We start from the raw sequence: 144,179 nt of genomic DNA, 5'->3' as shown, positions 1-144,179 counted from the left end.
ATAATTTCTTCAACATTTTTTTGGTTCTCCTTTAGCAGGGAGCTGATCTGCTTTTCATGCTTCTCTTTCATCCCTCTCATTTCTCTTCCCAGTTTTTCCTCCACCTCTCTAACTTGATTTTCAAAATTCTTTTTGAGCTCTTCCATGGCCTGAGCCCATTGGGTGGGCTGGGACACAGAATCCTTGATTTCTGTGTCTTTGCCTGATGGTAAGCATTGTTCTTCCTCATCAGAAAGGAAAGGAGGAGGTGTCTTTTCTCCAAGAAAGTAGCCTTCAATAGTTTTATTTCTTTTCCCTTTTCTGGGCATTCTCCCCAGCCAGTGGCTTGACCTCTGAATATTCTCCTCACACCCACCTCGCCTCCTGGTCCTCCCAGCAAGCGTTTGGGGACTGGGATTCAAATGCTGCTTCCCGCCTTAGGGCTTTTGTCGGGGGCAGGGCTGCTATTCAGTGTGAGAATTAAGTTCAGATGGTCAGGTTGGGGCAGGGCTGCCTCTCAGGCCCAGTTCCCTCAGGGGGTTTATGCACAGACCTTCCACAATGGATCCAGGCTCCCGCCCTCTTGGGGAGCCCCTGTCTGCAGCCGCCTCTCAGCTTCTATCTCCCGGAGGGGCCCGAGCCATGGGTGCACCCCACTCCCCTCTCGACCCGCCAAAGAGACTCTCTCACCAACCCTCACTTGTGGGTGGAGGGGCTTGTACCGCTGCTGGAAATCCCATCCCTAAAGCCTGCTCGGATCTGTACCTCTCGGAGCCGCGGCCGCTGCAGGTCCGGGCTGGGCTCCGCGTCTGCAGCGCGACGGACGTTTTGCGAGAGGTTTGCAGGTCCCTCTGTGGGTGGAGGGACCCTCGTGGCCGCAGGATATCTCATCCCCGTAGCCCGTTCGGATCTTTTCCTCACGGTGTCGCGGCCGCTGCAGGGCTGCACTCAGCTCCCAGTCCCGGCGCCCAGTCCACAGCGCGAAGGACCCCCCGCGAGAGGTTTGCAGGTCTCTCTGGAACAGAAATCTCCCTCGCTCCAATATTCCATAGCCTCTGGGTGCAGAATTCACCGTGGGTTCGTCCCCTCTAGCCGTTCTGTGGGTTGTGGGTTCGGAGCTATGTGTATGTGCGTCTTTCTACTCCGCCATCTTGGCTCCACCCCCTATTTTCTTTTTACATTGTGAATTTCAAATTCTTTCCCTGGTACCGACAACCTCCCATATGCATTGCAAAGGCAAGTGATATGACATTAATTATACATGTGAAATATGCAAAACATTTCCATATCTAAACTTAATTTCCATCAAACTACTTTTCAAAATTCCCAGCTTTTTTTGTCAATTGTGTCTACCCTGGTAATTATGCTTTCAGGGTTTATTTAATTTATGTTACTATATTTGCATCCTTATGTTGTGTACTTACTCTGTTCCACTACTCAGCTTGTTAATTTTTAACTAGCATCAAATAATTTTGATAATCATCATTTTATAATATAGTTTTACTAATTTCTATTTTGATTTTTTTGTTCTCCATATCTTGGAGTTTATGAATAATTGGTATGGATATTCAAATGTTTTTCTCAAGGTTTCATTAATAAATGTTATCCCTAGATGATTGTGAGGAACTTTTTTTCTTGCAATAGTAGCCGGGCTTCAGTATAGTTTATTGCTTGAATATTGTTATTGTTATTTTATCAATAATAATAACAGTGAAAAACTACAGCACTTCTCTCTGTTCTTTATGAGCCCCTTGCAAAATAATACATCTTATAAAACTAGAGGGAAGGTTTTAGAATCAATTGTTGTTGTGATATAGAGTTCCTACTCATGGAAACTTTGTATGCTGTCAGGAACCAGGAAGCTTAAAAAAGATTTATAGCAAGAATAGTAAATAAATAGGTTAGCAAATATGTTTTAAAAATTGTCTGCTTTGATGACTTATCTTTATTCTGTTTTTCTTTTCAAGATTCCAACACTCAACCAAACCTTCACAAACCTCTGGTAGGGAGCCACTTGAGAGTAGCTTTCCCTTAATCAGCCAAGTGGATCTCTCCTGCACAGACTGCACCTGTTTCCATACATGGGAATGGTAATTATGTCATCAGGAATTCTGGGATTGGCCCAAGAAGAGCCCATGGCAAAATTGTGTAACATGTGACTTTAAGAAAAAGGGTTTCTTCCAAGTAATTCTAGATCTCACCTCACTTGTTATGACTGATCCGGCTTAGTAGAGCTTGGAAAACTTCAAAAAATACTGTAGGAGTGACTTATTGAGTATCAGAATTATGAGCTTTAACTTCAAGAGAATAATGATATTCAACATATGTTATTTCCCTAATCTCTCTTTCCTTTCTTCTTTTTCTTTTTGTAACATGAGTGTATAATGCTGTAACTTTCTCAAAGAAACTTCTGCAAATGTCAGCAAAAATGATCATATTGATTAATTATTTGTCACTTAGTAGTTAAAGTGAGGGTTAATACCTGCTTAACGTGTTTCTGGGACTCTTTGATCTTCATTATCCCTTTAGGGGTATGAGGAAAGCAAGGTGTGTCTAAAGATTCTTCTGTGGGGAAAACAGTATAATCGTCCTTATGCAACTTAAGATTAGAAAAGAAAGCTGATGTGGTTTTACCTATGATAGCTATTGAAGGGGGAGGACATGACCTTGGGATCTGACATTATATTCTAAATATTCAATCAGTTATCATTCTTAGTAATTTTCTTCCACTCATAATATAAACAAAACACAGTAACGTGAGAGAGTAATATAAACAGATGTTCAGGATGAAAACTCTTTGCTGTGCGCACAGTGTATATATACATATATATCAGATTAATGCATGATCTGATTTCTAAATAAAAGGATAATATTATACTGGATGACATGAGGAGTATTGTGTCGCACTTTCACTGCCCCCAAATTACTTGTTGTCACCCAAAGCCCATTGTTTTAACACTCCTATTCTCTAAATGAAGCTATATGATTACAAACTACAAAAGACCTAATTTCAGAAGAATCAAAATTGAAGGGACCAGAATGAAATTAGAAAGCTGTATGGTGGCATATTACCAGCAACAGCTTAGTGGAAGAAATGGCACAAAAATTATTCCCCAAGCAGGCAAGATATAAAAAGACAGGGAAACAAGCAAGGAAACATTTAATAAGAACTAGGCTAGGTGTTTAAAAAAAAAGTAGAGCAACATCTTCATGCAAAGGGCTTATATTGTAATAAGGATATAATATGTCCATCTATTGGTACATATAAGATACACATTTATGAACAAATAAAACCCATATAAAGTAGGTAAAATAACTTTAAGGAAGAAATCAGTAGGAAGTAAGGGGACTAGGAGAAGCCTAATACAAAAGGAGATATTTGAACTGTGTGTTAAGGAAATCAGAGATTCCATGAGACAGTGGTATGGATCTCAAACTTTCTAAATATTTTTAATTCTTTATTTAATTTATTTTCAGTTTTCAGAATTCATTTGCACAAGATTTAGAGTACCAAATTTTCTCCCCATCTCTCCCCTCCCCACACCCCAAGATGTCTTGCATTGTGTTTACCCCTTCAACCAATCTGCTCTCCCTTCTTTCACACTGCTGCCCCACTTCACTTTTACCCTTCTCCTTCTATTTTCCTGTAGGGCAAGATAGATTTCTATACCCCATTACCTATTTTATTTCCTAGTTGCATGTAGAAACAGTTTTTAACATTCATTTTCAAAACTTTGAGTTCAAACTTCTCTCCCTTCCTCACTCCTCACCCATCCCCACTTAGAAGGCAAGCAATTCGACATAGGTTATACATGTGTAGTTATGCAAAACACTTCCGTAACAGTCAATGCGAAAGACTAACTGTATTTCCCTCTATTCCATCCTGTCCCCTGTTTATTCTGTTCTCTCTTTTGACTCTGTTGCTCCTCAAAAGTGTTTGCTTCTGATTACCCCCTCCCCCATCTGCCCTCTCTTCTATCATCCTCCCCTCTCTTACTCCCCCCACTTTCCTGCAAAATAACATAGATTTCCATACCCAATTGAGTTGTGTATGTTATTCCATCTTTAAACCAAATCTGATGAGACTAAGGTTCACTCATTCCCTCTCACCTTCCCCTCTTCCTCTCTACTGTAAAAGCTTTTTCTTGACTTTTTAAGTGAAATAATTTACTTTATTCTAGTTCTCCCTTTCTCCCTCTTCAAGTATATTACTCTCTTACCCCTTAATTTTATTTTTTAGGTATCATCCCTTCATATTCAACTCACCCTGTGACCTCTCTATGTGTATTTATGTATACACACAAATATACATACATATATACATATATATACACATATACACATGAAGGGCACAGAATGAGTATATATGGGTGTATGTATGCATGTATGTACACATATATATTTATAAACATGTATTACATTTATATGCATACACACATATGTGTGTATATATTATATGTATGTATGTGTATATACATATATATGTATATTATATATATACATATATATATATATATATATATATATATATATATGTAAGTAAATAATATGTATGTATGGTCCCTCCAACTACCCTAACACTGAGAAAGGTCTGATGAGTTAGAAACATCATCCTTCTATGCAGGAATATAAACAGTTCAACTTTAATAACGCCCTTGTGATTTCTCTTTCCTGTTTACCTTTTCATGATTCTCTTGAGTATTGCATTTGATAGTAAAATTTTCTATTTAGCTTAATCTTTTCATCAAGAATGCTTGAAAGTCCTCTATTTCATCAAATATGCATTTTTCTACCTGAAGAATTATTCTCAGTTTTGCTGGGTAAGTGATTCTTGGTTTTAATCCTAGCTCCTTTGATGTCTGGAATATCATATTCCAGGCCCTCCAAGCCCTTAACATACAATCTAGAAAGTGCTAGATCTTGTATTATCCTGATTGTGTTTCCCCAATACTTGAATTGTTTCTTTCTGGCTGCTTGCAGTATTTTCTCCTTGACCTGGATACTCTGGAATTTGGATCTAATATTGTTAGAAGTTTTCCTTTTGGAATGTCAAGAGATAATTGGTGAACTCCCTTAATTTCTATTTTACTCTCTGGTTCCAGAATATTATTTCAGTTTTCCTTGATAAGTTCTTGAAAAATGATTTCCAGGCTCTTTTTTTTCTGTTCATGGCTTTCAGGTAGTTCAATAAATTTTAAATTATCTCTCCTGGATCTATTTTCCAGACCAATTGTTTTTTTTTTTCAATTTTCAATTTTTCACATTGTCTTCAATTTTTTTAATTTCAATATGTTTTGTTTTCAATTACTTGATTTCTCATAGAGTAAATCATTTTCATTTTCTCCATTCTGATTTTTAAGGAATGATTTTCTTTAATGAGCTTTTGTACCTCATTTTCCACTTGGACATTTCTACTTTTTAAGGCAATCTTCTCTTCATTGACTTTTTGGACCTCTTTTGCCATTTGGGTAAATCTATTTTTAAGGAATTATTTTCTTCAGTATTTTGGGGAATTTCATTCAGCAAGCTGTTGACTTGTTTTTCATGTTTTGCTTGAATCACTCTCATTTCTCTTCCCAATTTTTCCTCTACTTTCCTTACTAATGTTCAAAATCCTTTTTTAGCTCTTCCATGGCCTGTGACCAATTCCGACTTTTCTTGAAGGTTTTGTATGTAGGAGATTTGACTTTGTTGTCTTCTTCTGGTTGTATGTTTTGATCTTCTTTGTCACTAAAATAAAATTCTATAGTGTGAGGTTTTTGTTTCCCACCGTTTGCTCCTTTCCCCAGCCAATTACTTGACACTCACTAGCTGTGTGGCCTTGGGCAAGTCACTGAACCCCAAGTGCCTCATCCTGGGTCATTTGATCACTGGATTCAGATGGCTCTGGAGGAGAAGTGAGGCTGGTGACCTTCACAGTCCTCCCTCATTCAAAACAAAGTCAAGTGCAAATCATGCCATTAGTCATGTCATTAGTTCTCTGACGACATGATCTTCTTCTGCTATGAAGTATGAACACACACACTTGACTATTTAACTTTTTCGTTAAGGTAGGGCGTTTTTTCCAGTGGGCAGTGTGTACTGTCCGAAGCATCAGGGGTTTTGCGCAGCTGTTTTCAGAGATACTTCTAGGAAACTGTAAATTTTTGGTTCTTCCAATACGGCATGATCAAAAGAGAGTTGTTTGCTCCTCTCCTTTCCTGTATACTGGTCTGTGAGTGACCACAAGCCCTGTTTTTTGCCTTGAAATTGTGAGGAAGCTTACCTCTCCACTGCTGCCACAAGCTCTGCCATGTCGGTGCTCCTCCTCACCCCAGGACTGTGACCCAGATCCAGACATGGGCAAAACTAGTGAATCTTGTCTCAGAGCCAGCAAAGAGATCCCTGAAATTCCCCCCTGATCAGGAGCTCAATCCCCTCACTGTCTGTGGAAATAGTCACAGCAGCCTCTGTTGCTACTGCCCTTTAGCTGGGGCCTGACCATATTCCTTTCTCACCCAGGTCCTACAGATGTTTCTTACTAACTTTATAAGTTGTCTTTGGCATTTGTGGGTTGAGAAGTCTGGCAACTGACACAGCTTCCAGTGACCCAGTGCCCTGAGGTGTGCTCCAACCCCATCTGTGCCAGTGTCCATGCTTCACTGCACTCCTTTATCAGACTGTTGCATCAGACCTTTCTTTTTGACCTTCCAAGTTGTCTTGCGCTGGAAATTTGTTTAACTCTGTCATGTTGTGGGTTATGCTGCTCTCAAATTAATTTATAGTCATTTTTATAGGTATTTGGAGGGGTTTAGAGGAGAGCTCAGGTGAGCCCCTGATTTTACTCTACCATCTTGGCTTTGTCCCTGAGGCTTCAATTTCCAACTTCAATCAGAGATATTTGGTGCAAATGTTTCCCCATACCAGAGTGTCCTTTTTATTCTGTCTTCCCCCAATTCACCTTATATTCACCATTTCTATTGTATTCTAGTATTTTTACACAGTCAGAAATATGTCCACTGTATAGCAGCTATTGTTTTTGTTGAGTCAATGGAAGGTACTTGATCATGACTCACCTCTCTTTAAGTATTTTTATGCCTTCCAAGGTTTAAAATCTGAAAGGGTCTCCTATTGTTGCTAGGTTTTATAAGCCAGACTAGGGATAATAATTCAATTCCTCAAACATTTATTAAATATCTCTTGTGTAGAAGGTATTAGACTGTAAAGATAAAAAGATGAAACAAAAAAACTCACTTTTACAAGGGAACTTATATGTTATTTGGGGAGGAGGAAGGATGTAACAATTCACAAGTAATTACATAAAAAGAAATACAAATGAATTTCAAGAATGAGAGCACTGTCTATCAAGGAGATCAAGAAAGGCCTTGTTATGAAGTGATAGCAATGGTGTACTTTGAAAGTAAGTAAGAATTCTAAGAGAATTAAGGAAGTAGTATATTTTATATTTGAGGGCCTACCTATGCTAAACCACAGAGGCAGGAGATGGTAAGTCATATCTAAAGAAGAGCTTTCATTCCAACTTTACTAAAATGAAGAGTACATGAAGAAAAGTAATATGAAATAAGACTGGAAAGGGCATGGAATCACACCATGAAGGGCTTGCAATGCTAGTCTGAAAATATCTTTTATCCTAGAGCAATAATGAGCTATTGAAGATTCACTGGGAAAAGATGATACTGCTAGATCCATGCCCTAAGAATGTTTTGTTTGTTTGGACTTGTGCATCCATAGGTATATTGGGATCCTATCCTTTATCTTTATAGTAATACAAACCAGAGATCATACACATTACAGTTAACACTTACAATTTATCTTGCTGTCTTCTCTTAGTGGCAAGATTTCTAGTAGAGAAAGAAAATGAAAATGGAATGAATTCAGGTAAATAAGGCAAACAGATTTGTCATAATTGTCATTCATTTTGTAGACTTCACGGGAACTAGAAATAGCTGTTTTCACTTACCTTGATGCTCTTAACTGTAGAAGTTCCCTTAGCTAACTGAGAAAATCAAAAGTTCTCAAAGTTGCATCATCACTGTAATAATAAACTAATATGATCTTAAATGGACAGAGTATGAAGTGGAGAATCAAAAGGCTCCATACCTTTCTCTGCTATATATATCATCACAAATGGAATTCATAATTTCTTTCAAGATACCTCAAGTACCATCACTTACCTGAGGCTTTTCCAGAGCTCCCTCCCACCACTGTAAATAAACACACTCCATCTCTTAGAATTACCCTGTGTTATTTCATATGCTTTACATTTAATTGTCTGTGTGCATGCTATCCTCTCCCCCCAGAAAATGTAAACATTTTGATGAGAAGAATATTTTTGCATCCCCAAAGCAGTGTCTTTATCAGAGTGAATGGTTAATAATTCATTTATTGAATTCAATTATTGAATTGGCAATGTTTTTTTTTGATAGACACACTATTAGAAAATTATATAGTACTGTTCAAGTATGCATCAAAACTTAGGTGTTGCAGGTTTAATCAATTGCTATTCACAAAGGCGTTAAGAGGATGGAGCTGGGTGGATATTAAGGTCACAGCCCAGTGATGGCAAAACAGGCAAATGTTAAACTATATTTAGAGGCTGTCAAAAATTTAGGAACAATGAGACATACTGACATATTTATCTTCTAAAGTTATCTCAGAAAGAACTGGTGTTTGAAGTGAGACTAGACCTGAGTATTTCTGATTTCCTTAAGATGACCTTGGCATTCAGCCTATAAGTCAGAGGAGAACCAACCAAGCACTTCAATATTTTAATAGCCCTTTTCCCTTTAATTATATGTTTTGGGGAGGTTATTGAAAGCTAAGGTTGGAGTGTAGACAAAATGAGTCTTTTGTCACTTTTTACCAAAGAATGTCCCTTTACCCTATTTGACTCCATTTTTCTCACATTTGATCCTTCTAACACATACTCATTTCACAATAGTTTCCCAAAGTACTAGAGTGACTAAGAAATAGAGTGTTCTTACCCTCTGTATCACCAAACAGCTCTGTGCCAATAGGAGATTTTAAAAGATATAGTAAAAGGAAGGAGAGAAGGAGAGAAGGAGAAAGAAGAAGAAGAAGAAGAAGAAGAAGAGGAAGAAGAAGAAGAAGAAGAAGAGGAAGAAGAAGAAGAAGAAGAAGAAGAAGAAGGAGAAGAAGAAGGAGAAGAAGAAGGAGAAGGAGAAGGAGAAGGAGAAGAAGAAGAAGAAGAAGAAGAAGAAGAAGAAGAAGAAGAAGAAGAAGAAGAAGAAGAAGGAGAAGGAGAAGGAGAAGGAGAAGGAGAGAGAGAGAGAGAGAGAGAGAGAGAGAGAGAGAGAGAGAGAGAGAGAGAGAGAGAGAGAGAGAGAGAGAGATTATAAGGAAGGCAAGTTTCACCATGCAAAAAAAATATGGAGAGTTGCTGGATGGTGAAACTTGACTTCCTTATAATTAATCTCTTCCACCCATTGTCTTGGGATTTGGAGGGATTTAAAGAGACCAGACCTATTCTTCTGTATGGCAAATGGGAAGAGTTGAAGAGCTGGGAAATACTGATGTGAGAAGTATTCCAGTGGGTATAATGGAAAAAGCCCCAGACTACCCTGCCCAATCCTAAGAGTTCAGTAGGATCAGGTTAGGTGAGCACTTCAATGAGAAGACACCTGGACATATCAGTTAATGGAAGTGTGAAGGCAGTATGGCAGAGTGAAAAGAGAACTGGATTTAAAATCTGGGACCTAAGTTTAATCTCTTCATCTGTTGTATGTCACCAGTGTGACCTTGGGCAAGTCACTTAAGTTTTGTGGGTCTCAGTTTCTTCTTCTTTAAAATTGAGGGACAGTACTAGATACCCCTTCTACATCTAAAGTTATGATCCTATGATCTATTTTAGGGATTGTCTCAGGTTCTCACACTTTCTGGTTGTGTGGCCTTAGACAAGTCACTTAGCACCTCTGAGCCTCAGTTTCCTTAATCACGTATGGAGGATAAGAATTCTTGCACCACTTGCCTTCCAGCAATGGTATGGAGAAAGTACATAGTGAACCTTACAGCACTCCCCCTTCTCACACTGTCTTCCAAGCTAGAAAAAATAGTCTTAGCTTTTGCCCCTCACCCCCAACACGTGCCTGAAGTTTACCTGTAAAGTGGGAAAGGGTTGTTTTTAATAAAGTTCCACTGCTGAGTTTTACTGCTTTGACAGCTGACTTGAGAGGGACATGGAGAGAAAAAAAAGAGATTCCCTCCCCCCACTGAAGTTTTTCTTGGTACCTGGCCTTTGCTAAACTAACACATGCTATTTCCTTCCATCGTTCAGCCCATTTTTACGTGTCTTTTGTGAACCATGAAACCAATTTCTCTCAGCTTTTTCTGCTCACCTCTCTCAGTGATCATTCGTTATGTTCAATCTGACATGTTTCCTAGTAACCCAAACTTCCAAGATTCTGTTCCAATATAAGTTCTGGTCTTAAGGTATCTATAATAAATCAGTCACCAAATCCCACTGGCTTCAGAAGGGTAATAAATGATAAGGGCCAAAGAGAAAGTCTTTGGGGACATTCAGGAATTAGAGGAAATAAGATAGAGATCAACCACATTTTAATCTGCCCATAAGGGAAACAGCTTCAATGTCACTTACTTTGAGAAGTCTTTCCTGAATTCCCAGTCAGTGCTACCCCTCACTACACATTTCTTTGTGTATATTTTGCATGTATTTTGTCTTTGATGTAGAATAGGGAGACATGGCTCAAGAGTCACAATTAACTGAGTTCAAGTTCCATCTTCAACATATGGTGGCTATAGGATCCTGAGTGAAGTCACAAATTTCAGAGCCCAATTCAACTGTCTAAGAATGTAATGGAGAGGAAAGTATGTCTATTTGCACTGGAATACGCAATTTATGACTGGGAATTTCTAAAACTGATGAATGAAGTTACAGGTGTGGTATCTATGTATCTATCTATGTAAGCATGTACATGTGTGTATATCTATCATTTCCATATATTTATCTGTATCCATAGAACTGTATCTACAGATAGAGATATATGTCTATATAAATACATGAATCCATATATTGACACATAACTATCTGTAGATAAATATAAGGGCAGCTAGGTGGTACAGGGGATACAGCACTAGTCAGGAGAACCTGAGTTCAAATCCAGCCTCAGACAATTAATAACTATGTGACCCTGGACAAGTTTCTTGATCCTGTTTGCTTGTATATCCTCAACAATAAAACGTTCTGGCAAAAGAAAGAGCAAATCACTCCAGTGTCTTTGCCAAGAAAATCCCAATGAGATCATGAAGAGTTGGACATGACTGAAGCTATTTGCCAGCAAGATAAATATAGCAGATTTTGGCATGGACATAATATTTAGTATTTATGTGAGGTTATTTATAAATGTGTGCACATATGATATATATGCACAAATACATATTTGCACTGTATATTTATATGTATGATATATTTCTTCACACTTGAGTGTTCATGTGAACTTCTCAAAGATTTGTCTCCCCAGTTCTTAGCACAGTGCTTGGCCAATAGTGAACTTACTGTTGTGTACCATGGTATTTCCTCGCAGCTAATTTTGGGATGCTAGGGATAGTTTCATTTTGTTTCTCTTTGTATCACCAATACTTAACATAATTCCCAGCACAGGTAGGCATTTAATGAATGCTTATTAAATTGGACTCAACATGAGAAGAAATTCATTTATCTCTTAAGAAATAGCAGCAAATGTTATAATTCAGCAAATGTTATAATTCAACACATGTATTTACGCACTTGTTAAGCCCTGAACGTTGTTCTAAGCCCTAAGATTTAAAAAAAGAAAAGGAATTCTTTGCCCTCAGTGAGCAGAGGTAAGACATATAGGGAATGACAGATTCTTAGAGTCTGCCAATCTATTCTTAGATCGGAATGCCTGCCCTACACTCCACCAACCCCGAAGCATACCCACATTCCCATAATGGTCACATATGACTTTAAGTATTCTAGTGAGGGAAATCTCACTATGATTCACCAGTCTCTTAAATTTTGGGATAACTCTAAATGTTAGGAATGATTTTTTCCCCCTTTTAAGCTTAAATTTGTATCTCTGAGACTTCTATCTGTGACTACTATTTCTGCCCTATAGTGATAGAGATGTCAATTAAACAACTAATGAAAAAACATTAATTAAGAAGGGAACAACCATTATTAAGTACCTACCATGTGCCAGGTGCTATGTTAAGAGCTTGACAAGTGTTATGTCATTTGATATGTCACAACAGCCAAAGGAAGTAAATGAAAGCATTACTCTCATTTTACATTGAGGCAGACATCGGTTAAATAACTTGCCCAGGGTCACACAGCTAGGAAGTATCTAAGGTCAGATTTGAACTCAGGACTTCTTGATTCCAAGCCTAGTGCACTATCCACTGTGTCACTTAGTGGCAAGTCTGTTAAATACCTACTATATGCCAAACACTTAGCTAAGCACTCAGGACACAAATAAAATTTTGTTGTGTCTTTTAAAGCCAAGTAATCTTATTTCTTTCATTTTCAATGGGTGAGGGAAGAGATGGAAGAAGGTAGAGAATTTGGAACTGAAAATGAAAATTTAAAATATTTTTAAAAAAAATAAAGCCAATTCTATTCCAAATGAAAACCTTTTATACCCTCATCTTTAAATTTTGCAGTAGCTTGGTGCTCCGCTCATCCTGCCCTGATGACTTGACTTCATGCTGTGTAGATAAATATTTTTGTCCCGCATTCTCACTTATCTTGGCTTCCAACTGCCCGGTTACCATTTGTATTATGTATTTCCAAGTCTGATGGTATTCCTTGTTCAAGAGAACACAAGCAAAATCTGAGCAGTTCTTCATTGTAGTTCTTTCATCCATCGCTATTATACTGCTCCCCCAGAGTTATATATAGTCCTAAGCCTACTTTTCATTTTCATTTAGCATTAATGCTTTTATTACAGGACTATGACAATTTTTCATACAGGATTTATTCTCAATTGCCTGCGTTTCCTTTCATCTTTTAGAGGCATCTTTAAGAAGATAAATCTGAAAAACCATTCTTCAACTAAAAGACATTAACTGTTAATGTATCTCTTCACAAACACAGCAAATTAGCAGTTAGGCATCTTAATATTTAGGCTTTTCTGAAGAAAATGAATTTCCAACAGCAGGAACTTACCACCATTATATAAAACTATAACTGCTCATGTACTGTTAAAAGTAATTATTGCATTATCCTTTCAAGAGTTTGCGCCAGTGCACAATAGAAAACAAATTATTTGTCATGTTGGATAGTATTATGATAAAGCAGAATTGGAAAGAGATTCTTGATAGACTATGTTTTCTTTGGAGTCCCTGTCTTCATAATTATAGCCATATGGCCAACATGCCCATCACCAAAAACCTGAGTTCACGTCTGAATACTTCTGAGATCCTTATGAATCTTTTTGAAATGGGGCTTTTATACCAGAATCAAAGTTTCTCCCACCCAAGAGCAGAACATGCTGTTTGAGGAATTTTGCTGCTATCCATTGTAGCATGTCAATTTCAGAGCTCCCTAAATCACCCACAGTTTGGGTGATTTGTTTAGTATTATCTAGTCTTTATGCCTGCCTCCCAAGAACTTTCCTTTTGTCATGCCCTTGCCTTTGGTCTGTTTGCATTCTTTGACATGATTGTTAACTTTAATTCATAAGTAATAGATGATTCTACTGTTTAAATATTGGATTGAGTATTAAGGACTAAATGCTGCTCAGAGATACTCATGGACAACTTCAAGGCTTGTATCTTTGTGAGTTTCTTAGGGAATAGGCAACTCCTAAATGTGCATTCTTCATTGTGGGTGGACTTGATCCTTCTATTATATAGAGGTCTCATTTATTAAAGAGAATCTAGAGGTCATTTACCTCTACCTTATCTTCCAATCACAGAACAGAATATTAATAGAACAATGTATTTAGATATTAATTTAATTAATCTATATTAATACAATAATGCATTAATAGAACAGTACGTTACATTGAGATTCAATGAAGCTGTGGAATCCTTCAAGTCCAATCAAATCAACTTTCAGTTGTTAAGTTCCTACTGGTTACGAGGCCTAGTAATTAGGGTGATTGTTGTCTTTCCCCCTCTTTCTCCTCCTCCTCATTAAATATACCAACTTCCATTTATACAGTATTTTCAAGCACACAAAGAAGTCTCTTCACAACAAGCAAACAATGAGGATTCTTATCCAACTCCCACTCCTACTGATGAGTCAGTACCCTTGAGGAGTCCAGAGTAATACTCTAATGTTATTGGCTCAGACCTCCACCATTTACTTGCCTCCTCCCCAATAAGTTGAAAATCAATGTGGTCAGTCATCTTTAAAATAACTTTTAGAAAGAGATATTTACAAGGTGGTATAGCAAGTTGGCACAAAACACCCTCCCAAAAATCTGTGACACACTCTTCCACGAGTACATACAGAGTCAAAGAGGAAGTAGGTTTATGCTTAGGGACCATATCTAGCAAAGGAGTAACTTGTATATCCTGGTTGCTAGAGGTCCTTTTCTCTCATTCGTTCCGTTTCCATGTCTTTTGCTTCTGATAAAAGCACTGAGACCAATTGCCAGAGTCCTAGGAGAGTGATGCTTAGAACACTGCTAAGAAAATGGGAAGCCCAAAATTTTTCAGACCCTTTGAAACTCCCAAGTCCTTTCTCTGACCAAAGTAGGAAGTGAAGAAGACTCAATGAAAGCTGAGGCTGTGGACTCTCCTTTTCTCCTAAGCAGTTAACCCACAGGCGTGTGGAGAAAAATCATGTTTACTTCAACCACGAAACTTGTCGATTCTAGCTAACTGAACGCTGTTATACAGGAATCAGACTGTATGATGAAATCACTCACCCAGTTGTAACAGACTTCCTGTCTGGCATCATTTCCCTTCATCAAATGGCTTTCAAATATTTTTCAAGTTAAGTCTAGGGTCTATGACCGAGAATTATTAATTGAACATCTTATCACTTCATGTGGAATAAGGTGCTTTGAGCAAATAAAGATCAACTTTATATATGCATCTATAATTGTTATGTAAATGTTATATATACATATTAGATGGCTGTGTATGTGCATACAAGCACATATCTATATCTGTCTAATGCAAAGAGAAAGACACATGAAGGGAGAGAGAGAAATTCACACATACATACATGTTGTTTCTCTCAATAGAAAAATGGGATGTAAGTTCTTTGAGGGCAAAGATTGTTTCACTTTGGTGAAATTCCACGTTATATTATTGATTCATATTTAGCTATGTCATCTAAAATTTCACAACAAAATCACCTATAACTTTAAATAGTTATTAAGAAATATTAAAATGTACTGGACTAATCCCAGATTTCTGGGGCACGCCATGAGAGACCTCCTTACAAGTTAACTTCAAATCATTAATGACTATTTTGTTTCTGAAATTCAGCAATTTCATGGTTGATATTAACTTATCAAGTTCAACAAGATGCTTTCTTACTAACTTTCTACTTATTTGGTATATAAGTTTCTCATTATTAATTTTTATATTTATCATTTTTGGTCAAAATGCCATGTCACTGAGAGATAAAATTCAGATTTGAGTATTTCTGCCTTTTCTTTAGCATCCTTATTTTTGTCTGAAAATTTGATGGCATTCTGTCATACTATGTTCTGATTTCTCTTGGGCATATAGACTCATTACAAATTTTTGATTTATCCTTTCTAACTAAAATTTAATTTCTCAAGGGGAGAGAACACAGAAAGGAAATGAGAACTGACCTGCCCTGTCATTTATTTATCATAATGCCCCCAAACATTTCCTTCTTGATGCTACAGTTTTACAATAAAAATTAATAGTAATAATAATAACATATAGCACTTTAAGGTATGCAAAGTGATATACATATTATTTCTTTGGATCCTCATAAAAACTCTGAGATAATTGCTGTTTTTATCCCATTTTGCATTTGAGGAAACTGACCCTGAGAGATTAAAAGATTTGCCCAGGGTAATGCAGCTAGTAATTGTTGGAATCAGAATTTGAACTGAGATCTTCACAAGTTCAAGACTCTTACACACTGTGGCACAAAGCTACCTATTTACCCATATAGCTGAAAAATGAAAAAAAATATCAATTTTGGTTATTTTCATCTTTCCTTACCAGCCTCCTTTTATGCTCAGCTGTATTACTCTCGACACTCTTTTCATCCACAATTACCTGATTTTTTCATCTTTTAAAAACTGTATCGCTCGATCACTTTTTTTATGTCTCTACAAAAATCTCCACAAATCATTACTCCTTTCCTCCTCATAATAATAATTTCATTTTATACCTTCAGAATTTTATTTGTCAGGGCTTTTCATTCCTCCTGGGCTTACTTCCCCTATAAAATTTTGGTCCAATTGGGATCGTATCTCACCTTTCTCTGTACTTTTGGAAATCTATTCTCCCCAAACCTTGCACATATATCATTGACCAAAATATTCATAATGACACTTCTTGTAGTCCCAAAGGACTGGAAACATTGTGGGTAACTATTAATTAGGAGATGGCTGAATAGGCTGTGGTGTAAGGATATAATGGAATATTGTTGTGGATTTAGAAATGACACTCTGAGGAATTCTGAAATAGGTGAGAGTTTATAAAAATTGGTGGAGAGTGAAATAAATGGAGTGAGTCAGAAGACCAATTTATACAATGTCTACAAAAATGGAAATGAAAAAGAACACTAAAAAGAAATAACCAAGTAACTGAAAAAAGTCATTGATGGTATTTGAGAACTGATAATGAAGAAAACAATCTCCTCTCATCACAGAGGTAGAATACCACTAAGGTTGAATGCTACATACATTCTCAAATGTGCTACTGATTTGTGCTTGCAAGTTTCTTATTTTTGTTTCAAAGGAAGCTTTCCCTCTATCTAGAAATGATGGAAATATAAAAAAAAAAACTTAAAAAAAAAGACTTCCTAAGGGTACAAGAACTGAGTGGTTTTGTGTATACATGTATGTGTGTGCATTTCAAGCATGTATATGTAGTGTGTGTGTATATGTGTGTGTGTGTGTATGTGTGTTTTATCTGTGTGGGAGGGCAGAGGGAGATTTTTTATTCTCAGAGCGTTTCACTGTGCTCAGTCACACAAACTGATGAATAGATGTTCTTTGAATTGAATTGTATTCAAATGAATTGCATTTCTCCCAGGAAACCATTTTCAGGTTTTTAAAATGCAAATTCTACATATGGAGCACATGATATAAGGATGACTTATTGGCCAACTTTAAATAAAATTTGGCACTTGTTTGAGTCAAGTGAGTTCATTGTGCTTGAGGATATAATCCCAACTGAACATGAACACATTGAGATGATGGCAAAGTGCCTCCCTTTTATACTCAAGAATCAGGAGTAACGAAACATGTTTTTACTCAGTGAGTGGTAATTAACAAAACAATAAATAAATAGTCTGTTTGTTGCTGGGGCATTAATATCTTTGGTTCTTTCCTGTTTCCTTTGTTGCCAATATGGGCACTGTATCTTTGGTACGTTTGGCACATTTTCACCTTTTATTTTAAAGACCAACACTATCAATTTGCCTACGAAGTAATTAATCTCCTACTGGCCCACCTATCTCTTTAAAACAGTGATTCTTTTGGGTAAAACAGAAAAAAACCGCATACCCACAGAAGAGCAGACATCAATGGAAACCCATTTTTTAATATTTAAATATTATAGCAATTACTTTAGTTCTCATTTCACAATCATTTCTGTGAGGAAAAAGTCTTCTCTGTCCTCCCCACCCCACCCATTCTTGAATCCTCCTTATGATAAAGAAAAATAATTAAATAAAATTATTTGATACAATTATCTCATTTGACAATGTATATAAGCCATTCTGCTCTAGTTGACTCACACCTCTCTCCCTTGAGGAGGAAGGTATATTTCATTATTTGTTGTCAAACACCTTCATTGATTTTTATTCACTCAGAATACGGCTTCTGTGGAATGATCATCCTATTTACATTACTGCCAGTATGGTGAACATTGTTCCTTGGTTTAAAAAGATCTGCTTACATGACTAATGTGGAAATATTTTTGGCATGACCCTACATTTATAATGGGTATCATACTACTTGCCTTTTCAATGGTCAGGGGAGGGGATAGAGAGAGAAAGAGGATTTGGAACTCAAAACAAATCCTAAAAATAAATAAACATATTTTAAAAATAAATAAATAAAAGGATCTGCTTATTAATCTGACTCAAGTGGGAAAGAATTTTTTTTGTAGCCTTTTTCATTGTTTAGAGAATTTTATCCTTCATCATTCAGTACCTGTATGGCCACTTAGTGAAAGGTTATTAAAATGGACTTGTTTCTCTAGATTGTCATTCTAATCTTAGCAGCATTGTGCCAAAAATTTGTTAGTCTTGAGATACCTGACTTTGAATTATTACCTGCGACTAGCAGCATGGGAAAATCCTTTAAAGGTTTGCCTCAGTTTCTTTCCTTGTATGTTAAATGAGACGATAATATTACTCTCTAAAATATCAATCTTTCAAGCTCACAGTGACCTCCAAATATGATATTTTATCTGAACTATAAAGGGCTAGTTAAATGTTTATCTCCAGAAGTCTGTTTTCAAGACAAAATATGCATATAAAAACTCTCCATTCTTTTTTTCCATACAAAATTTAGTCTCCTCACACACACATATTCTGTATAATATGTTTATGAGTTTTTTCAGTTCTGTCCATGACCCCATTTGGGATTTTCTTCTCAAAGATACTGGAATGGTTTGCCATTTCCTTCTCCAGATCATTTTACAGATGAGGAAACTGAGGGAAACAGAACTAAGTCACTTGCCTAGGGTCATACAGCTAGTAAGGGTCTGAAGCCAGATTTGAACTCAGGAGGATTAGTCTTCCTCAGTTCAGGCCCAGTCCTCTATCTACTGTACCATCCAGTTGCCCTGTGTGAGTTTGGATATGTGTATGTATCTCTCTCTCTCTCTCCATATATGTGTGCATAGTGTGTATGTAACATGTTACATATGCTAAATATGTATAAACAAAATGTTCACTAGCTCTCCTAGGCCATGCCATTCATTGATTTCCATTTCCTTGGTATAAAGACCCCAAGATAAAGTCAGCTGTGTAGTGACTGAAACAATTGAAACAATAGCCTTTCTACCTGATCGCATGTTTCTGATTCAGTCTGCCCTGACAAAGTTATAGATTTTATTTCCTTGCCTAAACCTGCTGGGAGAAATATGACACCATTTACTGGCTAAGATTGGAACATGCTTTATTAAAGCAGCCTTAATTATATTCCGTTTTGAGATTCAATAGTTTCGATTGCAACACCAAATGAAACTCGTGTGTGTTACACATTGTGGGACAGTGACCACAAATGCGATCCAAAAAGTGTCTCCAAATTAGGAATCTATTTATGCTCATATATTCTACATCAGTGCAGACTAGAGCCAGCCTCTAGCTGTCTAGAGGGGTAGCAAGCTGAAATAAGGCAGTATTTCCTAGCACATTAGCAAAATACAAGGAATTTGAATCTCCCTGTCAGATAGGCATGAGATAAATTTCACTTAAAAAAAAAATATTTATAGCAGCTCTCTTTGTAGTTGCCCAAAACTGGAAATCAAAGGATGCCCATCAATTGGGGAATGGCTGAACAAGTTGTAGTACATGAATGTAAAGGAATACTATTGTGCCATAAGCAATGATGAACAGGGAGACTTCAGAGAGGCCTGGAAGGACTTATATGATCTGATGCTGAGTGAAAGGAGAAGAACCAGGAGAACTTTGTGCCCAGCAACGACCACAGTGTGCTAGAGTTTTTTCTGGTAGACTTGGAACTTCGTAACAACGCAAGAACTTAAAAAAAAAATTCCCAATGGTCTTCTAAGGCAAGCCTTCCAGAGAATGAACTATGGAATTCATTCGCAGAATATAGCAGATCATTTTAGTGTGTGTGTGTGTGTGTGTGTGTGTGTGTGTGTGTGTGTGTGTGTGTATTATGTTTTGATTTGTTATATGATTTCTTCCATTTATTTAATTTATCTACACAGCATGACTATAGTGAAAACGTATTCAATAGGAAAGTATGTGTAGATCCTATAGAGAATTGTATGCTGTCTTGGGGAGAGGGGAGGGGGGGAGTAGGTAAGGGGATAAAAAAAATTTAAGTTTTATGGTAGTGATTGTAGAACATTGAAAATAAAAAAAATAAAAAATTTTAAAAAGCAAATGAAGCTAGAGAACTGTGTAGAATATTTTGCAAAATGTGCAAAGTTACTATAAAAGCTGAGTATAGCACTATACATATTCAGTTTTTTCTCTACGAAATTATCTTTCTTCCTATACCCTTCATTATGCAAATGGAAGAAACTAATTTTCATTCTAATAAAAATCTTTTAACACTAGAACTCAAATACAGAATAGAGAAAAGAACAAGAAACATATAAACTTAAATACTGAAACTCAAATACAATGTAAGAAAAGAGAAAAAAATGCATGTCATGTTCATGGCATAACATAGGAGAGGATTCAAAATATATAGCAGTAAATTTTCATTTCAAGAAAGCCTGCATGATAAATACTACATGTTGAGTTGAGAGCCATCCATCTTTGCTTCCTTGGAAGTTTTCTTTTGTCCTCTGCTGTACACTTTTTGCCTTATTCTTTTTCCCCCTTTACTCCCCTCCCCAGGGCTGCAATTAAGGTGTGAATATATTTACATATATAGATAAATACATACACATATCCACCTACATATATATGTATACACATAGAGATATACTTTCCCTAACAAATTGTACAAGTGATCTTTATTTACTAATTTTCATTCTAAATAAATGCACCAAGAATTATTGGTCTTTTCTAGGATAAGTTTATCTTACTCTTATTTTTGCGGCTAGCTATTCTCTGTTTTATCTATTTTCTTACATTTTTTTAAAAGGATGAAATTGAAAGAGATATAGAAAAGTCAATTATATGTCCAAGATCATCTAATCAATTCCTAAGACTAAAGTGGAATTTTGCCTTCAAAATTCCACCAGCCTCTTATTTCACCTCCTTTTTACATTCTCTACATTGTATTTAATAGTAATTTGTCCCCTAGAAAAGGATAAGGATTTAAAAGATAGGCAAGAATGTAAAGATATCTGTGTTGCTACTAAAATAAAACAAAACAAGAACAATCTTCATCCCCAAAATAGTGGCTAATGTCCATGAAAGGGAAGAAAAATTAATAAATTCATACTGAGGGTTCTCTTAGTATTCTATTAGGAAGGGTAGTTCTACACTAAACTAAACAAAACCCTTGTTTTGATTCTAGGTTCATGAAAATGTTAACAGAATTCCCTACAAAATGGAAGATAGATGAAATTGAAACAAGCTTGTGTAATAGTGACTACTCTGGCCCCTACTATCTGAAGACCAGATGTTTTTTTTACACCTCCTGTGTGGTTCTCTGGCCTCCTAAAACCTTTGGAGGTCTTTAGTCTCTTTCACTGGCTCTGAAGCCCCACTAATAGTATTCCTTTCCTTTAAGGGATCCCTCTCATCCCAGTTGCATTTAGCCACTTACCATCAGTTTAGTTTTTACAAAGAAATATTTATTTCAAAGGTATGACAAGAGCAAATACATAAACATCCTACCCCTTATCACATGGGAGCATAATCCCCCCAAAATCACCTCAGTCTCTAGGGAGGGGAAGAGGGTTAAGTTCACAGTTTAACTCGATGCCTATATAAAATAATCCCAACAAATTCCATGGTCAGATCTCTGACTTGGGCTGGAGACAGTCCCTGACAGGGCTCAGTGCCCTGAGAAACCTGGCACTCAGGCTTCTTAGGACTTTCCTGCTGGTTTGGCTACAACATCCAGCCTGGAATTCTGCCTCAAAGGTCACCATGGCTCAAATCCATCCCCTGCTCCACTGGTGCACTTAGAACTGAAAAAAAAAAAAACCATGAAACAGACAAGACCAATGCCCTGAGCCTATTTCCCACGACCACTAGTCCTAAAGGGCAGGGTGAGGAGAAGGTAGTATTTCTCCTCATCCAATTCCATTTATAGCCCCCACACTATGAATTAAAAAAGGTCCTTCACCCCACTCTGAATTGGGGTTGCCTAGTCATTTTAAAGATGCAGTGTATTCTGTCTCTACCCAATAGAAAGAGACTTTTCCCTCCTACATAGCAGGAGAATGTCTTTTCTAAGCAGCAGGTCCTTGGCATCTCCCATGTGGGTAACTACATGATCTATGACCTGGGCATGCTACAAAGTCCTGTTTCACTTGGTTTAATTCAGACACTGCTTTTAGGCATGGAGATTTAAGGCTTTAGTAAAGCCAGACTACCTAACTTTAAGCAAACAAATTATTTCTCTTTAACAATAGGAGTGTAAACACAAGCCTAATTAAGGGATTTGCTAATTGTTCTTCCTTGTTGTCAGTGTGCTTCTTTAAGACATAAATTATAGTGTTTTGCTATGCAACATATACCTGTAGATGACATATCTATCTATCACCTATCTATCTATCTATCTATCTATCTATCTATCTATCTATCTATCTATCTATCTATCATCTATCTATCTACCTATCTATCATCTATCTATCTATCTATCTATCTATCTATCTATCTATCTATCATCTATCTATCTATCTATCTATCATCTATCTATCTATCTATCTATCTATCTATCTATCTATCTATCTATCTATCTATCTATCTACCTCTCTGTCTATCATCTATCTATCTTCTGTATTTTATGGGATTCTATCAAGTCCATGCCATTATATATTCACTAGCTGCCTCTAATAATCCAACATAATGACTTCTCAAAGGTTTTCAGTAAGACAAGGCTCAAACTCATCCTTGCCAAGCTTATATCCTTCAATTTTTAAAGCCATATTTATTTTAGAGATAATTTAAGCCATATGCTCTTGGTCCATTTCTGCTGAAGTCATCAAAATAGTGTTTTATAATTGGGTATGGATGGCAGGCAGTCTTATGAAGGCTACCTTTATTTTTCTTTAGAAGTAGGAAGTCATTTATTCTCCCTCACTCCCTCTCCCCACCAGAAAGCACAAAGTCAGTATCAAAGATTTGGGTTTGGATTTTAATAGAATTCAATGTGTCAGAAAGTCTTCTATGACTACACATCTTCATGTAGGTATAATAGAGAGAGGCAAGTGCCTCCGCATGTCATCAGCAGCTACCACTAAACTAAATTGAGCAGCCTGATTTGTCAGTAGAAATGGAGAAGTGTTCACCACCTCTAAGATATCTAAATATATTGATATATAGAACTGTGGGCTGAATATTTAAGGAAAGCATAAGTATGTGAACAAATAGCAAACAAATCTCATAAGGGCATCTCAGGGATCTGGGAAGTATTTAAATTAAAAAGAAAACTCACATTCTTCAGACTCAACTATGCTTGCCATACACTATTCAAGTGATTACATAAAGTGTTGGTTCAGATTTGGGGAAGGGGGAATGTTTCAAAAGCCAGTCAGTATTCCATGAACTAAATTAATTATGTAGCAAATCTTTATTTGTGGTTGTTGTATAGACTCCAAGTTGCATGGTGTTATGAAAGAATCCTAGACTAGAAACCTGGATTCCGATCTCACCTCTAGAACTCATACTCTGTGTGACCTTGGAGAAATCATTAAACTCTGCTAGTTCTTCATTTATCGGACAAATGGAGTTTGGACTAGTCATTAGATGATCTTTAAGGTGTCTTACAAGCATAACATTCTTTGATTCTATCAATAAAATGCAGGTCCCATCCAGCTTTAAGTCTCTGATATTTTTCTGCTATTGTTATTACTTATTAAAACAGAGTCAGTTTTTAATTCTGTCAAGTGACTTCTTGGAATAGAAATGAATGTGGAAAGTGGTAAGAGCGGAGAAATAGGAGATCCTGGAAAATGGTCAAATTTCTCCGACCATGAATGCATGTGGTCAATGGATGACAAAACAAGGAACATGAAAACAAATTATACAATGTTTTCTTGACCATCTCAATCCTAATGGCACATGTCAGGAGAAAAGATGAGCCCTCTCCCCACCTCCTTTTCTTATTTGGAATGCTCTGTTTTTGGCAACACTTCCTGCCAATTATTATAGTTTATATCAAATAACCTATGTCCCATGTTGACAACCTGACCTGGCATCTCTAGGAAGCCCAAATATATCCATTTAACCACTGCCAGAATCTTAGTATTGTTCAGTTGTATGTAACTCTTTGTGACCCCCATGGACCATATTCCTCTCTTTTTATCTCCTCTTTATTTTTATTCATAGACCATATAATCTGTGGGCAAAGATAATGAAGTGATTTGCCATTTCCTTCTCCAAGACAACTTACAAAGGTTTTCCCCTCTTCATCCCCCAACTAAAAAGCAATTTCCAGAAGCGAGAAGACTTGGGTTAATTTATGAGTCATGTTATGTTCATGTGGACAATTATAATGGACAGCACTCTCACTTGGAATCAGATTCCCTCGGTTTGGAATCCTGCCTCCACCATTTGACCTTTATTTTAGTTCGGGTAAATTCACTCTGGGCTTTTGTTTTCTAAATTGGATGGTGAGAATATTGGACCAGATCATCAATAAGGACTCTTTTAGTTCTAAAACTATGATTCTTTGAATCTTGAGCAAGTCATTCCAACTCTCTGTTTCCATTTTATCATTTCCAAAATGCGAATTGTAATTACTATCCTATCAGAAGTGTAGGTAACACAAGACATGAAATATTGGATTTGAAGTCAGGAAAACCTGAGTTCAAATCCTGCCTCATACAGTTACTAAGTTACCCTGGGTAAGTCATTTATACTCTCTCAGCCTCAGTTTCCTTATCTGTAAAATGAAGATAATAATAGCATCTATCTCACAGGGTTGTTGTAAGGTTCTATTGAGATAACATGCGTGAAGCACTTTGTAAACCTTAAAGCACTATTTGAATAGTGCTTTAATAATAAAACACTGTTATCACCTGCCTCACAGAGCTATTGCTAAGACTAATTGAGAGTAAGCTTGTATACGGTCTCATAGGAAGTTATAACTTGGATACAATCTTCAGTGTTTTTGAAAGATTCTATACTCCATGTAAATATCACATTATGATAATTATTATTAATTATGACATGGCTACAGCACTCCAAAAACGTTTTTACCTCCTACTTTCAATCAAGATAGGCACACACATGCCTGGACTGGGGCACAGGGAGGAATAAAGATTGTCTTTTCAAAAATTAAAAGTAAAAGAAGCTTCTTTAACAATTTAGAACCTACACTAGAGCTTTCAAAACCAACACTATTTATTAAGAACAAATTACCAAAAAAAAAAAAAGTTCTATTTTACTTAAGAAAGATGTCAGTCTATTCTCTTAGAGAGAAAAAAACAAACAAATGGTGATTAAATTCCCATCAATCTTTGCCCTCAATCCCTCTGCCCAGTCAATGATTACCCAAGAATAAGTATTTTGTTCCCTCCAAAGGAGTAAGTTATGTTTTCACAATACTGAGCACTTTTAGAATCCCAAAGAGTTTAGGGCTCTCACTGTAGTAGGGTAGTGGCTCACAGAATTTATGATCTTTTCCTAGATAAATAAACAACTCCCCAAAGGGCAAAACTCTGCTAAACTGAGACTCTTATTTGTACCACGGATCTCTATTGCATATTCATTGCTAGATCCACAATCAGAGAATTCCCATTGACTTCAAAGCAACATCAAGTTTAGGGCCTGACTAAGATGAGAGATCCCTGGGGCAGTTTGGAGAGAACTGGATCTTTTCCCAATAGCAGGGAGGACTCAGAGGAGAGGAATCTGAATATAACTTTTAAAGTATTTCTGTACCTGTTGTATGAAGTAGAAATCTTTATTCTCTTGATGCTAACATTACTAGTCTAAGACAAATTTGCCAGCAGATAGGGATACAGTGTCTAGATGCATCCTCTTTCATGTCTTCCAGTTTTCATTGCTTCCCATTCCCATTCCTTGAAGAGAGACCATATATTGGTATGTAAAGCAGTCGTAGCATATAAGAAGACACATGAGGACTTCTGGTATTTATGTTTCTTTGACTAGGAAAGTTCCTTTGGGGACATAGTAGTAGGTCCTAAAGAAAAGTTTGTCAAATGTAATTAAGTTGAAGGAATGCAATCAGAACATTATTTATTCCTGAGGCCACGTACATTTAAAGATGACTACTTGAGAGGTGTTTGCTTTTGTTTTTGTTTTTGTTTTTGTCAAGATCCTAACTGTTGTTTATTTATTTTTTTTGGACACAACTATCTACAGCCTATATTTCAAGCATGTTGTTCCACTGGATTCACTCCAGAATAACCATGTCAGTTTAGAAAAAATCATGTTTTATCTTCCCTGAAAATAAGATATTGCCTTATTGGATGATACCATAAACATTCAGTAATTATCCCTCCATTATTGATAGTTTTTTTTCCTGTTGTAGCCATATCATCACCATTTTTCATTTTTGATATGGACAATTTGGTTTTCTTCTTTCTTTTTTTTTTAATCAAATTAACCAAAGATTTATCTATTTTATTGTTTTGTTCCATAAAACCAGCTGTTAGTTTTGTTTATTAGTTAAATAGTTTTCTTTCAATTTTACTAATCTCTTCTTTGATTTATAGAATTTCTAATTTGGTATTTAATTAGGGATTTTTAATCTGTTCTTTTTCTAACTTTTTTAGTTGTATGGCAGATTCATTAATCTGTTTGTTCTCTGTTTTATTATTGTAATCATTTAGAAATATAACATTCCCCCTAAGTACTTCTTTGGTGGTATCCCATAAATTTTGGCATGTAGTCTTGTTATCAATCTCTTTGATGAAATTGTTGATTGTTTCTATGATTTGTTGTTTGACTCACATTCTTTAGCACTAAATTATTTAGTTTTCAATTACTTTTTAGCCTATGTTTCTATAGTGCTTATTGAATGTAATTTTATTGCATTATGATCTGAGAAGGAGGCATTTCATATTTCGACCTTCTGCATTTGATGTGAAGATTTTATGATGTAATGCATGGTCAATTTTTGTAGAGGTGCCATGAACCACTGAGAAAAAGGTATATTCCTTCCTATCCTCATTCAGTTTCTCCAGAAGTCTACCATATCTAACTTCTAAAATTCTATTCACTTTCTTGATTTCTTTCTCATTTATTTTGTGATTAGTTTTATCTAATTATGAGAGAAGGGATAAGATTCCCCACCAGTATGGTTTTATCTCTATTTCTTCCTGTAACTCATTTAACTTCTCCTCTAATAATTTGGATGCTCTGCCACTTGGTGTACATGTGTTTAGTATTGATATTGCTTCATTGTCTATAGCAACTTTTAGCAAGATGTTATTTCCTTCCTTATCCCTTTGAATTAGATCTGTTTTTGCCGTTGATTTGTCTAAGATCAGGATTGCTACCCTTGCTTTTTGTTTTTAACTTCAACTGAAGCATAATATATTCAGCTCCAGCTTTTTACCTTTACTCTATATGTAACTCTCTGCTCTAAATGTATTTCTTGTAAACAACATATTGTAGGATTCTAGTTTTTGACCCACTCTTCTACATGTTTCTGTATGGGTGAGTTCATTCCATTCACATTCATGGCTGTGATTACTAACTATGCATTTCCATCTATCCTATTTTCCTTCCCGTTTATTCTTTTCTCTTTCCTTTTACCTCATCCTTTTTCACCAATATTTTGCTTCTGACTATGACCTCCCTCAATCTGTCCTCCCTTCTATCAGCCCCCTCTTTTTTTCCTCTTTACCCTCCTACTTCCCTACAGGGTAAGAAAAACTTCAATACCCAACTGAGTATATATGCTATTCCTTTGTTGAGCCCAATCTGATGAGCATGAGGTTCAAAACTCATCCTGTCCCTTCTATCTTCTCCTGTAATGTCTTTTGTACCTTTTTATGTGACACAATTTACCCTATTCTACCTTCCCCTTTCCTATTCTTCCAATACAATTCTTTTTCATCCTTCTTTTTTATGTTATCACATCAGTTAACCTTTATCTATATATACTTCTTCTAACTCTCCCAGTAGAGCTAGAGTTCTCAAGAGTTATAAGTATCATCTTCCCATGTACAGATATAAACAGTTTAATTTTATTGAATAAAATGTTTTTTCTTTCCTATTTACTTTTTTGTACTTCTTTTGATTTTTATTTGAAGATTAAATTTTCTGCTCAGCTTTGGCGTTTTCATTAGTAAAGTCTGAAAGTCCCCCACTTCACTGAATGTTCATCTTTTCCCTGAAAAGATTATGTTCAATGTTGCTGAATACTTGATTCTTGCTTTTAATCCAAGCTTCTTTGCCTTCTGGAATATCATATTCAAAGGCCTCTGATCCATTAATATAGAAGTTGTTAAGTCCCGTGTAATCCTGAGTATGGTACCATGAATTTTGAATTGTTTCTTTCTGGCTGCTTGCAATATTTTCTTCTTGACCTGATAATTCTGGAATTTAGCTATAATATTTCTTGGAGGTTTCATTTTGGTATCTCTTTCAGGAAGTGATTAGTGGATTCTTTCAGTGACTCTTTTATCCACTGATTCTAAGACTTTAGGGCAATTTTCCTTGATCATTTCTAAAAACAGACTGTCTAGGTTCTTTTCTTGATCATGCCTTCCTGATAATCTAATAATTCTTTTTTTAAAGTTTTTTAAAATTATTTTATGTATTTTCAGTGTTTTACAGTCACTTTCATCTATCTTAGATTTTTCATTCCCTTCTTGCCTCTCCCTCCCCCTCCTTCCCTGAGATGGTATACAATTTTATATAGGTTCTACACTTACATTCCCATTAAATACATTTTCACCTTAGTCATGTTGCACAGAAGAAGTAAAATGAATGGAAGAAATCATAAAACAAAACAAAACATAATACAAAAGAAAATGGTCTGCTTCATTCTGTGATCCAATTCCATAGTTCTTTCTCTGGATGTGGAAGGAATTTTGTCTCAAGAGTCCACTGGGAATTTTTAAAGTCCTTGCATTGCACTGTTGTGCTGTCTACCAGAAAAATTTCTCACGTACTATGGCTGTTGCTGTGTACAAAGTTCTCCTGGTTCTGCTCCTTTCACTCAGTATCAGTACATATAAGTCCTTTCAGGTCTCTCTGAAGTCTTCCTGTTTATCATTTCTCATAGTACAATAGTATTCCATTACATTCATCTACCACAACTTGTTCAGTCATTCCCCAGTTGATGGGCAACGTCTTGATTTCCAGTTTTTGGCCACCACAAAGAGAACTGCTATAAATACTTTTGTACATGTGGAACCCTTTCCAATTTCTATGGTTTCTTTGGGATACAGTCCTAAAAGCAATATTGCTGAGTCAAAGGGTATGCACATTTTTGTAGCCCTTTGGGCATAGTTCCAAACTGCTCTCCAGAATGATTGGATCAGCCCACAACTCCATCAATAGGGAGTGTTCCAACTCTCCCACATCTTCTTCAAGATTTATCATCTTCCTGTTTTGTCATGTTAGCCAGTCTGATGGGTGTGAGGTGGTATCTCAGAGTTGTTTTGATTTGCATCTCTCTAATCAATAGTAATTTTGAGCATGTTTTTCATATGATTTAGATAGCTTTAATTTCTTCCACTGAAAAATGCCTGCTCATATCCTTTGACCATTTATCAATTGGGGAATGATACATCGTACATTTGACTCAGTTCTCTATATATTTTAGAAATGAGACCTTTATCACAACTTAGTCTAATAATTCTTAAATTAGCTCTCCTGGAACTATTTTTCAGGTCAATTATTTTTCCAATGAAATCTTTTAAATTTTTTCTACATTTTTCACTCTTTTGACTTTCTTTGACTAATTCTTGATATCTCATAGAGTCATTAGCTTCCATTTGTCCAATTCTACTTTTAAAGGAATTGTTTTTTTAAGTGGATTCCTCCCCTTATTTGTCCAATTCTGTTTTTTAGGGACTTGTTTTCTTCAATTAATTTTTATGTTTCCTTTTTCAAGCTGTTGACTCTTTTTTTCTCATAATTTTCCTCCTTTATTTTCCCAATTTTCCTTCTACCTCTCTTACTTGATTTAAAAAAAATTTTTGAACACTTCCAAGGGGGCTTTTTGGGCTGGAAACCAATTCACATTTACCTTGGAGTCTCCACATGCAGGCATTTTAACAATATTGTCCTCTTCTGAGTTTGTGTTTTGCTTTTCTCTGTTGCCATGGTAGCTTTCTATGATCATGGCTCTTTTGGGGTTTATTGTTTATTTTTTCAAGTTGACCTCTTCTTCTGGGACTCAGAAGGTACTATCCCAACTTCTTCTGCTTGGGCACAAAGGCCTGGTCACTGGTTTTTCATGCCAGGGATTCATTTGCTGGTGTTTTGCCCACTGTGCTGGGATGGTCTGACATAGTTGCACCTGTTGTGCCCTGGTTTCTGGGGCTGGCTATTTGCCTTCTGTGTTGTAGCTAAGAGTTTCCTGCTGGCTTGTTGAGACAGCATCTGTGCTAGGCTATGTTCCCCCTTTACCCAAGTGAGACAGACCTTTCCTGAAGTCCTTCTACATTTTCTTAAGGGGAAAATTGTTCCACTCCATCTTGTTGTGGGTTCTGTTGCTCTAGAATCCATTTAGAGACTTGCTTTAACCTTGTTTCTGAGGATCCCTATGCTAACTTGTTACGTGTGTAGGTATATATAATTTATTTTGTATATTTCACTTAACAAAACAAGTATTTTCATGGCATGGTATGATATTAAAAAAAAAAAAAGACTGCACATGAAACCATGGTGTACAACTTGCTATTTGTTTTAAATACACAACAAAGTTATTATTGACTTTTCAACTGAAAATATCAAGTGCACAACACTTATAGATTTCATTCAGTGTTTAATAACCAGCAGATAAATAATCATCCCCTACTACAGTGTTACCATTTGGCATATGTGAACAGTTAGAGCCAGAAGACGTGAACCATCACCACAGCTCCTAGAAGAGAGTGGCTAAGCATAGAATTGTAGTGTCCCTTACTCCCTGCTCTATGCTTTTTTTTACTTAAGTACTGTAATATTCAAGTGCAATATAAATTCTAGCTATATTCTTTTCAACCAACAAGAATATGGCCTCTCAAACTAATGAACTCCCCCCTTTCATGACACCTTCTGAGGCACCTCAAGTGAGTTTAGATTCATTTGTTCAACTCCCTCATTCTATAGGAGAAGAGATCAACTCCAAATTGTAATGTACCCCAAACTGTCCACATAGTGCCACATTGTGGCAGAATGGGGACTCCATTCTAGCTAGTCTGATGACAAAGTCCACCACTCTATTCATGATGACATCCTGTCTCTCAGCTTGGGAAATAATATTTCCATAGAAAAGTTAATAATAAGTATATATTTTAAAAAATCACGTATTATCTTAAAAGTATACAATAGGTAGTAGGGCTGGCTATGGAGGTGGAATCAGAGCCCTTACCTGGGGGAGAATCATTGAAGGACTGCTCAGTAAGTCAACAAATCAACTCTTCTGTAGTTTTCTGTCTCCTTACATCCTAGGTTTTCCTGGCATTAAGGGAATTTTCATGGTTCTTATTCCCTTTCCCTGGAGAGACTGTCTTCCCAAAGTCTGTCCCCTTCTCACACCTGGCCTCATAAAACAGTTAATATAGGGAAAGTGAGAAGTATGCATATTAGAAGAAAGATACCCAAGGGACAGAGCATCTCTCTCTTTCTTTTTCTCTCTCCACCTCTCTCCCTCCACCACCCCCTCTCACACACCACACACACACACACACACACACACACACACACACACACACACAACCACCCACTATGACTTCTCTTTAGTGCCAAAGACATATTGCTCCAAAGGTAGTTTTTTGATATAGTGGAAAGACTGTTAGGCTTGAAGGCAGATGGGCTGGATTTAAGTTCTAGCTCAGCCACTTACCAAGTGTGGAATCATAGGAAAGTCTGTCTACAGCTAGTGGAATTTTAATATTGTCCATATTTGTTATCATAGAAACCCAGCTACAAACCCTCAAGGTCCTCATTCTGCCTCAGGATTTGGGGCTAAAGCCAAAAGAATTCTGATTTCATGTTCTAGAAAGCTTCTCTTAACGATAGGTTCATTAAGATTAGGTTTGCCAAAGATTCTGCAATTGCTGTCATGGCATTCTCCAAAAGTAGGTGGGAGGGGTGAATGGTGTCTCTCTCTGTATCTCTTGTCTCTCTCTGTCTCTCTCATGTTTCCCCATTTCTGTCTCTTTGTCTTTCTGACTGACTGTCTTTGTGTCTCGGTTCCCGAGACTTTGACTCTCTCTCATCTCTGTATTTTCTTTGTTTTTTTTTTTTTTCTCCATTTCTTTCTTTGTGTTTCCTGTCTCTGTCTCATTTGTATCTCCATCTCTAACTTTGTCTCTTTGCCTCTTAGTCTCTGTCTCTTGCATTCTCATGTCTGTCTCTATCTATGTGGTCATCTGTCTGTCTCCCTCTCATTCCCCACCCAACTTGGTCTCTGTCTCTCTTTCCCTCTCCCTCTCTCTTCATCTTTCATCTCTGTTTCTCTGTCTTCCCTTTTCTCTCTCTCTCTGTGTTTTTCCATATCTCTCTCTCTGTGTCTCTGCCTCTCTCTCTCTCTCTCTCTCTCTCTCTCTCTCTCTCTCTCTCTCTCTCTCTCTCTCTCTCTCTCTCTCTCTGTGTCTCTGCCTCTGTCTCTGTCTCTCTCTCTCTGTCTCTCTCTGTCTCTCTCTCTCTCTCTCTCTCTCTCTCTCTCTCTCTCTCTCTCTCCTTTTTTCTCTCTCTTGTTATTGTTCACACACTGTCATCTAGTGGCCATTGGGACATTTACATGGAATAATTTGTTTTTATACAAGAATGACAGCAAATTCAGGGCTACATTCTATACCCACTGCCTTCCAGATGCAACAAGAAGGTCCAGATCTATAATCAAATATCACATTATAATCTGAGCACTTTTTATCCACACAGTGCTTTGTGGCTGTTTCTCTCTTGCTACCCACGAATTTTTTGTTCATGTTTCTAGTAGATCCAAAGTGTAAGGATTTGCCTCATGACTCAGTCAGTCCAAAGCTGCCCTACAGAATTCTCAGATTCCACTCCTGGTCCTAGTTATCTCTGTCATATTAGTATCCCCACTATGCTTTCCCAGGAACATAAAAAGCTATGCAGTGACTAATTAGACAAGAAGCCAAATGAAGGAAGGTAAGGAGAGGTGCAGCTGTCATATTTGTCAGATCTTCTGAATGTAGTTCTGTCAGTTTCAGAACTGAAGACAAACTGGATGCTGAGATGAATTCTTAGATAACCTACTGTGCCAAAACTGGGTGAACACACTTAAAAGAAAGTTAAATATCTACCAAGAACAAATTGTCAAGTAAAGCTAAATAAACAATGCATTCGAGTTCAAGGAAAAGGATGTTAATTTGTAATACTTTGTTTCAAGCATGAATTTTAATTATACATGGAAATTTTAATCCAATCTAGCACACAGTTATTAAGCTCCTACTGTGTACTAGGAACTTTGCTATGCGTTGAAATTCCAAACCTCAGGGATCAAGATCTGTATATGACAGTAAAACATCTCCTTGCTCTGTACAGAAAAAAAATAAAGTAAATGAAAGAATGAAGACTCTTGAATGAATGGATGATAATTTCAGGAAAGGGAAAATGACCTTCTCAGGTCAAATTGAGTATGTTTATATGGTTTAGTACACACCAAGTTGATTTGATCAGTATTATTGAAACCTTTAATTTTTAAAAATCCATTAACCTTGATGATTCATCTAAATTTTCCCTTTTCAATATTTTGTTTTCATACCATATGAATGAGAAAAAACTTCAGAGTATAAGATTAGGAGAAGACAGAAAGTGAATGAAAATAAAGACATTAGTTTTAGGTTTGTTTTCACTCTCTACTTTAGAAAACTTTTTCATAAGACTTACTCATTAACTCACCTGATTAAAATTCCACCATTAATAATTCATTGCTTTGATCGAGAATCATTTTATTTAGGCAGTCTTCTTTTTTTAATACAAATGTTATTGTTTTTCTCTCTATAATAAGAATGTCCAAGGGAGCTAGGGCTAGAGAGTTGAGTACCTGAGGTGGGTGAGGGTTACTGAAATGGAAGAGTTGGCAGAGTAAGTGTGGAGCAGAGAAATAATGTGAATGTTGGAGTCAGAACTTCCAGGTATTACTCTTGATTCTGCCATTTAATATATGTGTGACCTTGGACAAGTCACTGACCTCAGATTTTCCTCCTTTGTAAGATGAAGTTGTTGGATGAGATTACCTCTGCAGATGAAGAAACTGAGTCATAGAAAGGGTAAATAACTTGCTCAAGGTCAGGGTCAAAACCTGCATCTTCTGCTTCCAAATAGAATATGGTTTTTATTGTACCATGCTGCCTCTATCAGTAGCACCATGTTCTTATTAAATTAAATTTTAAATACTCTGAAGACAGGAAGTAGATCTGATTCATCTTTCTATTCCTCCATTGAATCTAACAGGGAGCTTTCCTCATACATGATAGGAACTTGATAAATATTTGCTGAATTGAATGAAGTTGAATCACTCTTTAGCAAAATGGGTCTATGTTAGTGTTAACAAATCAGAGTGAATTCCTACTTAAGTGTCTTTTGATGGACTAATGAATGTCTCATTGGCATTCAATGATAGTACAGTGTCTTAAAGGGAGATTCATCAGTCTCAGGAAACAGAAGAAAAGTGGAAAGAGGGGATGGCATGAAGAGTAGGAAATGAATGCATTGTATGATCTCTCATTGGTTTCTTATAATTCCACTTTACAGAAATGAGAACAACATGCTTTCTACAGCTGGATTCACAACACTAAACATCTGCCATTTATATTATAAGCATGCATGGTATGCTAAGCCATTTCTGCCTTTGACACAGAGGCCGCAAAGTTGTGGCTAGCGTATCTTCACTATATCCACATGTACTTATATTTACCTCCAAATATCAGTCAATGAATAAATTGTTCTCTCTTCCTTTTAAAATTTTGTTCTGTCTTTCTCTCATTCCGAAAGCACATGAGTATATGAAGAGATTATTCTGGGTGGATCCTTATTTTGAATATAGAGACAGGATAGGAGAGGCAACTTTCTTTCCCAAGTTCGCAGAGGTTAAACATTGCATATTACCATCCCTCCACTTACCTTGGTTATTCCCTCTTCTCACCCTCTAGAAAGTTATGACCCCACAACCTAATAGGTACATGTGTATTAGCTTTTTTGTTGATTGATTGGTTGATCTGTGGATACCAGCAGGTAGCTGCTTAGCACTGATAATGTAAGAAAACAGGAGAGAGTACAATTTGATTTGAACAAGTCTGATATCACAGGAGAAATGCTGCCAAAGCATTCTGAGAATTTGTAGAGGATGTGTGCAAAGCCACCCTGATTTGCTCCACATGCCCGGATCACGAATTCATTAATCAGGGGATAATCACACCCCAAAGGGGTTGTGCAATTCTAGCTACCTGATGAGTGTTTTGTGGAGAGATGACTCTTCTGTGGTATATTGCAAAGCCTTTCAAGCCTGGCGCTCAAGGTTTCCTAATAATGGTATGATTTCAGAATGCAGCAGGGCATAGGTGTCAGAAATGAAAATTCAGGAAGAACCAGATGTCTCAGTGAATTAGAAAAGTCCTGGGATATTTTTCCTCTGTTTCTAGGTCAATGTTGAGTATAAGATAACATTATGTAAAACTACAAAGAATGAGTAGCCCATACAACACGACAGTACGGAAAAAGTACTGGATTTGGAGTCAAAAGACACTGCTCTCAGATCCTTGTGCTTGCTGTCTCTGTGACCTGAGTCACCAGACCCCAGTGTCCACAGGTGCCAAGTGAAGGTTTTAGAGTAAAAATAGAATCTCTAACGGCAAATCTCAGTCTTGGTCCAGGGTGTGGTAGAAATTGAGGGGGATTTTCACAATCTATTTGAAATAGAATTAATAATAGCTTAAATTATAAATACTTTTTAAAATTTTTATTCCTTTGTGCCCATCTATGGGTATATCTATATCTATCTATATTCCTTATCACATCATTTAATTTAATTTTCATGGCAACTGCTTGAGGTAAATAGTTTGGGGATTTTTATCCCAATTCACAGATATAGAAACAGGCTCCGAAAGACAAAATAATTTACCCGAGGTCATACATCAAATTTCAGAGCTGGCACTCAGACGCTTGTCTCATGGCCTTCATTGAAAGATAGTACAGAGCAGAGACACAGGACGAGGAGCCCAGAAAATTAGATCTGAGCTCCAGCTGTGAAGTAGAAACTGGAGATGATTTTGGACAAAGGACTTCATGTTTTTGACCCTAAATATGATCATCTGTAAAATGAGAAGGTATCAGTACTAGTACATGATCTCTTAGATTCCTTTCAAGTCTAAACAAAGTCAATTTAAGAAGCAGAGGTGAGCTTTTTGTGCTGGACTTCAAGCTCAGAAGGGCTCTCAAATCTGATAGGTTAGGAGCTACAATCATTGAAATATGGCACAATAGCATCTGAATGATTTGATGTCAGTATTACAGGTTTAATGTCACCTGTGATACTATAAAGCTAAACTGTTTCCTCTTTAAATAGTGCATTTAACCTAAACATCCAAGTTCCAACCTCCTCTGCCCCCATAAAAAAGTTATTGAAAACATAAACAGATTTGTATAATTGAAAGAACACTGAGATTTCAATATTGGGTTTAATTGTAAGCCGTGCTAGCTTTCTACTGTGTGACCTTGAGTAAATCATGTAAACTCTCTCGTCTTCAATTTCCTCAATGATCAATGAACGGAGTTGGACTAAATGGTCTTTAGGATCCTTTTATTTTGTTATTCTCATTGTCTGTCTTTAGTCATGTCAGAGCGTTTGTGATTCCATCAGGGATTTTCTTGGTAAAGATGCTGGAGTGGTTTGCCTTTTCCTTCTCTAGCTCATTATACATATAAGGAAATGGAGGCAAACAAGAGTAAGTGACTTGGCCAGAGTCATGCACTAGTAAATGTCTGAGTCTGGATTTGAACTCAGGTTTTCCTAACTTCCTGGCACCTAGTTGCCCTAAGGTCCCTTTAAACCTTCCTCAAATTTTTTGAGCTTGTGCCTTGCTTATTCTATGGCTGCATTTTCTGTTTTTATGATATATGTATGTACATATACATGCGTATCTTGACTTTATGCATACATATGTATCTATACACACATATACAAATCTGCAAATAGCTAGAGGTTCCCAGAAATTCTGAGAAAGGTGTACTTTGAGTCTATAATTCTATCAGCCATAATTATCAGTAACATGGTATACTAGAAATAGCTCTAATTCTAGGATGAGAATAAAAAAGTTTACATACTTGCTGGTCATGCATACTTGGGAGAAAAAATTTCAAAGACATTGAAGGAAGTATTCTATGGCTGAAATTCCTCAGCTGAAGTCAGCTCAAGGGCAGAATAGCATCTTTTCAACAATGAAATCATGACAAACCATTTTGATGGTGGAGGATGTTTTAAAGAAACTGACATGAATGAACAGATAAATCACAAACCAATTAAAATGTTAAGAACATGGAGAGAATATGTGTATGCAAGACAATAAAATAATGGGAAATTTTAGACATGATTCCTAGAGGAGATCAGGAAGATCAGAAAAAAATTAAAAAAGAAACAGAATAGTGTCTTGAAGTGGATGGGATAACTATCATAAGAGCAGAAAGAAGGTAGAAGTTCTTGACTCTTACTTATATTACTTTTAGAATTCTCTCCCAAAGAAAATGATCTTCATACTCCGAAAGGCAGTAAATAAATGGCCAATAGGAAATTGGTACTCAAGATAAACAGGCAGATAATAAGAGAACACTATGTGTTCTTGATGAACTCAATTTTAGACATACATAGTTCCTGGCACATAGTAGATGTCATGTAAATGCTTATCTAATCCCCTCCCATTCAGGTAGAGTTCTAAAGAAATAGCAAATGTAATTGCTGCACCATCCTTAGAGTTTTGTTTTTTTAAGATCATGGAAAATAGTATAGGTATTGGAGAAATAGAAGAGTTTACCATTTTTTTCAAATTTTCATAAAAGGAAAGACAATTGATTCAGAAAAGTACAGACCAGTGAGCTCAATTTTGATTTCCAATGAAATTCTAGAATTCATTATTAAAGAAATGGTTAATGAAGAGGCAGAAAAGATGAAGTGTGGCTTCATCAAGAACAGGGCATGCCTGACTAATCTGATATCCTTTTTTGATAGGGTTGCTAGACACTTAGGTCAGAGAAATGTGCAGATATAGTTTACCTAGTTCATAGTAAAGCATTTGATGGTCTTTCATGTTACACTAGCAGAAAAGATGAAGAGATATGGGCTATGAGACAAGGTAGTTTCACGGATTCAGAAACAGTTGAATGCCTGTACTCACAGAATACTCCTAAATGTTTAATGTAGACTTTGAAGGAAGACTCTGGGGATCTGTGTTTGACCTTGTGTTGTTTAATATTTGTATAAATAATTTGGATTACCTCATAGATTGCATACTTTTCAAAACTGCAGATGGCACAAAGCTGGAAGAGATGGATAATGCTGAATTACAGAGTAAGGATCCAAAATGATTTTGAGGGACTGGAGCATTGGGCCAAATATAATAAAGTGAAATTGAACAGAGATAAATGTATAACATTACAGTTGGATTCAAAAATCAGCTTCCAAAGCACAAGTTGCCAAAGGAGTGGCTGGATGACATTTTGTTGGAGGTAGATGAGATAGCAAGCAAAAATCCTTATGCATTCTGAGGGCTACATTATAAAGGCAGCATAAAACTGAAGATACTTCTCTTGTGATCATCCCCTGTACATCATGTCTGGGGTATTTATTATGCTCATCTCTAGGTACTCCATTTTGGGTAGGACATTAAGGTGGAAATATTCAGGGTGGGATAAAAAGAATGGGAGAAAGCCTCTTGATTCTTCAGTCATGGCAATTCACTGATAGATGGTTAAGTTGGAAAAGAAAAACTTTAGGAGGGAAAGCAGATCACTGTTTCCATGTTTATGCTGGGCTGTCACAAAGGAGAGGAAAGAACTTTCTTTTGCTTCTTAGAGAGTACAATTAGAACCAATGTGACTATAGCAAAGGCAATTTAGGCTCGATAAGAGGGGAAAAATTCCTAACAGAGAGAGTGAGTAAAAAGTGGTTCTTAACCTGGTGGTGGTTTCCCTGGATAACTGGAACTCTTCAGGCAAAGCCATAAGGGCATGAAATAGGTCATCTGTAGAGGGTGTCACTTTACTGATATAGATAGTTTGGGCCAGATGACCTTCAAGGTTACTTCCAATTTTACTATTTTATTATTTGTAAATGATGAATATTCTGAGTGTGGCATTAATGAATACAAAAGTGTAAAATAGTGTCTGAGCTGATGCGAGTAAAAGAAAATGTTAAGGGCAACAAAATGGACTTTTAAAGCATTGTATTATAATATTGATGTTATAATATGTCATATATTATTATAATATATAAAATATGTATTACTATATTATAAGGATATATTATATCAATATATACTAAGATTATAATACAATGATATAATTACATATTATACCATTATATTATAATATATTGTTACATATTATATATTAAATATTATTAATCATATATTATATATCATATGTAATATATAATATAATTATAAGTATTGATATTGGTATTATATTGACATCAAGAAGAGGTTCAAAGAGCAATAGAACTTATGGATCAATATTAACAGATATCAGACAGTTGAAGTTGTACTTAACTCCTATTTGATTTCTGGTTTTAAAACTAAGGTAAACAATTTTCAGACTATGAAGTCAAGAATACCTGCATTTAACTAGAGGTTGAAACTCCAGGGCAAATGAAAGGATGGCAAGAGAGCATCTAGTGGACATTGCTGTGGAGGAACTACAAGAAATACACAAATTAATGAAAGGGCTGCCCAATAGTCCAGTTGAACCATGGACAGTGATCTTTGGAAAACTCAAGATAAAGAAAGACGGAAAAATAAACATTTATACAGTGCCTGCTATGGGGTAGGGATGGGGAACCTGGGGCCTCGAGGCCATATGTGGCCTTCTTGTTCTGCAAGTGCAGTCCTTTGATAGAATCTAAACTTCACAGAATAAATCCGCTTAATAAAAGGATTTGTTCTGTAAAACTTGGATTCCGTCAAAAGGCCACACCTAAGGATCTAGAACACCCCATGTGACCTTGAGGCCACAGGTTCCCCTCCTTGTTACACACTGCATTAAGTGCATTTTAGGAATAATATCTCATTTTTTTCCTCATAGAGGCTGGTGTTTTTATTATCCCCATTTTATAGTTGAGGAAATTGAGGCAATCTATGGTTAAGTGATTTACCCATGATCATTCAGTTAGTAAGTATCTGATGTAGGATTCCAAGTCAGGTATTCTTGACTCCAGGCCCAGCACTCTATTATATCACCAGCTGCTTGGAAAATGTTCAAAATTTCAAAATTAGAAAAAGAATATTTAACCTATAGACAGAGGAGCTTCACCTTAACGTCTGACAACATTCTAAAACACATTAAGAAAGTATATATTCAAGAGCACTTCACAAGGGAAGCCGTAGTCATTGAAAGGCAACATGGCTTTATCAAAAGTAGGCCCTGTCAAATTCATCTCATTTACTTTATTTTCAAGGTTTACTAAAATTGTGGATTAAAAAAATTCTCCAGAAATAGTGAACCTCATACTAGACTTTTAGACAAAATGTGGAGCTGCAGGGGTGATTTGATCACAGATGGGTAGATTCAAAACTGGTTCAAAAAATTGACCTTGTAGGTATCAAATGGTATTTCTAAAAGATGTGTTTTTGGTTCTATGCTATTTAACACTGTTTAAATTAATGATTTAGATAAAACCTCAAATGTTGTATTTCTCACATCTTCAAATGACAGAGTGATGGGAGAGATAGCTGTAGCACTGGATGAAAAGTTGAGGATCCAAGTAATGTCTCAATAGATTTGGACCGCATTCAATAAGATGAGATATAATTAAAATATAGGTAAGATTCTCCATGAATTAAAAAATAAAAAAAAGACAAAAAACTACATAAGTATAGGATGAGGAATAGGTACCTAGGTCCAAGATAGGGTGAGAAAAAGATCTGAGGGTTATAATGGGTCACGTTCCCTAGAATTCAACATGGTAACACAGAAGGCAAAAAAGCCAATGAAATCTTGGTCTTTATAGCACATAGATGATAGTTTCACTCACCTGTGCCTAACTTTTCTTAATCCTATTTTGGGTTTTCTTGGTAAAGACATTGAAGTGGTTTGTCATTTCCTTCTCAATTCATTTTGCAGATGAGGAACTAAGACAGTATTAAGTAACTTACCAACATGATTCTCCCTGATTACAAGTCCAGTGCTCTATCCATTGTACCACCTAAATTTACCACTCTCTGGCACTATCATTTAATTTTTGATCATGGTAGAGAATGGTAAATTTAGGTGGTACAGTGGATAGAGCATTAGGCTTGGAATTTTATTTAGTTTCTTTCATTTTAGACATTTATTTAATTCCTAGTGGACCTATAGGTAACACATTGTCTGTTTTAATTAATTAATACTACTAATTAATAGTACGATTTTAGCAGTGCTGTTATTTAGAGAAGGAAAAATAAGGAGCGATGAATGAAAAAAGTAGTAAAGAAGAAATATTCCAGCTCGAATAAAACAAACTTCCTAGCAATCAGGATGAAACTTCCTATCCACAGATTTCAAGTTAGATGAACTTCACTTAAGAATGTTGTAGGAATGATGTACTAATTTTCCTTAGTTGCCCTCTCATGTCTCTTATAACCCTGAAATTCTGTGATTTATGTCACTTATTGTCATCATGACTTAATTTGCTTTGCTGTGAAAAGTGAATTATCTTTACATTCCCTACCATAGACGATTGCCTTAACAAAAGGGCTTTATAAACTTTAAAGTGACATATACATGCATTTTATATATAATTATATATTAATAATGTCATGTTAATGATGTTAAGACCCAAATAATATTTCAACAGACCAATCCAATACATTGAAATGTAATTGGAATAAAGGTAAAATGCCCCATGAGTTAAAAAAAAAACAAAAAAAACAAAAAAGCTAACCTCCTGTAATCTTTGCTACCTGGTAGCCTGAGACTAGTGGATTCCTTAAGTTTGAAAGTTCTGAGTTGCAGTGAGATAAGCCAACTGAATGTTCACACAAAGTTCAGCATTAATAGAATAAGTTCTCAGAAGCAAGAGGACATCAGATTGTCTAAAATGGGAGAAAACTGATTTAAGTTGGAATTGGAGAAGGTCAAAATTCCCATGTCAATCAGAATGGACAAAGCACATTTCCAGCTTAAGCAGGACAGGGAAATCCAATCTTAAAAACAAAACAAAAACAACAAAAAGGAATCTATAGTCGAATCTAATAGAGAAATGAAATAAATTTCACTTCAGACGTATGATTATATACAAGGTGTCAGGAAATTCATGCACTATTTTATAGACACACAACTGCTTTGTGACTGCTAGTCAACCCCTTGACCATCACATGGAGTCAGGCCACCTATGCAGCTGTAGATGTTAAAACAGAATGTCTCCCAGGTACTAACATTTGGGCTCCAACTGACCGTTGGCCTCCTATGTGCCAGACACTAAGCGAAGAGTGGAGGATACAAAAACAAACAAACAAAATGTAAAAGATAGGTGAATTCAAGAGCTTATGGGAAAAGGCCGTGGTGACAATGGACACTTTGCCTTGGAGAGTAACAAGTAAAGCAGGGTCACATAAGAGACTGGCCCTGGATCAAACTGGCTTCAAGGGAAGCTGAGGGGAAAAGAAGTTTCAAGAATTCAATCTTTAATTCAACAACAACGGTTAAACTGTCTATGAGAGGCAATGAGGGTAAGTAGAAAATTCTGTGGATGAGTTGATACATTTGCTTGGTCTGTGATCCTGGGGAAATCATGTTTCTTCTTTGATCTTCAGTTTTTTTATTAGCAAAATAGGTATGATACTATTTTCACAACCTAACTTACAAAGTTGATGCTAAGAAATGATTTTGCAATCCTTAAAGGAATATGTAAAGAGATGTTAATAATAATTTAATTGATGATAATCATTATAGAGGAATATAATTGATCCTATATGAAACAATTATTAAAATATGGCCTCTGAAATTCCAGAAGACCCATGATGCTATCCACAACTAGAGAAAGAATTATGGAATCTAAATGCAGATCCAACCGTACTATTCTCTCTTCCCTTTCACCTCTCTCTCTCTCTCTCTCTCTGTCTCTGTCTCTGTCTCTCTCTCTCTCTGTTTCTCTCTCTCTCTTTCTCTCTGTCTCTCTGTCTGTTTCTCTCTGTCTCTGTCTCTGTCTCTCTCATTTCTTCTTTCTTGTGGTTTTCCCCTTCAGTTCTAATTCTTCTTTATAACAACTAATGTAGAAATATGTTTAATATTATTATATATGTATAGCCTATATCAAATTGTGTCTTGAGGAGGGGAGGAGCGGAGAAAGGGGAAGAAAATTTTGAACTTAAAATCTTATAGAAATGAACGTTGAAAACTAAAAACAAATATTTTTAAATATGATCTCTACCCTCAATAAACTTACAATCTAGCTGAAATTATAAAAAAAATACATAAATATTCAAGACTACATAATAATAAGTAGTTTCAGTTGTGTTCAACTCTTTGTGATGCTATTTAGAGTTTTCTTGGCAAAGGAATGATTTTTGCCATCTCCTTCTCCATATCATTTTATAGATGAAGAAATTGAGACAGGCAAGGTTCAGTGACTTGTCCAGGGTCACATAACTAGTAAATGTCTGAGGACAGATTTGAACTCAGGAAGATGAATCATCCTGACTTCAGGTTTGGCTTTTAATCCACTGTGCCACCTAGCTGCTTAATACTATACAACAAACAGCAATATATAAGAACTCTAAAAGAGCCGATTGCTCCTATAAAGAAAATATTGTCTTGATTTGGAAATTAAGACTTGGAGATTCAACTGCTACTTCTCCTAGATGACGGGTATTGAGGTTATCACAAACTGTAACACTTTTCTCCTTCCTCCAGAAAAGTAGTAGCTCTTTGAAATAAAGAGATATCCTGTGTGGTCTTCCTGAATGCCCAACACTCCTTTCTCTTATCTCCAGAGGTCCACTAGCAAGGAGAGTAGGACAGGGCCATATACTTGACAGGACTCTCCCCTTTATTGAAACCTTGTTAGCTGAGCCCTTATGCTGTATGTGTCATCTGAAACATTACCAAAGCTTCTGGGTGGCTACTATTGGGCAGGAATGGCCAAAGTGTTACTGTCACAAGATGAACATAGGATCCCAGGGCCTTTCACTTGGGAACCAACTCCACGCAGAGGTCAGGTGTGAATGGAAACATGCCCCTTCAATCTACCTCATGTATTACTCATCTCAGACGTAGGCTTGTGAGGAAGTTAGCTACAAAGGTGTTTCCATTGTCTTTGGCACACATGGGCATTCCATTGAGCCCAAAGGGCATAGTGCTTTTTGGAGGAATGAGGCAACTTGTGTCTAGCCCTTTCTCCAATTCAGTGATACCTCTTGGTCCAAAAGTAATTTTAAAGCAGATGGGCACTTCCCCGTTGGAGGAACAATTTCTCTCCAGTGTCTCACATCCTCATTATAAAGCTCCTAACAATGGAGAAGCTAATTCTCAGATGAAATTGGAGGCGTGCTCATGAACAAATGCTGCTCCTGTTTCATTTCACAGTTGCTGAATCACTGCTTTTCTTTTTTCTTTGTATACATATTGTTTCAGAGATGCCCTGCTGGGATTGTGAAACAGGCAGATTGCAATAAAACTGCACCCAGGGAGTGGTAGAAGAGTGCGTGAAATGAGTCACAGACCACAACAAAGCCTTTCCTGTCATGTAGGGCTCACTTGCCAAACACAAAGGATGTAAATTTGATGGTAAGACAAGAAGCATCTTTGTTATTTGTCAACAAATCCCATTGGCCATTGCAGAATCCTGGCAGCCTGTCATAAGGAAGTCTGGCAGGGAGAAGTAAGAACTAACTGGAATATGGGAAACATGCTATAAGAGACCAAATGGCAGTCAGGTACAACTGAATGGGTGTTTTGGTCCCAGGTTCCCATTTCTATGGCACATTTGAGATACCAGTGTGATTCTCTGTGAGTTAGACATACTCTTTTTCCATTGGAAGACAGATATAGACAATTCAGACAAAAGAAAATGGTACTGCTTAGCAAGATGGGACTGGCCAATGTCCAGCAATACAAAGGAAATAAACCAACGAAATTATGTGAAAGGACATAAGGAGTTCTGGAGATTGAAAGTATGGGAACAATTTTGTTTTGTGCTTTTTTGGTCTAAATCTCTGATCGGATGTGTATGATAAACTCCAGGCAGATAAACTTTGTCAGTGGATATAGATGAGTGACTCCTCTGCAATTTATAATCCTTTTAGAGAGCTGTCTAGCACATTGGGAGTTTAAAGTACTTGTCTTGTGTCAAAGAGGTGTCTTGAAAGAGGGGTTTGGAATCTTCCTGATTCCAAAGTTGGCTCTCCATTCATTGTTTTCCTCTATCTCTCCTCTGGACAGAAAGTCTTAACCAAAAAGAAATAAATAAATAATAAAAAGTTGGATTTTGGGCTGGAAAATGCAATCTATAATTTAAATCTATTGTGTAGGAAGTGAAGTAAACAGAAGCTGGAAATACTATCTATGATAACAACGGAAATCGAAAGATCAGAAAGCAGACATAACAACAACAAAACAATCACAACTGATACATAATTATAATGCCCACGCTTGGCTTTAAAGAAGAAATATGAGAATATACATTCCTTTCATCTTTGCAGAGGTGTAAAATTTGGTTAATGTGTTGATTAGTTTGTTTTTTGGACCTTTTTCTCTTTCTTTTTTAAATCTTTGTTATAAAGGATAGATTTCTCTTCTCCTCTTCCATCATCATCGTCATCATCATCATCATCATCATCATCATCATCATCATCATCATCATCATCATCTTCTTCTTCTTCTTCTTCTTCATCTTCATCTTCTTCTTCCTCTTCCTCTTCTTCTCTCTCTTCCTCCCCTTTCTGCCTTTCTTTCTCTATCTGTATCTCTCTGTCTTCCTCTCTCCCTCCCTTTATCCCTCCCTTCATCTCTTGTTTCCTTACTATAAGGAATTACTGTGGAATAGGGATGAGGCAGACATTTAATAGTAAATGTGAAGGGCAGAAAAATAAAAAAAAATTTTCTTGTTTTGTTTTGAGTTTTTTTCATTGAATGTCTTTATTCTCTTCTGCTTATTGTTTTTTTTAATTAATGTATTTTTTTTCAATTTCCTACAAGCACTTCCATAAGTCTTAGATTTTCTCCCCCTACCTCCTCCCTGAGATGGCATGCAATCTTATGTGGGTTTTACACATACGTTCTTATTGACCACATTTTCACATTAGTCGTGTTTCATAAAAGAATTAAAATGAATGAGACAAACCATGAGAAAAAACCAAAACATAACACAAGAGATAATATTCTGCTTCATTCTGCATTCCGATTCCACAGTTCTTTCTCTGGGTGTGGATGGCATTTTGCCTCAAGAGTCCTTTGGGAATAATTTAGGTCCTTGCATTGCTGTGAAGGGCTAAATCTATCAGAAACAGTCCTCACATGCTGTGGCTGTTACTGTGAACAGTGTTCTGGTTCTGCTCATTTCAATTAGTATCACTTCATATAAGTCCTTCCAGGCATCTCTGAAGTCTTCCTGGTCACCATTTCTTATAGCACAATAATATTCCATTACATTCTTGTACCACAGCTTGTTTAGTCATTCCCCAATTGATGCACATCCCCTCAGTTTCCAGTTCTTGGACGCCACAAAGAGAGCTGCTATAAATATTTTTCTTCATATGGGACCTTTTTCCATTTTTGTGATCTCTTTGAGATACAGTCCTAGAAGTGATATTATTGGGTCAAAAGGTATGCATATTTTTGTAGCCCTTTGGGCATAGTTCCAAATTATTCTCCACAATGATTGGATCAGCTCACAGCTCCACCAACAATGAATTAGTGTTCCAACTCTCCCACATCTTCTCCAACATTTAGCATTTTCCTGTTTTGACATGTTAGACAATCTCATAGGTGTGATGTGGTACCTCAGAGTTATTTTGATTGGCATCTCTCTAATCAATAGCAAGAGTATTTTATCATATGACTATAGATAGCTTTAATTTCTTCCCTGAAAATTGCAAAGCAGCTCATTTTAAAGTTTGGTATTTATAAGCAAATGGACAGGATCATTAGAATACACATTGAAATGTATTCAATTTCTACATGTGGAAAAGATAAACATATCTGCATTCAGCCACAAGGGAGAATATGCATCACTTTCAGCCCATCTTTTCTATGTCAATAACATTGTATTGCCATGTGATACTTTCTAGCATTGACAATATCCCTTTTTTCCATTAGCATATAATATTGTTATAATATAAATTGTTCTCCTGGTGCTTTTCCATTTTGCCTTAGTTCAAAATGAGATTCAAGTAATGTCTGTGTCCACTACTCGTTTCTCATTTATATAAACTTCTACTTCTACCCTCAGTTATGTGAGATAAGCCCTTTCTTAATTCTCCCTTTTTTTCCTAGTAATCTGTTTCTCCTTCCCTTGCTTTTCTTCTTTTAAGATCATGGCAATGTAACAAAACCTTATTTGATTCCCTTTTTTAGCTCCTGCTGACATTATAGTTTTTCAAAGTTCATTTATCTTCCTCCTCTCCTTTAGAATCCAATCACTTCATTCCTATGAAATACTTTCTGACGGCCAGCTTGTATTTGCCTTTTTGTGTTTCTCTTTACTCCCAGGTTTGTATTTCAAAATTGCTACTCAGTTCTTGTCTTTTCATCAAGAAGCCTTGGTAGCCCTTTATTTCATTCCCTGCCCTGACTACCCTCCCCCATAGCATTACTCTCAGTTTTGCTGGATAAGTTTTCTTTGTTGTAATGTTATATCTTTTGCCTTTTGGAATATAACACTCTATGTTCTCTGCTCCTTCATTTAGCCACTAAACCGTGTGTGATTCTAACTGTGGTTCGATGGTATGTAAAATCTTTTTTTTTTTTCTGACTCTTTTTAGTATTTTTCCTATTTGGAAGCTCTGGATTTAGGCTATGAGGTTCCTGGGAATTTTCATCTTGAGGTTTCTTTCAGGATAGGTAATGGTCAATTCTTTCTGTTTTAACTTTCTGGCTCTATTAGATCCAGGAAGTTCTCTTTTATGGTTTCTTGGAATTTTCTATATATGTTCTTTCTTTTTTTCTGTCATAGCTCTTTATATTACAACGATTCATAAAGTATCTCTCCTTAGCCTGTTTTGCAGGTCAGTTATTTTTTATATGAAATACCTGACATTTCCTTTTATTTTTTTTTCAGTCTTTTGACATTGTTTTAATATTTCTTACTGTCTCACTAAGTCATTAAATTCTGTTTGTTCCATTGTAATGCTCAAGGAGTTTATTACTTGGCTAAGGATTTCATAGCTATATGAGACAATGAATAGAAGGTTGGATCTGGAGTCAGGAAAATCTGAGTTCAAATCTAGCTTTAGACACTAATTAGCTGTACAACACTGGTCAAATCACTTAACCTCCATCTGCCTCAGTTTCTCAATCTGTAAAATGGGAGTAATTATAGCACAAATCTTCTAGGGTTGTTCAGAAGATAAAATGAGATATTGTTTTGTAAAACACTTTGAAAATTTTAGAGCGTTATACAAACGATAGTTGTTGTTATAGCAATAAGTTGTCAATTCTCTTTCGATACCTTTCCTCCAATGATCCAATTTCTTTTCATTTTTTCCTTTGTTGCTTTCATTTCATTTATAATATCATTTACAGAAACAAACAACCAAAATACTCTTGCATCAGTGCTTTGAGTAATTCTAATTGGTTTTCTGTACAGTCTCTGTTTCTTGAGGCTTTCCTTTTACGTATTTTGGAGTTAATCTCTTTTGTGTCTTGGGAATCCTTGTCGTGAAAAGAGCTTTTGATTTGATTTCATTTGATTGGTCATTCTTCAGGCCATGTGTTCTGGTAAACCCTTTGTTTCTGGCCTAGATGGGAGCTTTTTGAACTTAGTCTATTTTCCAGTTCTTCTGTGAGATTCCCCAAGCTGCTTTCCTAAGTGGGAGTTTAGTTCTATAGTCAGTTATGGGTGACCCCATGGCCAGGGATATGGGCCCTGAGTCTCTGCTTTGGGCTCCTCTAGTAAACTTCACTCTGCTGACCTGGCCAGGGGCTGAGTCCAGGAATAGCTTTGGGCATCCCTGGGAAATGGTCCATGCTATGTATACTAAGTGCATGCTCTTAGCCACTCTGGGAGATACCTTGTTGTTGATCTACATTGTGGATTGAATCCAAAATTAGTTTTAGAGTTCCGTGAACTGTTGGTTTATCTCAAACTTGAGGCATCATATCTGAACCCTACATGTGTCCCATAGATCTTGTTTTAAACACTTGCCTGTAAGTCAAATTTGTGGTCTTGAGGTAGAAAGATGACTGTTGTAGGTTGTCTTTCTATCTCGCTGTCATTAATCAGCGTTGAAATCTTCTTAGACCAGTTACTGGAGTCGTTTTTGTTGCTTGTTTCTTTCCTTTTGGGGGTGAGATTAACTTTTACTGCTTTCTTCTCTGCAATCTTGGCTTACATTCCTAGAGAGTTAATTGTTAAGGAATACAATAGAGAAATAACATTTCTAAGGAACTTTATAAAGTGTTCTTTTCTCAAAACAACTCTACAAGGTAGGAAGTATTAATATCTCCATTTTATCATCTGTTTTGGGATTTGTCCATGATCACATAGATAGTAGATGAGACAGATTTTTAATTCTGATTTTATGATTTTAAATTGTATGTCTTTTCCACTACACTTCACTATTCAGGTCCTCTTTCCTGTTGCCTGCCTAAGTATTCTCCCTTCCATCTTAAAGGTATTCAAGGCTCATGGATAGATAAATGGAAACTTCTCTCTGTCCTATGCCCAGAAGACTTCAATCTCTTTTATTTCTCTCTTATCTATTAAGGAGAGTACCAAACCTGGTATCTATACAGTTTCATGGGTGTTCTCCAATTCATTCACCTTGATGTAGGCTTCTAAACACAGATAATCTGAAGTTGAGGAAAAATACTTATAATTTATCGAGTAAAAAAACCCCACTTATTTCTTCATGATTTTTTCCTGTCTTCCTTCAGAGGGTCCAGACTATATTTTAATCTAGAAACATCTGATCTTGTCTTATTTTATCAATAATTTTCTCCTCTCTGGAACATTAACCCTAGAGAAAAGGGTTAGTTCCATCTCTTTGGAATTTGAACCCTCTCTTGATATAAAAATGATATGTAATATACAAAATAAACTTTTGGTTTGTTACTATCTTGTTTAGAGATCTTAATTTTATGCTTTTCCTGTCTCTTTCCCTCCCTCCTGAAGTTGTTCTCCCTCTGTCTCTTTGTCTCTGCCTTTTCCCTCTCCATCTCATTAACTCATTCTCTTCCCCTTCATCTTTTCTTTGTTATTTTCTCTTTCTTTTTTTCTTTTCCTCTTAATAGTTTTCATTTGCTTTTTGCTCCATTTCTCTTTTCTTAATTCAGCCTCCTCCTCTTCCTCTTCCTCCGTTTGTCTATGTATGTCTCAACATCCCTATTTCTATGTATCTTGCCTTTCTTTATCTTTCTATCCACCTCTCTCACTGTTCTCTTTCTATCTCCTTTATCTGCCTCCTCTCTTTTTCACTAACATCTTTCTGTCTTTCTACCTCTGTTTATGTGTCTCTGTCTCTGTCTGTCTTCTTTCCTTCTGCAAATTCCTTTGTGTTAGATATGGCTATGCAGATACATTTAATAAACTGATATTTATCCAATGTGCCCAAGCACAGGTGTCTATTCTTCTAACATATGTGTCTATGTATTTCATAGCGTCTCACATGAATGAGCTGATATTACACCATGGATGTAGCTATTACTTATCACTTACAATAATGGTTGTTGAACTTTTGTCTGGAAACCTCCTAAATATCCTTTAAGAGATATTTCCTCTAATACCAGATACCATCTCTAATATAAATGAAAAAAAATTCATTATTACATGTACTGAGTAAATATTGCCTTCAGGGATTTGTCTTTTACAACAAACTATGAAGCAATTCCAGTCAGTCAACATATATATATGTATATATATATATATATATATATATATATGTATGTAAGTATGTATACATATGTGTCAATGATGATAAATATCATTTATTAAGTGCCTACTATGTTGTCATTTTATTCATGTACATTTCCCCCAAATAAATAAATACTAATCAAGAAACATCCTATTCTTTGTCATTTTTATTGTTGTCTTTAGTTTTTACATTTGTTTTCAAATATAATCCTCCCCTGCCCTACCCAGCAATTATGTCACAGAAATTTTGTGTCCGTTGTGTCATATAGAACACATAATACTCTTATGAATGCTTGTTGAAAGGACAAACTATCCCAGAAGAAATATGTTAATTAATCAAAATTACCCACATCTTGGAAAGCTAAGTCCTTCTCTCATGTCATGTAGCTTAGGCAGGTCCTGCTCAGATAATGTTCTGGGAATCAAATCTCAAGATGGATACTGACCAACTTAAGGGGATTTTGAGGTGCAGGACAAGGATTATTAAAAAAAAGGTCCTATGTGTGCCAATTTAAAAAAATGAGCACGTATAAAATGATGAAAAGCCCTAAGAGGGTGTGTTTAGCTACCTTCAAAAACTTGAAGCATTGTCATGGGGAGGAAGAGTTAAACTTGTCTCTTGAGGACATTTGTGCTCTTGGTGGAACTCAAACAATGATCAGGGTTTAGAGTAAGGCAAATTTTGGCTTAGTGTAGAACAGAAATGAAACAAAATGAAAATGAACCTAAACCCCACCATTGTAGTAGGAGCTGTTGAAAAGAATAATATGCTGTAGACTATTCCTCTATCAATTAATAAGTATTTAATAAGTACCTTTTATGTGCTAAATCTTGAACTAAGTGCTGAGGGTACAAATATTGAAGTGAACCAGTCTCTGATTTCAAAAGTTTATTATACCATATTATTACACCATTATACCATACATATTACATTATTATGTAATTATGTATGTAAAATATGTAATTATGTATGTAAAATATATTATCATGTGTTATTTATTGTGTACAATACTATTATGTGCTTTATTACACATTATACATATTATTGAGGATGGCCAGGCATATGTATGTATGTATATATGTATATATGTGTGTGTGTATGTATGTATATATGTATAAAACACAAAGTGATTGAGGTAGGTGCCAGTAATAACCGAGGAGATCAGGAATGATCTCAAGTACTAGGTAGTCCTTTAAAAGAGTCTTGAAGAAGACTAGGAATTCTAGAAGATGTACCAAGGATAGGAATCCTGTCCAAGCATGAAACATAGAGAAAGCAAACGAGAATATGACCAAGATCTCCATCACTGGAGGCTGCCAAGTAGAAGGTTATGATCACTTGGCATGGGTGCTATATGGGGAGGGAGGTTCTTTTTCAGGTGTAAGATTTTGTGTTAAACCTGTGGAGTTGAAATCCTATTTAAGAATCACATGCTTTTGGCATAAAGAGCAGAACAAGCGCAGATCATTACAAGTGATCCAATTCAATGAACATTTATTAAGTGCCTACAATGTGAAAGTCACTATGATAGCACTTGGAAGTACACAATGAAACAATACTTATGATTTATGAAATTCCATGAAAAAGTTTACATTCCATTTGAGGACGTGAAACATATAAATATATAAGTATTGCAGTGTACTTGGAGGAGGAAAAGAATTTTCATAACTAAGGGTAGGGAGGAATCCAGAAAGCTTCACAGAGGAGGTGACACCCTGAAGGAGGGTAATAAGAATGTTAAGAGACTGAGATAAGGAAGGAGTGCATTGCAGACGTGGGAAAGGATTTATGCAAATGTCCAAAGCAAGGAATGGAAAAGTAATTTTGTGGAATGTCTAGTAGTGTAGTATGGTTAGAATACACTACTATGAAAGGGAAGAATGTGAAATAAGGTACAAAAGTAATTTAGAGCCATATAGGAAAATCTCAAATGGATTGCTGAAGCCAGGAAGATGGAAAGAGACCATCTCTTACCACAAAGGGCCTCAACTTGAGACTCACATGGTACTGGGGGAGATCAATTTTAAAAAATGGGTATCAAATTTTTTTTTCCTATTTCTTCATTCTCTCTGACTCATTATACTTCCACTCCAGAGCTCAAGGGAAATTGTCTTAATCAATGCTTCAGTATGGTTCATGTTTAGATTCTCTTCTAAAAGAGACTAACAGAATCTATTCTTGGAAGTGTAGTCAATGTGTAAAATATAAGGTATCTTATCAGATCTATTTTTTTCCTTCTCCCACAAGATACTTAAAACACCAAAGACTTATAACCCTATATTAAATAACAACAAAAATATCCTCACATCTATGAAATTATCCTGTATGACTTAAAAACATACACAAAAACTTTGTAAGAGTACTTAAATGTTTCTCACTCACCTAGGATTTGTTCTGTAAGAGAAATTCTCAAAATCCAGATGTTCTTACATTCTTTAGCTACAGATTACTTTGGGCAGTGGTGCCCTTATCCTCTGGAACTGTGTTATAGAAATCAATTCCTACTAGACAACTGCCACACAATGCAAGAATTCTTAGAGTCATCAGGCAGCCATCAGTGAGGGTAATGTTCATTTCTCAGAATTTTCATTAGTTACCTAAACTCAGGGAAGCAAGTATAAAGGAGAAAATTCAGACATGGACATAAAATTTGTCTCAGTCTAACCCAGGCAATTGTATATTTTATTTTTCTACTCACATAAACTTCTGGGAAAGAAGGGTAGTGAGTCCTTTTTCTTTCTAGGAGAGCTGGTATAGACTATTTTCCAAGAAAGATACCATGTGTAGAAAACAGTCTAGTGACAATTCTGATTTTTAAAGAGTTCTTATCAGCAGAGGTTTTTTTTTTTTGCTCCTTTTACATTTAACCTATTCTCTTTTTTTATGGGATTATTTTCTTCAGCATTATTTTGTGTCTCTTTTACCAACTCTTGCCTCTTCCTTTTATGATTTTTCTTGTGTGGCAACAACTGGCGGATTGGAGGCACAGAAGTGAAGGGAAAGAAAGAGATAACAGCAGTGGGGGCTAGGTGGGCTTGTACCATCTCTACATGACTGGTTTATTGATCTGAGGGTCAAATTTATATACTCTCTTAAGCAAGCAACCAAGGTTATTCCCATGAGAACAATTTTAGTTTACATCTTTCACTTCCATGTCTTAGTTCTTTCAGCGTAACAACCTCAGGGTACACAATCAGGGTCAGGATGATCTCATCCTTGCTAACAGGAGTGGGATGGTGACCCAATATCCTGTAAATGTCAGCCTTTACCCTAGTACAAGTCCGAAGCACCTCACATTCCGTACTCTATCAGTACTGGCTCTCTATACTTGCATCACTCTCATTCTCCCCCCATCAAATAAAATGTTTCCTTTACATTTCTTATTTGATTTAAAAAATCCTGTTTTGAGCTCTTCCAGTGATTCTTATTGGACCTGAGACCAGTTCATGTTTTTCTTTGATGCTTTGCATGTAACTGTTTTGATATTGTTGCCTTGTTTTGATCCCTCACATCATAGTGGTTTTCCATAGTCAGATTCTTTTTCTTTTTTTCTCTCTGTCTTTCATTTTCCAGCCTGTGTCTTGACTTTTAATTTTACATTAAAGTTGGGTTCTATTACCAGATAGAGGGAACCCATTCTCAAATTTCAGGGTTTTTCCATTGCTATTTTCAGAGCTAGTTCTGGGAGCTCATCAGTTTTCACTTCTTTTAAGGAAGAGGTCTAGTAAGGTTGGTCTTTATGATCTTCCCCACAAATAAAAAATTGTCTATTATTTCTGTCTATTATGCCTTTGCATAATCTGTCTCCTCATCTCCACCTTTTGAAATGTCTAGCTGCCTTCAAGATTTAGCTCGTGTCACCTTTCAAATATGGCATTTCTTGAACTACTCTATTATTATCTCCCTCAAAAAATATTTTTTAACTTTTTACATTTTTCAACCCATTACAATGTAAGCTCCTAGAGGGCAGAGATGGTTTCATTTTTGTCTCTTTCTCATTAGGGCCTAGCCCAGTAATAAACAGAGTAGGAAATTACTAAATTCCTTATCAACTGCAGAGAGAACATGTCATGGAAAGAATGTTGCATTTGGACTCAGATGATGTGCAACTGACTCCTGCCTCAACTATTTACTAGCTGTATGACCTTGGGCAGGTAGCTGAACTTCAGTTGGCCCACATTTCTTTTTTTTTTTGTATTTATTTATTTTTAGATTTTGACATTCATTTCCACAAAATTTTGAGTTCCAATTTATCTCCCCTGCACATCTCACCTGCATACCTTGCATTCTGATTACCCCTTCCCTCTATGAGCCCTCCCTTCTATCACACCCCACCCTTCCCTTATCCCCATCTTCTCTCTTTCCTTGTAGGGCAAGATAAATTTCTATACCCCATTACCTGTGCTTCTTATTTCCCAGTTATATGCAATAATAATTCTCAACATGCATTTCTAATACTATGAATTCCAACTCCTCTTCCTCCCTCCCTCCCTCCCTCCCTCCCTCCCCATCCCCACTGAGAAGGCAAGCAATTCAATACAGGCTATATATGTGTCATTTTGCAAAAGACTTCCATAATAATCATGTTGTGTAATACTAATTATATTGCCCTCTATCCTACCCTGTCCCCCCCTGCCTTTGTTTTCTCTCATTTGACCTTGTCCCTTCCCCAAAGTGTTTACTTCTAGTTACTCCCTCAGCATCCCATGAGATAGTCCTTTTCTGTCGGCCTTCCAGGTTACCTTTGGCTGGCAACCTTTTTCACTCTGCTGTTCTGTGGCTTCTGCTGTTCTAGAATTTGTTGAGGGTCATTTTTTACAGGTATTCTGTGGGCTGTGGGGGAAATGCTAGAGTATGTGTGTCTTTCCACTCTGTCATCTTGGCTCTGCCCCCCTATGCAAGATATCTACATTTCTTCATCTGTAAAAAGAGGAGATAGAAATTTATGATGACTGGCATCACATTGTTTTTTGTTTAGTCATGTCCAATTCTTTATGACCCCATCTGGCATTTTCTTGCAAAGATACTGAAGTAGTTTGCTATTTCTTTTTCCAGTTCATTTGATAGATGAGGAAACTGAGGCAAACAGGTTTAAGTCACTTGTCCAGGATCACACAGCTAGTAAGTATCTAAAGCCTGGTTTCAACTCAGTTTTTTAATACTCCTGATCTGGCACTCTCCATTTCACCACCTAGCTTCCTCCTAGTGTCCCAACCTACACTGAATTACAGAATCTGATAATGCTGCCTACTTAAGGAAAGAGGTAAAAGTTATCTAAATGTTTTCCTGTACCCCCATCATTTATACATTCCACCCTACCATTGCTGGGATTAGAAAATAGCACACACACATGTATACATGTATGTATATATGTATATATATGCATGTATATATAAATATACACAAAGATACATATTTATATGTTTATATTTATATGTGTGTATAATATTTTTTACTTTGAGTCAACATTATTGACCTTTTCTCTATCACTTTCTTAAGTCAAGACAATCAATAAAACAAAAAAATCCACACCTAAATTGTAGTACTGCTAATTTCTGAGTTATAAATACTCACACTGAAAATCTAACAACTGGTTCTTGACAGCTGGTTTAAGTTGCCTCCAGTAACACTGCTGTTACTCAAATACATGCTATTTTAAAACAAAACATAGATTTAAAGGTCATCCTCCAACAAGGTATCTTCCAAGCGTATCTTAACGATACACAGAATTACCCCACCTGTTTAACTATAGACAGAATTTTGTTAATATCATGTGAATTTAAAAAGGTCATATATGCTGTCCAAAGAGATTACACTCTACTCCTTTTTTCCAAAGAATCTGAATCTCAAAGAGAGTGATTTGTTCAAGGTCATACTGTTAGTGAGGCACAGAGTCAATTTAAAAAATTAATATATATTTCCCCTCATTACGTGTTAAAACAATTTTACATTGTTTCTTAAGCTTTGAATTCCAAATTCTATCCCTCCTCTCCATCACTTCCCCACTCCCTGAGATGGTAGCAATGTGATACATGTTACACATGCACAATCATATAAAGCATTTCCATATGAATTATTTTGTAGAAAAGTGAGAGATAGAGAAAGAAAGGCAGAGAGAAGGAGGGAGAGAAGGAAGGTTGGAAGGAGGAAGGGAGAGAGGAAAGGAAGGAAGAAGGGAGAGAGAGGGAGGAAGAAAGGAAGGTGAAGAAGGAAGGCAGCAAGGAAGCAAGGTGTGTATTCAGACAGAATAATTTTTCTCTGTGGAGATGGATAGCAAGTTTCAATATGAGTCCTTTGGGATTGTTTTGGATCATTGTATTGCTAACAGTTACTGATTCATTCAGTGTTCCTCATCCTACATTTGCTATTATTAATATTGCTATTACTGTACAATGGTTGTATTGCTGTACAACATTCTTCTGGTTCTCACTTCATCAGTTCATTTAAATCTTCCCAGAGTTTTTCTGCAAGTATCCTGATCATCTTTTGTTTATCACAATAATATTCCATCACAATCATATACCACAACTTTTTAGTCATTGTCCAATTAATGGGCAATTACTAAGTTTCTTATTTCAGCTTTTAATTCTAATTCTAATTCTTAACCACCATGAAAAGAGTTGCTATAATTGTGTGTGTTTGTGTGTGTGTGCTAGTATGTAGTTTTCCTTTTTTAAAAAAAAAAATTTCTTTGGGATATAGACTTAGCAAATGTATTGCTGGATTAAAGGGTATAAAGGGTTAAAGGTCATTAAGCATAGTTCCAACTGATCCACTGCTCTATTTCTTAGCTAGTACCAGATTGTTTTGATAATTACTGCTTTATAATACAATTTAAGATCTGGTATAATTAGACTACCTTTCTTCACATTCTTTTTCATTGATTTCCTTGATATTTTTTGCCTTTTATTCTTCCAGATTAATTTTGTTATTTTTTTTCCTAGCTCTGAAAAAATAACTTTTTTTTAATTGGATTAACAATGGCATTGAAAAAATAGATTTATGTAGGTATAATTGTCTTTTTTATCATAGTGACTGAGCCTACCCATGACTAATTAGTATTTTTTCCAGTTGTTTAGATCTTATTTTATTTGTGTGAAAAATATTTTGCAATTGCGTTCATATAGCTCCTGGGTTTGTCTTGGCAGGTAGACTGCCAAGTATTTTATATTATCTACAGTTATTTCAAATATAATTTATCTTTCTATCTGTCACTGATAGACTTTGATAGTTACATATAGAAATGCTGATGATTTATGTGGATTTATTTTGTATCCTGTAATTTAGCTAAAGTTGTTAATTTTTCCACTACATTTTTAGTTGATTTTCTAGGATTCTTTAAGTATACCACCATATCATACACACAGAGTGACAGTCTTGTTTTCTCCTTGTTCATTCAATTTCTTTTTATTGTCGTATTGCTATAGCCAGCATTTGCAATACAACATTGAATAACAGTGGTGATAATGGGCATCCTTCTTTCATCACTGATTGTATTGGGAAGGCTGCTAGCTCATCCCCATTATAGCTAATGTTTGCTGATGGTTTTAGATAAATATCATTTATTTTTTTTAAAAGTAAGGTGTATTTATTCCTATGTTCTCTGGTGTTTTCCATAGGAATGGGTGTTGTATTTTGTAAAAGGCTTTTTCTGCATATTTTGAGATAATCAAATGATTTCTGTTTGTATAATTACTGATTTGGTCAATTACGCAGATAGTTTTCCTAATATTGAATCAGCCTTGAATTCCTGGTATAAACCCTACCTGGTCATAGTTTAATGATCCTTCTCACATATTGCTATAATCTTTTGTTAATATTTTATTTAAATTTTTGGCCTCAATATTCATTAGGGAAATTGATCTATAATTTCATTTCTCTGTTTTGACTCTTCCCGGTAATAATTGTGTTTTAAAAATAATCTGGCAGGATTACTTCACCTATTTTTTCAAGCAGTTTATATAGTATTAGACTTAATTTTCTTTAAATGTTTGGTAGAATTTGCTTGTGAATCCATCTGGGCCTGGAAATTTTTTCTTAGGAATTTCATTGATGGCTCCTTCAATTTCTTTTTACTAAGACTGAGTTAATTACATATTCTATTTCCTCCTCTGTTAACATGGGCAATTTATATATTTTTTGTAGCTATTCATCCATTTCATTTAGATTGTCAGCTTTATTGGCGTATAATTGGGCAAAATAGCTCCTAATAATTGTTCTTATTTCCTCTTAATTGATGATTTATTCACCCTTTAATTTTTTTTTTCTAAACTGGTCATTTGTTTTTTTTTCCTTTTCTTTCATTAGTCAAATTAACCAGTGATTTCTCTTTTTTTTCATGAAACCAGCCCCTAGTTTTATTTATTAGTTTTTTTTTCTTTTTAACTTTCAATTTTATTAATCTCTCCTTTTGATTTTCAGGATTTTTAAGTTAGTGTTTAATTTGGGATTTTTGATTCTTTTTTTTTCTAGTTTTCTTTTAGTTGCATACCCAATTCATTTATCTGCTCTTTTTCTATTTTATTGATGTAAGCAATTAGAGATATAAATTTTTTTCCACGTACTGCTTTGACTATACTCCATATATTTTGATATGTTATCTCATTGTTGTCATTCTCTTTAATGAAATTAGCAATTGCTTCTATGATTTATTCTTTGACCCAGTCATCTTTGAGGATTAGATTATTTAATTTCCAATTAATTTTAAGCTATTTTTCAACTGCCCTTTATTGGATATAGTTTTTATTGCATTTTAATCTGAAAAGAAAGCATTTGATATTTCTCTGCTTTTCTGCATTTGTTTGTGAGGTTTTTATACCACCATACATGGTCAGTTTTAGAGTAGGTATGAGAAAAAGGTATATTCCTTTCAATTCCCATTCAATTTTCAGCAGAAATCTATCATATCTAACTTTTCCAGAATTTTACTCACTTCCTTAACTTCTTTCTTGCTTATATTTTGGTTAGATTTGTCTAGTTCTGAGAGGGGAAAGTTGAGGTCCTTCCACTAGCACAGTTTTATTGCATATTTCCTCCTGTAACATTCAACTTTTCCTTCAAAAATCTAGATATGATGCCATTTGTTGTGCATATGATTAGTATTGGTATAACTTCCATTATCTATGATACCTTTCAGCAAGATATGATTTCCTTGCTTTTCTCTTTTGATTGGATTTACTTTTGTTTTTGATTTTTCTGAGATCATGATAGTTACCTCTGCTTTTTGTTTTGTTTTGTTTTATTTTCCTTTAGTTTAAGCATAATAGAGTCTACTCCAGCCTCTTATTTTTAATCATGGACAAGAATTCATTATGGTCTTATTTGTGGTGGTAGTATGTACCTCAACTAATTCATGGCTCAAATTATAGAGGTCTAAATTATTAATGTAGGAATAGATAAATTGAAATTTGTTAAAATACCTCATAACATTTGCTTCCTTGAAAGTTGATATAGACGAATCTCAGAACTACACTATTAGAAGAGTATAGGTGACTCAGCCTGGGTCTAATTCTCTTTGATCAATATTACCCCTGAGCAAAAAGAATGTTTGTTCAGCTTTTCCTTGCCACCCACAGATAAGCACAGGTCGTTGAGGTCCTTACTCAGGGTTACTTGCTTTTTCAGTTAAAATAGGACAGTATACAACTCATAGGTCAGTCATGGACACATGCAACCATATGTTAACATGTTTGTTCTATTGTATTTGTATTTATTCTGTTACTAGTTTCTTTACGATATTTTTAATCTTGTTAAGTCTAAATGTGGAGTACTATGGGCCTCATGTGGCTTCCAGGCATTTTTTTTTCAGCCCTTTGTACTGCAGCATATAACCAACCAAATCTGCACATCAAAATTGGAATTAAAATTATTATCTAGGGAATGTACAGTTGAACAATAATTGGAAACAATATTTAGAAAAAGAGATAACAGATGTAAAATTGAGCCATAAAATATTAAAATAAAAATCTTAGACTAAGTTCTCCAATTAATTTAGTAGTTATTCTAAAGGAGTTAAAAGGCCACCAAATAATGGATCTCAGGATGGAGAAGAATTTCCTGGGGCACATAAGAGTTTGACTAATGACCTCACTGTGCTCCTGACAGAAATTATAGGGTTAGTATGATAAAGCTATTTGTCACTCCTACCTCTACAATATGTCTTCTATGTACCCTTTTCTGTACTCACATAGCCACCAACCTGGTTTAGACCCTCATTACCTTTTACTTGAACCAGTGTACCAACCTTTTCTTTGTTGTCTCTGCCTCAAGTTTCTCTTAACTCCAACCCAACCCCACATAGATACCAATGTGATTTTCTAAAGCTATCAATTGGTCTATCCACATCACCTTCACTGCTAAATACACATTTATGGTTTGGTATTATTTTGAAGATCAAATATAATCCCTTCTGTTTGGCATGTAAAGCTCTTCACAAGCTGTTTCTTTCTATCTCTTTACTCTTATATATCACTCACCTTGACATTTTCCGTCATATAGGCCTACTTGCCTTTTTTTACATGATTCTCCACCTCTTGTCTCTTCTCCCTTTTGCACTGGCTGTCTCCTATCCCTCCTATTCTCCCTTTCTCCCTTCTTGCCTTCACCTCTTAGAATCTTTGGCTTCCTTCAAGAGCCAGCACAATTGCTACCTTTCCAGTCCATCCAGATATTTCTGTCTTCTACAATTCTACCTTCAATTTATTCCTTACTTACCCTATTTTTGTAACGATTATGATTACCACTGAAGGTAAGTTTCTTGAGGACAGACACTGTCTTTGTTCTAAAAAAATTCTAGTACTTATCATAGTGCCTGACATGGTAAACACTTAATTATATCTTCTATCCCTTCATAAAGTTCTCATGAAATACCCTATAGGTATATTTTTCTATGACTGAGGTCAGGGGTAACATGGTCAGTGTGGAAGAGGAAGAGAAAGAAAAAACACACACACACACACTCTCATCTTGCAAAAACTGATTCTTCCTCAGGGGTGTGTATTTCTCAGCTCCTAAATTTGGAATCCTTTGCAGCTCAGCTTACTGGTTGCAAACTAACTTGTTCTCTTTATATTTAGTCCAAAGGCATCACTTGATTTTCAATCAATCAGAAAATGTTTTCTACGTGTAACACCATCTGTCTTTGCCAAAGACTAAAAACTCTTATGTGTTTTTCAAACTGACTAAGGGTGTTTATCAATTGTGATGTCTGGGTTTTCTGCAATTAATTGGTGGTGTGGGCAGACTCCTAGCATTAGAGATGTATAAACTCAAACATGCAGCACCACCACAAAGTCAACCTGCCTTCATTTTCCTGGAAAACAAACAAGATAATTAAAATGCAACCAAACCAAAACAAAACAAATCAACAAAACAGAAACAGCATTGAAAACAATCTACTCAGGCACTGAACTTTCTTTTCTCCTAGAATTTTAATAAAGTAGAACATTTAGAAAACTGTGGAGTATTTTTGAAGATAATCAGACATTGATATGAAGAGGTCAAATTTTTATTTTCATTTTGTGTAAAAGAGCTGGAAGGATGAAACACAGTTTGGTCAGTTAAAAATCATTTGAAATATATCAACTACGTGGAAACAAAGAAAAAGAATTGACGTGATTCCTACCCTCTGACAACATGTAGTTTGTTAGATCACAATGAACAATAAATGGCATAAAAACATATTTAGGGTACTGTGTATGCTAAGTTCTGGGTATAAAAAAAGGCAATCCTTTCTCCTGAAGAGTTTACTTCCAACTAGGGGTATACAATATAAATTCCAAACAAAGTGATCTAGGAAAATTTAAGGAGGGAGATAATATTTTCTTTTGGGTAGAGGAAGAGGCAGAGAAAGGGAAATCATGGGAAACTTCATGGAGGAGGTGACATCTGAGCTAAATCTCTCTCATCATCCATAATGGGTATGTAGTAATTCTAAGTGATTGACAAAGCCTGAAAACGACTTGAGATTGAGTTTCAGGTACTAGCTTGTGTATTCTATAATGAAACAAGTAATCATTATGCTTTCAGGGTATTTTAATGGAAAACATTGAGGCTGAGGATAAAAGTGTCAAGGGAAGTAAGGAAGGAAGGAAGGAAGGAAGGAAAAAAGGAAGGAAGAAAGGAAGGAAGGAAGAGGAAACAACAGTGACAGTGAACTAACTGAACATCTTGCATCTGAGAGTGTTGGGATAAAAATTGGGGCCAGACTTTGGCCCAAAGACTCAAAAATATCCACACACCCCAAGCTTTGCTAAAGAAGAAAATGTTAAAATTAAAAACTGATTCTAGTCACATAAAGGCTCTTTCTCTCACCCCAAGCCCTTGGCAGATATTTGGAACAAAACACCAGCAAAACAAAATAGGGAAATGAATGCCCCATGAATCAGTATGCAAAGAGACTACACAGCAATTCTAAGTGATAGACAAGCCCTGAGAAGATTTGGGATTTGGTTTCAGGTAATAGTTTATACTCAAATGACTTGATTACTGTGTCTTGGAATAATCTGACCCTCTTGTAGCCTACCCATTTTCATGAGAGATTCATAAGTAGTACATTCTCCTTTGAGAATTTTGGTATTGTCTGTAGAGTCCAGTCAATCCAAAGATCTATCTGAATGTTTTTGATGGGGCAAGGAACACGGGGCCTTTCACTCCAGTGAGCAGGCTTTGGTGAGAAAGACTGGGATAGCAAGATAAACACTAAGGATTAAAAGAAAATCGCAAGGTAGTACAGTAAGTTTGTATGTCATGATCTTTTTGTAAAACAAAACTAGGGATAAGGAAAAAGAAGTTTCAGTCTGCCTTTCCTTCCTGAAATACCATAGTTTGGGGGTTCTTTAAAGAGGATGTATACTTTTTCTTTTCTTTTCCAAATTAGTTTCCTGATCAGGGAATACATGAGCATGTCATCAGAAATATATATAGATCTTTCTAGTGTTATGTATAAGGTGAGCAACTCATGGCTTAGTGATTTGTCTGTGAAGAATTTGGGGAAAATACAGGAGGATGAGGATGTAGACTGTCAATAACACCTACACTGAGACAAGTCCAACTTGTACAAGATGTTCCTTGCCCTTTGGCAAATGTAAGAAACTCTTTGTTTTCAAGTGTCTGGGCTGTGCAATACATATGCAGAGGATGGCATAATCCTACCCAATAATGAAGGCTGTTTTAAAAGAGCTCAACACGTACTGTAACTTTCACATGTTTATATTACACAAATAACTTTGGCCATGGAATGTCATAATTTCTATGTAATACAGTTAACAGTCAATGATGATTACTATTGCAAAATTCTGACATCATCATGAAACATACCAGAATAGTACGGAACAAAATAATGGGTTCGCATGGGAAGATTGAAGAGTTTGGCTCTTATAATACCGAAATGCAGGAGGCACGCTCCAATTCATTCGCATTACTTAGGCTGGATGCTTTGGCTGTACATTGAAAGTGTGGGTCATTCTCAGAAGCACTATAATATTTTGTTTTAGTTGAATGAGGTCAGAAAAGGCCTTGTAATACTTTTCCCCAAACGTATTTGATCTTTTTTTCATTTTGATCTGTTTTCAATTCCAAACTACTCTAGAATGCTTTAAAGGATGGAAAAGGATTTATTGGTTGTTTTTAAAGAAAATAGAAAATTTGCATACTGAGTGGAAATTTAATCATGCCAGGATGGTTTAGAAGCAGCACTCCACTCTCTTTTGCCCCACTGTTCCAAGATGGCAGGTATATTGAGTCATTTTCACTGAATGTACTTTCTCATCACATCTGGTCAACAAGTCAAAAAAACAAGTCACAGCAGTGACTTCTTTTCACAATAGTACCAACTACATATGGTATCCTAGTAGAAAGGAATATGATAAAATAAGGGAATGATAGCTCTTAGATGGATTGCGAGAAGATGAGCGCATTGATGGAGATAAGGATTGGCCCAGCATTCTGAAATTATGCTGAGAAAGAAAAGGGACTGAACTATTTATAGCCTTTGAACTGGGCAAAATACACATAACTACCAAAATGTAAATGAAAAGGCCAATAGCAAAACTCAAAACGGAACACTGTTTTTCATTAAAATGATCAAGTCTGGCCCTGAAGAACCAAGGTGAAGAGGTATTTCCATCTCTTCTCTGCTGAGGTGGGAGAGTCTGGGTGTGAAAGCCAACATATGCTGTCAGACTTGATGGATGTGTTACTTCGTTTTGCTGAACTGCTTGTTTTTCCCCCTCTCTTTGTTCTTTTTTAGAAGAAGGGTAGAATGGGAAAGGATACATGTAAAAATGAAAATGATGTTTAGATAAAAAATTTCCATAATACTTTGGAAATATTAACAATTCAATATATCTAATAATAACTGTAATAGTGGCAAAGGTAGTGTGGTATAATGGATAGACAGCTTCAATCCAAACTAGGGAGACCTGGGTTCAAGTCCTGCATATAGCCCATCCTGGCTGTGTGATTTCGAGGCCCCAGGCAGCTCACAAAGCACTATTACTGAGGAAACAGTCATGATGATAGTGACAAGGGAGGGGAATGTGGGCAGTTCTCTAACATGTTTTTCTTTAGGACCTTCAGTAATCTCAGTAGCGATTTAGGGTAGAGATTCTGTTGCTGCCAGATAGTAATCCTTTAGAATAACTTAATGATGCTAGACCAGTTCCTTTTGCCACCACATTCTTTTACCTTCAAACTTGTGGCCTCCTTACAGTAACCACTGTCACCACCATCTCTTCTACTTGAATACCCCTCACCCAGCTTTCACTGAAGAGAGGCAGGTAGGTAGCATAGCGGACAGAACGCTAAACCTAGAGTCAGGACAGATCTGAGTTCAAATCCAACCTCAGATACTAGCTGTGTGACCTTGGACAAGTAAAATAGATGTGATAACAGCAACTATCTCCAGGAGGTCTGGCCTTGGATCAGTAACCACACCACCATAGTTATTGTAATTGAGTATGCTTTTCCCTTTCTCCTTTCCTTTTTGCTTTCCTTCTTTCCTCAGCTGAGTGTAAAACCTCATCAAGCAGCCATTTTCTTTCCTTTTTCTTCTTTTTCTGTGGGATTTTGTTATTGCTGCCTCTTGCACAATATTGTGAGTTTCTGCCCATAGTTCTTCAGGTACTTGACCAGGTCTTTCCACCTCAAATTCTAGTATACATTATAGGTAGTAAGCTAGCTAACTAGCTAGAACATACATTAAGCCCTTATTATGTACCAGGCATTGTGATAAGCACCAGGTGTATGCACAAACAAACAAGACAACCTTTGCCTTCAAGGGAGACAAGACAACACATAAATGGAAGTTGCAGTGGAGCTAAGGTGTGAACTCAGAGATGTTCAAGAAGTAGAATGAGGACCTGTTTCTCATAGGAAGTATCTGGCATTCCATTTTTTGAACCACACCAGTCAGAGGAGGATTACAGGGTTGTGCTGAGTGAGACAAGGATGATGTCCCCAGTATAGCCAACATGGCAAAAAGAAGGTATTTTATTTATTAGGGTAGATATGGCTCTCCTACAACCTTACCCCATGCTTACTTCTCACCCCAACCAGGACATTATAAAAAACTTGATGATTGGAAAACCCCAATGATGTTTCTACTGCTTGAATATTTGTAAAGCAACACATTTCCTGCAGTGAAAAACAATCAAAAGAGATGTTTATACTCGGTTATGCTTAAAGCTGGAGCTTTGCAAGAGGAAGAACAAAGAGGCAGAGAAAACAATTTACTTAAAATTACTAAGCATTTTTAAGTGCCTGCTATGTTTTAGATACAGTGGTCACCCTGAAGATGCAAACTAACCAAAAAGCTATTGACCTCAAGGAAGTTTTACTGAAAATGATTCAGATCAAACAAAGACATAAAAAAGCAAAGGCCAATGTATAGGAACAGTGAATCAGTGTCATCAAGAGCTTCTAGAGAAAAAAAAAACATTATATTGGCTCTAGGATCAGAGGACTTGAGTTCAAATCCTGTTTCAGACTTTCACTATCTATGTGACCCTGGGTGAGTCATTGAACTCCTATAGGGTTAACATTAACAGGATGTTCTCTGAGGTGCCTTTCTGATTGAGAAGTATTATCTCTCTCATGATTTTCTTTAGTAACCATATTTAATTAGAAAGTTAGTGCTCATTCTGCCCAAAAGCATCACCCAAAACTCTCTGAAATGCACTTAAATGTAACCTTGAGAGTCTAACTGACAGCGAATTTAGAGCGTAAATTAAATAAGAACATTATTTATTGTTTTGACAGAGAGATGAAAGCGACTGATCCCAGCATTCTCAGGGTTACAGCCTGCCATCAATCAATTTGTTCAATTGCCTTAGACAGGACAATCCAAGGATATGGCCCATATCTCAGTAACATGAAGAGAATTTTAATGGATTTATTGTGTGGACTGAAATTTTTATGAACCAAGTAACTTTTAATAATAACAAAACAGTAATAAAATAACAAAAATAAGTGCTAACATTTGTATAGTGCTTAAGCTTTTCAAGGATACACACACACACACACACACACACACATTTATTTATTTTATCCTCAGAACTACCATGTTAGGTTGTGTGCCATCTTTAGCCCCATTTTACAAATGAGAAAACTGAGGACAAGAGAAGTTAAGCAATTTTTTCCAACTGTCATACATTGGTAAGTTTCTAGTACAATACTCCAACTCAGGCTTTCCTGATTTGAATTCAAGTATCTTTTCCATTCCACAGGCCCAGTGAGCCAAATATTTTCCAAGAGAAATTTTTGATAGCAATACTATTTTTTTCCTTTTAGTCAGAAACTGCAATGTCATAAGTATACTCGGAAATAGTAAGGACATCGTTAGTTAGGAAAAAACATAAAGAATAAATGAACATAGCAAGTGCTTACTAAATGTATGTTAGTTGATTAAATGGTTGATTGTGAATGGACCCTTCTATAGGCTAAAACATGCTGTTTCCATTTCCAGTTGGTAAAATATGGGTCATGCTATTCATTTATTTCCAAGATTTTATGGAGCACCCTGAGAAAAATGCAGAACAGCAATTCTTATGGTTTATATGTCGCCAAGAATATTAAGTGATAAGCAGAATGGAAAGAAACATGCGTGAGCCAGAAGGAAGAGGGCGGATGATCCAAGATGAAGGCTGTAGTTGTGAAAGAGCCTGTTGCTGAAACTTTCCTACTCACATAACAGAAGCAGTAAATCTGCATTTGTTCAGAAATCATTAGCAATTTTTCTTATTATGACACTTGAGTGTCATGTTATTTCCACTAAACAATCCTCATTTTATGCCCTTACTAATGGGAACCTCTTGTTTCATATTTACCCAGTGTGAATTCAATGTTGGGCTTTTGTTTATGTAAGGAAGAAAGAATGAAACCTGAGTTGCTCTATATTAGTCGCATACTGAAATAATCCTGGAATCCTTGCAGTGGGCTGGGATGGGGGAAGGGGGCAGGGAGGAAGAGGGAGAAAGATCACCATTAAGCCAAAAAACTGGAAAAAAATGGTTTTTTTCTCAACACCTCCCACTAACTCAGTTTCACTATATTCTTTCTGGTTCAATTTCATCCTTGCAATTTATCAAAAGCCATAATATTTATGTTTGTGCAATAGGGTGACCCAGTGTTTGGGTCAGAGAATAATTCCTGTAGGTGTACAGTGTGGTGTGAGGTAGAGGACAGACTTCGGTATTGAAGATGAAAGTGCTGGCATATTTCTCATGTGTGGGAAGTACTTTTGAGTCACCCACTGGAGATTATGGGTAGGACTTGGCTCCTGTCCATGAGCTACTCAGTGCAGAGAGTTCATTTCATCTTGAGTAGAGATGATTAGCTTGTACAGGGCTTCCCCTCTCCCTACACCCATCCCCCTCCAAGTACATGTTCACAAGTGGTCTATCATCTTTTGGCACATGTAAAAGGGCTTCTGAGGAAATAATTACATGCCTGCTTCATATGTTATTTAATTTTCCATCTTGACCTGATAGTTTACCTCTGAAAGAACATTTGGCCACGTAGCAAAATGATTGCCTTGGCTTTCTAACATTAATTCCTTGTTCTCAGCTATGGCCGGCTGAGTTCCAGATGAAGGCCTGTCATAAAGGTGTTTGTCTCAAATTGAAACAACAGTAACACGAATGTTGTATTATTTCTTTAAAAAATGTGCCAGGGCAGTCTCCTGGATAAGGAAATGTTTTGCCAGGGAACCATATGATCAGATATAATAGGGTTATCCCCAACATGGAAAATATTGTAGTCTCTTTCTGGTACTAAAACATCAGAGTCTATGTACGTCCTATTTTAGGCTCAGTCACTGCATTACTGTTTATATATACTTCATCTATGACAAGCCCCTACCCGCACTCTTCAGTCAGGGTCAGGTTGAACTTTACCTAATTAAAAGTGGCCTAATGAAAACAAAATCTTGTTTCAGTTCCCTATCACATGTCTAGTTCCTAGGCATAATCAAGGTGGGACCTGTTCTAGGTGAGTAACGAAATAGAACGATATGACTGGCTTCCCTTCCTCAGGTAAGTTATCCTGCGTCGTTATTTTTGCACAGTTCTCTAGAGGAAGAGCCTTATGTAAAGGAGAATAATAGAAGCTGAGAGTCAGTGGAACAAAGAGAAGACAATCTGGTTTTTGTCCCTCAGCTTTCCGGCTAATTTTCTCATGATAAATATCGGCAAAGCCCAGAACTTGTCTGAGAATCAATGATTCCATGATGAAGCCAGGAATACAATCCAAGTGCCTGGTCAGTCAACAGTAGATCATGAAACCATTTACCCAATTTTAATTACCAAAGAATGTTTAGAAACCAGGAAGAGAAAATAAAAAGTGAAGTACCCGTATCCAGAACCAATAATGATTTCAAGCTAATATATGAAATGGCAGATGAAAAGGTGACGGAAAAATCAGAATTCAGATCAATATCAAGAACTCAGTATGAATGAGGCAGTGTGCCCTGGGGATACAGAGATAGAAATGAAATAATAATTTCTGCCCTCAAGGAGCCTACACTTAGGAAATACATGTGTTCACAGAATAAATTCATTTCAAAAAGTAGAAAACACTAATAATAAAGGAATAAAAAGCAAAACTATTCTTGGAGTAGGTGGCATTAGAGGTGAGTTTTGAAGGAACCCAGGCACTCTCAGAGGCAAAGGGAGAAAGAAATGATTTCCAGGAATGGGAGTGCAGTATGTACAATGTCAAGAAGTTAGGTGACGGAATGTAATATACAAAGAACCGCAAACAGGTCAGTGTTTCTGTAACGTGAAAAGATAAGTTGGAGTAATGTGAAATACATTGTGAAAAGTGGATTGTAGTCAGGGATGTGCAAGTAAATGTTTAACAACTGGAACACACAGGGTACTAAAAAATGCATGCATGAAACATTTTTAAGTTTAATCTGTATTGTTAACTTTTTCACCATGACTTTTTTAAGTCTAGACAATCAAGAGAACAGTCAATCAGGTCTTAATTTTTAGCATTTGCCAATTTCCAAGGCATAAATAATCACACTGAATATTTAATAGGCAGCTTTCATGAGCTGGTTTTAAGTGGCTTCAGCATACTGCTGACTGGAGTCATATTATGAAGGCCTTTAAATGAGAAGCAGTGATTGTATTTTGTACCTAAGGCAGGAAGCAGTAGCTAGAGAGTCTTGAGAAGGGAGTACATGTTTTACTCTAGGAACATTATTTTGGTAGCCATGGTGTGTGCGTGTGTGTGTGTGTGTGTGTGTGTGTGTGTGTGTGTGTGTGTGTGTGTGTGTGTTTTGCAGGATTGGAGAGGAAAAGACTGGAAGAAGGAAAATTAGGATCTTATCATAACAGACCAGGTAAAAGGTGATGAGATCTTTGTCCTGGATGATGTCCTTGAGAGTAAAGAGGACAAGTAAGAGACATGCTATGCAGGTAGAATCAACAAAACTTAGCAACTGATTGGATTATGGGGGTTTGGCAATAAAATATAATGCCGAGGTTGTAAATCTGGGTTACTAAAAAGGTCTTGGTGTCCAGGTGAAAAAGAGGACAACTAAAAGGAAGACAGAGTTTAGAGGAAAAGATGAGTTCTGTTTTCCTCATGTTCGCACTAAAAATGCTATGGACATTTCAACTGAAAAATTCAGTAGGTAGTTTGTGATATCAAACTAAAAACCAGGAAAGAGATGAGGGTTGAAGGAGCAGATTTTGGAACAATTTGAAAAGATCTGATAATTGAACCCATAGGAAATGATATGATCACCAACCAGAAGGTGTGGAGATAAAACAGAAGAGGACACTGAAGAAAGCCCTGGCTGACACCCATACTTCAGATATTGGGGCATGAAACAGTCCTTCAAAGGACAAAGAAGAACAATTTATGGAGAGAGGAACCATGTGAATGATTCATCCTATAGCAACGATGTAAAAACAAACCAGTTGGAAAGTTTTACAAATTCTCAGTAATATAGTCATCATCTAGAATCCAAAGGACCAGAGAGTAAGCAGACTATTCACCTCCTGATTGAGAAGTGATGCAAAAATGAGATAAATATGACATATAAACAAGAGGAAAAATGAGATCAATATTTTTTGCCCAGAGTCACTGAGGAAATTTGTTTTGCTTGATTGTGACTATTTGTGAAAAAGGAATTTTTTCCTCAGTGGGATAAAGAATGGTAGGGAAAGAAAATAGAAGACTTTCAACTAAAAAAATGTAATAAAAAACAAAAAGATTCATATATATGTATATATGTACAAATTATAATTTCATGTACTTTTATCGATCGTCATCCTTGACCTCTGTGCTACTTTTCATATGTATATATGTGTGTATGTGTATGCATGAATGCATGTATATGTGCACGCATAGATATAGTGTATATATACATGTATGTGGATACACTATAAATGCACTGTGTATATACACATGTGTACATATACACACCAGTATATGCTATATAGCACATATATAGTATGTATATATATACATGAACATATACACATATATATGTGAAAAGTAGCAAAAATCAAGGAGGAAGATTGATAAAATTATGTTAAATTAATCATAGTATATACTTTAATATGTGGTATGTATAATATATTGATATTCTATAATATTTTAATATATACTTTATTATAATATATAGTAATATAATATTCCATAAATATAAAACCAATTATAATTAATTGGTTTAGGGAGCCTTAAATAGAAGAGTTTCAGTCAAGTTGTCTGATTAGAAGGTAGATCATGAGGAATAACATGAAAGAAAGCCGGGCGGATGGGCTCTTGTCTGATCTAGAATTATTTCTCAAGAAATCATTTTATGATTTTATGGCATGTATTATGTGATACAACAATTATCAGAATATGATTAATTTAGAAACTACATTTTGTCCAAAATAATAGTTTTTTTCTTGACAACAGGAATTTGTTTTTATCAAATCAGTTTGTATAAAAAAACAGTTTAGAACCTAACTAGAAATATAAATTGAAAAACATCATATCCAAGATGAAAAAAACCCAAAAAACAATAGTACAACTGAAAGCCCAATCTTCTACATGATAATGATAATACTGATGAAAATTTTGTTGTTCAGAGGACTGATTGTGTGTCTCAGAATATCTTAGAAGAATGAAATCCTAGTTTAGTGGTTATTGCCCCTCATTCGCTATAAAGAGAAGCTATTATCTCTGGACTAGTGGTGTGTGTCTGACCTGGGTCAGAAGCAACATTTATTTCCTCTTCCATCTTTTGTTTACTGTTCTATGTCAAATGTGACTTGGCAGTAGAAACTCATAATTCTTGAAACAATTTTCTTCAATGACTAACAACTCACAATGGAAGAAAAATGGTATTCTTCTGTATATATTTATCCATTCAGGTGTTGATCATGTATTCACCCATACTATTGCAAAAAAGCCTGTGTTGGGGGAAAATAAAACTTTTCAATAATACACAGTGAAACATTTCATAGTCACAGAACTCCAGCCCGTAAGTGAATAGGAGTTCTCTCCATGATGTCTTAGACAACTAGTCATTCAGCCTTCATTGGAAGCCATTCAGAGAAGGAGAAGGCACAGCCCATGAGGATGTCCACATCACTTGTCATCACGTGTCATAATTAGGAAGACTTTGCTTGCATAGAGACAAAATATGACACTTTTCCATTTTTACACATGTTTTCTACATCTACTCTTAGTGATAGCAGAAGGAAGGGGATGGAGAATGCATTCAGTCGAAGAAGTCTGATTCTTCCCTGCTAATGACACAGTGGATAGAGGCATGGGTCTGGAGTCAAGAAGACCTACATTGAAATCTGGTCTTGAGCACTTACTGACTGTTGACCCGGGATAAATTTGCCTCAATTTTCTCAAATATAGAATACGAGTAATAATAATATCTGCCTTGCAGGGTTGTTGTTAGGATCAAATGAAAGAATTGTAAAAATGTTTAACAGTGCCTGGCACATAGTAGGCACTATAAAAATGCTTATTTTCTCCCGTCATCCCTTACATTAGGTTCTTTTTCAAATTCTGGGAACCAGTAGTCCTCATCAACATCTTCTTCAAATTTCTTCCAGTCTGTCTTCATGTAGCTGGTTATAGTGCCCTCAAAGGTTTTTTTGTGGTCTTCCTATTATTTTTCTCAAAAGTGGTACTGAAAACTAAATACTACTATGCCAAATAAGGTCTGACTAGTAGGAGAAAATGGGGAGACTCATTTTCCTCTTTCTCAGCATTATGACTTTTTTAGGCAACTTAATATTTAATTAGCTCTCTTAGCTCCCATATTTTATGTTTTATTCATATAGAATGACATTCATGAAAATTTCAGAATTATTTCCATAAGTACTTTTTTCTAACTATGCATTGACGATTTGTCTTTGCTCTATTAATTTCTTAAGCCTGGATAGAACTTGTCTTTGTAAAATTAATATCTTAAGCCTAGATTTAATCTTATTATTATTTTTTGGTTTATTATTCTAGTATTTAGAAATACAGCTCTTTGGACTCTGAGTTTTTATCCAGTTTATTAAGTATTCCACTCACTATTTTCAAAATTGGTTCTCATGGCATTTGTACCTTTTCATTGACTTCATAATTAATGCTGAACAGAACAGTGCCAAGGACAGATACTTGAAACCTGGAACTAGAAACTTTGATGTTGAGCCTTTAATGGCTACGCCCAGAATCACAAAACTGTATCGATGCAGAAAACCCCAAAAAACCCAAGACGCCAAGAAACCAAGGATGAAAATGGATGAAGGTAAATGAAGTTATAGTATGTATCTATATCTATACGCATACATGCATATTGTGTATATACACACATTTATATATATATACACACACATGTATGTATATATCCTTCTGTTTTTTAATTACATTTTATTTTTAATGGACAGACATCTATTTTCTTTCCTTGCCTGTTGTTATTCTTGTGGTGATGGTGTTTTCTCTTTTCTTCTTTTTTTTTTTCCTGGAGGTTATCAGCAGTTCCTTTTGTGTATTCAGAAGGTAGATTTCTTGCATCACTGTGTTTAAGTTTTTGTTACTGCTCTTACTCTTGTGATTTGTTTTTCTTGGAGATCTATAATCATTAAATTGTTCCTATGAATTTTGTCTTCAGAATCAAGGCCTTTTTTGTTTGTTTTCTTTCCTCAAGATTGTCATTCACTTCAATATATTTGCTATATAGATCTGTTCTCTCTTTTACTTCTTTGATGAGTCTGAGCAACATGGGTTCCTGTTTTTCTATTGGATCAACTATTTCTGCTGTGCAGGACATATTTTTCAATATTTCAGCTCTCTTGGAAGTTGATAGAATCCTGAGTTTTATTAAGTGTTGGTTCAATTTCCTTTGTCTTGTAACATTTATCCTGAAAATTCTTTAATCCTTTTGATGTTTTATCACTCATCCTTCCTTCTAGTTTTAGTACTCACTGGTAACTTATCTGCTTATGGTATAGGTTTTTAATTGAATTTTCTTCCTCTTTAAATCTGTGGGTTACTTCCCCTTCCACTACCCCTTATATGTTATATTGTTCTATGTCACTCATGTTTTTACTTCTCCCTCTCTGATGGTAGGCATAGCCTTGGGGTTGGACTGCAAAGCTACCTCAGACTTTTTTCCATATTGGAGAATTTAAATTCACCATTCCTGCTGCAAGTGACTTCTTGGGGAACAGGGTTACTCTCAGTTGGATTTCCCACTTCATCCTCAGTGTAGTTATTCATGTTGCTACCCTACTGCAGTTCTGTCAATTTTTTCATTCTCTATTTGGGCTGAGTTAGCACCTACCATTTTCTGTAGGTCTGGGAGATGGTGGGATAGGTTTTCTGAATGGAGTCTTTGTTGCCTTGGAGTTTTCTATCATATGAAATACCTGAGGCAGAGAGAAACCTAATCCTGAATACCTTCCTTACATTACTAGGCAGAATTCATGGTTGTTTCTTGTAGAATTTTAGTAGAACTACTTCAGAAGTAGGGAAATCTCTGTGTGAGTCCCAAAGCACAAGTCTATTCATACTCTTAAAGTGTCTGGAGATTGATGGGTAAGTAATGTGCTAAAGTGAGCACATTAAAGATTAGCATTTTCTATTGCTTCTTACCCTGTTAAACTTCTTAGTTTTCTTTTGGGTTCTGTGGCGTTAGCCCTAGTTGCTCTATCTCTGGTGCATAGTTATTACATTTTTTTTTTGGAGAGTGAAGACACTGAGAACACAAGGTTGAAAATATGACTCATCTTGTCATTATACAGTTAAAATGCAAAAGATATTTTATTAATTGGGGGGCAGTGTAGGGAGTATAGAGAAGGCCTGGATCTCCATCTTGTTATGCTCATGCCTTCCTCATTAATACTGCCTGCCCTAAATACGCACAGTGGACTCATAATAATCTTCTTGATTACTTTTCCTGATCCACTGGTTACTGTTCCCGCGCTTTTACGGGCCCTGAGGCCTAATATTGTTTGGAGTTATAGGCAGCTCACGTAACATCTCTGGGCCTCAATATCTACCTCTATGAAATAGAAATAATTCACGATGTTAATAGAATAGGAAAAAAAGCATCTTAAATGCAGAATTAAGATGTCAAGATTGGATCCTGGCTCGGCTTTTCAGCATTTGGTGACATTTGGCAAATCACATCTTTTCCTTAGACCTCTGCATCCTCATCTATAAAATAAAGCCACTGGATTAGGTAATCTTTAAGATAACTTTCATTTCTAAGTATTATGGTCCAAAAATCTAATAATTCCTTTACTAATGTTATGCCTCTTTCCATATTCCTGACACAATTAAAATAATGAAGTAGTATAGATGCTAGTTGTCGGAGACAATATAATATCGAAAGACTCCTTGTAAACTAAAATATTTGATTGAATATTGAAAGAGATTATTTTCCTCATAAATTATTTATAATAGTATTACATAAAATAATTATGATGACAAAGAAGCATGATATAGTAGATGGAGAGGTGGCCTTGGAGATAAATCTTTGTTCAAAAGCTTCCTCTGACTGTGATTTTTGCCAAGTCTCTTTGCCTTCCAATACCCAAGGCCACACTTTAAGACCATAAGCTTTGCAGAGAAGGTACAGACTGATAGAGAGTTTCTTCATTTAGTATTTTACTATACCAGGGCTAGTCCTTATTCCCTTAAATATATATATATATATATATATGTAAAACTTTCTCCCAAAATTTAAAGTGATCTTCATCTTCTCATTTTTCTTAGATTTTTGTATTTATTTTTATTCATATTAAAATTTTTCATGTATTACACTTAAATTTGTATGAGTATTTTATTTCTCTTTTGCATCATAAACTCTATTATGATAAGAATAGTCATATTTTCTTCCTTGTGCTCTCAATGTCTAGTACAGCCTCTTGGGCACCACAGAGGCTTAGTAAATGTGTATATTATCATTTAAAAAGATAAATAAACTCCAGTAAACACTGATAAATTTATAAATGGCCATTCCTTTCTGGATTATTAAATGCATCTCATGATGGTTGCAGTGTATCACTAGTGCATGAAGTATTATATGGAACGAGGCCAAACTTGTCCACATAACGACCTTAGTCTTTATGTCAGAGGCACAGCAATGAGCTAGATTGGTCAAAGATCTAGAATATCACTTGACATCCTTTATATTCTGAATTATCTTGAAAACAGTTGTTTATTCCTTCTATTAGAATGAACTATTTAAGGCACTGAAAAACCTATCTTAATTAACAAGGATCTAGAAATGGTCATAATCACAAACACTTAGAAGAGAATTACCATTTGGGATTTTAGAAGAAAAATTATCCCCCAAAGTCTTCTATATCATAGGTGGCACAATGGATAGAACACTGGACTTGCAATCAGGAAGCCTCATTTTTGTAAGTTGAAATCCAGGCTCAGACACCTAATAGCTGTATGACCCTGAGCAAATCCCTTCAAAACCCTGTTTCCCTCAGGTCTTCTTCAGAAAAATGACATGGAGAAGGAAATAACCAACTCTTTATTTCAGCATCTTTGTCAAGAAACTCCAAATGGGATCATGAAGAGTCAAACATGACTGCACCAACTCAGCAACAACATGTGGAAAGCCAAATTTCTTTAGAACATTAAGGGAAATAATGGACAAACTTTTTAAAAAAGTTAAAGATTTGGTTAAGAAAAATTCACAATTATAGCCAATGTAAAAGATTCATTAAACTCTTCTATAAGTCATACAGTGCCCAACAGGATTAAATTTTTCAGGTTTCTTTTGTTGGAATGGTCATATTTTCAGCCTATGGTCAGACTGAAATTCCCTTGGGACTACCTCTCAATGATATTTTGGCACTTTCCTTGGCCACAGCTGGAAGCCAGAAGTGGAGAAATGAGTGAAATGGAAAAATAATGAAAAACAAAAGTCAACCAATTCTTTTCTCTCTCACACACACTCTTCCCCCACCCTCCTCATTATTGAAACTCAAAAACAGCTTCGTTTGTGTTTTGGTTTAAGTCAGAGGCAGTCCTAAACCTTTTTTTGTCTTCCCTTGTTCAGAATTAACACAATTTGGGAAAGGATTATCTTTGTTTAGAGTTATTTCCACTTGGTGGCTCTTTTCAAGGTGTCTGACATTATCTGTAGTGAGTAATAGCACTTGGAAATCATGTTCCTTATAAAGCTTCCTATATAATCTTATGCTAATGAGACCTCTCATTTTTGTTCAGCCTTTAAAGCCTTTCATAACTTTGACCCAGTCAACCTTTTTAGTTTCATTATATATTATTTCTTTTCCTTTTACTGAATCATAGTCTTTATTCTAGAAAATAAGAGACAGTACCAGTGGAATCAGATTGAAGAAACTGACAAATTGCTAAGAGTCTAGTGAAATAGATCAATTCAACTAAATGCAATGCTTTTCAACAATTTCACCATAAAAAATATCCTATTCTAAAGAAAGAATAGACATATAAAGAAGGCAAAGATTAGTTGAACTCCAGGTTCAGCTAGTGATAAACATAATCTGTTTTCTACAAAGCTGCCAAAATAATTTTCCTAAGGCACAGATCTGACCATTTCATTTTCATGCTCAAAAATCTCCAATGATTTCCTGTTGCTTTGTGGGGAAAAAAATCAAACTCATCAAATTCACTTTTAAGGTCCTCCACATGTAATGCCAATGTACATTTCCAGTCTCATTTAACTGTATTCCCCTCCATGAACTTTGTTTCAGCCAAATTTGAATTCAACCTATCTGCTTAACTTTATATTCCTTCTTCCATATTGTCTAGAGCTTTCCTTCCTCATCTCTCTTTCTCATAATCCATACCTTAATATTTCTTCATCTGGAAATGGTCCAGAGAAGGGTGAACAGGTTATGGGAGCAATAAAAATTACTTCATTCGAGGATTAGTTGAAGGAACTGGTAATGTTCAACTTGGAAACAGAATATGGAGATAACTGATAGATGTATTCAAGTATTTCAAGAGTTGTCATGTAAAAGAGTAATTATATTTATTCTTTGGGGCCCCAGAAGGAAGGATTCAGAGCAAAGGTTGGGCTTGAAAGAGGAATAGTTTGAGGATCTATGCAAAGAAAAACCTCTGACCAATTAGGACAAAAGTAGAATGGGCTATCTTTGGAAGTAATAGGTTGTTTAACCCTAGAAATCTTCAAACTGGTGTTGGAAGATCAAGTATCATCTAAAAGTTTCTTTCTCTATTATGGATTGAACAGACTGATTTCTCTGGTCCTTCTCAACTTTGTTGATCTTATCGATTCCATATCTTTATTTGCATAATAATGAATTCTAAAATAGTAATAGATGAACTTGACAGGTATAGTTTTGTTTATTTGGAATCCAAAATATCCTTTTGTGAGAGAGAAGGAATAAAAATTCTTACTTTTTATCTGTGGATGGGGAAACTGAAATCGTGGCGCAGGCAAACAGCAAGAATAAGATCTGCATGTTTGATGTCAAGAAAACATGAGTAAAAGTGGGAACAGAGCTGGGAGCCTCTAGAGGGCAAGATCTGACAATGAATTAATCAGCAATTTTAGATGAATATCTTCTAGGAAGATCACATGAAATTACATGTTCATAGTTATACTTTGTCCTGTCTCCCAAATGGAAAAAGCTTCAAACTCAACCTTCTTTTGAGGTTAGAAACATCATGTGTCCCCTCCCTCTGTTGTGTCAATTATGTGGTCAAGTTTTCCTATCCTACTTTTAGCTGTTCCCACAATCCGGGCTATATATAAGCTTTGGAATTTCTGGTATGACAGGTAGAAAGAAGTCTTAGAAGTTTTAACAGGTGAGTAGCCCAAATCATCTTCTCAGCTTTAATTTTTGTACAGTGAGGACCTGAATAGCTTTGCTCAATAATTGCTGTTCTTGACTGAGGTTGTTTCTGAAACCATACTGTTATTTGTAACTACACAGGGTTCATTGGATTGAAGGATTCAAATAGCCCAGCAATGGACATGTTTAAAAGTGACAAAGCTCAAGTATAGTAAATTCACACTAACGATGTCTCTAGCTAGATATGGTCAACCGTGCTTCAACACTTCATTTCTCTGAAATAATAAACAAGAGAAAAACTTATGAAAATTTCATTAATATTTCCTTTATTTTTAGGTTTTTTTTTTACTTTAAAAGAAATAATTGAGGGAAAAACAGTCTGATCTTGTATGCTAAATAGTGACTATTTCCTTAGGTGTTAATGAACCCAATGAGGTGGGGAGAGATTTATGGATTGGGAACATTTAATTTCTCATAATGAAGAAGTAATAAATGTAGAAAAAAAGAAAAAAAAAAAGAGATTCTCTCTGCTGAGTACCAGTAACCAAAGCAAACACAGAAATGATAATGAACTTGAAGAGTTATTACCTATGAAGGAGGATCAGGTGTTCCTTTGAGGAAAAGTAAAACTCACTCCAAATCCAACAAGCCCATACAACAAGCCCAGCTCCTTTTGTGCTCAGCACTCACATGCTTTGCCTTAGGCACATTTCACATGTAACCTGGTTTGACAAGCTGTGTTGGAAAATAGCCAGATAGCAAATCTAAATCTACACATTTTTTTTTTTCCAAATAGGGAGTGGTTCAAGATCTTTTCGGTGCTCAAAACCACCTCCTTTTTCATTTTATTCTTTCAATCATTTAAAATGTTACTCCTCCCAACTTTGAATGGTGCCCCAGTGGTCAAACTGACTTACTGAAGCTTGCAGAGTTCACTCATATAACTCAGTCTCCCTGAGCACTAGAACCATTGTCCTGGCATAATTTGGCATAATGTTGGGTACTTTCTGCTATTCTAAGTGCTGACCAATCTGAAATTTCCTCTTCTAAAGCATGTTCTAAAATTGTCAGAGGTACTGTGGAGTACTAAATTTATCCTTGATACATCATTGTTTTCTACCCTGAGTTGCCCAGGTGTCTGGAAGTTGATTTTATAATCAAATGTCCTCCCTGTAGCCTTCTTTGTATTATTATATTGAATGGAAATTCGATATTAATAGCTTCCTTTCTCCTTTCTTTCTCCTTCCCTCTCTGACTCTCTCTCTCTGTCTCTGTCTCTGTCTCTCTGTGTCTCTCTGTCTCTCTCTCTCTTTCTCTCTGTCCTACATTCTTTCAAGAAATACAATTTGCTAATAGACTTACAATTATATGACCATTAGTGGAGGGACTGCGACTCAAAGGACTCAAATTCTAAGATGCTGAGAGAATGGACTGGACTTTATTAATGTGATACAGACTGTGCAAAGGCAGAGAGATAGAAGATCCAGTGCCAAGTTTGGAGAAAAGCAAATAGGCTAGATTGACCAGAACATAATATCGTGAAGTGTATTAACATAGAAGTCTGAAAAGGTAGTCAAATTTTGAAAGTTTTTAAATATCAAGCTAAAGAATTTGCATTTTTCTGAAATCCAACTGGGAATCATTGAAGATACTTGAGTAGAGTAAGAGGATTATACCACTGCTTAAGGAAGATTGTTTTCACAATAAAAGATGGCAGGGGAAGAAGAATAATGGGAAGGAGAGATTAATTAAAGAGAGGAATGAAAGGAGGAAGGACAGTTAGGAGGTAGCAATTACCTGAACCAGGGTGGAAATAATGTAGGTGGAAATAAAAGGACAAATATGGAGGATTTGGTGGTAGTGTGTTCAGCATGACTTACCAACAGAACAGACAAGGATGGGGAAGGCAGTAATGGAGAATGAAGAACTCAGAAAAACTCCAAGAATACAAAACTGGGTAACTGGAAGGATAATTTAACTGCATATGTATGCATGTACACACACATACATTTGTATGTAAATGAAGGGTGGATTTACATGGAGAAATAATGAGTTCTGGGTTTGGACATATTGAGTTTCACATGCCTACGGCACATTCAGATAGAGGTGGTCAGCCACCAGCAGATGATGAGGGACAGAAGCTCTAGAGGGATACTAACTCTAAAGACAGTGACCTGAACTTTATTAGTCTTGAAGAAGGTAGAACATTTCAAAATAATGGGGCCTATCTTCATACTGTATTAATTTCTTTCATCCAGTAAAGAAGTCCTGCTCTAGTGTCTCATTATGCTGCAGAGGTGATTTTGTTATAGAGATAAATTAAAAAGTCTGGCAGATACTATGAAGATAGTTTTTTTGGTACCATTCTGTTGTCAAACTATACTTGTATGTATATATGTGTATAGTATGTGTGTATGAGTGTATGTATATATGCCATATATGTGTAAAATAGGTATGTGTGTATTATATATATATATATGTATATATATATATATATACACATGTACACATATATAAGTATTTCTACCTATATCATCTAAATACCTGTTATTTAAAGGCCAGTCTAACTAACTTTCCAAGAGTTATCAACTGTTTGGTCTCAGGATATGAACTTTGGGCCAACAAAGAGAGGTTGTGATCTACGCTGGTGAAAGGAATAGCTGCACTGATTAAATCACAAATTCTTGATGTTCTAAAGAATTCAGTCCTTACAGAACCAAGGTAAAATATCTTTCAGACTCAAATCGATTTTCAAAAAGACTGTAGTAAGTAATGAATGGATGAGAACAATATCTAGTTGTTTTTAAAGAATCCTTTGTTTTTATATCACTTTCGTTTCTATGTAGATCCTTTCTCCTTTCCCTCCTTAGAGAGTGATCTCCTGTATCAAAGAATAAAAGAAAGAAAAGAAAGAAAGCCAAAGTAGTTAAGTCAAGCCAACCATTCCATCAACTCTCTGACAATACTTAGGAAGTTTCACAACCATACTTTACATCTTTTGTAAAGAAAAGAGAGATGATCATTTTCTCCTCTCATCTTCAGGGCTAAGCCTGATCATTTTAATTTTAGAGAATTCACCTTCATGTTTTGTTGTCATAATTGGTGTTCTTTCCATTTAAACTGTTGTCATTTTCCACATAAAATGGCCGTTTTAAGGCATTTCTGAGTGAAGTACATCAGCTACCATAAAAAAGCAGTGGTTTGTAGTGCTATGAGAAAGAACCTCTCTCTCTCTCTCTCTCCCTCCCTCTCTCTCTCTCTCTCTCTCTCCCTCCCTCCCTCCCTCCCTCCCTCCCTCTCTCTCTCTCTCTCCCTCCCTCCCTCCCTCCCTCTCTCTCCCCCTCCCTCCCTCTCTCTCTCTCTCTCTCTCTCTCCCTCCCTCCCTCCCTCCCTCTCTCTTTCTCTCTCTCTCTCCCCCTCCCTCTCTCGCCCCCTCCCTCTCTCTCCCCCTCCCTCCCTCTCTCTCTCTCTCCCCCTCCCTCCCTCCCTCCCTCTCTCTCTCTCTCTCCCCCCCGTCTCTCCATACACATATGTATATAGGTAAGTGTTAGTTTATATATTTATATATGTATATGTGTGTATGTGTAATATATATATTTAAACTGCCCAGTTCCTTTGATTCATTGGGAAAATCAATCAACATGTTTTGTATTCTTATCCAAACAGTGCATTGACTGTGATTTTTAGAGAAATTTGAAATCACTTTTTTTCTTAAGTTGGAGTATTATTATTTGCTAAGCAGCCATGCCCACTAGGTTGGGTTTAAAGAGAAAATCAGTGGTCAGCTTGCAATGAATATCCCAAGGACTTTTGACCTGTCATGGTTTCATCTATACTATAAGTGTTCATGAATTTATTTCTTTAAAAGATACATTTATAATTAAGAAGTGATCATTCATTATATCCAAGATTTTTTTCACTGATGAGATCTATTGCCTTCCTTATATGGTTATATAGGAATACCCTACTTAACATTGTTCCAATCAGAGTCATCTTATAATAATATTAATAGAGTAACACCAAACTCCATAATCCTACAGCAAAACTCTGTATTTTAAAAAATTCTTTGATGTATCGATTGAAAGAAGACCAGTTCCATGAATCCTAGGTCAGCTTTGCTACACCCTGGTACCCACTAGTTAATCAGTTTAATAAACTTGTATTAAGTGGCTACTGTGTGTGAGCCACTATGTTGGGTGTGGGGCACACACATATATTATATGCACGCACACATACACATACTTTTGTACATATATACATATAAAAATATAAACATATACACATGTATAATATACATATACATGCATATAAACACAAATGTATATAGATGTGTGTGTATGTATACATATACACATATATGTAAGGATATATGTATGTATATACATATATATATACATACATATATACATATATGTAAGGATATATGTATGTATATACATATATATATATATATATAAAACATAATAGTTGATGCTCTCAAAGAGATTATATTCCTAGAACAGTCCATTATTCCTCCTCTGGTTCTACTGAATTCCATTTCTGAGTCTACTGCCATCTCTTCCCCATCTATGGTTAAGCCCTCATTTATAACTGCATTGCTTCTGTGGCACTAACTGAACCTCATTACATTATTTCATCTAATGTGTTCCTAGAGAACCAATTAATGATATTAAGTGAAGTATACCTGTGAAACTGTTCATCACTTCCTTGGATATACTTGGAAGATGGTGAGCTGTTAATAATAAGTTCATTTTTTAAAAATACTTCAACAAGTGTAAATTGAAGTCACTAAAGAAATATAGAAATCCCAAGGTAAATATACATGTTTTCCCAAATTGAATACAATTACAATAATGCCATCCCAAGCTAGGGATAATAATATATGATATTTAGTGTATTAACATTTGGAAAATCATTATTAATTTCCTTATGATTCTCCCTAATTCTTTCTACAAAGGATATTACTGTATTTCTAAGCTTATTGACTTCACATTATCTCTTAGCATATCATAGTATATCTTAGAATTAGATTCACTCCGACTAACACTGAGATTCACTGTTCTCCAATGGTGTTCGAAGAATTTGGCATTTGTGAGAAGTGGGAATATTTAATTTGTTTTATGTAAAACAAACACACCAATTTGGGTTTTCCCCCAACTGGGTTTTTCCCCAATAAAGGAGATGGTAGAAAATAACTTATACCTTGATTCATCTTGACAACTTATGAATTTCATGCTTCCATGAATCCTGGGAAAACAAGTAATGTTATTTTATCAAATTTTATTGGCCACCAGACAGACTAAAAGGTGAATTCGCAAAGCTTTGCATGTGCTGGTAAGATAGTAAAGTACATTTTAATGGAAAAGATTGTTCTACCTATAGCAACTAAAAAAAGAAGTGATTCACTCTTTAGGCCTGACATGTTTTGAGAGACAAACATGCCTGTAAAGTTGGCCAGACTAGTGGGTGCCAGATGATAATTGACACGGACCCTAAAGCCACAAGATCAAGCCAGAACTTACTCTTGTTCTTCACTGGGGCTCTATGAAGGCCAAACACAGTGTACAATTAAATTAAACAGTTACAGAGAGAAAGAAATAGGTCATTTTCTTCTTGTCAAGTAACAGAATGACATACTGTATAGACAGCAGGAAAGCCATTACTTGAGAAGTCTGTGCATAAAGCACATGCTGGTGGATAAGCGAGGAGGGATGGAAATCTCACAGAAACACTAAAACAGCCCCCTCCTTCCCCCACTAATACCATAAACAAAGTAATGGAGTTCCCAACCAAAGAGTCAATTATTTCTTACCTCAAACTTGGATGAGACTCAATGGAGCATTATGAGAGATTTTCTCAGGCACATGAGTAATTGCACAACTCATTAAAAAGTTATAGATGAATATTACTTGAGCCTCAGTTGGAGTGTTATAAAGTATGAATTCCAAAGTAAAATCTGGTTAAGGATTAAGTATGTATGAGAAAAAAAAAACCCAACACAGAGCAGTGAGGCAAGATTTAAGTCATCTGGAATGCACCTGAACACAGCAGTGGTCAAAATGAGATGAAGTTGGGGGTGGGAGCAGAGAGAATGTTCACAATACCACGCTCAGAGAGTCAGGCTTCCCAGTTGTTTTCCCTTTTACTGCCCTCAGTTGGAGGAAAACAGAAGTTTAATCCTGGCTCTAAGTGTAGAAGGAATGTTTTCTAATCAAAACAATGAAAGAAATACTTTGGGGAGTTCTCTTACGCATTTAGACATTTTGTGATTCTAACAAGCACTGATTCTGGTTGGAAAAGAAAATAAAAAGAATTAATGAAGTGAATAATAATAATGTAACATAAATGTGGTAATCATTTGTAGTTGAATGACAAGGCAGAGAGGTTCATCATTTTTATTAACCAACAAGTATCTGTGTTCCAGGGTCTCACCATAGACATTTTCACGTAGTTCTCCAAGTCATAAGATTGGCTGGGAACACATATAGAGGGAAACTTCAGATCTGCAGAAGTTTCCATGTGGGTTAATTCTGAATTCATTATACATATATATATATAGTGTGTTTGTATACGCACTATGTGTATATAGGTATATGTATATATATATGCATATGCACATATAAAATTATACATACACATCCTGGAGTTTGATAAACAAGGATTTACATTTTAGTTCTTTATAATTTGAGAAGAAGATATTGTGATTTGATTACCCTACGGAGCTGCCATATGTTTAAAAATCCTTTCACCATATACATGGTGAACACATATACATATATATATATTGCTGATCTACAGGGTGAATGTGTGTGTGTGTGTGTGTGTATAATTTAGTCTTAGAGAGTAACCTGGGTCCCTGAGAGGGTAGTTTATCTAATTATTGTCATACAGCCAGTATCTGCTAGATGCAAGACTTCAGCCTTGGTCTTAACTGATTCCAGGGCTTGTATTCGATCCATTATGCTACAGTGCTTTTCAGTACTTTATATCCTACAAAGAAAATGTTATGCAAAAAGGAGCACACAAAGCTCGATTTTTTTTATAGACTTAAGAGTTACAAGAGACTTCAAAGATCATTTACATTATCTCCTGATTTTACAGAGGAAGAGTTGGAGCCCTAGAGAAGGTAAAGGATTACCCAAGCTTCCACAGGTAGTCAACGTCAGTTCCAAGACTTCAACCCATGTCTCTTGCTCTCTCTTTTACTTGCCAAATCCACCCTGTTTATGTTCACCTCCTTCTCTTCCTGGATAGTCTCTGGGTTTTCTTGACATTACTATCTTCTGGTTCTTCTCCTATCTGTCTTGACTCTCCTCAGTCTTCTTCGCTCATTCACTGTAGAGATCATCCTCTCTAACTGTGAGTGATCCCCAAAGGATTTGTCCTATGCCCACTATTCTTTCTCTACACATACACATTCAATGACCTTCTCAATTCTCATGAATTTAATTAACATCGCTGTATTGATGACTCTCAATTTATATATTCTACCCATCTCTCCCAAATCACTAATTTCCTACTAGACATTTTAAACTGGATGTTTCAGAGACAGTTGAAACTTAACATGTCAAAAATAGAACTTGTTATCTTTCACCCCAAAAAAACTACTCCGCTTACAAACTTCTCTATTTTCATGCAAGGAATTACAAAGAATGACACTTTCTCAATTGCTTGCTCTTCCTCACATCATATACCCAATCAATTGATAAATAATGCTATTTTCCCTTTAAAATCTCTATCTCATCTGATTCTTTGCCATTTACACAGCTACTATCTTAAAGGCTCTCATCACCACTTGCTTGGTTTATTGTAGGAGCCTTCTAATTTTTTTTTCCTTCTCCAAGTATCTTCTCACATCAATCAATTCTCCCCACTGCTGCCAAAATTATTTTTCTTACACACAGATCTAACCATGGTACTCCTTTTACTCAAACAACTCCAGTGGGATCCTATTACCCTAAAATCAAATATAAGTCCCTTTGTTTGGCTTTGAAAGCTTTTTATAGCCTTGCCCCAACTTACCTTACACTTTCATTTGACATCGTCCCCCTTTCTTTACTCTACGATTCAGTGAAACTATCCTTTCTGTTTGTCGCCCACAATGCTCCATCCCCTAAATCTGTACTGGTTGTCCCCCATGCCTGGCATGTCCTTCCTCTCTCCACATGCTTCCTAAAATTCCTTCTTTCCTTCCTGTTAGCTTCAACTGCTATTGTCTTCCCTTTCAAATTATCTTGTATTTAACTACTTTTTATAGATTGTTTTATCCTATATCTACTTATAAATGTGTTTTGTATCTTAAAATGTAATCTCTTTGTGACTAAGGCACATTTCATTTATAAAATGTGTATACCCAGTGACTTGTACAGTTACTGCCAGATGAGAGTCAGCCAGTTTAAAGGGGGTTAATTGTGTGCTTTGGAAATAAAACTGGAAAATTAGTCATTCAAGCAACCAATAAGGATTTATTAAGCACTTACTGTGTGCCAGACATTGTTCTAAGTGTGTAGATATAAAATTGGCACGTAATAAAATGCTTGTTGATTGCTTGAATAACTCATTTCTAGTGTTATTTCCATAGCACTCCACCTTCCCCTTTTAAATTAGCTATTTGCAAAACTTCTGTATATGATCTGCACATAATCTAATAAAAGGAAAACTTCCCCTTTTTTCCTTGTTCCAGAAATATTAGTATTAGGAAAATAAGAACGCACTGACATCCTGAAAAAAAGATATGTTACAAAGTATATTGAATATCCCATTAAAAATATCCCACACAAACAGATGCTTTTCCTCCTTTCCCTTATAGTCATTATCTTTAGCAAACATATTCCAAATAGCATTTTGTCACTAAAGCAAAACGAAACAAAACAAAAATCCCTTCATAGATTTAGGGAAAATTCGTTCAAGGTCCTAGAGAAGAAAGGATGAGGTAGGATTTCTCAATCATGGATGAGAGGCGGGTGATTATTTAATGTACAGAATGTGGACATGTAAACACATACACATCGTAAGACATGGGGCTTACACTAGATGTTTGTATTGAATTATTTTCCTTTGCTTTGAGATAAAGGACAGAGTGGAGAGGAGAAATGATTATGTAAATGGTTATGTAGAGAAGAAAAACTTCAATAAATTTATTTTTGAAAGTAATACTGAAAGCATCCTTTGAAACTTCATGGGTCAAATCCTATAAGCCAGGATTTCAATGTCAGTGGCATTCTCATTTATTTAGAGACTTTTTAAATCTAAGTACAGATAACAGAATCTGCTTTTAGAAGAAGTTTCTTATATAGACATTCTCCTTAGGAACTAACACAGTACTTTGTCCGTAGTAATCACGGGACAATATTTGGTGAATTGAATGAAGTCCTTGATCTCTGGAAAATGACAATGTTAATTAATAGTCATAAATTTTGAAGAAGTATGCTATTTAAATCAAAATTGTCAATAAACTATTCAATATGCCTCGGCAGCATCAACATACTTTTGGGGGTGTGTGTGGCATCTAGGGGGTTCAGTAATACATTGGAGGTGCTATGGTTCCTCTAAGACCTAAAAGATGTTCTCTATCCTTTTATGAATTTTAACCTAGCTGACTGGATCTTTGGATCTGTATCTGCAAAAAGAAAAGTTCATTCCATGGCCACAGGTCCACCAACAAGGATCTTTCCCTCCATAAGGTGTTTATATACAAAAATTTCAGTGGATCTGGGAAATGCACTCCTTGCTGTTGGTGATTTCACTCTAGTTTGCCCTTCCTGGTGCTTGATAGTTTTGTGTTGAACCACAGTATAAGCATTGCTTGTGAGGAAAGTATAGATGCCTGGATCATCCTGTCCAGTCATGCATCAAGTGTAATTCAAAAGAGAGGCTGAAAAGTGCAGAAATTGGGATTCCTTGTTCTTTGTTTCATGTACTGAGCTGTACGTGCTGGCTAAGACACTGAGGATGACTGCTTCCCACAGGTTACGTATGCTGATTTATATGGAGTTGTAGTGAGAACAGTTAGTCCTTAATAGGACTACATAAGGATTCTCAAGTTGAAACAAGCAACCTGCCTTGAAGATTTGAGGCAAGTGACACTCAAATCAAAGTCAACAAAATACACTCATACTGTTTCATGAGGGGCTGAAGAAGGAAAGGGGTAGAAAAATGAGTTATTTCTAATAACCAAACTTGAGTTCACAGTATAGTTAGTTAAATATATATCTCTCTTTGCAGAAAGGCAGGGAACTACAAGGCTATACATATACACACATACATATGCACATACATACATGCATATATGTGTATATACATATATACGTATACATATATACGTATGTTTGTGTGTGTATACACACACAAACACAGGATCACTGTATCAACTGCTTAGCTAACTTTCTTCATTACAAGGGTTCAAGTTAAGGGATGAGTCATGGGGAAATAATTGTTACATAAAAAATCAAAAGGGCACCCATAGATCACACTCTTCTCCTTAAAATCTGAAAGTTAAGAGATGAAGGTAAAGAGGGGTAATAACTTCCTGTTATCCTGAATGGAGTAAGCACACAAAAGCACAGCATGCCAGTCCTGAAAGAGACACTAGGATTCATTTTGCCCATCCTCTTCAGTCAGCAGATAGGAAAACTGAGACCTAGAGAGACAGGTGAAATGACTTTCTTTCCAAATGTCATAAACTAGTAAATAGAAAAGCTGTAATTTGGTCCTAGGTCCTCTGATTGAAGATTCAATTATCTTTCTACTGGTTGAATATATCATCAGAGTTTCCTGCTCTTTGTATTTGGTGATGTCATTCCTGATATGGACCTTTATGTACTGGATGGGAGTTCCCAGATCTAAAAGCATTCTTTTTATCCTTTGATGAAGGTCTGCAATTTCACTGGTGTAGCCATCACCCATGGTGGAAGCCAGTGTATCAATATATATAGAAAACAAATCTATAACTTGGAGTTTTAGAGGATTGCCTGGCATACTGAGAAGTTAGTGACTTGTTCTGTATGTATGAGTATGTATATGTATGTATAATGTTCGTGTGTGTGGAATTTTTCTTTTTATTTTCATTCTGCCCTTGAGAAACATGAACAGTACCTAACAAGTTCATGTTTGATGCTGATACATTCCTTACTTGACCCCAGAGCCTTTGCTGTTAGATTTTCAAGCATATCAGTTATACCCCTGCTCTAAACTCCACACGCTGGGTGGCACGTTTACTCCTGAAGTCCAAGCTAGTGCCTGATGCATTACACTAAGTCTTTGCTGCCAAAATGAAGTGCAGAATGTAAACAATATTTTCGATAAGCCTGTCAAGAATAAGTCACTTTCATATGAGTTATATGGAAAAGCTTTATGTATGGACAAAACAGTAGAAACCTACTACAAAATAGCTTGTTAAATCTTGACTTCTTTAATTTTCTAATAAGGTTTGTCAAGAGCTTTTGATTCTACCAGTGTGGTCACTTTTCTTGTCAGTACATATCATCACTGCTGTGATGCAGGATATTTTTGTTTGTTTCTGTGATTAAAACTAAGCTTTCTTCTCTCCTTCCTCCCAGTTATATCACCATGAAGTGGATTCTCAGGTCTCAATATCCAGTCTTAACCTTTGTTTTCACTTCCAGTCTTGCATCTCCAAATACCTATTGAATACCTCAAATTGGATGTCTGTAGCAGCAAGCACCCTGACATACATACATCCGGCATGACCTGCTGGCACAGGTTCTTAGATCTGCTTTTCTAAGGAAAGCAACTTAAGAGGGGGGCAATAATCTTCTTTAATCACATACCAACCAAGAAAATACAAGCAGAGAAATAAAGACCAACAGATAGGGCTTCTAACTGTCTGATCATAAGCAATACAGATCAACAGACAGATCCAAATGTCTGACTACTACATACATAGACAGTTACCAAAGACAGAAGCACTAACATCTGCCTTTTCAAAGTTGGGCACTTCCTTAATGGCTACCCAGAGTCTCATCTGGGACAGGAACCTTCTTCCAAAGCCCCCAAGCAAAACCTCACTTCAGAGTATATGTACACTTTTCTGAGACTGAGGCTATCGTGACCCTTAAGACCCAGTGCCTCGTTAGAAATTAACAAAAGGTGTGAGTGCTCCTACAAAACTAGTCTCCTCTAATCAAGTTTCTCTTAATGGGCTCCAGATGAGGCCTATTAATGCACAGGGAAGATCTTTAACTCTAATTAACATTACAATGTCCTGCAGATTTCTTAAACTCAACAAGCCTAAAACTAAACCCATTGTCTTTCCTTTCAAAGGATCTCTGGGTCTTCATAAAATTTTTCTTTGACCTCATGAGGGCTCATCATTGTGGGAGCACAGGCACTGATGATGGTGGCATGGTGTTTTCTAGTAAGTGACAATCATTGCCATGAGCCTGTCATTCACTCCTTTTGGTAGGCATACCAGCTGTTAGTCATGAGGGCTTCTGGAAAATTATGTCAAAATTTAGTTGCCCAGACAAGTTCATCAGCATTGTACTTCAATTTCATGATGGCATGTTTGCCCACGTTCTGGATAGTGTACAATGCTCTTGTGCCTTCCCAGTCACCAATGGAGTGAAACAGGGCTGGGTGTTTGCTCCCATGCTTTTTAGCATGATGTTTTCAGTCATGTTGTCAAATGTTTTCAATGAGGATGGACACAGCATCAAGGTCAACTACCACACTGATGGTAAGTTCTTCAGTTTGAAAAGGCTACAAGCCAAAACTAAAGTGGAGAGAGTGTTGGTGCATGATTTTCTGTTTGCAGATGATTACGTACTCAATGCAGCCTCTGAAGCTGAGATGCAACAAAGTGTGGATCAATTCTTCATTGCCTGTCCTAATTTTGGCCTAATAAGAAAGAAGAAAATACAGGTGCTCCATCAGCCATTACCACACCATCTATACATGGAACCATGAGTTACAGCAAATGGAGAAGTTTTGAATGCTGTGGATAAGTTCACTTACCTTGGTAGCGTACTTTCCAGAGATGTACACATTGATAATGAGGTTGATGCACACATTGCCAGAGCTAGCTCAGTGTTTGGGAGGCTCTGAAGAAAAGTCTGGGAGAGAAGAGGTATTAGAGTGACTACCAAACTGAAGGTCTACAAAGCTGTTGTGCTGACCTCCTTGTTGTATGTTTGTAAAACAAGGGCAGTCCACCAGCACCGTGCCAGAAAACAGAATTGCCTCCATTTGAATTGTCTTAGGAAGATTCTGAAGATGACCTGGCAGCATAAGGTACCAGAAACTGAGGTCCTTGCTCAAACTAAAGTGCCAAGCATTCAAATTATGCTTCAGAGAGCATAACTCTGATGGACTGGCCACGTTGTTTAAATGCAAAATGTATGCTTGCAGAAAAGACTATTTTTATGGAGAACTCACATGGGACAGGTGATCACATGGTGGTCAGAAGAAACAATACAAGGACACTCTCAAGATCTCTCTCAAGAACTTTGAATTTGATTGTGCGACATTGGTGACAATGACACAGTAATATTCAGCATGGTGTGCCCACATCAGAAAGAGTACTATGTTCTATGAGCAAAGCAGAATTGAAATAGCTCAAAGGAAACATGGGATGTGCCAATTTGGAGTATCCACCCCAAATGTTCACAAGGACTATCTGTGCCCAATCTGTGATAGAACATTCCGAGCTTGTATTGATCTCATCAGCCACAGGCATAACACATTGAAACTTCACTTTATCATGGTGATATCATTTTGGTGCTCTTAGAGAACAAAGGACAACAACCAAACCAAAAGTTGGTTGTCTGATTGACTGTAATCAGCATCATTTTTCTATTTCTCTTCCCCAATAATATTTCCTATATCTTTCCTTGAATTCCCATTTCCCCTTTAAAGTCCAATTCAAATGCCATCTCCTCCAGAAAGCCTACCTGGATAGTCTCTCCTCTGAAATTTAGTAACTGATTTTCTTCTGTTAGATGTCACACTAACAGTTTATCTGTGTCAGCTCACTTTATGTACTTTTGTATTATATTATGGTGAAATCAGTTGTACAAGTGTCCTGTCACCTTACTAGCCTGTGACCTCTCTGAGGCATGTGTTCATCTCTATCATGATAGGATCACGTGTGAAATATTGTGTTCAGTTCTGTGTACAACATCTTCAGGATGATTCTTAGAAGCTGGTGTGCTTCCAGAAGAGACCAATAAAGACAGAAAGGGAAATGTAGAATGTCCCATATGAAAACTTTCCCAAAGTCCTGAAGTTATTACTACAAAGAAGGGCTGTTGTATATGAGATGGACTGGACTTATTCTACTTGGCCCCAGAAAGCACAACTAGATGCACCAGTTAGAAGTTGAAGAAAAGGTGATTTTATCTCAATATAAGAAAAAATATCTTAACAGGATTTCCCACAAATGAAGGGGGCTGATGCAAAAGGTATTCCTTCAAATGATTATTTAAGGTGAAGATTGGATAACTACTTGTTGAAATGGTAGAAAGGAAATTTGTGATCTGATATTCCTGGGCATATTGGTACCAGAGTGGAGAGAGCCCTGGGCCTAGAGTCAGGAAGCCTGAGTTGAAATCTGGCTTCATATATTTATTGGATGTTTGATCCTAGAAAAATCACTTAATTGTTATCTGATTCAGTTTCCCCATCTGTAAAATTGGATTAATATTAACATCTATCTCCAAGGTAGTTGTGAGGATCAAATAAGATAAAATCTGTAAGGTTATTATCATAGTACCTAGCACATAGTAGGCACTATATAAATTTTATTATTAATATATATGTATAAGTTTTATATTACTTGCCTACTCAATGAGTAGTGGAAAGACTAGATGGAGGGAGAGAATTTAGAACTCAAAAAAATTTTTAAGTATGTTAATTTTTTTAATGAAGAATATTACACACGGGTTAAACTGTATATTTTGGGCTGGATGATCATAAGATGCCTTCCAGGTATAAATCCTATCAATTCAATTATTTGTCTCCTTAGTGAATGGGTTAGTTTTTACAGTGACCCCTGAAGTCCCTTCTAACTTTGAGATCCTGTGATTCATTGACTGTTAGTAAGATACTATGCTTCATGCAGGACTTAACTGTTCCACCATTTGTTATATGACTTTCAGACCATAAGAAAGTACAGTGTAAGTTTCAGTAGTTCAGGGCAAACAAAAGCATGTAGAGATTCAGAACAAACCATTCCAACTTCAGATGTTAATGTGCAGAATCCAACAGCGATGGAGAGTCCAGTATATGGGAGATAGCATCATAACCAACATCTACTTGCTTTACAAGGGACGACAGTTCCCCTGGTCCTCAGAAGTGGATGCATGTCACTATGAAATAGAGTGTTTGAATTCCCAATTGTGGAGTATTTTCTGAAAGGCACAAGAAAAACTGGCTGATAATTAGCTGACTGGAGACTGCTCTCTGGTTGATTTCACAAGCTTGTTCAAACGTCAGTTATGGTGTACTGGGTACTAACTAAGATCAATGTACACATACATGTGTATGCATACATACACACACACATTCTGGATAAAGATCAAATACCAGCTAATGTTCAAAAGCAAGAAAAACCAATTAGCAAATTCATGCATTAGCCTTCTGTTTACAGTTCAGTTCCAAAACACAAATGATAATTTGTTTAAGTAATGCTTTATCCCTTGATCAGTGTTTCCATATGAAAATGTTGCCTGAGCTTGAATCCCTAATACAAACTGAAAAACTTTTGAAATCTAAATCTACTCCTGAAATACTAGCATGGTTTTGTTTATTAATGAATGGAATGCAATTAAGAAAAAATATCCATTTGAGAAAAGAGATAAATTACATGTCTTCTTGCCTTTGTAGTGGCTGTCCCACATGTATGCAATGAACTTCATCCTCATTTCTAACCCCATGGAATCCCAGGGTTCCTTCAAGATTCACTTCAAATACCTCCATTCTGCTTTTCCTGACTCCTTCTGCCACTAATACCTCCCCATCAGAACTGGACCTGGAGCTAGGAAGACCTAAATTTGAATCTGATCTCAGACATTTACTAGCTAAAAGACCCGAGGCAAATCACTTAATGTCTATCTGTCTCAGATTCCTCAACTGTAAAATGGAAGTTATCACATCATCTACCTCCCAACATTGTTTTGAGGATCAAATGGTCAAATGAAGAAACAGAGATCTAGAGAAATCATAAGGGTTTCCCAAGATCACATGGGTAGTAAGTCTCAAATCAGGAAGACAACCCAGATCTTCTGACTAGTAATTCAGTAGTCTTTCCACTACATCAGATTGTCATTCTTGTTTGTACAAAGTTTAGACAGAGGATAGTATTAGAATCACCTATTTTTTTCTTATTTTCCATTTGATCTGGTATTGATTTTGGTTTACTTTGTTCAATAGTTCCTATCAACATCTCAAATGATAATAGTTAAAATCAATAAATTTTAATAAACACCTACTATATGTCATGAACTCTGGCAAATACTGGAGATACAAAGAAAGGAAGAAGACAGTGGCTAGTTTTAATGACCTAGTACACATACTATCAGATTTTATATTTGGACAGTTTTCTTTAATGAATTATCTTCAGGGACAGATTTCCCAAAATAGCACAAAAAATGTTCACTTTTGATTGTCAGGATGCTGTAGGAGAAAAAAGATCTAGCCTTTGAATGAAAGAACCTGGGTTCATATCCTCGTATTTATGAAGTGTATGATAAGTGGTAACTGGCTTTATGTCCCTAAATTTTCATTGAGTATCTATAAAATGAGGTGGGGGGAGTAGGATAATATTTAATGACTACCTTCTTGTGAGGATATTTCATGCAAAGCACTTAGTAGATTTTAAAATATTCTATGAATGGGGGCAGAGCCAAGATGGTGGAGCAGAAAGACGCACATACACATAGCTCCCAACCCACAACCCATAGAACATCTACAAAAAAGTAACTCATGGCGAATTCTGCACCCAGAGGCCACAGAACATTGGAGCGAGGGAGATTTCTGATCCAGAGAGACCTGCAAACCTCTCACAAAAGGTCCTTCGCGCCGCGGACTGGGCACCGGGACTGGGAGCTGAGTACAGCTCTGCCGTGGCCGCGGCACAGAGAGGAAAAGATCCGAGCAGGCTTCAGGGACGGAATCTCCAGAGGCCACACGGGTCCCTCCACCCACAGGTGACAGGGGTCAGTGAGAGGGTCTCTTTGGTGGGTGGAGAGGGGAGTGGGGTGCCCCCATAACTCAGGCCCACTCGGGAGGCAACAGCAGAGACAGGAGCAGACCTGGGCTCCCCAAGCAGGCAGGAGCCTGGATCCATTGTTGAAGGTCTCTGCATAAACCCCTTGAGGGAACTGAGCCTGAGAGGCGGCCCTGCCCCGACCTGAGCACCTGAACTTAATCACACACTGAATAGCAGCCCTGCCCCTGCCAAAAACCCTGAGGCTGGCAAGCAGCATTTGAATCTCAAACACCAAGGGCTGGCTGGGAGGATCTGGAGGCCAAGTGGCTGTGAAGAGAATATTCAGAAGTCAAATCACTGGATGGAAAAATGCCCAGAAAAGGGAAAAGAAATAAAACTATAGAAGGCTACTTTCTTGGGGAACAGGCATTTCCTCCCTTCCTTTCTGATGAGGAAGAACAATGCTTACCATCAGGCAAAGACACAGAAGTCAAGGCCTCTATATCCCAGCCCACTCAATGGGCTCAGGTCATAGAAGGGCTCATAGAAAATCAAGTTAGAGAGGTGGAAGAAAAGCTGGGAAGAGAAATGAGAGACATGCAGTCAAAGCACGAACAGCAGATCAGCTCCCTGCTAAAGGAGACCCAAAAAAATGCTGAAGAAAATAACACCTTGAAAAATAGGCTAACTCAATTGGCAAAAGAGGTTCAAGAAGCCAATGAGGAGAAGAATGCTTTCAAAAGCAGAATTAGCCAAATGGAAAAGGAGATTCAAAAGCTCACTGAAGAAAATAATTCTTTCAAAATTAGAATGGACAGATGGAGACTAATGACTTTATGAGACACCAAGAAATCACAAAACAAAACCAAAAGAATGAAAAAATGGAAGATAATGTGAAATATCTCATTGGAAAAACAACTGACCTGTAGAATAGATCCAGGAGAGACAATTTAAAAATTATGGGCCTACCTGAAAGCCAGGATCAAAAAAAGAGCCTAAACATCATCTTTCATGAAATTATCAAGGAAAACTGCCCTGAGATTCTAGAACCAGAGGGCAAAATAAGTATTCAAGGAATCCGCAGATCACCGCCTGAAAGAGATCCAAAAAGAGAAACTCCTAGGAACATTGTGGCCAAATTCCAGAGTTCCCAGATCAAGGAGAAAATATTGCAAGAAGCTAGAAAGAAACAATTCAAGTATTGTGGAAATACAATCAGGATAACACAAGATCTAGCAGCTTCCACATTAAGGGATAGAAGGGCGTGGAATAGGATATTCCAGAAGTCAAAGGAACTAGGACTAAAACCAAGAATCACCTACCCAGCAAAACTGAATATAATACTTCAGGGGAAAAATTGGTCTTTCAATGAAATAGAGGACTTTCAAGCATTCTTGATGAAAAGATCAGAGCTGAAAAAAAAATTTGACTTTCAAACACAAGAATGAAGAGAAGCATGAAAAAGTAAATAGCAAAGAGAAGTCATAAAGGACTTTACAAAAGTTGAACTGTTTACATTCCTACATGGAAAGACAATATTTGTAACTCTTGAAACTATTCAGCATCTGGGTACAGGGTGGGATAACACACACACACATGCACACGCACACGCACACACACATAGAGACAGAGTACACAGAGTGAACTGAAGAGGAGGGGATCATATCTTAAAATAAAAAAAAATGAAATCAAACAGTGAGAGAGAAATATATTGGGAGGAGAAAGGGAGAAATGGAATGGGGCAAATTATCTCTCATAAAAGAGGCAAGCAAAAGGCTTTTTAGTGGAGGGAAAAAGAAGGGAGGTGAGAGAAAAACATGAAGTTTATTTTCATCACATTCCACTAAAGGAAGGAATAAAATGCACAGTCATTTTGGTATGAAAACCTATCTTACAATACAAGAAAGTGGGGGATAAGGGGATAAGCAGGGTGGGGGGGATGATGGAAGGGAGGGCATGGGGAGGAGGGAGCAATTTGAGGTCAACACTCATGGGGAGGGTCAGGAACAAAAAAGAGAACAGAAGTAATGGGGGACAGGATAGGATGGAGGGAAATATAATTAGTTCTTACACAACACTACTATTATGGAAGTCATTTGCAAAACTACACAGATCTGGCCTATATTGAATTGCTTGCCTTCCAAAGGGAAGGGATGGGGAGGGAGGGAGGGCAGATTGGCAGACAGGGGCAATTAGAACGTTCGGTGTTTTGGGGTGGGGGGAGGGGACAAAAGGGGAGAAAATGTGGAACCCAAAATTTTGTGAAAATGAATGTTAAAAGTTAAATAAATTAATTAAAAAAGTTAAAAATTAAAAAAAAAATTAAAGAAATAAAAAAAAATAAAATAAAATATTCTATGAATGCCAGTGGTTATTATTTAAAGCAAAAATTCTCCTTTTTGTAAAAATATATGAGATTTTCTAAGAGGAAGAGATCTTGAAAGCCTTTGAATTGACTTTAAATTGAATTAAAGATTTCTTAATTCTACCCTTTCATTTTGTAGACATAGTAACTGAAATACAGAAAAGAGAAATTTCTAAACCGAAGGTTAGTTAGTGATACAGAAAAGGAATATACGCCAGATCTCGACTCCTCTGGTGTTCTTTCCATCATGCCACATTACCTCTCCCCTGTTGCTATTGTATTATATCTGGCATCCTACCAAATGTAAAATTCTATAAACTAGCTTTTCTGATGTCAACCCAAAATAAATCTTCAATCTGCAATCAGCTTCATGCTGAAGCTAACTCGATAGAGCAGTCTATGTTGGAACTAAGAGAAGACTGTCAGAAAAGAATGTTATTTTCCCCTCATTCTTTTTAGGAGAAAAAAATAGATCTCTTTCTCATGGGGCATATATGATCTAAAAAATAGTCACATATGCAAATCATTGCTTCTTTAAGCAAGTAGGGTCATACAGTTAGATCTAGAAGAGACTTTAGACACTATCAGGTCTAATTTTATTTGACTTTTGTGTATGACTTTCATGGACCTGTTGGATAGTCTGGTGACGTCTTTGAACCTATTCTCAGAATAATGTTCTTAAATTCATAAAATAAAAGACATAGTTTTTCAAAGGAAAACCAACTGTATCGAAATACAATTGTTGAGATAATCTTTAAAAGTTCACTGACCCATGCTAAGAATCAATGACATAGTCTCACCCAACCAAGACCTATGTCCTCTGACTCCAAATGTACTACTCATAATGCCTTAGGAGAAAGTACAAAGGAAGCAATAAGGATGTAGCCTGAGACAACATAAATAAACTGATTTAATAATTTTTTTACTATTTATCTAACTTTCAGGATAATACAATGAACTCCAAACACTGATTCATACTTCATATAATGTTAGAGTTGGAAGGGACTTTATTGATCACCTGATCCAAACCTTCACTGGTAAACTGAGGTCCAGGAGAGTGAATATCCCATGGTTGCAGACCTTCTTCATGGCGGAGCTGGAATCCAGGTCTCTTGACTTACACAATTCAGGAATAATTTTTTCCTGCAATGCACTATATAACACTTTATTAGTCTGAATGAAGTGATGCTCTGAATATAGTTGCCACACCTAAAATACCATCTTTAAAAGGAAATGAAACTAGAAACCATGTATATGTTGATTGAAAATACTCATGTAAAATAATATCATTTTTTAAAAAATGATATTATTTTTCACTACAAGTAAGTAAATACTTCAGGAAAACAAAGCATTATGAAAAGTTAGCAGAAATTGTGTAATGGATAGAGACTTGGTCCCCTGGTCAGAAAAACCTGGGTTCCAGTCTCATCATTGAAGCACTGCCTGTGTCACCCTGAGCAAGTCATTTAGACTCCCAGTGCTCCAAACAACTATATATCACAGACAAGGTGCCATTTAGCATTGGTAGAAGGAGTTTCTGCATCTGAAAGTTCCTTACATCAATAAAATCATAGATCCAGTCCTTACTTAAGTTAGAAAGAATCCAGAAAAGCAAGGGAAATTTCATGTGATTACAGAATTTCAGAGTGGGAAGAAATCACAGAAAACATCAAGAATTTCTGTGAAAAATGAAGTCCCCCCAGAGGTCTCTACTCTTTGGATTATGTTAACTTCCAGGCAATCATTGAAGATGGGAGCTTGCTTACTGGATCTGTAAAACCCTAGAAAAACAAAAAAATCAAGAGGTCCAGATCCCTGACTCCATTTCAAGAACAAAACCATGAAACTTTCCAAACTAACAGGGGCATATAAATCCAAAAAGCTGTGAAGTATTTGAAAGATAAAACATTAAAGGGACTATGTGACTTTCCACCATGCTGATATTGACAGATTGAGTAATTTTTTTTTTTTTGGTCTAGTCATTTAACCAGTTGTGAGTGCATATTAATTGTACTATCATCTAACCCACACCTATCAAGACAACCACAAAAATAATCTGAATTTTTTTCAAATGGTTCACTGAAATATAACTAACTTACATTACAATATTGCATGAATATTAACCTATGTCCAAAAATAATAGAAAAGAAAAAGAAAGGAAAATAAATTGGCATGACCTGTTCATGTTAACTATTTTAACTCGTAATGTTTACTTCCTCATATACGTTTTACTAACTATCCCAATGATATTACATGCTACAGTTTTGTCATGTTTGAATATCAAGTTTATTTGTCTATGTTTTAAATCCACTCTCTTCCCATTATTGAAAGTTGGACCATTTGGCTTTTTCTGATCCTACTTTCATCTTCTATTTTCCACAATCTGTCAAACAATGATTGATAGCAGCTCCAGGATCACATTCAGTGGTTCATTTAATATCCTGAGACAAAGGCTGCCAAAGACATGAAACAACAGGTTTTCCTTGACTTCTGAAGAAGCTAACACAAATGGATTACTGGCATTTGATATATCACAACTGGCCCTGTGTCCTTTTGTAGGGTAACCATTTTTTCAACTTCAGAGCTCAGAAATCATAGGACTTCAAGTTTCTCTCCCTTCCACCTTCTCTGGAGAGAAAGATTTCTGCAATCCAATTTCTTTAGCTCTCTATACAATGCCAAATTTCATGTGAACCAGTTTAATGGATAAAAATGTGTTAAGGAAGGCTGCTTGGTTGTACTAAGTCCCTATGTCTAAGTTAACAAGAGCAGTGAAACAGACTGCTGTTTAATTATTATTAAATGAGTAATGAGTAACAATTTATTATCCAAATGAATTCAGAAACAAATGAGTAGCATCCAACTCAGGATTCTCCAGAAAAGTGGTGCTAGGGAAAGCATTGCCCCTGTTGTTTCTTCCAGGAAGATAATACAGAACTGAATTGTGAATTTATAAGTTTTTGTATGGGTCATATGCATTTTTCTATACTATGTAGATATGAGGGGGAAAAAAGGTTGCTTATATTTTGGCCAACAGAGATTCAATGTTGTTATGATCGTTGTCTTCATTATCCAATAAAAATTAACTAAATCCCTTCATTTCCAAATTCATTGCCAGGGAGTAAGTTAGACAATTTGGGAAGGTTATTAACTTTTCAACTTTGGAGTCAGAAGACTGCAGCTCCAGTTCCAAGAGTGCGACTTACTATCTGATCTTGTACAAGTCACTTCCTTGAGGTCTTGGTCTTCTCGTGTCTAAAATAATGGGCTAGCATTCCTCAACTGACAAATAGTCAAAGGATGCGAACAGGTAGTTTTCAGAAGAAGACATCAAAGTTATCATCACATGAGAAGTGCTCCAAATCACTATTGATTAGAGATTTGTTAATTTAAGCAATTATGAGTTACCATATTACACCTATCAGATTGAATAACATGATAGAAAAGGAAAATAATAAATGCCAAATTTAATTTAGGAAAACAGGGACACTAACGCACTTTTAGTGGAGTTGTGAACCAGGACAACTCTTCTGGAGACCAACTTGGAATTATGACCAAAGTGTCACAAAACTGTTTATATCCTTTGACCCAGGAATACCACTACTGAGTCTGTATTCCAAAAACATCAGAGAAGAGGGGGAAAAACGGATGTGTACAAAAATATTTATAGCTGCTGTTTTTGAGGTGTCAAAGATGCATATCAGTTGAGGAAATACGTATCAGATGGGGAAAGACTGAACAGATTGAGGTGTATGATTGTGATAGAATACTATTGTATTGTTAGAGGTGATGAGCGGGACGGTTTTGAAAAAACTTGGGATGACATAAGAAATGATGCAAAGTGAAGTGAACAGAATGAGAACATCGCACACAGTAACAAGAACGTTGCAACTGATCAAATGTAAAAGCCTTAGCTCTTCTGATCAATACAGTGATCCAAGACAATGAAAATGCTGTCTGCCTCCAAAAACAGAACTGAAGAACTCTGAGTATAGATTAAACATACATTTTCTCACTTTATGTTTTTTACTTTTTTAATGTTTTGTTGCAAGATAGCTAATACGGATATGTATTTTTCATGACTTCACACTTATAATTTCTATCATATTTATTGTTTTCTCAATGGATAGGTAAAGGAAGGAAAGAAAGAGAGAATTTGGGAAATAAAAAAAAAAGAATGTTAAAATGATGGGCTAGGTTAGATGACACCTAAAGTACCTCCAATCTTAAACTCTTACTGTCATATAGTCTTCTACTAAAATACAAGGTATCATTATTTTGAGGTTCAGATGATGTATGTAAAACACTGGTATTTGACTCTTACCTGCCTTGATGTTTGATACTCCTTTCCCGGAGGAGACCAGGAATAGGAAAGTCCTCATGGTTTGGGACATGTGATTCCTGCTTGGATAGTTTTTTGTTTTGTTTTTTTTTTCCACATGGAGGTTGGTTTGTGAATTCATTGACCAAGAGGTTCAGAGGAGAGCTAATTTTTTCCACTTTAAGGAAGCAGCAAAGAAGCCAATTTAAGCTTGCCATCAAAAAAATCAAAATAAACAAACAGAAACTTCCTGACAACGAGAACCATCCCAAAGTGGTGTGGGCTGCCTTGGAAGGAAGATCCCTCTTTCTTGAATGCCTTTAATTAGAGACTAGATTACTGCTTGTCTGTTGTGATCATAAGAACTTGGGAGAAGGATAGGAGCTGTACCAAGTAGTTTCTGAGGTCTCTTCCAACCATGAATTTCTGTGATTTTGCAACAGATAGGCATTGTACAATCACAGCAGCTTTCCTAAAGGAACCAACCACTTCTTAGCTGTTCCCTTGGGGCCCCAGTCTTGGAATATTTATCTCACAAGGGCCCTGCTGTCCTAGAAGGTAAAAGTACATTCCCTCTACACACATGCACATAATAAACACACCCATAAACACACACAACACACACAAATACACACATTTGTAGGCAAGGTAAACTTCAGTTCAGTATCACATGTATAGATTTTTTAAATTCTCTGTCAAAGAAGCATAGGCTGGGAAATGTTGGCTGACATAACTTTACTACAGACGTGTACACCTGGCTCACCCTGGTCATACCAAAATTAAATGATCTCCTAGCTCATAGGACATATAGATAGGAATGTGTTGCCTTCCCATGAGGGAGGGATGTTGTTATCCAGAATGCAGTTTGGCAGACACACTATAGAAGAATGTCCTTTTTTTAGACTTCAGAAAAAGAGGTACTTAATACAAAGTTAGTGAAGTTATGCATTGCTCTAAACCATTGCAGAAGCTAATTAAGAAATATTCCCCAAAAGGTACTAAACTGTGTGCATGATTTGGCCCAGTAATACTACTACTAGGTCTATACTCCAAAAGATACTTAAAAGAAAGAGGAAAGTGACCCACAGTGGGTATATGTGTATATGTGTGTGTGGTGGAAAGGAACTAGAAATAAAGGGGGTCACTCATCAATTAGAGAACAGATGAACAGACCATGGCATATGAATGTAATGGAATACTATTGTAAAAAAATGATCACAGAGACAGTTTCAGAGATACTTGAGAAGACTTGCATGAACTGATGCAGATTAAGCGAAGAGAACCAGGACAAGGATGGAAGAAAGGAAGGAAAAAAGCATTTATTAAGTCCCTACTATGTGCCAAGGGCTGTGTTAAGCACTTTACAAACCTTATCATATTTGATCCTCAAAACTATCCTGGGAAGTAGGTACTATTGTTATTCATATTTTACAATTGAGGAATTTGAGTCAAGCAGAGGTTATGTGACTTTCCCAGGGTCAACAATCCAGTAATTGTATGAGACCACATTTGAATTACTCTTCATGACTACAGTCCCAATGCTCTATCCTCTTTATCATCTAGCTGTCATTTAAAAAACAACAATAACAACTTTGTAGAGACAGACTTGCAAAGACATAAGAACTTGAATTAACAGTGACCAATCATGATCCAAAAGACCGAGGAAGAGGCATGCTACTAATTTCCTGAGAAAGGAATGATGAACTCAAAGGGCAAAATAAAACAAATTTTTGTCAATGCAAGAATTTCTTTTACTTGAGTATTGAGTTCAATGAGTACTCAAGTATTGTTTTATTTGATATCTATTTGTTTCAAGAGCTTTTCCCCTCCCATGTAAGGGGAGGGAATGTATGAGGGAAGACAAAAGTGAAAAATAATAAAATACTGTCAATCAAAAAAAATCAATTTTAAGAAGTGTCTCTTTTGAGAATAAAAGAGGGAATTCACCTATAATTTCTGTATTGACTCTATTCCCATGTAGTCTCCAGTAGAATGAGAGGTCTTTTACATATGTGGATTGCTTGAGACTGAATTTGAGAGGGTAAGACATAAATTGAAGTTTTTCATAGGGTTCCCTTTACCTTCTTCAGTTCCTTATCCCAAGCACTATCTGTTTGGGGGCTTGATTGTCATAATTATATTGATATTTTTCAGCATATATGTCCTTAGAGGCATCTAAGGACCATAGAAACAATTCCTCTGTTAGAGCACTATTCGTTCTTTGAAAATGCAATTTTCATGCTATTAAATGCTAGGTGAGGTTGCCTATTTTTCCAGAGGATTCATACTCATCAGATGATCTCAATATCTTCTTGAAGTCTGTACGATAACTGTTTTTCTCACATCAAGCCTTTTTTCAGCTCTGGCAGTTGTGATGCAAACTAAAGAATGGTGTGTAATAACCAAGGTTACTATTTTTATACTAATTCCCACTGTAGGGTGTCATTTTACTCTGTACATTCTCAGTAAACTCTAGACACACCTGAATTCTTTCTTTTGATTGACATCATACCTGGATGTATTCTAAGTATTTTCTAATCAAAGACTCTTGGCAACTTAGCATTGAAGATTTCTAACTGCCAAAGACTGGGGTTTCCATCTCATTGCAGACTGTTTTAACTAATAATTCAATTACTGTTGTATTGCCAAACTCTTGTACTGTTATGGAAGAATGAAACTACAACACTGGTTATTTTCTGGACAGAAGCCAAAATTACAAAATCAAGAGATGACTGATAAAAAATATTCAAGAAACAGTGATGAAAGCAGTATCGGAAGCCATATTCAATGAAATGCTGGCCCAGGAATGAAGAATGAACCAAGGCACTTCCTGTTTACTTTTTGAATGTCTTAGTTTGTTATTCCTGTGTGTTGATAAGTTGTATCTGACTCTTCATGACCCCATTTGGGGTCAGCTAGTAAGTGATTGAGGCCACATTTGAACTCATGAAGATAAGTCTTCCAAACTCCAGGTCTTGTGCTCTGTCCACTGCATTACCTGTCAGTCTCATAGTGGTATGTTTCAATTTTGGTATTCTAAGCAAAGCTTTCAGAAGGGAAAGTCAGTATTGTGAAGAGAAAGGAAAACTGGATTTGGAGGTAGCAGCCTACTTGCTCTCCTACTTATTGCCTGAATGACCTTGCATGAGTCACAACCTCTTTGTGCCTTAAATTCCCTTTCTGTATAATGAAACAACCAATTAGAGAACCATACAACTCCTATTATTCTGTGCTGATTTGGGACAATACTGATAAAAATACATTTATGCAATATTTTATGTTTTTATGTGTCTTTGTTGCTTTCTATCTATTCAAGCTAGCTCATAATTATCTTCTCTATTCCAATGGCCATGAAAGATTACTCTAATGTAGTTTAGGAAAGAAAATATTAAACTTCTTTGAAAAGACAAAGGTAAGGCATTATTGGGCAATGGAAAGAACACTGGATATGGATTTAGAGTATCTGTGTTCAAATCCTGGTTCAGAAAATTGCAAGCTTTGTGATCTGGGGTATGCCCCATGGTTTTGTTTCTTCCTCTGAAAAATGATGAGAAATACTCTAAGGTCCTTTCCAGATGAATCCAATGAGAAGAGTTGGAAGATTGAACTCAATGATCTTTAAAAAATATAATTCTATGATAGAGAACCAAGGTTGAACACATGACTTGATCTTCAGTATATGCTCTCCCCCAGCCCCCACTCAGCTTTGCTGAAAAAATACAGTGTCCTATAAAGTGCTGAAACTTGTTCCTGTTTCAGCCTGATGGGAAATGGAAATCAGTTCTATATGGTTCTAAAAGACTAGTGAAAGTTCCTATATTTCTTTCTTCTTTTTCCTTACTCTACCCAAAATCATCTTAGCCAAAGGGCACGATTCTAGCTGTCTTTCAACTTTAAAATTCCCAATGATTCATCAAACATCTCCTTGCATGAAAATGTCAAGAAATAGAAATTTAGAATGATTTGTAATTTGATGTATTAACTATGTAGTTGGCACTTTATCCAGTAGAGTGGATATCTTTATTTCTGCTTTTTTCTTTGAGAATCCTTCTCTGACCCACATAATCAAACATGTCCCTATTGTTCTTTTCAAGGGTGGTCATGAGAATGCCTTTAATCTTTTACAGTCACACTCAGCTCGGTCTCCCCATTCCTGTTTTCTCCACCTCAGTCACCAACACCATTCCTCTTTCCCAACCCCACCTCATCTGTTCCATTGGAGAAGCTCACTAAATACTCGTTAACACTTGCTTCTGAGTCATGGGCCCCAAATTCCTGGGTCTTGTACTGAGAGTCATGTCAATGACTCAACTCAAATTAGAAAGTGAACTTCCATAGCCACATCCACAGGACTGAACTTGATAGGGAATCTGGGGTGTTGGTCTGACATACCAGCCACTGGAACGTTACTTTTCACACAGCCTTAATCAACATCACGTATAGGGTATCAGAATCATTTTAGTATATGACCAACTTCTTATGGGAAAACGTATTACAGAAGCATCAGAAAAATCTTCTATGTACCTTATTTTTTTTGCTTGTTTAATTAAAACAACAAAAAGAAATCACACCTATATGACATATCAAATATTTGTAGATGCCATGTGAATTATGAGTATGGTTTTCACTTGACTGTAGTTCTTATTTATGGTTGCCTTGGTTTTCTAATCTCAAGGAGGCAGCAGCTGGGACGGGGAGATTTCTTGGATCTTGGATTTAATTTGAGCTTTTTTTATGTTTAAAGACATATTATAAACTTAAAGAGGAATATAAGTAATCAATGGTCCCAATAGGTAATCACAGACATAAATTCATTAAGAGGCCCACAGCTCATTTTATATGTAAAATAAACTAGCAACAAACATAGCATATTTACATGGCATGAAATATTCCTCATGTCATCTTATATTTTTTCATTTTCTTTTCTCATTAGCATATTTTTGTTCCCAAGCCCTCCATATCAGAATTGAGTACCCATAATTTAGGAGTTTAAAAATGAAAGACAGGGTGAGGGAACTAGAAAGAGACAGACACAGAGAGCTTGAAATCATGTACATAATGTGTTTACCTTTGTCTCCATGAGCATCCAAGATTTGGCCTCATTCATTATGCTTCATTCTTCAATGGAGCTATCATTCTAGTGAGGTCGGTATCCCCTTAACCCAGTGCAGATGGTATCCTCATCAGGCTGTCTCATCATATTTAGTTCTTTTTTATGACACAACATACATGCTTACAAATATTTCTTGAATGAATGAATGAATGAATGAATGAAATCGAGTACCATTAAGGCCATTTTAAAATTAGCTAGTATTACCCGTATTCCTAATATATCCGAGCTAAGATGTCTGATGTGAAGGATGATATGAATAATTAATTACAAGTACTCCACCTATCCACCAGCAGGATTCTCAGATTATAGTATATTAGACAGAAATATGTTAACTACACATATGAACTATATGTTCAAAAACAAGAGAAAATGAGATCAAATTTTCTTTCTTTTCCTGGAATATTTATACTCCATCTCCTCCCTCAGTGCCTTTACAATGACTATTTCATACACTTGGGATAAACTTTTCTTTTCTGTTCTACTCGTAGAAACTATTGCTTCCATCAAGACTCAGATGAAACTCCATCTTCTATATAGACCCTTGCTGGATTCTGATGTCAGATACTCAGCTTTTAGTGACCCCCTTTCTTGCATTTCTTTTAAATTTATTGTGTATATACTCATACATTCGCATGTCATTTCCCTCTAATCTTCAGGGCAATAACTGAACCATTTTTTTTTATTTCTAGTGCCTAGCATGGTGTTTAGCATGTAGTAGATCTTTAATACATGCTTGTTGACTGACACTGAAGACTTTTCTAAATTCCTTCCCTCTCAATTCCTCAGCTTTCTCAAGTCTCAATCTTCATCACCATTATCCAATTTTGCTACTAGTAATGAAGGTCATATATTATATCCTAGATCTCTTTATTTCCAGACCATTTCCAACCTCTAAATGCAGGAATTCTGAAATTTCTATCTCCAGTCATAATCTCTTATCCTTTCATCTCTCACACAACTTCATACTTCCTTAACATATCCAGTGCATCTGGGGTCATCTCCAGTCATCCTGAGGAAGATCTGGTCACTGGATCCAGATGATTCCAGAGGAGAAGTGAGGTTGGTGACCTGCACAGCCTTCCCTCACTCAAAACAAAGTCACGAGCAAGTCATGTCATCATTTCTCTGATGGCATGGTCTTCTTCAGCAGCGAAGGATGAACACAAACAACAAACCCAGTTAAGATCTTTGCAGAGATAGCTCAGGGTTTGGGAGGCTCCAAAGAAAAGTATGGGAGAGAAGAGGTATTATACTGACCACCAAATTGAAGGTCTTCAGAGCTATTGTGCTGACTTCATTGTTGTATGCCTGTGAAACCTGGACAGTCTACTAGCGCCATGCCATAAAACTGATTCGCTTCCATTTGAATTTACTTAGGAAGATTTTGAAGATCACCAGGCAGGATAAGGTACCAGACACCGAAGTCCTTACTGAAACTAAACTGCCAAGCAATTAAACTTTGTTTCAGAGAGCTCAACTCCAAAGGGCTGACCAGTGTTCGAATGCAAAATGTATGCTTGCTGAAAACACTACTTTATGGAGAACTTGCATGGGGCAGCCGATCACATGGTGGTCAGAAGACACAATACAAAAGACACTCTCAAGGTCTTTCTCAAGAACTTTGGGCTTGATTGTGTGACATGGGAGACACTGGCACAGGACCACTCAGCATGATGTGTCCACATCAGAAAGGGTGCAATGCTCTATGAGCAAAGCAAAATTGAAACAGCACAAAGGAAACATGGAATATGCAAATTTGGAGCATCCACCCAATATCTTGGCCCAATCAATGGTAGAGCATTTTGAGCTCCTATTGGTCTGATCAGCCACAGTCGGACACACTGAAACTTGACTATCATGGTGATGTCATTTTGATCCTCTTTGAGAATGAAGGACAATAACCAAGATCTTTGCAGTGAAATCTAGTCCTCTTATTCTTCATTGTTTTTCATGTTTTAAAGTGTCTGATTTCTCTGTTTTTATGTTCTACCTTCACTTCTCATGTTTTTAGAAATGCAAATATAGTCAGCTATTGTCAATGACACTTTTGTCTATCTTTAAATCACTCACATCTTTGACCTTCCCAAATCCCATTCTTCTACCTGGAATAATTTTCATTAGCTTTCATCACTATTTGTCCTCTAATACTACTGCAGAAAGTCACAAAACAATATTGTTTGGGTCCACTAAAAATTTCTGCTAATGGCAACTTGATCCTCACTGCTGCATGACAATCATTTTATTCATCCCATATTGACTCCTCATCATATGCCTCAGAACCTTCTCTTTCCTCTCTGATTCTAATTCCAATTCTATTTGAGACGATTCAATGTGAGCTCCCTCACTTTTCCTCGTCAAAACTCCCCTTGACTTCTGAGATATTGCTTCAGGCTGGTTTTCCTCCTGCCTGCCTGATTGTCCCCTTTCAGTGTCTTTTTTTAAAATTATCATGCATCATTCAACTCCAATAATTAAGCTGAGTATCCTCTCTGGCTTTGTCCTGGCCCATCATCTTCTTTCTCTACATACCCTCTTTTTGGGATCTCATCCAGTTGTGTGGATTCGATTAACTGTCTGTGCAGATGGCTCCCAAATCTGACTTGGTACTCTCTTCTGAACTTTAGTCACACATTGCCTAGATATCACTACATGGCATTTCCACAGGATCTCAAACACACACATACACACACACACACAAATGTGCATACGCTATATAGTATATCTTATTGGGCAAGAAAACACTGGAACAGAAAAAATATTGCTGGTGACTGCCATATAAAGAGCCTTTCCATTTGCCCTGAGACTGAATTCTGCCTCAGGTCCTTACTGCCTCCTCCAATTAGAATGTGAGTTCCCTGAGAGGAGAGAAAATCTCCAGTTTTTCGTTGTATCTCCCATACTTAGCACAGTACTTTGCACATATTAAGAGATTAATAAATAATTGTTAAGAATGTATATGTACACATGCATATATATGTTCATTGATAATATACATTCACTAAATATGTATCATCATTATTCAAGGGCCAATGCAATATGATTCCAGGTTTATTTCATTATCAACATAGTCAATGGAAAGGGTGCTGGATCCGGTATTAAGAGATCTGGGTTTAGTTCCTAGTTTCAACATTCAACAGTCTTATTTTTTCCCATATTTATTTCACAACTTTCATGTTCCAGGCAAGTTGGACAACTTCCAGCTCCCTGTTTTACCTTTCTCTCTCCTCCCTCTGTGCCTTTATGTACTTTGTCACCCATTCTTGTAGTATGTCTCACCTTTCCCAATCTCTAGTTCACAAGCTTCCCCTCCTTCAAGGCTTAGCTCAGATTGCACCTTCTCCAAAACATTTCCTTTTTTGCCTCAGCAAGAAGCGGCTGCCTCCATCCTTGAATCTTTAACATCTGATTGTTGTCTTCTACAAATCTAATAATTCTTCAGTTTAATTTATAGTTGTTGTGTAGATACCATGTCCTTGTTATTAAATTGTAAGATCTTTGAGGATAGCAGTTATACTATTTATCATCTTTATATTCCCAGTGCTTGGAATGACAGTTATTGAATTAATGTGTTGAAATGAATGGAAATTAAAACCAGCTAATTACATTATCTTATCTAAAGACTTCTATCTTTTCTAGAACAGGTCTGTAAAAAACAATTTGTACTTAATAAATGTTTGTAGAATTAAAACATCGAAATTCATTAGCCTTTCTGAATTTAGAAACATAAATGGAATTGTTCATCTGTTCAATCTGAATTCCTTTTTAACTTCTTTGCTATAATGGTATTCTATAACATTTGGAAACTGACCAGAAAATTACATTTGGTTAGTTGAATATGTCTATTTTAAATCTCTGGAGGACAATTTATGGGATAGGAACTACATTTAAAATATAGTGTAAGGTTTGTCCCATGATGTTAAAGAATGAATGAATCAAAAAGTATTTATTAATCTCTTACTACATGCAAAATACTGTGCTAAGTGGATATAACAAACTAAAAACTAAAGATAATCTTTTCTCTAAGGAACTCCCATTCTAATTGGAGGAGACAGTATATTACCTTTAGCACAATTCAACTGCAAGACAAATGAAAAGACCTCTTATGGGGTAGTCACTGGCAGTATTTGCTCTATTTCCAGTATTTTCATGATTCAAGAGTTCTCCATGTTTTAAAAATGTCTCTTTCTCCTTTTTGATCTTCTTTGGAAAACAACCTAAGAGGGGCCTGTCATATTTTAGAGTGATGCCCCAATACTGCTCAGTTATGATTAGCTAGACATCTGTGTTACAATGAGGAGAGTGAAATCACACATGCTAGACCTCTGGGATGATATAATTCAACAATACTTCATGTGACTCTGCCAACTCATAGATCAAATACTGTCCTCCTTTATGGAGTAATAGAATTATAACATTGTGAAGGATGCCAAAGGGACAGCTAGTCTAGGCCCTCCTGCCTGAAGGTAGACGACTGTCTATACAGAAGAAACATAGAACAGTGGAAAGAGAGCTGATTTGAAGTCAGGAGCCCTGGGTTTTCCATTCTTAGCTCTAACATTCATTAAATGTATGATCACAGTTAATTTGCATCATCTTTCTGAGGCTCAGTCTCCCTTTATGTAAACTGGGAATAACAGTCACCACAGGACCAAACCCATGGGGTTGTTGTGAAGAAAAAGCTTTGCAATTTTTGAGGCATGCTGGAAATGTGAATTGTCTTTATTTATTGTAAAGCATCATAGGAATAGGATTATCTATCTAGTTTGTTTTTAAAGGTATCTAGTGGGGAAATCTTTCCATAGCCTCTCTTTCCAGTTTTGTCGTAATGTTTAAATATTATTACAATTGCAAAATATCTTATTTATGACTCTGGCTCCAAGTTAAGCCCATTCCTAATATTCCATCTTTTCTAAAGATGGAGAGCTGGTGTACAGCTTCCTAACCCTTCATATGCTTAATCATAGTAATGAAGTCACTCCTTAGTCATTTCTTTTCCAAAGAAAATTACCTACCTTCTTTTAACTTTCCTCATAGGATCTTTTCCAATTGTTCAATTCAGTTTGTCACTCTTTTTTTGAGTTCTCTCCAGTTTTCTTGCATTTTTAGTAAAATATGGAATATAAACATGAAAGGAGTACTCAGAATTTCGCAGTTTTCTTCTTCATTAAAATGAAGTGATTAGTGGGCTCTATTTGTCTTTAAAAATCTATGCACAAATCATTAAAACATACAAGTTAAAAAATGAACCCACATAAAAAAGGGAAAAAAATGTCCTCTTATGATAGGAAAATTAACATTTTTTTTCCTCTCTTACAGACTGTTGGTTCAAAAACATGGAGAGATTATGTTCATGAGTGCAAGACTTTAAATGTTCCCTCCTGAGTCACTGCTTTTCACAGCATACAATGCCAAACATCCAGGACAATATCCAGTTAAGTTCTTCTTTGGTTGGATTCTTTTCCATTCGTCAAGAAACCAAAAGAGAATGTGAAATTGACTTTATCTCTGTTCCTGGGGCAAACTTTCTAGAGTATTTTTGTGATTCAGTGAAGAAACTCTGTATTTGGAGTCAGAGGATCTAAAATTGAACCCCATCTCTACAACATATTTGCTGGATGGTTTGAACCAATCATTTCCTATCTCTGGGTTTTAGTTTCCTTGTCATAAAAAGAACAGTTGGGATATAATGATCTCTCACTATGTTTAAAACTCAATTCATCATATTTTTTTTCAAATCTGTATCTTGTATAAAGGTTTTTTTCTTCTTTTTCTATTGATAACAGCAATATCAGTACAATTATCTAGGTTTGCAATTTTAAAGTGATCTTTACTCCTTTTTTCTTCCTTCTCCCTCTTATCATCTGTCAAGTCTACTTCCATGTTAGTCTCTTTTTATCCCCTCCCATATCCATTACTCTCATCTACATACTTATTTTCTCTCATCTAAATCATTACAGTATCTTCCTATTTGATCTCTCTGCTTACATCTTTCTCCTCTCTAATCCATTCTCCATACAGGTGTCAAACGAATCTTTCTAAACCAAATCTGATTATATATTTCTACCAAAAAATCTTCAGTGGCTCCCTATTGACTAGGTGAATAAAAACTCTAGCCATGTAAAGCTCCCCACAATATTTTTCCACATGATTTTTGTGTTATTTTTATTACTCCCCTTTATTACTTCACCCTTCTAGTCTAACTGACCTGCTCTCTGTACCCCATACAAAATATTTCATCTCTTGTTTTAATGCCTTTGCGCAGTCTCTCCCCTAAGTCTAGAATACATTCCTTCCTCACTAATGCCTTAGAAGCTTTAAAAGAAGTTACAGTTTTCAATTCCTGATGTCTAAAACACAAGCCACCCAAAGGGAAAGGCAGGAGGAGGAATGTTCGAGGTAAGTCCAACTATTGTCACCTCAACTACTAATTCCCTTCAAATTCGCATAGAAACAATCTAGAATCCTAAACACAAGAGCTCGTAGAAAACCAGTACCCTCATACCGCAGACCACCAGTTCTGCTTTTAGTCTGACCCTCTTTACCATAACTAAGGGGAGCAATACCTGTGGAGAAAGCCTTATTTTCCTAACCACCCTCAACAACCTTTGTGTAAATGTTCATAAGACTTCCAGAAATGATAGTGCCCCCCTCCAAGACCACTAGTACAGCTTCCATTGCAGCTGATCACCAAGGAACTAACATCTTTGAAGATGCTACTTGGCAATTGCTTTTTTCAGGTGCTGAAACCGCCATCTCATCAACAACTACACCTGACAAAGTTCTTGTCTGTGGTCTAACATCAGAAAAATATATGATTTTATCAGTGAAAATATCATTAAAGGAGATGCAACGCCATCTGTTTTGCTGCTACTCTCTCTAAGCAGAGAGATCAAATAGGAAGATACTGTAATGATTTAAATGAGAGAAAATAAGTACCTAGATGAGAGTAAGGGATATGGGAGGGAACTGCAGCTGAAACCTCCTATATGTGTTTTCTTCCAAGTTACAGTGTGATCTCCTTAAGAGTAAGGACTCTCTCTTTTTCATATCCCTGGTGTTAGCACAGTGCTTTGTGCATATTAAGCATCATTCCTTCATTCATTTATCTACTCCAGTTATGACTGAACTGTCTCTATGCCTCTCTTGTCTCTCTCTCTCTATGTCTCTGTCTCTGTGTTTCTGTTTCTATCTTCCTCTCCCCCTCCCACTCCTCTTCTTTGTCTCTCAATATAGTTTGTATAGAATTTCCCTTTATTTACTCATATACATGCTGTTCACCTCTGCTATAACCATAAGAACATTTAACAATTATTGACTTGGGTTGTGCATGATATTGCTAAATTTGCAACATTTTTTTCTTTGAGGATTTACAATCTTGAGGCAAATAATGTATATAAACAAGAAGGGGGAAAAATAAGAAATAATAAGACTGAACATGAGCAGGCCAGAGGTTGTACCCATGTGGAGCAGTGACTATCATAGGTATGCAACACATGATTGTAGAATTGAGCAAAGTTGAGTTTGAAGCAAAGTAAACTACCCAATTAGAAAAGAGCATTTTAGGAGTATTGACCCTGGGTAAGTACATAGTTAAGGAATATTAAACAGAGTATCCATGGATATTACATATATAGAAGTATTTGTAGAGGAAGCAAGACTTCAAGAGTTGTTTAAATATCGAGAGAAAGAAAACTGGTGAGGGATGTGCCTGAAATGAGTTATTATTGCTTTGGATAAAGCAGAAATGGAGCCTATCTCAGACTGAAGTGGTAAGGAAAGCAACTGATTTTTCTTAAAGCTTGAAGGAATTATACCTTCTATTGTTTGCTATTGTTTATATAATTCCTATGCTATCTCTCACCTCTTTGAAGATGTCTTCCATCAATGCTCTAAATTTCTGAAACAGCACTCACAAGTCCTGTCAGTGACAGGGAAGGCAGGCCCACAGCACTCGATCAATATTTTCAACTGTCTGGAGAAGTAGTTGGTATCCTTGAAATTCTCACAGTTGCTTCAGTTCAGCATGCTTACATACTAACCCCATTAACGATCTTTCCCTAAGTTCTTTGGTTTTGTCTGAATATCTCAGAGTTCTATAGATCTACAGACACCACCTAGTCCCACCCATATTTTCAAAGAATACTTTCTGCAACTAGGCATAGACCATATACCAAGATAAGGTCAAAATGGGCACATGATTTAAATATAAAGGGTGAGATATAAAAAAATTAGGAAAGCAAGGAAAGGTTTACCTGTCAGATCTATGAAGAATGGAAGAATTTATAATGAAACCAGATATAAATAACATTATAAAATGCAAACTGGATAATTTTGATTTAATTAAATTTAAAAGGTTTTGCATAAGACAATGAAACCAAAATTCAAAAGGAAGTAGAAAACTGGGAAATAATTTTTATAGCCAATTTCTCTGATAAAGGCCTCATTTCTCAAATATATGGAGAAGTGAGTCAAATTTATAAGAATACAAGTCATTCCTCAATTGATAAATGATCAAAGAACATGAACAGGCAGTTTTCAGATGAATAAATTAAAGTTCTCTGTAGTCATATGAAAAAATTATCTAAATCACTCCTGATTAGAGAAATGTGAATCAGAACAATTCTAAGGTACCACCTCATACCTATCAGATTGGCTAACATGACAAAACAGGAAAATGATAAATGATGGAGAAGGTGTGGGGAAACGGGTACTTTAATGCATTGTTGGTGGTTGTGAACTGATCCAAGCATTCTGGAGAGCAATTTGGAACTATGCCCAAAGGGCTATAAAACTATGCATCATCTTTGACCTAGCAATACCCCTTCTAGGTCTGTATACCTAAGAGATGATGAAAGTGGGAAAAGGACCCACACATACAAAAAGTATTTATAGCAGCTCTTTTAGTAGAGGTCAAGAATTAGAAATTGAGATGAATGACTGAACAAGTTGTGGTGTATGAATGCTATTGTGATATAGGAATATTATTGTTCCATAAGAAATGATGAGCAGGTGGACTTCAAAAAAACCTTGAAAGACTTACACCAACTGATGCTGAATGAAGTGAGCAGGACCAGGAGAACATTGGACACAATAGTAGCAACATTACACGATGACCAACTTTGATAGACAACTCAAGGATCTTCTCAACAACACAAGGATCTAAAGGACAATTCCAAGACTCATGATGGAAAATGCTATCCTCATCCAGGGAAGGAACTATGGAGTCTTAATGCAGATTGAAACATACTATTTTTTCTCTCTCTTTTCGTTCTTTCTTCTCATGTTTTTTCTCGTTGGTTCTAATTCTTCTTTACAACATGATTAATGTGGAAATATGTTTAAAAAATAAAATAGCCTGAGGACTCCCTAAAAAAAGAATTCTGCAATATAATGATAATAGATATAATTTATAATGATGCAGTTTTTTAAGTAATCATTAACCCATATAATCATCATAACAACCTTGAGATATAGACAATATTATTATTCCCATCTTATAGTTGAGGAGACTGAGACACAGAAAGGTTAATTTATCCATGATTGCAGAGCTAATAAGTGTCCAAGATTAGGTTTTTGAACTCAGGACTTCCTAACTCCATATCTAATATTTTATCCATTTTATCACCTACCTGCCTATCAGCTACCCATAAGTGGGCATATTTGACCTTGATGTGAAAAACATATGTGTGAACATATATACATATTTTTCACATAGAGGTTTATGCACATATATGTATGCTTATATGCATACATATAATATATGTATATATATGCATTTTTATATAAATGCATGTGTGCATATGTACATGCAAGGGGGTGTGTGCTCTGTGTAGAGATATTGAACCCATGAGACACATGAGGTCACTAAATGGGAGTGAATAAAGAGAAAAGGGAAGATTGTATGGAAAAGAGCATCAAGAAACACTCTTAGAGAATATATTTGTCATGATACTCCAAAAGAAAGTGGAGAGTGTGCCTATAGATGGAAGAAACAGGAATGAGTAGTATCATATAAACCCAGAGAGGACAGGATAGACAGGAGGAGGGTTTAGTTAATAGTGTGAAACTGTGCAAAGAGGTAAAAAAGGATGAAGACTGAGAAAAGGCCATCAGGTTTGGTGATTAAAATGTCATTGGTAAGTTAGCAGAGAGTAGTTTCAAATGAGTGATAAAATCAGAAACTAGATTATAAAAGGATTGATGAAGGAGGAGAGGCAGTGACGGCAACAAATATAGACAGCTTTTTCTAGAAAACTGGCTCAGGGAGGAAGGAGAAGGCTAGGATGATAGCTTGAGGTGATTGTAGATTCTAGATGCAGATTTCTTTTTCTTTCTTTTAAAGAATATGAGACTAGCTTATTACAGACAGAAAGGAAACAACTAATAAATAAAAGAGAGCAGACAGAGGAAGAAGACTGGAGAAAGATGAGGCACATTGATATTAAGAGTATTGTCCTAAAAGGAAGAGGGAGGAGACAGTCATAACAGGATAGTCACTGGCTGTCTGGCCTGTTGAAAATGGACAGCTCATCCAGTCAGATATATGGGCAGCAGGCATGTCAAACAATACTATATTGAAGTGAAAAGAGACTTGAAGCAGGTAGAATATATACCTACCATGGTGGTTCTGGAGGAATACAAAGATGAATATGACAAAATCTTTGCCTTTGATGAGCTTACAATATAATTGGATTGATAACACACACACACACACACATAAATATAATGCAAGGAATCAAAAAGGTCATAAGTGTGTATGTGTTTATAGAGGGGATTTTAGGATTAGGAAACAGCTTAAGTCAATGCATTGAGATGGAAAAGCTAAGGCATCTTTGTGTTGTAACAAATAGTTGAATTTGACTGGTATGAAGCATTATGACCATGAGATAGGGCTAGAAAGATAAATTGGAGCTACATTTTTGTAGGGTCTTAACTGCTAGACCAAGCAGTTGGATTTCATTTGATAACCAAAGGGGAGTCACTGAAAGGTTCTTGAGCATTACAATACCTTTGATCAGACCTTGGTTCATGCTATTTCCACTCTCCTGAAATATCTTCATCTTTCCTTTGTTCCAATCCAAATTCTCTACTGCTTTCATCTCTCAATGGTCTCTTCCCTCATGAAACTTTCAAGGATAAATATAGCATCTATTTTTTTCTCACCTTCTACAACTTTTAAGTTCTATAGTATAGTGTTAGATTTTGTAGCTCTATATGATGTAGCACTGAATCATATCCTTTTTTGTATTGTTTTGCTGGCTCATGAATAAAAGACTTAAATCTCTGTTGAGGCAGTGTACTACAAAATTGTCTAAGTGGGTACCCATCCTGTTTATTCTTTCATATCTGTCACCACACTGAAAGGGCACGCCTAAAAAGGTCAAGGTCTCCCATTGCACCCTGGGCCATCTCCAGTCATCCTGAAGAAAATCTGGTCACTGGACCCAGATGGCTCAGGAGGAGAAAGTGAGACTGGTGACTTTGCACAGCCCTCCCTTACTAAAAACCATGTCAAGTGCAAGTCATGTTGTCATTTGCCTGATGTCATGGTCTTCCTCAGCAACGAAGGATGAACACAACCACAACAAATAACAACCACAACCACACCTAACCCAGTACCAAGTACATAACAGATATCTGATGACTACTTGTCAATATTAATTGAAAGTATTTGAGGAAGTATGACAGAGATGAGCAGAGTCCCAGATCTAGAGTAAAAAGGGAATCAGGAAAGTGAGGTGTCCAGATCCCTTATGAGTTTTCAAATAGAGTGAGAGCATGAACTTTAAAGCTTTCAAATAAAGAATATTACATGAAATAAGACATAAAATGAAGGTGCCACGCAATTCAGTTAACAAGCATTTTCCAGCCAAGGGTATGTTTATTTTGGATATGGAACCCAAGATTCTTGCCAAGGGGAAATAGTGTTTGACCTTTGAACTTAGTAGCTGTCAGAGTGGAGAAAGGGTGGCAATAGTGCAAACTACATCTGATAAGAAAATTAGAAATTTACTAAATATCACAGAGTTGAACATTTGAATGAACTGGACAGTAATTAATCTTCAAAAAAATCAGACTTTTAGGGGATATGGTCACTGCTTTCAAGAAGGTCATGATGTGGAAGCATGAATAGTCGTATTCTGTGAAGATGCAGAAGAACAGTTGATAAATATTTCAAGGAGACAGGTTTAGGTTCAATGGAAGAAAGAACTTGACAATGACTAGAGTTCTCAAAGGTGAAAAATGGTTCTGTGTGAGTGTGTGTGTGTGTGTGTGTGTGTGTGTGTGTGTGAAAGAGAGAGAGAGAGAGACAGAGAGAGAGAGAGAGAGAGAGAGAGAGAGAGAGAGAAGTAGTAGTAGTAGTAGTAGTAGTAGTAGTAGTAGTAGTAGTAGTGGTAGTAGTAGTAGTAGTCGTCATAATAGTAGTAGTAGTAGTAGTAGTAGGCATAGGCACAGTAAAAGATAGAGACTTAGAGGTAGTTTAGTCTAGTTAATAGCAATTACCAAGAGGAATCTTAATGGTCATCTTTCAGAATCATCACAGAGGGAATTTCTAGATTGGTAGAAGATAGTTGCATGACTTCAAAGGTCCATTCCAATTCTGTGATTCTTTGACTTTATGTGGTTTTTCTGATAATAGTTATTTCCAAAAAAAATATTACTGCCAGGTTTCCATTGAAAAGTTATATTCATCAAGTTGTAGCATATGATTATGATGAAATGCTATTGTGCTATAAGAAATGATATGTGATACTCTCAGCAAAACCTGTAGGACTTTTTTGAACTAATGTAAAGTGAGCAGAGACAGGAGAAATTGTATGCAGTAAGAGCAATACTTACACAGCAAAGTAAGCTGTCAATGACTTAGCTATTCTCAGAAATATAATGATCCAAGACAATTATGAAAGACATAATGAAAAATGCTATCCACCTCCAGAGAAATTATTAGAGACTGAATGCAGATTAAAACAAACTTTCTGAAATCTTCTCTTTTTTTTTGTTGTTGTCCTGTGTTTTCTTTCACAACAAAACTAATATGGAAATGTTTTGCATGACTGCACATGTATAACCTATATCAACTCTTTTGCCTTCTCAATAAAGGGGAAGGGAAGGGAGGGAAGAGAAATTAGAATTCAAATTTTTAAAATAAATATTAAAAATTTTACATGTATTTGGAAAACCAATGGTTTTTTTCTAATTGTGTTAGTGCATGTGTATGTATATGTTATATAAACTATATTCATAGGTGATAATGTCAAGGATGTTCAAATGGATGTTTCTTGGCTGATATTCATATTATCAGTACAGGACGTTTTTATTTTCTTCATTGCCTTTAGTAAAATGTAGAGATATTGGAGGAGCCAAGATGGTGGAGTAGAAAGACACACATACACTAGCTCCAAACCCACAGCCCATAAAATATCTGTAAAAAAGAACTCCCAACAAATTTTGGAGCAGCAGAAGCCACAGAACAACTGAGCGGAGGAGATTTCTGTTCCAAAGAGATGGGAAAACCTGACTCAAAAGGTCCGTCACACACCGGACCCGGACCTGGAGTGGAGCCCAGCCCTGCCTTGGCTGTGCAGCACCGAGAGGAGCAGATCCGAGTGGGCTTCAGGGACAGAATCTCCAGCAGCCCCATGGGTCACTCCACCCACAAGCAGCAGGGGTCAGTGAGAGAGTCTTTTTGGGTGGCCAACAGGGGAATGGGGTGTCCCCGTGGCTCGGGCCCCCTCGGGAGGCAGCAGCAGGGGTGGCAGCAGACAAGGGCTCTCCAAGCAGGCAGGAGCTCGGATCCATTGTTGAAGGTCTCTGCATAAACCCCCTGAGGGAACTAAGTCCCATGTGGCAGCCCTGCCCCTACCTGAGCACCTGAACTTAATCTCACACTGAATAGCAGCCCTGCACCTGCCCAAAGTCCTGAGGCTGGGAAGGAGCATTTGAATGTCAGACCCCAAGCTCTGGCTGGGTGGATCTGGAGGTGAGGTGGGGGTGGACAGGAAACTCAGAAGTCAAGTCACTGGCTGGGAAAAGGCCTAGAAAAGGGAAAAAAAAATAAGACTATAGAAGGTTACTTTCTTGGTGAACAGATATTTCCTCCCTTCCTTTCTGATGAGGAAGAACACTGCTTACCATCAGGAAAAGACACAGAAGTCAAGGCTTCTGTATTCCACACATCCAAAAATAAATATACCATGGGCTCAGGCCATGGAAGAGCTCAAAAAGGATTTAAAAAATCAAGTTAGAGAGGTGGAGGAAAAACTGGGAAGAGAAATGAAAGAAAAGCATGAAAAGCAGGTCCACACCTTGCTAAAGGAGACCCCAAAAAATGCTGAAGAAAATAACGCCTTGAAAAATAGGCTAACTCAATTGGCAAAAGAGGTTCAAAAAGCCAATGAGGAGAAGAATGCTTTCAAAAGCAGAATTAGCCAGATGGAAAAGGAGATTCAAAAGCTCACTGAAGAAAATAGTTCTTTCAAAATTGGAATGGAACAGATGGAGGCTAATGACTTTATGAGAAACTAAGAAATCACAAAACAAAACCAAAAGAATGAAAAAATGTAAGATAATGCAAAATATCTCACTGGAAAAGCAACTGACCTGAAAAATAGATTCAGGAGAGACAATTTAAAAATTATGGGACTACCTGAAAGCCATGATCAAAAAAACAGCCTAGACATCATCTTTCATGAAATTATCAAGGAAAACTGCCCTGAGATTCTAGAACCAGAGGGCAAGATAAGTATTCAGGGAATCCACCAATCACCACCTGAAAGAGATCCAAAAAGAGAAACTCCTAGGAATATTGTGGCCAAATTCCAGAGTTCCCTGGTCAAGGAGAAAATATTGCAAGCAGCTAGCAAGAAACAATTCAAGTATTGTGGAAATACAATCAGGGTAACACAAGATCTAGCAGCTTCCACATTAAGGGATCGAAGGGCATGGAATATCATATTCCTGAAGTCAAAGGAACTAGGACTAAAACCAAGAATCACCTACCCAGCAAAACTGAGTATAATACTTCAGGGGAAAAAATGGTCTTTCAATGAAATTGGGGACTTTCAAGCATTCTTGATGAAAAGACCAGAGCAGAAAAGAAAATTTGACTTTCAAACACAAGAATGAAGAGAAGTATGAAAAGGTAAACAGCAAAGAGAAGTTATAAGGGACTTACTAAAATTGAACTGTTTACATTCCTACATGGAAAAAAAATATTTGTAACTCTTGAAATTTTTCAGTATCTGGGTACTGGGTGGGATTACACACACACACACACAAACACACACATACAGAGCACAGAGTGAATTGAATAGGATGGGATCATATCTTAAAAAAATGAAATTAAGTGGTGAGAGAGAAATATATTGGTAGGAGAAAGGAAGAACTGGAATGGGGCAAATTATCTCTCATAAAAGAGGCAAGCAAAAGGCTTTTTAGTGGAGGGAAAAAGAAGCGAGGTAAGAGAAAAACATGAAGTTTATTTTCATCACATTCCACTAAAGGAAGGAATAAAATGCACACTCATTTTGGTATGAAAACCTATCTTACAATACAGGAAAGTGGGGGAGAAAGGGGTAAGCAGGGGGGGGGGATGATGGAAGGGAGGGCAATGAGAGGAGGGAGCAATTGGAAGTCAGCACTCTTGGGGAGGGACAGGATCAAAAGAGATAATAGAAGCAATGGGGGGCAGGATAGGATGAAGGGAAATATAGTTAGTCTTACACAACACAACTGGAATGTGGAAGTCATTTGCAAACTACATAGATATGGCCTATATTGAATTGCTTGCCTTCCAAAGGGAATGGGTGGGGAGGGAAGGATGAAGAGAAGTTGGAACTCAAAGCATTAGGAACAACTGTCGAGTACTGTTCTTGCTACTAGGAAATAAGAAATACAGTTAAAGGGGTATAGAAAGTTATCTGGCCCTACAGAACAAAAGAGATGATGGGTACAAGGGAAGGGAGGGATGACAAAAGAGAGGGCAGATTAGTGATAGGGGCAATTAGAATGCTTTGTTTTTTGGGGTGGGGGGAGGGGACAAATGGGGAGAAAATTTGGAACCCAAAATTTTGTGAAAATGAATGTTAAAAGTTAAATAAATTAATAAAATAAAATGTAGAGATATTGTATTTATATATTAGAGATACATTCCACTCATTGTACAAGACTGGAGAACATATAAGTTGCATATAACTATGTACTTCAATCCTATAATATTTTAAGGATCTTTGATTTTATTGCCTTGGGACCTCCCTCCACTTACTTAGGTCACCATCTTTCTCTAATTCAGTAGATGGTGCTCAGGATTTTCTGTGAGATATAAATGGCAAATATCTTTAAAAACTTTGAGATGTTACCTTTTACTACTAAATTACATCAATCCTGTCTTAATCCGTACTTATATTTCCTTTCTCAAAATATGCAGGCAAGTAACTTTTTGATGTAATAAGAACTTTGACAGAAAATTTTTCCCAAATATTCCAATGAGGTCCTGTTCCAATATTTCATCATTACATAGAACTAACTCTGGCTTTTCAAAGGTCAGGCCCCTCAAACATAAGCTTTCATAGATCTTACCAAGTTGGAAAGATATCTAGTACATGCCTGGCAGTAAATCCTGTATCTGTCATTTGAGGAGCAACCTAGCTAAGCTGAGTCTTATTGACATAGGGTTAGCCACCAGGTCATGGTTTGTTTTATCGCCACAAAAAATTAAGACTGCATACCTAGCATAGTATGGTTGGTATCCTGGATGGTGTGAGGACCAAGCATGTTGGCCGAACTATGAATATTTGAACTATTGGATTGTTTTCCAAATAATTTTAAGTACAGCTGAACTCAAAATCTTCTCACATCAGCATTTGTAAACATTAGAATATTCAGAAAGAAACATTTACATATGCATGCACAACATGCAGAAGTTATGGAATGTTAACATGGGAAAAGAACTTAGGGATCATTTCATACAATTGCTTCTCACTTCTAGGAAACCAGACTAGAGTAGGAAAATGACTTTTATCCATCATAGAACCAAGACTTGAACACAAGTTTCTTGGTTCATGCTTAAGTTCTTTCCACTACATCCTGTTTTCACTTATCCTCACATTTCCATCTTCAGGAGAGATAGGCAGCAGTTAGTATAGTATAGCAGCAGAAGGAGTTTTTAGTTACTGAAAATTCCATCATTAGTCCAAGAAGTTAAAGATCAACTGTTACTCATTGTTGATCAAAGAACAATACTCAACACAGTAGTCCTTCTTTTTATCCTTCAGTTATTCTGCATCTTTTTTTCTATCTTTCCTAGTAACTATGAGACTACATTCTTAATGTGTCAGACAAGTGTTATGGCACCATAATAACTACCCATTCTGTATTTCAAAAGACTCAGTCTTTACACTCAGTGAACTATTACTGTTGTGAGGCTCATTAATCCAGCAAGCATTGTTAATATTTCATGGGAGGTAATATGGTACGGTAGAAAGAAAAATGGATTTAGAATCAGAAGTCATGGATTTAAATCAACCATCTGTCACTTTCTTCTTGGGATACGTTGGTCAAGTCACTTAATCTCACTCAGTGTCAGTTTCTTCATCTGAAAAATAAGAGGATTAGAATAGATTGCCTCTGTGGTGCCTTCTAGATATAAATCTAAGATCCTAAGTGCTTACTATGTGTTAAACATTATGCTAAGTGTTCTTAACACAGTCACTAACAAAAGATCCCTTGCCTGCCATTAGAAAAAAACATGAACACAAAAAAAATTGATACAAAATACAAAGTTATCTGAAGGAGATTGATATTAATAAATGGGGAATCAGGAAAGATCTTTTGTAGGTAGTAGAACTTAGGCTGAGTTAGGATTCTAGGAGATATAGATAAGATATTAGGGAATTCCAATTATGGGGTACTGCATGTGCTCTCCTTTCTCATGTGTACCTCCTAGAGTCCTTAGCTTCCTTCTGGTAAACTGAGTCAGTGGATGAAGAGTAAGCATGTGAAATTATTCTGGAAAAAATGACAGATTGTGAAAGACTTTAATGTCAAAGAGAAGGATTTATATTTTAACGTAGAAACTATAGGTAGCAACTAAAGCTTCTTTAACAGAATGGACATGGTCATATTTGCATATACTTTAGGAAGATTTAGCAACTTTGGGGATGATTGAAGGAGAGAGAGAGAAAGAGAGAGAGAGAGAGAGAGATACAGAGAGACAGAGAGAGACAGAGAGAGAGAGACAGAGACAGAGACAGAGACAGAGACAGAGACAGAGACAGAGGAGAACAGAGAAGAGGAAGGTCTTAGGAAGCTATTGTTGGAGAATGGAGACCAGGTAAGCAAAAAGATGATGAAAGCCTCTCTTAGATGGCAGGCCTGTGAGTATGAAATGGTTTAGGTAGAAGAGGCAAAACTTGGCAACTGATTTGATATGTGGAATAAAGGAAGGTGAAGGGTTGAGAATGATTCCAAAGGTGGGAACCTGGGTAACTAGAAGAATGATGATGCTTTTAACAGAAATAGGGAGGTTAGAATGAAGAGTGAGTTTAATGAGTAAAGAATGAATTCCAGAACATTTTCGACTATGCTAAGTTAGAGATTCCCGAGACACCTCTTCTGAAATCACTGGAGACATACATTTGTACTCTAGAGAAATGTATGTGTCTAAGCACCTCTTCAAAAATAGAAATTTTCAGCTTCCAACTATTGCTTAGCTTTTTTCACTACATAATTTTGTGAACCAAATTCTACCAATATGAATCTAGTTGTCTGGCATACCCGAATTTCTCTTTGAGAAATAAGTTTCAAAAATCTCTGACCTGTCACCCTAACTTTATGCATGTTTTTGAGAAGAAGGAACACAGCGACATTTTTTAAAGGAAGAAGTAGCTTTTTTAAAATGAGAGATTAAATGAAGGAACCATGAAACCATAAAATTCTCTTAAACTTTTAGCCTTGTTTGTTTTCTGGCTATTGATTTTGCAGGGAAAAATTCCTAAAAGTTATACCTACACTTGTGCCGCAGTTGAAAACTATTTTTGCCAGCTTGTCTGTCTTATGTGGTATGTCTGTGTGTTTGTATCTCTTTCTCTGTTTCTGTCCTTCTGTGTTTATCTCTCTGTCTGTCTCAATCAATAGGTGTGTATATGTATATATATATGTATATATGTATATATGTACGTATGTATGTATATACATACGTACATATCCATTTTCAGTCTATATCTATATTACTTTTGAAACCAAGTCTTCATGGCTTCAAGGAGGATATGTATATATAAACACACAATTACAATACATATACACATATATGTATGGGCACACAGACATATGTACATAGATCCATATACATGCTATGTATTGAATATGCAATAGGCCTCCATAAATGCATGTGTAGATTAGAGGATAGAGAGTTAACTTCAAAGCCAGGAAGACCTTGGTTCAAGCACCACCTCTCATATATGTTGGTTGTATGACTCTGAGTAAATCCCTTAGCCTCACAGTGAATGCTCTTGGCAACTAAGATAGACAAGTTTCAAGGTGTCTCCCTGAAATGATAGAGGAAGTTTCCACACCAGAAGGTTCTTTTGCTAATGAAATAACTCCTTCAGTCTCTATCCCTACTATAGATATACACCTACACACATACACATGTGTGTATGTGTGTAGGTGTATATCTATAGTCAAGAAATTTATGTTGCAGTCCATAGTATATAAGTGTAAAAAACAAAATTGTCAATTCCTTTTCTCTCCACATTCCCTGATCCCACACTCTCCCCCCTCACACCTTCCTCCATGGCTATTTAATTTTCTTATTCCCCAACCACAGGCCCTGCTGGTTAAAATGACCCTAGGTTAAAATGGAAGACTGCCCTAAATTGAAAAGTCCACTTTTGATCTTCCAATAGAATTAAGGTTACTAGCATTTTACAGGAAGAGCAAAAGTGAGGATTTCCTTTCAGTTATTCATAAGCAATTATTTTAAGACAGGAATGGCTCATTTCATGACTGAACTGCTTAATACTTCCAAAACTAACAGATATGGAAAGCTTAATTGGAAGGAAGCCATTTGATGAAAAGATGGTGCCTGGATTAAAGGAAGAGACTCACAGGTCTGGGCAGGGTTATGTGGATTAAATAGTATATCAATTTACATAATACCTTCCATTTGTTTATCTTCAAGGTTGGTATAAATATTAATTGCACTAGGTCTCCAGGAAGAAGTTATTACCTTTAACTTATACATGGAGAAATTGAAAGGTCAAGGGATATTTCTTAAGGCAATATGACTCAAAGTGAGAACTTAGCTTTATCAGCTTTCAAATATATCTTACTTTGTGTAACTATCACTTCTCATTGCCATACAAAGGACCTCTACTCTACATCGTCTTATTATTTGTCAATCAGACTACCACAAAAAGCTTCCTAAACTATCTAGCTGTTTCCATATAGTTCCTCCTCTCATTAATCAACAACTGCACAGCTGCTAAAATGATGGACCAGATCATGTCACCCTCTTACTAAAAATTCTTCAGATCCTCATTCTGGTATGTAAAGATTTCCACCACCTTGTTCCCAACCACCTTTTCAATTTGTTTCATATCATTTTCCTCCTCACTTTCTCCATTTTAGTCAAAATGGCTCTTCTTCATAGCAGCATCCCATTTTCTACCTCAGTTGGTCCTCCATGTTGGGGATCTAAGATATGTTTCTTATTCACCTCTTTATCAGTGAATATTGAACTTCAAAGGCAAGCTCAGGGCCAAATCCTAGACAAGATCTCCTCTCTACTTCCTGTTTCCCCCCACACACATTCATACCTCATTGTTAGTGTTCTCTGATTCTGAAAATTACTTTGTATTACTTCATATGTACTTTCTATTTAGTTATCTATGTGCGTTTTAAATATCCCCCCTCCCCCTGCCCATGTAAACTCTTGGGGGCAACACATTTTCGTCTTTGTCTTTGTACTCTTAGTAATTATCATAAGGTTATGCTTTATTGTTTAAAACCATCTTATACATAGTAGGCAAAAAAATTTCTTAACTGAATTGAATACAATTGTATAATGTTAACACATTCTAGCTTCATTTATTGTCCTCTAAGTATGTAACATGTAGAGAAATTTAAATTCCTCTATTTTTTCAGAGTATTCTAAACTCTCTCCTTAATTCAACATGTAATTATCAGCCTGCAAATGTCTTCTAAAACCTAATTTCTAGCCAATATAAGTGGAAATTGATATTTACATCTGTGTATCTATATCTGTCTATCTACATATAAATATAAATGAATAGAAATTCATATCTATCTATCTGACTCAGAGATCTATATGGCATTGACAAGTTGTGTGTTGTCTGTCCCATTACATTGTCAACTTCTTGAGAATAGGCACTGTCTTTTACCTTTCTTTGTATCTCCAGAGCTTAGCACAGTGCCTAGCACACAGTAGGTGCTTAATATTGTTGACTAATTATAACAGTTTTATATTATAAACCAGCTGGTTACTTGGTCCAAATAATACCTATCTAGGACACTACAATGCTTGCCTTTTTTTTTTTTTTATTACCAGGCTAATTTGTTTTTCATTTTACTTCTGTCTGATCCAATGTCTTGCTCATTAAAATGCAAATACAAAGGTTTATTCAGTTTCGTTTCCCAGTAAGGATTAAGAGGTATTAGTATAATGAAATGATTAAGAGATTTAACCTCCTTTAGGAGAAAGCTGAGGTAAGTAAATAAAAGTTATTACAATATGATTGCATTTGAGTGGAGTTATTTGAGATGTCCGAAAAGCTATTTTTAGTATCAACTTATTAAAACATTGTAAGTAATTAATAAATGGTTGTTGAGTTGATTTATCCCTATCGATTTCCCAATTCTGGAAAGTTATTTCTCATTTTGAGGAAAAAAGGGATAGGGACTTCCCTTTTACTTTATCCCATTTCTATCAACATCCAAATAATTTACTAGCAGGATTAAATGATTCAGATAAAATTTCCACCAAACTTAGATCTTCAATTCTTCCCTGACTTAGAACACACACACACACACACACACACACACACACACACACATACACAGATACACACACACATGCACATGTACACATGCACACACATACATTATTTTGGATTTCTGAAAAATGAAACTTGTCATATCAACCAGTATTTTTTTTTTGACACAAGATATGCAATGTCATTCAAAGTGTTCCAATAAATACTCACTGGGATTTCATAAATATTCATCTGTCAGAGATTCTCTAAAAGAGGTTCCTATATTAAGTGGGATGTTGTACAATATGACCTATAAAATCCTATTTATCCTTAAAATTTATTTGATTCTGATTCTCTTATTGTTGCATTATATTACATATACGTACACAGATATACATATGTACATATCCATCTATTTCATTATGTAGCTATATAATTAAAATAGGAATCTTATAGTCTGACTGACGATATTCACAGGGTAATGAATGTTAAATAATAGCTAGACTACACCCTGATCAGATGGCTACTGTCTTATCTCTTATCTCAGTTCTCTTTGATTTTCTTATCACATAGAACTCACAGCTTTATCAAAAGCATAAATCTCTGATGTAAAGCAAGTGAGTAAGTACAAGTCACAAATAAACATGCCTACATATTTACATAAGTTAAGGAAAGATCAAATCTGTAGGTAATTTATTTGCATAACTTTAATGGTAATGGATTCTGATAGCCATCTCTTCTTGGAAAGTTTTTTCTCAGATTCTTAAAATTTTAGAGTTCAGAGAGACCTATCTAAGAAGTTACCTGGTCCAAAAAATGTCTAACTAGCAATTCCCTCTACAGTAGCTCTGACAGATGGTCAGGTGAGGAGGAGGAGAAAGAGGAAGGGGAAGAGGACGAGGAGGAAAAGGAATAGAAGGAAGAGGAGGAGAAGGAGAAGAAGACAAGAAGGTGAAGGTCTTAGGCAGAATGTCCATGCACTAGCAATAATGTATTCAAAGGTTAGACATTTCTTCAGCTGGCATATTTCATATCTGACCTCTAGGAGCCCAGATGTATTCTGTAAGAGGTGCAAGGTATGGAAAGGAGATGATGGTTCTAAAGATCTCACGGGAAACTTTTCCAATGATTTATTCTGACCAAAAATATCAAACAGAAAGCACAGTAATATAACCATTAATAAAAACCTTTATTGAAAAGTTAATTACCCCCACCTAAGTTTTCTCCATGTTTCCATCCTTTAAGCTTACTCCAGTGCAGATTACTTTTTACTATAGTTCCTGATGCTCTTCATGGAGTATCTCCACACTCAACTACCCCATGAATGAGAAGAATGAAGCCTTATTGAGAAGTTCTTAGCTCTTCTTGAAATAGCTACAGCCTAACATCCTACCAGAGAGACATTTTGGTCATATATGAGCATTGTCAGTTCTTACTACACAACCTTCTCTTTCATGTGAAATGTGAAGTTGCTATCAGCAAACCACTGGTATGATTTTGGGAGTCCTGGTAACGATGATTAGACAACAATGACTAATTATTTGATCTGGCTTCTAGCCTATATGTTATTTGTATCAGGGAACTCTCCAAGCATAGGCAAAGAAATCCCAGATAAGGATCAGTTTTAAAGATGCCACTTGATGCAAAAATTGCAGGTTATACTGTTCTCGGTGATCATATCTCTGCTGGCAGATATGGTGAAAAAGATTTTGATAAATTAAGGACAAACTGAATTCATATTCAGTCTTCAAATGGATCTTTTTCAATCCCCCAACCCCACTCTTATTGTTAATTTAGTTTTACTGTGAGTTATATATGAGTTTTTGCCATTACAAATGGACTGTACACAAAAATAGAGTGGGAATGGCAAACAAGGTGAACTGGATTCTGTCTCACTAAAAAAAAAAAAAAAATTATATTGAATTTCTTTCATTTGTTTCAAGTAGAATCTTGGGAATATTAAGAGCTCCATATAATGTCCCACTGCAAATCTTATCCTCTTAAATTCTAGGTTTAGTTTATTGTTCATCCATAGTCTCTGTCGAAGTTATTTGGATGGATGGACCAACTCTATGGCTTATCTACAGGTTGCATTTAAATTTGAACAAGAAGCTTTCCTTCTCTACTTTGGGGTGTTCAGGAGGACAAAACATCTGGTATGAAGGCTTATCAAGTCCTTTTCAATGCTGTTCATTAACTTTTTGGGGTCCACTTATCAACCAACTCTCACCTGTGACTCTAAGAAGCTGCAGCATCCAAAGTGGCCACACCCTAGTAAAACTGCCTGGACAGAGGAAGTAAACCAGGTTAAGAGCAACTGATAGGTCTCAAACTTGTTAGTGATTTAGAGGGATGTCTACTCCAAGCACATGAAAATTTCTCCAGGTGGAATGGGTGGATGAGAACAATTGTTCCAAGAGCCATGAAGGGGCCTGAAGCAGGCACCATGGAACACTTAGAAATTGGTCAGACAGTAAAGATACCAATGTTATTGCCTGTATCCCAGGCCATTGTCAATTGTCCTGGATAGACAACAATGCATATAATCTGTAAACACAAGCACAAAGTATGAGCAATGAGGGAAGCTTAGGACAGAAAGAAACCCAACTGAATACAGTACATCAAATGTGATTTGCTCATAGGTACCTTAGTTGAACAGTGACTCCTAATTGGGATATGTCTATGGAAAGTAAAGTCTTATTCAAAAGGAACAGAATATATAAAAGTATGAGTGGAATAACATGGTGATATTAAAAAGAATGAAGAATTCAACAGAGACTAAATAAGCAAAATAGATCACCTGTGAAGAAAATCAATGGATGAAGAAACTGAGATAATACTGTGATGAAAATCTGTTACAGACTATCTGGAGAGAAAGTGTAGGAAGATGAATAGTCGGGGAAATAGATGAAAAACCTGCTGTTTGGGACATGTATTGGAATTTTTCTTCTACAAGTAAATTGTATCTTTGATAAGAAAAGTTGCAAAGAGAAAAAAGTTCACATACATTTAAATATTACATATGTATATGTATATATATATATATATATATATACACACATATATATCTATACATATATATTCTGTTGTTCAATCATTTCAGTCTTTTCCGATGCTGTGTGACCTCATTTGAGATTTTCTTGACAAAGACAGTGAAGAAGTTCGCCACTTCCTTTTCCAGCTCATTTTATAGGTGAGGAAACTGAGGCAAACAGGGCTGTGATTTGCCCAGGTTAACACATCTAGTAAATGTCTGAGACCAGATTTGAACTCAGGTCTTACTGACTCTAGATCCTGTACTCTGGTCACCTATCTGCTCTATATATAGTGTGTGCACATAAAATTTAATTGTTTAAATATTGATTAAATACAAAATTATATAAAAATATTCTTGTTTAAGTTTTGATAATCTCTCAATCTTCTTCCAACTCTAAGATTTTGTGGTTCTGAGATTCTGGGAATATCTCACTTCATTTGGCAAAATATAAAGAAAATCGAGAACAGCTCTTCTGTATCTAATTCTTAGTCGCAAGGAGGAATTGAACATGATGGTTACCCTGGAAGGATGTGGACCATTCCATTGTATAATTAATTACAAATAAGGAGACAAAAACCAGGTTCTTCTCCCCAGCTATATTAATGCACATGACCCTATTCTTTTAGCAATGATGGTTAAGAGTTGCAAAGAGGCAAATTTAGGGTTGTACAGGGACAAACTCTCTGACATTTAAAGTTAACTTAATAGAGTAATACTGTCTCAGAAGTCAGGGAGCCTCAGTCTTAACGAAAATCTCCAGGCAAAGTTGAATAACCACTTATTGCTGAGACTGTGAGAGGCATTTTTGGTTAAGTTTCAGTTGGGCTCAATGTCATCCCAAGTTCTGTCCAATTCAAAGATTCATTGATTCTGCTATGCCAACAAAGCCTATCTTCTATATCAACTTTGGTACACAGGCCATACTTGAATGCGGGTACAATTTAAAGCAAGCAAACCTGCCAGGCCTAGAGGCCTGAGGGCTACCCGAGTCTTACCTTACCTCTATCGGAGGTCTTCCGCTGGCCAAACCGGATGCTCGTATGAGAGAAAGGACGTTCCAGAGTTGAACAAGTGTTGAGCTTTATTTCAGGGTCTAGTTACAAGTGCAGGGGAATTCTTCCTTAGGAGGGATAGAAGAATCTCCCAATGAGGCAAAGATCTTACCATAAGAGATTGGAAGTAGAAGTGTAAGTGGGGAGAGAGGGGGAGGGGAGAGAAGAAAGAGGAAATGCAGAGCCTTCTGTCCACACACGTGGCCCCTCCGCCCAAGAGAGCTTTCAGGCTTTCCTGATCCTACTTAAGCTCTCCAGCCGTATAGTTTGCATCTGAATACCGTGCTGTTAGATAACAATAGTGTGCCCAGATCCGGGACAATCTCGAGGGAGGGGAGAGCTCTCTCCCATCACGTTTCTCACGGGAAGAGGCGGAAATACACGAGATAGCTCGGTTCACCTCGATTCCCAGTCGTTTCCTGGGGGGCCTCGTGAGAACTCTAAGATTTAGAAGTTCCCACCTTTACCCGCCCGAGACTGTCCACATGGAATTGAGCTTCCATCCGCAGCACAAACCTAATTTTTTAAAATTTTCTATTATGTAGAATCAAGATGAAAGCAATAAAACTAAATACAAATGAAAAAAGAAACATTCTTAGCTCATGGGTTGTACAAAGATAGTAAGTAGATGGGATTTGTCTTGAAAGCTTTAATTTGCTAACTTCATTTGGATTTTCAAAATTTAGATTAGTCTAACCTCTGCTACCTCTGACACACTTAAGCTGAGTCATTAAATCTGAATGACTACATCTGATCAAGCTAATTAACTACTGAAAATATTTAAAGTATCATTATCCTTGACTTTCACTATAAAAACCCAAATTCATGTTAAAAAACAAGAACTAAATACCTACTATGTTCAAAACACACTTTTATTCATCTTAATCAGCAATGATTCCAATGGAGATATCTCAGAGGTGATTTCTATCTCTTTGTCTTGGTTTTTTTTTTTTTTAATTTGTTTCTTTCTTTATTTTGTCTATCAACAATAAGGACTTGCTTTGTGCCACGTTTTGGGCTTTTTAACTTACATATGAGTGTTAGCGCCCACTTTGTTTTAGCCTCCTTCATCATCCTGCAGACAGTCTGTTTCTCTTAAGATTGCCCCAGAGAAAGAAATTCTTTGAATCCAATGGATCTACTAGGGCAAAGAAGAAAACGTAACATCTCTGTTGATAAAGGGCTATAGAGATATTGTAAATATATCTTCAAGGACAAAAAAGTAGATAGTAATCATGACCTTGAGATGAAAAGGTTGATTGAGAGTCTAGTCAGGTGGCAATGACCCCCTTTGACATTCACCATTGGTGCCTCATTGCTTTTGGGAAATGACCTTGAATTCTCCATAGAATGTATCCTTAACAGCAAGAACTGTATGGTTTTTATGATATCTTCCACATGTTACTATTGAGACATTTTCAATCCTGTCCAACTCTTGCTTATCTCATTTGGGATTTTCTTGACAAAGACAAAAGAGTGGTCTGCCATTCCTTCTCCAGCTCTTTTTACAAATGAGGAAACTAAGGCAAACAAGATTAAATGACTTGCCTAGGGTCACACAAAAGGTAAACGTATGAGGCTGGATTTAAACTCACAAGGTAAGTTTTTCTAATTTTGAGGCTGACACTATCCACTGTGCCACCTAGCTGTTTTGTAGTAAATGCTTAATAAATATGGCATTCATTGATAGAGTAAAGGCTATGTTGATGGAAAATGTAATTAGGTAGTGCTTTCCAGACTCAAAATACTTGAAGAATGTTTTAGATAAAGTACTATATTTGGAGTTGAGAAGTACTGAATTCAAATCCTGCTCAGACATTTATTAGTCTTGCACTGGACATTTAAGAACATGTGGGGCATCCACCAGAACCTGTATTCTTTTCAGTCAAGAAAATTAGTGAAAGACATTTTCTGAGACATAGAAGGACTGTAGTAATGAATGTGCTTTAGTGCGGTGAGTACTTCTGCTGAAGAAAGCATGGATACCTGAAATACAGAATCATAGTCAATCAACAAGTATTGACTAAGCACTTATGTGCTACCCATAGCAAAATGTCAGTCTTATAATTGGAAAGGACCTTAGAGTCATCTACTTTAATCTCCTTCTGAATAAAATACTGTCTAGAGCATCCCAAACTCTGATCATCCACCTTCCACTGAAATCAAGGGGGCCTCACTGCCTCTTGATGTATCCCATTCTATTTTGGCCTAGATCTAATTACTGGAAATTTTTTCTTTATATTTGATCAGTATCTACCTGGGGATCTTCTTTGCTCAATATGTAAAATTTTGACATGTTCATTGTTCCCTTACTGAGGAGTCACCAAACTTCTTGAGAGGGGAGGAAGCAAAGCCAAGGACTGGGATCATAAGTGTTTGTGTGTGAGTATCATGAAGAATTCTATGCACACAGATGCACACACACATATATGTATATACATATGTACATATTGTATATACATATATGTGTGTGTGTATATGTTCGGAATCATTACATAAATAGACACACACATTATATATATATATATATATATATATATATATATATATATATATATATATATATATATATATATACATACATACATTACAGTTCTTCATATCCTGGAGCTTCCATTTCCTGGATGGGATGCTGGTGAATTGTATCATTTATAGAAATTAATATAGGGTAAAGTAGAACGTCATAAGAATAGAAAAGAGATATACAATTTTTTGAGAAAAAATTGGATGGGGAGATAATTTTCAATTTGGGGGACTGGAAAGACTTCATGGGAGATGTGACACTTGATCTAGATGATCTTGAGGGAAGAAAAGGATTTCCACAGGTAGAATGCAGGAAGAACATTCCATTCATTTTATATCAGCTCAACGTTGGGGTCAAGTATTATTTGCTCATTTTTTAATGATAGAATTGAGGCATAGGGACTTGACCAAGTTTACTTGGTTAGTCAGTGGCAAAGTCCAAACCTCAGAATTCCCTGTTGAACACTCAGTTCCATGAGGTGTGGCTGACATTAAAATGTTGACAAGCAGTATGCCATTTCCACTTTGGTTCACTTACTTGAAAGATGTGGAAACTTGCCTGGATGAATGCAGCACTTATGTCTAGGTTAAAATATACCCTTTATGACTATTCAAATTGTGAGAAATAAATACTACTGAAAGCACAAACCCGTTACACACACACACACACACACACAAAACTCTAGTCCCTGAAATCATGAACAGCTAGAGGTGATAGATTAGGATACTTTGATGGAAGGATACAGCTCTGTGTGGATTGCCTGGACTTGCCAAATTCTGGTTGGTTTGAATTTAGATCAAGAAGAGATTTGCCTGATTCTCAATCATTGTCAGCAAGTGTTATCAAAAACAGACAAAAACAACAACAACAACAACAACAAAAAGCAAAACAAAACAAAACAAAAAACCAACCCTCTTAAGATGAGGAAGCCATGCATCCTGGAGGCAATATGGATGCTGAATAAAACTGGGCACTGGGGAAACTTCAGTACCTCTGAAGCTGTAATGCTGGGTCAAATAAATGATCCACTTGAAAAGATGGAACACTTTCAACAATGCTTCTGCATACTCCCTCTGACAAATAATGTGAACTTAGGTTGGGCTCTGACACCAACCTTCAAATATTTGTGCAAAGGGAAAACCCTGATGTGTCACTAAAACTGACTCAGATTTTTGGAAGCAGCAGTATCTGATAATTTAGGTAATGTCCGTTTGCTTCAAGTCAGTTCATTATTCATCACATTGTGGAGATTGCCACCACCTCCAAGCAGCAACAGGCAGTGGGTCTTTTGCTCACTTTTAAATACAATTAACATTTCTGCATCAAGATCACTCATTAATGAGTCAAATTCAAATGAATATTTGATCCTGTCCTGGGTTTAGAAGAAGCCTATTCTTAATAGAACTACCAAAAAAATGTCTAGATCCCGAAAAAAAGTAAAAAAATAATTCATCCTAAACAAGAAATAGTCAAGAATGTTGAAGGCATCAATGAGGAAAAATGTGAAAGAAGGTGGTTCAGCAGTCTACCAGACACAAGTCTACCAGACCCCAAATAGTATTACAAAGTGGTAATCATCAAAACAATCTTTTACTGGCTAAGAAATAGAGTGGTGATCAGTAGAATAGTTTTGATACACAATACGCAGCAACTAATGACCATAGTAATCTAATGTTTGATATACTCAAAGATCTAAGCTTTTGGGAACAGAACTCACTATTTGACAAAAATTACTGGAAAGTAGCTTGGCAGAATCTAGGTAGAGACTAATATCTCATACTGAATGCCAAGATAAGATCAAAGTGAGTACATGATTTAGACATAAAGGGTAACATTATAAGCAAATTAGGGAAGCATGTGCATGCATTATTTTACCTGTCATATATATGGATAAGGAAAGAATTTATGACCAAATAAGAGATAGAGAGCATTACAAGATGGGAAGTGGATAATTTTGATTACATTTAATAAAAAAGTTTTTGTGTTAATAAAATCAATACAGCCAAGATTAGAGAGAAAGCAGATAACTGAGGGGATGGTGAAATTTGCAGGAAATACAGTGAGAATTGAGTCAAATTTATAAGAATATACACCTTTCTACAGAAAAAATAAATGGTCAAAGAATATAAGCAGGCAATTTGTAAAAGAAGAAATAAAAGCTATGTATAGGCATATAAAAATACTCTAAATCATTCTTAAAATGCAAATTAAAATAACTCTGAGATACTGCTCCATACCATTCAGAATGACTAATATGACAGAACAGGAAAATGACAATCCTGGAGGGAATGTGGAAAAATTGGAATACTAATTCACTGTTGATGGAGTTGTAAAGTGCTAGAACCATTCCAGAGAGCAATTTGGAACTCTGCCTATAAACTGTGCATATTCTTTCATCCAGCACTACAACAACTAGGTCTATATCCAAAGAGATCAAAGGAAAAAGAAAAGAACCTATAGGTACAAAAATATTTATAGCAGCTTTCTTTGTGGAGACAAAGAATTGGAAATTGAGGGGATACCCATCAAGTAAATATGTGATTATGATAAAATATTATTGTGCTATAAGGAATGATGACCAGAATGGTTTCAGAAAAACCTGGGAACACTTGTATGAACTGATGCAAAGTGAAGTGAGTAGAACCAGCACATTTTACACAGAAACACCAATATCCTACAATGATCAACTGTGAAGGACTTTGCTATTCTCAGCAATACAATGATCTAAGTCAATTTTAAAGGACATATGATGAAACATACTATATAGCTCCAGACAAAAACTGCTGAAGCTGAATGCATATCGACCATACTTTTATTTTTTACTATGTATGTATGTACACACACATACACACATATCTATGCTTTCTTTGCATGTATGACCACACATATAATCTGCATCAAATTGTTTGCATTCTCAAGAAGATGGGGAGGAATGGAAAGTATGTAGACCTCAAAAATTTTTAAATGAATATTAAAAATTGTTTTTAAATGTAATTGGAAAAATATAATTTTTTTCAAAAGAAGCCTGCTCTTTAAGAGGACAATTTGCCACGTAATTTATCACTGGAATCTAAAAACACAAAATTATCTTAATCTCTGATTGTTGAAGTCACACATTCCAATTTTTTTATTTTAGTAGTTACCTGTACCAAGAATATACATCACTCTGTACCTGTGGACAGAATCAATCACTGTTAACATACATGTCTCTAAGTGGCACAGTGGACAGAGTGACAGGACTTGTGTCAGGAAGACTCATCTCAGATGTTTACTAGCTGTGTGACTCTGGGCAAGCCACTTTACCCTGTTTGCCTCATTTTCCTTCTCTATAAAATGAGCTGGAGAAAGAAATGGTAAATCCCTCCAGTATCTTCACCAATAAAACTTGGTCGTGAAGAGTCAGACACAGCTGAACAATAATAACCAGTATAGCTTAGTGGTGCCAGCTCTGTATACCTGCAGAGACCATTCAATTCAAACAAAGCCTTCAGGTATAAGACTCCTAGATAGATTTTATAGGAAACCATTCTAAACCATCTAAATGTAATAAACGGTACTTCACTAATTCATTCTATATACATTATCTCATTTCAGCCTCACTGGAATCCTTCAAGTCAAGAATTACATGCATTAATATTCTAATTTTATAGGTAAGAACAAGTGAGTAAGAGAAGTTGTGTCACAGCTAGTGAGCTCCTGAATAAGATTTGAATTCAGGTATTCCTTGTTCTAGTTCCAATTCTTTATACACTGTCATACCATCTCCAATGAAGTTTTGCTCCACAGGCCACCCGGTGCCACATATCAATTTAAAAAATTTAAAAAATAACTTCCAGAAGTCATAGTTAATTTGGGAAAAGATCTAAGAAAGGATTTCAAAAAGAAAACAAAATTATCTTTTAAATTGCCAGTATTCAAAATGTACATGACTAGATTATAAACATTAATAAAACAGGATTTTCAAGTATCCTTAAACATCCTTGAAAACTCTATTCATATGTGGATATAATTCATATCAATAACTTATAATAAACCAGGCTATTACAAATGGGAGCTTTAGAATTTCTTCCAAACCATTTTTCTAGATACTTTTTAAAAGATTAATAACTTAGTGGCTCTTTGGAATTGTAGATTTCACTTACTGTAATATAAAAGCAAATCTTTTTAAACTCTAACTGGGAACCAAATATTAGGGTAATACATTAAAGTTATGGTAGCAATATTCATTTGAACCTGACTCATTACTTAAAAACAGTAGATTAAAATAAAAATTCAAGCATTAAAGTAAGGCTTCATACAGCTTGTGAATATATCAATTTTTTTTAAATATCAATCAACTGGTAGCATTGACTCCTTACACTCTCTTGACTCAAATTTCTGTCTCCAAAGTTACCAACAACCTCTTAACTGCTGTATCTTATGGTCTTTTCTGAGTCCTAATTCTATTTGACTCCCATACACCTTTTAATAATATGGAATCCCCTCCCCCCATCTTCTTCTCCTCAGTACTGCTTGCTCTTTTCATTTCCATGCCCTTGCTCTTTATTCATTCTCATCCTACTTTTTCTGATCAGTCCTTTGCAGTCACTTTCACTAGGTTCTCATCTTTTTCCATTTAGTGTAGACAAAATATTTATGTTTGTCAGCCTGGCATTCCCATTCTGTCTTCCCCATTCTGACTCTGTCTTCCACTTATGTTTCAAGTTTAATTTCTTATTACTTCCCTGATTTTTTAAAAATTCTAGCCAAGCTAACCTACTAGATCTTCCCCATAAATGATTTCCCATTTCTCACCTTAGAACATATGTTAGAAAAAATAATTTCTTATACCTGGAATGCAATTCTGCCTCAATTTTTCCTGGTATTATCCCTAGCTTTCTTCAAATTATAGCTCAGAAACTGGCTTTTTTCTGATCCACCAGTTAACTATTGAGATTATTTTGAATTGCATGAATGTATTTTGTATTTACTCATGGGTATATAGGTTTATCAATATAGGTTCTTTGACTTTAGGGACTGTTTTATTTTTGTATTTGTGCATGGTACGGTGGCTTACTTGTAGTACGTATTTAATAATTGTTTGTTGAAATAAATTGAATTAAGCAGAGTAGAATTAAAGTGAACTCTTTCAGTGATTAGAAGAATAAAGTAGACTTACAAAATGTCTTCTACACTCCTTCGTACGTACAAGTGGTTGGCAACATATTCCGAACTGCTCAATAATTATCCTCTTGCTGCTTTCTTGCTTATGTGTAGTTGCTATGGGACTGAAGTCAAGAAGATTTGAATTCAAACCTGGTGTCAGACACTTGCTAGCTGTGTAACTTTGGGTAAGTCACTTAACCTCTATTTGCTTCAGTTTCCCCAACTATGAAATGGAGATGATAATGGCACTTACCTCCCTGAGCTGTTGTAAGGAACAAATGTGATATTGTTTGTAGAAAAACAATAGCCCTATACCTGGTATATAGTAGGTGATATATTAATGTTCCTTATTTTTATTATTATTTGAATTCTTCTGAGCACTATATTCTATATTACGTGGACTTCAAGCATCACCTGGAAGAATACTATTATTGAGGAAGGGAGTTTCTTTAGCAACAAATCGTATCAAAGTTGGAGTTTTCAAAACCAACACCAAATTCTCCCAATACATTCCAATCTGATCTGTCTCCTACTCATTCCAAACCCATTATAGATTTATCATACTTGCATAAAAATTGATGGACTAATGTCAATAGCTGCCTATCCAATTGTATTTAATAGTCTGAGAAATTAGCATTGATAATCCATTTTATTTTTTCGATGTGGATGTTCAGACAAAATTACTTTTAATTCCTCTGAATTTCATTTATGAGGTCTTAATAGTGTTCTGGGCCCCAATATAATGTCATCTGGAAATAAGAAAGTTTGAAGAAACTCATTTGCAATAAGTAATCCTTCTTTTGTGGAAACCTAAAAGAAGAAATATCTTATGTCTTCAAACTGAAGGAAATCTGTGAAAAACATTTAACTGTCTTTAAACATGATTTCATGTCAACACTTAGCAGAAACTTGAACAAAGCAACTCCTGTAATCCTATCTTTCGTAAAGCCTTGTCTAATTGCAGTGTCTAAGTGAGAGCCACTTTGTTTGAGCAGAGCCTTCAAGGTTGCATTTTGCATTATGCAGTCAAATCTTTCATAACTCAACAAACAATTAACAGTAAGATCTTGTATTTTACATAACTCTCATTCTATTCTTTCACTGTGGAGATGTCATTTGCTGTGAAATGACAAAGGCTTGCCTATTTCCTTATCATGTTTTCATTTGAGATGCAGTATGGGCACAGAGAGTTCTCATGAAGATTTAATAGAGATGGGAAAGCAGGCAAATAAGTCAGTAGGTGTTTATGTTTCTTTAATCCTTCATTTTTGTTTTTGGTAAAACCATTTACATTCATTTTTTCCATTTTTAAGAATCTTCAGTCTTTCATATATTTCTATAATAGATCTCTAATT

The sequence above is a fragment of the Notamacropus eugenii genome, chromosome 1 (genome assembly GCF_028372415.1).
Source record: "Notamacropus eugenii isolate mMacEug1 chromosome 1, mMacEug1.pri_v2, whole genome shotgun sequence".
NCBI lineage: Eukaryota > Metazoa > Chordata > Mammalia > Diprotodontia > Macropodidae > Notamacropus > Notamacropus eugenii.
This window is presented reverse-complemented; position numbering follows the sequence as displayed.